Raw genomic sequence first — 140,271 nt, forward strand, 5'->3', positions numbered from 1 at the left:
CATTTCTCAAAACATCGTCAAACAAAACAGGACTGTGAATATGATTGGACTTTTTATAGGCTGTGTCATTTTGTTGTATTTCCCTGCTGGTAAGTCTCGTTTATACATAAAACAACTTCAACGAAATAGCAATAGAAGTAGTTCTTAAACTAATGCTTTAACAATAAACCGGCATACTTTTACGAAGATTGTAGACATCCATGCCGTCATTGCTGGCCTAATTAGTATCGTAGACATAAAACGCACATGCTTATATATGTTGGAACTGTTTGGTGAAATGATAAAAAAGATATATATCAGACTTTTCTAAAAATGATCTAAAACATATTACCTCTATTGAAACCATTTTTACAGTTTTTAATAATTTAATGGATTGATACATATACTCCAAAGGCCGATAGTTGTCATCTTATAAAGAAAATGATAAGCACATAAATTGTACACTGAAATAATCAGTCAGATTACGGTGTGTGCTCTTCAGTGCAGTTAGCGTCTCATTTTACAAGTTTTATAAACAGAATAAGAAAGAGTTGCACGATTTATTTTCTTAACCAAATTTCATCAGTCAATCCATTATAAGACAAACCAAACGCAATTTGTTTATTTGATTATAGTTGTCGAACTGAGATACTGTGCCCCAGGCGACAACAGTGATGGTTGTGTACAATGTCCGGATGATAAACAATGGGTAGACTGCGATGTTGATCCATGTGTAAGGGAACAAGAACTCGGATGTCCACTCCATAAGAATGATAACCCAATTTGCAAGTAAGAACAACTAATATAATTTTGTTTTATCAAATTACTTATTATTTAACTCTAGACTGTTCCACAAAAGCGATTTGTGAGATATATCAAACTTATGTACCATTGCAAAGAGTCTGTGTTTGTGTGTGGGCGTGCGAGTGCGTACGCGCGCGTCTGTGTGTGTCCCGGGACAACCATGTTTTAATAAAGATAACGCTAAAGCATGTGAAATATTCGTACATAATTATTTCCATGATCAATGAAAATTGAAGATATAATTTAAAAAAGGCTCCCTAATCCTTTGTTTTCTTAGATAGACTTTAGCCATTACTTTATTAAATTCGAGAAAAAAACACAGACGCTTGGAGGTCAGACCCTGCCCCCAACGTGATACGCCCCTATAAACTCTCTATCAAAAATATTTTAACACGAATGGGACACCTGTTACAAAGATAAAACTGGTTTTCAATCAATTTTTACATATATGAAAAAATATCTTTCACCATTAAGTCTCAATAAGGTAAAGAGAGTTTACAGGGGTGTATCACGTTTGGTTCAGGGTCTGACTGCCAAGCGTCTATGAAAAAAGTGATTCTCATTACCCGCTCATATCAATTTGTCAATGATATAAGATTTTTCCAATTGAAATGTTATCTTTCTCTTTTAACTTCTATATCTTATTTATATATTAACTAACGGCAAAGCATCAGGTGCAAATTTAAACAAAACATCATCTTTTACGAAAGTAAAGCGAAGAGCATCAAAATATGATGAAAAAAATGAACAAAATCAAATGTTAAAACGAAATATAAAGAGCAAATATGAATAGAATTATAGACAGGAATCAAAACACTACAGGGTAAAACAATTGCTCTTTTTTAATCTAAAAATAAATAAAGGAATGATAACGGAACCTATTGAGAGAAATTTGTGACAGTATGGTATAGCTTTTTTTATTTATTAATATTAAAAACACCTGCTTCTAAAACAGTATTAAGAGATTAATCAGAGAAAACAACAACAACCATAAACAAACAAACATAAATGCAGAAATGTTTTGTATATGTATTTATTAACTTGATGTTAAGCAAGCTATGGAATGAATGTTTGAAAATATAACATGATTGATAAGTAAATTGATGTACTACATTCACATTCCATGATTAGATATCCATACATTAATGTTATTGACAATGACTATGTTTTGAAAATATTCGTGGTATATATTTAAACATAAACAACTTTTTTCATCATATTTAAATTCTGTGTTAGTGGCATTATTAAGTACTTCTTCAGTAAAATTAAATATCTGCAACAGTCTATTTTATATCATTTTGTTTCGTATGCTTAAGGAACGTTACACATTATGTTTACACATACTTTGCGAGAGTATTAATCATTTATTTCCACAATAAATTTATCTTAAAATGTTTACATGTCAAATAGCAAATATCGGCTTTATTTGGTATACTAGAACTAATTCAACTGACTAGTCAAACTGTACTACAATTAACATTTTAAGAAAACTGAAGTTTTGTGCATTAGTACAAAACTACAAAGGTGTCCTTAGCTACATATAAAGCATTAACAAATCTTTACAACATTCTCAATTGTTAAGGTGTTATGTCGGTTTATGTGCTCTTTGGATGAAAATACCTTTACATATTTTATCTTCAGGTCTAACCAATGTGGTGGATGTTTTGATGAGTGGTATCTACCCAGTGATGGAAGACGGGTTTGGTGCTGGGCTAATTAATGCTGTTATACAAATACAAATTGAAATACAGTAATTTCAATCAGTTTGCTGAAGTATAGTTTTATTAACATATAGTTACTTATTATCGGGTAGGCATTATTCATTAGTAACCTATTATCGGGTAGGCATTATTCATAAGTAACCAATGGAATTGGAATTGTAGAGACGTATATATCGGCTGTTTTTATTTTAGGTTTATGACAACACAGAAAATATCAAAACCATCTACTTTTTATTAAGTGTTCTATCAGCAACGTGACCTTACTTATGAGAGAGAAAGAGAGAGCTTTCATAATTTAAGATTAATTTTTTTCTGTACTCATATCACAAGCAAAGCTAGCCGACAAAATGTGTTTAAATTCACAGAGATATTCTATATTTTAACAAAACCGCAAAGTAAACATGCATTTATAGTGTACTTTAACAAAGGACATTTCGTTTTTCTCTATTTAAATGCCGGTGATATTTGTGCTGCGTCGAAGCCGTAAAAGTTGCCCCGTACATATAATCAAAGATGCTATATTTTCGATCCTTGAAGTTCTTTCAGCGCGATATTATTGATGTGTGCACATGTTTTTTATTTCTTTTTTATTCTAATTTTTTTTAAACCTGATTACTGTAAAATCACCCTTAGGATATGCTGCCTGTTTTTAAATTTGTCTCCTGACGTCTTGTCTGTGAGTTGTATGCTTCATAACCTCTGATCCCCTTTCAAAATTCCATTTTATTTAGTTCTGCCTATTATTTTCTCGATTACGGCATACGCATTCTTTTTATTGGAACCATACGTCACTTGTCATTTACGTGTCCTATTGAAGGTTCCACGATAACCGCCGTATGAACACATCTACGGATGTTTCTAAATTTTCAACAAAGTTTCATCATTTTTATTGTTAAATGTTGAATTCTGCTTAGGCCGGTGCTAGGGGTGTTGAGGATAAATTGCACTTGCCAGTACCGTCCATGAAAGGCAAAATGAAACCGAGCCTGTAACATTTTCAATTTGTCCTTTTTAGCGTTTTAAAGATACAGTTTTTCTCTATGTTTTTAGCTTATTCTCACACTCGTTTCTGACTACCAGTATCGTGCAAACCTGCTATGATGGTGTAATTAATATGTCATTTTATTTTCGAGAAAAAGACCGAGAGAAAAAGAAAATAAAAAATGTGAGTAAGTAGATTGTAATTATTGAAAAAAATGTCAGCAGGATATACAATGCAAAAGTGAATATTTAAAAAGCTTATTAGGATATATTGATTAAGAAAGGAATGGTGTATGTAAGGGTCATTGGTCAACTCAATGTCAGAGTGGGATATTTATCATTTGAAACGACCTACTCGTTAAATGAAAGTAAGTACCTGTGTGAAAATAAATGGCCTATTTTCAATGTCCAAGGATTCATTCTAAATAGAAGGGTTTCTAAAGTAACTGGTGGATATGCAAGTTATTTCTGAGAAGATCGGGTTTTTGGTTTGTGAAAATCGGACAGTGTTCGAGAAAGTGATACGTATACTTAAGTCCTCCACAAGGACACGTTGCAGAGTCTATTATTTTAGTACATATGTTCCTTTATGAGCTTGAGTGCATGCGAAGACGTGCTTGTTGAATAGCTGTCTATCTGTTACGAATATAGAAAAAAGAGTTTGTATATTTCTTTAATGATTCGAAAACCCAAGGCTGTAAGAGTTGGTGTTTCCAACAAAAGGAGGGATAAGGTCAGATAGAAAAAGGAGAGGCTCTTAGTACGTCGCCGCCTCTATTTGTATTATCCCAATTTCCTCAGCCAATGTAATGTAAAACATACGTACCAGATCAACTGTCATAATGATACATTTCGTAATATTTATAAACATATCAACTTCGATTTTTACCTACCTCGAACCAGTTAAAATGCTTTTCATCTTTAGGTCGTTTCATACAATAAAATAAGTATTCTGGACGAGAAAGGAATGAGCAAATGATTTGGAAACATTTTGCACACAAATTACCTCCAACTACAACTTAAAAAATAAATGGTTTTGAAACCGAGTACCTATGATTTTCGGGGGGAATTTATGCCATGAACCATTTCCTATTATTGGCATTTCAAAAATTTAATTCAACTTTTGTTTTCGTTAATATGTATTGTCACTTTCGTTGTCATTCGAAACAGAGTAGGCCTATTTGCAACAAGTAAATTAATCAAATATAGGTATTCTAAAACTACTGCTTCCGAAAAAGACATTGTTAACAATCATATCACTAATATTTCAAGTCTTAAAGTCCGAATCGATGAAAAGAAAAACAATAACTTCCTATTATGTATTAGATTCCTAAATTACATAAAAAAAACTTACAAGACCAGACTCCATCAAGCACAACAAGTAATCTTTCTATTTTATTGACGTTTTGTTTGACTGCCATTAAAACACATGTAATAAGATATTGTGATAAAGTGCACGAAAACACCGGCAAACATCTATTTTGGTCTATTATGAAATCTGAAAAAAATTTGGATAAATTGAAAATCAAGAACTATCAAGCTTCAACTGTCAGTACATGCGATTTTACTACCCTTTACATAATTTAATCAATAATAAACTTATTGCCCTTATTATGTCTTTGTGGTTTCATATTGTTTTCGTGACACTATTGTTTGTGTCCCTTGTTGTTTTCCTGTCTACGGTAAGTATCTTCCCTATTGTCCCTATTTTTATTCTCTTATTTTGACCCCCCTTCTCCGAATGAATCACCTTTCTCCTTCCCATGTGCCCTTTGTTGACCCATTATTCAATCATTTATTTGTTTTCTTTGATTTCCCTGTCGGTTACTAATATTTTTTTTATATATCATTTTGGTGCTTGGCCTGTCCGGGCTCTGTCTTGCACTCTGTCCTAAGTGCTGGAATATCGTGCCCACTTCTTCCATCTAAAGGTCATGTAGAAATCATAATTGAATCATGAAATCAAGTAGAAAACATTTACAATTTGAAGAATATTGTGTCGGATAGAGGTGCAGGTGTGCGTTTTGTAATACAAGAGTTTTTCTGTGTAAGTATTGATCAATTGCCACTATACTATATTGATATCATGATTGTTTTACTAAGGACGTCTACCAATACATAAACTTTTTCCCCCGAATTGTCTACAACGAAATGATTTTATTTCATTAAATTGATACAAATATCAAGTTTCATCTAAGCTGTATTTGGTAGAAAAAAATTAAAATACGAGTATCTCCTTCTCTTAGCGCTTATCATTTCTTATATCTCTTTTGTTTCCACTTTTTTTATAACTTTTGCAAACCATATCTTAAAAACGTAATAAGCATTATTACAAAATATATATATATATATATATATATATATATATATTATATATATATATAATATATATATATATATATATATATATATATAATATATATATATATATATAATATATATATATATATATATATATATATATAATTGATATTTTGATATTTTCATGTTTCATTTTAGCACGATTGCATGAGCAAATCCTATTTGTTCACAGTTCAAAAATATAAATCTTTCTGAAACGAGGTGGGAGAACCAATAATAGTCTGAAATATTTTTTTTTATTTTGTGCATTAGGCACTCAAACGGTTAGATTTGATATTTTTGTTACTTCTAAAAGGAAGGGGAAAATCACGTTATGGTAACAAATAAAGTTTAAATAGAAAGATACTTATTTGTCCTTGGAGAACGTGCACATGTTTACTGTACAACACGTTAATAACGTTTATATTTTATGGCGAAAACTGTTTTGAAAGCTTTTCACTATTTCTTATTTTCTTTTCGATTCATCAATAAGATTTAGAATAGAATTTCGTTTGAAGGTAACAAAGTATTCTTCATAACACTCAATTATTAAACTATTTCCGATTGTAATTAAGGAAACATGAAATTTTGATGTATCACTTCATTTAATTATTTTAAACCTACAACGTAACTGCCATTGTCAGTTTTTCAGGCAAAGATGTTAAAACTCTAAAAAAAACAAACCTTTGAGTAACACTACCCTTAATTGTAATTATTTGATAATTATCTCTTAACATCTGTATACTCGTACTAGGACAGACTTTTCTTTTTTTGTAGGCGTATGCTAGTGTTACATATAGATTCAGCAGATTGGAAGCTATATTTATCTGAACATTGTATGATTTTAGAATATGATAACAGAAATATTTTAAGCCCAAAATATTCAAGTAATCTACCTTGTTTTCGAGTTGACTGTCCTTGTGCTTTACTCTTTTTATTCTCTTAGTCATTTCTAGAGCAGATCACTTTTACAGAAGTCCGACAAACCTTTTGTTTTCCATTTTATCCTAGCACATGTTTAAGTAAAGAAGAAGAAAAAAATCTATTAAATAACAATTATCGATTTTTTTAAATCACACAAAAGGACGTCAGCAAAATTATGAGCAGAAAAAATGAGACATTGCTAAATTTGATTGCGAATTAGCTGCCTTTAAAAATAAACAAACTTTCCGAATTCAAATGTAGATTACTCGAAAATTTGGTAGGTGATCCCGGTCCGTTGATTTGTTTTGCTTGAAATGTTTCTGTTATTATTCTAAGATCATGCCAGCTGTAAATAAATTATGATGAACAGTTTCATTCTGTCTTTATGTCGATATGTAACTCCTTTCGCTTTTGAAAAAAAATACTTACACAATATTTCTAATATTATGTTTATTTCTTTACGTTTGTTACATATAGTGCTATGACAAAACAATTTAAGTTGATTTTTTTAAGAAACGACCCGTCGTGCGAATGACATTTTAAACTGTAAACACACTTTGGGAATTCTACTATAATATTTCTTGAAGAATTCACAGGCTTAAATGTCTTCAAATTAATTTGTTTAATGAAACATTTAAGCATTTACAACATTTTGCTTACATTTGCTTACATAAAATAACAGTGAAGTATATATAATCTTAACAAAATATTTAAGAATCATAAACAAAAGATTTGATTCGGAAATAAATATTCATTTTATAAAAAAGAATATATACCTTAAAGAACTGCAATAACATTTTTATTATATAAATTAATGAATGGAAAATGTTGATCCATTGGAAGTATCAAAAACAGAAAATTTCGGAAAATTGCAGACTCGGTTTGATTGAGTCTGTACAAGAGGGATAATTAAAAATCCTTCACGCCCACTAGCAGAGCGGTTCTCAATTCTCAACACTTAAAAGTGCTGGAATCAATGTACACTATGTGGGCTAAAACACACAACAAAAATACGACATACCCGACATTCATTAAAGTTGTATATTTAACGGATTGAGACATGGTCAAGTGTTTAACGCACAGTACTAGTAACATAAGTATCGCTCAACTCCCATCAGAGACCAGCCGTTGTTTCCTTGAGCAAGAAACTTGACAATCATTGCTGAGTACTGTTTGGATGAAGGAATGGATTCGAGAGTGTGACTATAAGCTTACATCTTCCAATACAATCGAACTTAAATTCATTGCGTATAAACTAATTCCTTTTGTGCAACAATGTTGATTCAAATGTAAAATTGACCAATTTATATTTCAAATCATCAACACATAAAATGATAAAACTTTTTCTGTTTGAGGAAAAACATTTATTGAGTAGAACTTCAATTAAAACAAACAAGTGAAGCGGAATTCATCATGACCAATCATGTATATCTAGTCCACTGCTGTATCCCCTCGTCATTGATTCACATCCCGGCATCTTTCGTTGAGACTACTCAGATAATACATTGCTTAAGCTACAAAGAAAGAAAGGAAAACTTTTGCATTTATATATAGTTGATATTTTCAAATCCAGAATATCAATATGTCATTATTTATCGATCATATTCATAATAGTAGTAGGCAATTTAAATTCTCGTTGAGAGCGATTAAAAAGAGAAAAAGTACAGACAACTAGGTTTGATTAAAGAGATAAACCATGCAAGATCTTCCAAGCTCCTCAACATTACACAATGGATGTAACGAAGTTATAATAAATATCTTTACCATTGTGTAGCCTTTTAGACGTACATAAAGTTAAAAAATGACATAAGAGTATATACATTCAAAAGATTACGCTCCCTTCGCGTTACTTCACAGATGCGCGCAGGTAAGTATCAAAATATTAGGTATGTGTATAACTGATTGTGAAATATTATATATTATAATCATACCGCATCCAACGAACGCTGAACATATATTCGGAGACCCCATGCCATCATTTTGACAACCGCTCCAGTCAGCGGCACCGTCACAGTTCAGTTTGATACCAAATTCCACACCCATATCTTGTAATAATGAATCTGTATCACCACCAGCACTCACACTCTTGAACGATTTTCTGGATATATAATAAATCACAGTTATCTGTTAGCATTTGACTGTTTTGAACAAATTTAATAAGATACAAAGTTTTGTCCATCATTTGGAAGCTAAAACATGTATACAAGACATCAATCAACACTCTCTTAATTCTCTTTGGTAAACGCAGAATCAATGACATTCAGTTAATAAAACTGAAATAATGTTATAAGGAAACTGAAAAATGAAAAAAAAATATTGTCATACCCTCCGCAACCAATTTCAGCAGCTGCTGCACCTTTTCCTTCATCACAAACCACACCTGGGCTATTATAAGCCTGTATCAAGACAAAACCAGATTTTACCTCCGTTGCTGTGACATCAGGGGCGGCAGCTGTAAGCAGTAACAACGAAATTAAAATAAATTACATTTGCTATTATTATCAAATTAAAATATTATCTTATTTACGGAAAGAATAGCTTCTTTTTAATATTAAAAAATCTGAAATATCTAATAACGGGATATGTAGTGCAGATGTTATGAACATTCTGAAGAAAAAAACCCAAAAAACAACAACAACTAAAACAAACCAAACAACAACAAATCTCTTCAGAGCAGTAAATGAATCTTTATAACGTCTTTTAAGCCCGTTTATACAATCGACAGAAATATTTTAAAGCAAACACGTTAAAATATCAGAAGCAATCATCCCAAAAAATAGAAATATGTATATGCATTTGTGTGAAACATGTGACAATAGACATTCAATTGGCTCATGTCCCATAAACATGCGCAAACGGTAGCTTTACATATATGCCAAACAATATTTTTACTTTCATTGCATATGTTTCAACTCTATGGAATGAGTTTCATTTTACAATCAGTGTTCATTTGTAAACATTGAATTCATTGTTTTGCTATATATTTTGACAAATCTAATTATAGATAAAATGTCTTGCTATCTACTTGCATTTTGGACATTTTTAAAACACAAAACTATTGATCATGCAAAATATTCAAGATTTTATTCTAAGAAATGAAATAATTTACCTTTTTTCAATAAAGTAGCAGTTGACACTGAAAACAAATGGTGAAAATAAAAAGTTTCATGAAAATATGTAAATGGAATTTTTTCTGAACGAAATATTTCATGATATAAAGTTATGATACTTAATTCGATTTTTCAAAAAATATAACCTAAATTGGTGCTAGAATAAATCGCAAACATGGCAAGCATTATTGATATATATGTTTTACTTGCTAATGGTAAAATGGTAAAATATTAGAAAAATAAACATAATTTAATACATCTAACTTAATATGAATTAGTTGATCGTTTAGTTACATGTGGAATGTCATTGAATAAAGTGAATAAAAAATCTCCGAAATCACAAAATGTTTTATTAGTTTTTAACAAAAAGCAAAATTAAGATTACAAGCATAAAATCTGAAAATGAAAATTGCATGAACTACAACATAAAGAACACTTACCTGCAAGAACCAGAGTAAAGCAAAGTGCAACAATCTTCATTTTCTACCACAAAATATCTCGCAAAAATATATTATCTAAGAAAGTGTGACCGGTGTTGATAAAAACTGGCCAGGAGTCTTACTATATATAGCAATCGTTTTACATCAAACGTCTATGCTAAGAAGTTATTTTCGAACCAATCTAATCATTAATGCTGATTACGACAATTACCAATAATTATAGTAAATCTTTTTTTTTAGAAGTAAGAATTATTAAAGCAAATGCTTAAATGTTAAGAACAGTAAGTAACATATTTTCATGTGTGTCAGTTTCTTTGAAGTGGTTGTAGAAAATTACTTGCCATAAAGTTGAAAACTAGAGATTGTACTAGACGTTCGTATTAGACGTTTGTATACTATGATCACCAACAATTTCAATGCGCGCCAATGATTACAAGTATAGAACAATTACATCAACATTATTTTATACGATGATTGACCGAAATAATTTCTTGAAAAAAGCATGCATGTATGAGGGAGCTGCATTCATCTAAATACAAAGAAACTGAACTTGCCACTTTAGAATGTTTTCACGAGATAGTAATAGAAGTAGTTCTAAAATGATGGTTACTCTAATGCTTTAACCATTAACCTACTATCAGCAACACATTCTACACAGATATCCATGCCGTCTAATCATTGTCTGCCTCGCTGGACTAATTAGTATAAGAGACATACAACACACATGCTAATATATGTTGCTAATATTTTGCGAAAAGAGCAAAAAGATATACATTTGTGAGACTTTTCTGAAAATAGTCTTCCACATATTACGTCTACTGAAACCATAGTAACAGTTTTTTTTAACATATAATGGAACGATAAATGTAGTCCAAAGGCCAAAAGTTGTCATCTTATAAAGAAGAAAATATTTGAACATAAAAAATGCAGTAAAAAAATCAGTAAGATTGTTCTGTGTGCTCTTCAGTGCAGTTAGTGTCTCATTTTACAAGTTTAATGAACATAATATGAAATGTTGCACAATTTATGTTCTTAAAGAAATTTCATTAGTCGAGCCCTTGTAAGAAAAAATTATTTGATTAAAGTAGAGAAAATAAGAACCGCTAAAGAAAATCTAAAACGGCAAAATTGTAAAGTGCAAACTACCGTCCACGCCCCCTAACACCGGCTTAAGCAGAATTCAACATTTAAACATGATATGGTAAAATATTGAATTTAAATACATACGCAGATGTGTTCATACGGCGGTTATCATGGAACGTTGTCACAGCAGTGTCATTCCATGAAAAGCGGGATTGAGATACTGTACCCAAGATTGCGATATTGATCCGTGTGTAAGGGAACATGGCCTTGGATATCCACTGAATAAGATAGATAATCCAATTTGCAAGTAAAAACAATATTATTCCCTACCGATATCGTTTTGTTCTATGAAATGCTGTATTATTTAACTTTTCCATATAAGTGGTTTATATGTGGAATCAGGAGATATAATTAACTATTGTTCAACTACAGTTTGTGTGTGTGCCCTGGGAAACCTTGTTACGCTGAAGCATGTGAAATATTCATAAAAATTATTAATGAAAAATCGAAGAAATAAATTTAAAGGTATTCCTAATTTAATTAATTTGTTTAATTACATGGGCGATTTAGCCAATACCTTATTGAATTCAACCTACCGAAAGAAAATATAGTCGCACTGAGATCAATTTGTCAATGATATAAGGTTCTTACCGTAAAAAATTATCTTTCTCTTTTAACTTTTATATCTAAATATCTACCATCTATCGGCAAGGCATCAGGTGCAGATTTACATAAAAGATCTTCATTTAAGGGAAAATAAAGCAAAGAGCGTCAATTTATGATGAAAATCAAACGAGATATAAAGAGCACATATAAATAAAATCATAGACAAGAAACCTAACACTATAGATCTAAACATTTGCTTTTTTTTAAATCTCAGAAAGTAAAGAATGAAAACGGAACATATGGACTAAAATTTATGACCTTATTTTTTATTTATTAATATTAAAAACACCTGTTTCTGAAAACACTATAAAAGTTAAACAGAAAAACAAACAAACATAAATAGATGTTTTTGTACATGTATTTATTTTCCTGATGTTACGCAAGCTATGGAATGAATGTTTGAAAAATATAACATGATTTATATATAAATTGATATACTACATTCATATCACAAATATTATTATTAAATAAATATTTAAAATTTACAACTTGAGCTATAGGAAACCTAATTGATTGATACTTTTTTGCGTGATTTTACTATTTCTTGCTACAGCTAAACTTATACGAGTTGTTTTTGCTAGCATCATACATTACTTAATTAAATGATATTTGATAGTGTTGTATGTCAGTAATGTGTGACAACATGTTACTTTAATTGATGCTATTAGATGGTGTATTATTAAAATACATGTACAAGTATTTATAAGTATGCTCTAAGTTAAATATGTAAATATAACCGTCACCTCTCCCATCGTCAGACTGGCCAGAGGCTGACTCGGTGTAATTTGGCCTGGCTGTGGAAACGTACTTTTCTATACTTGTACTGTTATATATTTATTTATACGCCTTTGACGCGGCTTAGAGAAGTCTGTTTACTGGTGTTATGTACATAAATGTATGATTGACAACATCGTATTTTTTGTTGTAGCTGTCTCTTTTTTGTAAGTGTATGCATACTAAAAATATTTATATTTATGCAATTTCAACTTGATGTTATAAAGCCTGATATCATTTGTGTAACAGACAAATATAATTACGGGAAAACATTATACTTTGCACGTGCGTGCATATCAATACTGGTGTACATGTATTTACATAAAATCTGGTGACAGGACCAGTGGCTAAACTTCACACTATATATTTTTTTGCACCAAAAGATGTAGTTGCGGATCTCAAATTATTTAATGCTTTACAAGATAAATAATTATTGACAGCTTATTGAGATCTCCCTTTTTCTACTTATTTTGTTCATTACATACATATTAAATTATTTAATAGTTTACAAGACAAATAATTAATTACAATTTATTGAGATCTCCCTTTTTCTATTTATTTTGTTCATAACATACACATAAATTATTCAATGGTTTACAAGACAAATAATTATTGACAATTTATTGAGATCTCCCTTTTTCTACTTATTTTGTTCATTACATACATATTAAATTATTCAATGGTTTTCAAGACAAATAATTATTGACAATTTATTGAGATCTTTTGTTCATTACATTTATATACGCTTTCTTTCCAATTATTTATTATTAAAATATAACTGCACATTAATAACTTTAAAAATGAATCTCTTAGATCTTTTGTCATATATTATTCAATCTCACACGAATCAAATTTACACATTATGTTTATCTTTTATTTTATTTTTTACTTCTTCACTTTCTTCTCCTTAAAGACCGACTTGATTTATCATTTACTCTTGAAAGTTGTTTCACTGTCAATTTTATACATAAATTAACTTTCTGTGATGACTCGTATGTCTTACATGTGTTTGAACAAGGTGTAACATGAAGATGAAACCATTGGCCAAACCAGTCATCATGAATTTGTTCAAACTTAACACACATTGGCGATTCTATGCAATATTTAAAGTTTTTATATACCTACATCTATCAACTTCTTCTGTGTCGATAATGCAGTCATTACTCACTCATCAGAATGACATAATAAACTGTACATTCAGCTTCAAACGCACACATCCTATGTCTGCAATTCACTACAGAAATGTCACATTCACATATGTAATATTGTCTCTGCTAATAAGCATCCAATGTTCACTCTTAGGATTTCTCATGTGTTTGATATGCCTTTCTTGGTGATGTGCATCCTAATCCTGGGCCAGACGTTTCTAGATCAAATTCAAGTAGTTCCCTTTCTTCCAAATCCAGCATAGCCTTGACAGATATTTCCTCTTATTTTTCTTTTATGCACTACAATGTTCAGAGCATTAAACATAAACTAGATACGCTCTTTGCCGAATTTAAGGACTTTGATATCCTCTCTTTCTCTGAAACATGGCTAGATAGTTCTACACCAAACAGTGATTTAATCTTTGAAGGCTTTCATGAACCAGAAAGGAAAGATCGGTTAGGGGGCAGTCACGGAGGAGTGCTGTTGTATGTAAAAAGCTACTATCGTTATTTGCGTCGTCATGACTTGGAAATTCAAGGAGTTGAGTGCATTTGGGTTGAAATTGTTAGCAAGACAAAACGCTTTCTCTATGGTACTTACTACCGCCCACCTAACACTTCTACTCTACAACACTCCTTAATCGAAGATTCCATTAATCTTGCTGTTGATTCTGGTATACCAAACATCATAATCACGGGAGACTTCAACATAAACATGCTTAATTCTACTGCCTCTAGAAAATTAATCTCACTTAGTCAGCAACTTTCTCTTACTCAACTTATTTCAGAGCCAACCCACTTTACTGAAAGCTCCAACTCACTAATTGATATTATTCTCACATCGAATCCTTTATTCATATACACTGTTGGTGTTGGTGAGCCTCGTCTAGACCAACCTGTCCGCTATCACTGTCCTGTTTTTGGCCTGATAAATTTTAATAAATCAAATACTCACACTTATACAAGGCATATATGGCTGTTTGACAAAGGCAACTATCAACAACTTAGAGAACTTGCAGCTTCAACACATTGGCACCAATTTAAAGACCAAAGCATAGATATATACGCACACAATATCACAGAAGCCATAATAGATATATCAAAAATAAGTACTCCTAACAGAAACGTAACCATTAGACCAAATGACCCACCCTGGTTTCCTCCTAATTTAAAAATACTTATCAGACAAAGACGTAGATATTACAAAAAAGCCAAACGCACCAACACAGAACACGATTGGTTGCAATTTAGGACACTTCGCAACAATATTGTATCAAAAATAAACATTTCTAAAGCAAATCATATACAAAATCTTGCAAATAATCTTAAGACATCACAGCAAAACACAAAATCATGGTGGTCCTGCCTGAAATCATTTATAAAACCCTGTTCCTCTTCCTCTATTCCTCCTCTGCAAAATGGTGATATTTTAGCTGAAGACGAAAAGACAAAAGCAGACATACTGAACGACTTTTTTATTGACCAAACATTTTTAAATGAACCAGAGCAAACTGCTGCGATTTTTCAGCAAAATGAACCTTGTACATCAAATATGGAATCCTTTTCTATAACACCCGATGAAATTTCACTTGTCCTCAAACACCTACCATTAGGTAAAGCAGTAGGTCCAGACGGTATAAATAATAGAATTCTTGTAGAGTTGTATAATGAGCTATCTACTCCTTTAGCTGATTTGTTTAATGAATCTCTATGTTCTTCGGCTTTTCCCATATGTTGGAAAGAAGCGTTTGTTTCGCCTATATTCAAATCTGGTGACCGGTCTATTCCTGGAAACTATCGCCCTATATCTCTTCTTTCTACAATTGGTAAAGTTTTCGAAAGAATTGTTTTCAAACACACCTTCAACTACCTCCACTCCAACAACATTCTAACACCTTTGCAGTCAGGCTTCATACCTGGTGACTCAACAACAAACCAGCTAACATATCTGTACAATTTCTTTACTGAAGCAATTGACGCAGGAAAGGAAGTTCGTGCCGTATTCTGTGATGTTAGTAAAGCATTCGACAGGGTGTGGCATAAAGGCCTATTGTTTAAACTTAAATGTATGGGCATCAATGGAAACTTGCTTTCATGGTTTCATCCTATCTCCATGGCCGCAGGCAATGCGTTGTTATACCTGGCGCACATTCTAAATGGAGCACTGTTAAAGCAGGAGTACCTCAAGGATCTATTTTGGACTTCTTTTGTTCTTAACGTATATAAACGACATTGTTATCGATATACAAGCTAATATTCGCCTATTTGCTGATGACACGAGTCTATATCTAATTGTAGATGATCCTACCTCTGCTGCTACCACTCTTAACTCTGATCTCTCTACTATCTCCGACTGGGCCAAAACCTGGTTGGTAAAGTTCAACCCGAAAAAAACAGAATCTCTTATCTTGACTCGCAAAACTGGCAACCAAGTCCATCCGCCCTTAGAGATGAATGGTGAGACTATTCAAGAAGTTACTCATCATAAACATCTTGGTGTATTTTTCTCTTCTGATCTCAGATGGAATATTCATATAAACTATATAATTGAGAAAGCCTACAAGCGTATCAATATAATGCGAAAGTTGAAATTTATCCTTGATTGTCATTCACTGGAAAAAATTATATGTCTTTTCATTCGTCCTCTTTTAGAATACGGTGATATTAACTTTGATAACTGTACATCTCAAGAGAAGGAAACAATCGAAAAGGTTCAGTACGAGGCAGCTCGTATTGTAACGGTGCAACCAAACTTGTCTCAATTTCCAAACTTATGTCCGAGGTAGGGTGGGAATCCCTTGAATCTCGTCGTAACCAACACAAACTTGTTCTTTTTTATAAAATGACCAAAAATCTTGCCCCTCCTTATCTTTCTGAAATGCTTCAAGTTTCCACCAATGAACAATCATATAACTTACGAAATCAAAACTATTACATGGCTCCTAGAGCTCGTACCACGCTATATTATAATTCCTTCTTGCCATCCACAACTCGAGCCTTTAACAGTCTTCAAAGTGACGTTCGCAACTCTCCAACATTATCGTCATTTAAAAAGAGTATATCTCCTAACATTCAAAAGCCACCGAAATATTTTTACTATGGCAAAAGAAAACTCCAGATTTTCCACACACGTCTGAGGACCAACTGTAGCTCTTTGGCTGAAGACCTTTTTTTTAAGAATATCATACCTTCGCCTCTTTGCGTCTGTGGACAAAGGGAAACAACTCGTCATTTTTTTCTCGACTGTCCTCTTTATAAAAACATAAGACCTCAGTTGATAAACTGTATAAGCATATACTGTCATGTTGACTCTCCAATAATTTTCAACTATCATTAAGGGTTAAATCACAGGTCATTTTTTCTGTTGTTTTTTTCTCCTTCTTTTTCTATCTCATTCTTCTTTCTATCTGAACTTATCAAACTATTATCATTATTAGTCTTATTTTGCTTTTCTTTAAATAATTGATATATCTTATATTTATTTATTCATTTTCGATGCAAGTTGTAACACATCAGCCTTCTAAGTCAACAAACGACAATTTATTTCGCCTTATTTCGCACATATATTTATTGTACATTGGGAAAAGACTTCATAACCTCTGATCCCCTTTCAAAATTCCATTTTATTTACTTCCGCCCATTGTTTTCTCGTTTAGGGCACACGCTTTTTATTACTTGGGGACCATACGCCGCTTTTCATGGAATGGCACGGTAGTGTCACATTGAAGGTTCCATGATAACCGCCGTATGAACACATCTGCGGATGTTTCTAAATTCAAAATTTTACCATTTCATGTTAAAATGTTGAATTCTGCTTAAGCCGGTGCTAGGGGGCGTGGACGGTAAATTGCACTTTCCAGTACCGTCCATGAACAGGCTCAATCAAACCGAGCCTGCAACATTTTCAATTTTGTCGTGTTGGGCTTTCTTTAGGGATTCTGTATTTATCTATTCAATAAGCATTAGGTTGCTTCCAGTCTAATCATTTTCTTGTTTTGATTGTAAATATCATGTATGTAAATATGCTTATGTGAGAAAGAATAAAATATGTTTAAACCAAATATTATTAACAATCTGTTTCAGAATTGTCCGCGTTTTAAAATTAGAGATAAATAACGTTTTTCATCAAATTTTAATTCTGTGTTAGTGACATTATTTAATATAACTATTTCCTCAGTACAATCTAATGTCTGCAACTGTCTATTTTATATCATATTGCTTCAAATGCTAAAGGAGCTTTACACATTATGTTTAAACATACTTTGCGAGGGTATTTATCATTAATATCTTCAGCAACGATCAATGTAAACCTTATAAATGTCGACTAGCAAATCTCGGCTGCTCAACTCTTTACTTGGTATACTACAGTTAAATGTAATCAACTAACGAATTAAAATATTTAAGAAAACTAGTTATATGAGAAAACTCATAAGCTAATACTAATATCTGGAACAAAAAGGTGATCCCTTGGAAGCATTAAATACAGCATCATTAAATGAGAATTGCAGACTCGGTTTGATTGGGTCTGTACATGAGGGATAATAAAAAGTGCAACATCCCTCACACCCCCTAGCACCGAGCGGTTTTCAATTTTCAACACTTAAAAGTGCTGGACCAAATGATCCTGAAAAACCAGAAAAAATATAACAACACTGAAGTGAAGCAACTGTGTTGCTCCTGTGATAAGTCCTGCTGCCTTCTCAGTCGACGGAATGTAATATATACTTACCAGATCAACTGGAATATTGTTACATTTCGTAATGTTTATAAATACATCATCTTTATTTTTACCTCTCTCGGATTTTCATTCTAAGGTCGTTTTGTACAGTAAGATAATTATTTTGGAAGACAAATGAGTGAGCGAATGACTTGAAAATAATTTTACACACATATTACATGCGTAGCTTTTAGCATATTACCTGTAAAATTCAATTAATTTTTCAGTCTGTCTATATGCATCTGACAAAACATGAAATTGAAATGGAAACGAGTTGGAAAATTATGTCATGAACCGTTTGCTATTATTGGCGTTTCAAAAATTATTTATTTTTGTTTATTTGTTATTTATTTATTTAATTAAATGTTTGTTTTTGTTTAAATGTATTGCCGCTTTCGTTGTCGCTCAAAACAGAATATATAGAACAGATAAATCAACCAAATGCACTGTTTGATTGAATTGATTGAAGTTATTTATTGAGTGTATTAGAACTGGAATTTCGTGCAGTCGCCTACTATCCAAAGGTCATGTAAAATTATTATTGAATCATTAAATCATAAAGAAAACATTTACAATTGAAGTAAACAGTGTCGGAAATAGAGATGCAGGAATGCGTTTTGTAATGTAAAAGTTATTCAGTGCAAGTATTGATCAAATGACACTATATAGGATTCATAACGAAATACGTATTACATACAACAGTAGATATCTTTTTCTTTTCAATAAGTTTCATTAAAAAATGATACACATATTAAGTTTCATCTAACAGTGCAATTATTAAACCTCTTCCGATTGTAATTAAGGAAACATGAAATTATTGATGTATCTCTTCATTTAACCACTTTCAATCTTTTCTACGACATAACATCATCTTTAGATTTTAATGTGCTTCAAATTAAATAAATGTTAAAAACGGGAACAAACGTGTAAGTAACACTTACCCTATTTTTAATTAACTGATTATTAACCCATTACATCTGCATTTGATACTAGGACTGTACAGTGTACTTTTGAGGGAAAACTTAACACTTACATTTAGTTTACATAAAATTTGTAATATACGTGTATTTCGTTATTTTGTTCCATAATATCACAACCACAACAACAGTCCTATGGAAATTCTACTTTAATTCTTGAAGACTTCACAGGCTTCGTCATTTCATTTTAAATCATATTTTTCAGTGAAGCATCTTTTACATCATTTGCTTACTAAGAATAACAATATCTGTTTTGGATATAAATATGCATTAGATAAAAAGACAAATATTTTTAGGTACTACCATAGCGTTTTCATTATTTTAAATGGATGAAAAATGTTTTTAAGCTTCAGACAAAGTGTGTTCTAATACTACCCCCTACAGCTACCCCTCTCCAGTCCCTGCTTCAAACCCCAAAAGTATAAATAAAAGTCTATTTCCACATTTAATAAATATGACACAATTTTTAATATTCCTCTGTAGTATTAATTAGGAATGAAGTGCGCATTTGTACTATTATGTCCTTTTAAATATAATTAAGTGATTCTCCTGTCCGTGTCTACCTTGTGTCCTGTCCTGTTTTTGTTTGAGGTCCTCCTGGCCGCTGGTTCTAATTGCTGGGTCGTGTAGGGGCTGCGTTCATTGAACGCCACCTTTCCTTGTTTATCTTGTTAACCATAAATTTTGTAAACTGAATGTAGTAGCCTGCCTTATTATGACGACTTGACATTGGTAAATTCTAATCGAGAATAAGGTCAACGTTTCTTCATGCCATCAGTTACCGCTTTTGTGGCTAAGACGCTTAATTTATAACCCTAAGTATAAATTATAGACAAACACAAACATTTCGGCCATTTTGAACTAACATATATTAATCACAAATGAATGATGATGGCATTTAAACATTTGTCAATTGATGCACACAGTCAAACACTTGAAGGGTTTTTTTGTGGTGGATTTGGAAGTTTCCTTTGTCCTCGCAATTTTAAGATATTTTTTTTAAGTTTAATATTTCATTTATCGTAAATAAAGATAGCTGGTTGAATATGTTTACGGTGACGAAAATATATATCGATAATGCTATATTTACACATATAGCTTTGATAAAATGTCTTACTTATCAGAAATGCGAGAGCAAAATGTCGGCCATGTACGCTACGGCGAGTTATTTTCCCTATATATATTATATTTAGTAAATTGGTGCAGGATACATGATGATCAAGGGGAGATTATTTTATGACAATTTGACTATTATTGACAAGACAACTGTGCCGAACGCCTGTGGGTTATTTCAAATTGAAGTGTCCTCAAGCCGTCAGCGAGAATGATTAAATGATCTTTTATCTCCTTTTTTGTGGCAACATGGCCGAGTGATTAACGCGTCGGACTAGAAATCTAAATATCGCTCAATCGCCTACAGAGGGAAGCCGTTTTTTCCTTGAGCAAGAATCTTTATACCCATTGCTCAGTAGTGGGTCTATGAGCTTAAAGCTTCATACACATTCGAAATACAATAAATTCTGTATTAACTAATTCCCTTTGTGCATTAAATGTAAAGTGGACCGATTTAAATACCTTCAAAAACAAGTGAAGTGGAATTCATTATAACATTTCATGTTTATTCGGTCGACTTTTCTTTTGTGCAATTAGTGTGCATATGTAAGATGGGCCGACTTATATACCTTCATAATAAAATATAATATAAATCATCAACTCATAAAATGAAAAGACTGTTTGAGCAAAACCATTTATTAAGTTAAATCCAAATTAAAACAAGTGAAGTGGAATTCATTATAACAATTGTAGTATATCCGGTCCACTGTTGTATTCCGTCGTCATTTATTCACATCCAGGCATGCATCTTTCGTTGAGGCTATTCAGATAATCTCGCTTAAGCTATAAGAAACAGGAAAAGGAATATAATTATATATATGATATTTTCAAATCAATAATATCAAAATGCCATTCTTCATCGGTTGTATTCTTATCAGTTGTATGCAATTTAAATTCCCGTTGGCAGCTATTAAAAAGAGAAGTATAGACATCTAGGCTTGATTAAAAGAGTAAACTATACTATATAGAACTCACAAGCTCCTAAACATTACACATTAAATGTAGAAATCATTAATATCTTACAACATATGTAGGCTATAAGTGTTTTTTATGGTGAAAAGTTTACATATGGGTATTTGCATTCAAAAAATTAGGTATTTGTGCTGTAGATTGTAAAACGTTATATCATACCGCATCCGACGAACGCTGAACATACAGTCGGAGCTCCCATGCCATCACTTTGACAACCACTCCAGTCAGCAGCACCGTCACAGTTAAGCTTGATACCAAATTCAATACCCATATCTTGTAATAATGAATATGTATCTTCACCGGCACTCACACTCTTGAACGATTTTCTGGATAAAATAATAAATCACAGTAATCTGTAAGCTAATCTTACTGTTTTGAACAAATGTAATTAGTTACAAGTTTTGGCCATCAACATAAATATACAAGACATCAATTATAGCATCTCTCAATTCTTTAAAATCGTGATATACATAAAATTAAAATTGATGACATGCATGTAAAGAAGCTGAAATAGTTTAAGATTGAACGAGAATAAAATATATTGACATACCCTCCACAACCAATTTCAGCAGCTGCTGCACCTTTTCCTTCATCACAAACCACACCTGGGCTATTAAAGGCCTGTATCACGACAAAGCCAGATTTCACCTCCGTTGCCGTGACATCAGGGGCGACACCTGTAAGCATAAATTATAATCTGTATCAACAAATTTAAAATAAACTTACTTTGTTCTAATTATCAATTATGATAAGATGTTATTTTCGGAATACCTAGATTCTTTTCAAGAAAATATGATGAAATAATTTAACTTTGAATATCATCTAATCAATGATATGATATGCATACGTGATAGAATCAAGAGAAAAAAACCCTCAACAGATCACTTCAGAGCACTAAAGGACTTAATATCGTCTTTTTAGCGCGCAGGTATGCACCTCAGAACTATTTTTAAAGCATATGCATGAGGCAATAGACATTCTATTGGAACATGTCCCATTTATATTTTGACAAATCGTATCCATAGATAAAATGTTTTGTTATCTTATCGCATTTTTAAACCATAAAATTTTGATCAAGTACAATATTAAAGAAATTATTCAAAGAAATGAAATAATTTACCTCTTTCCAAAAAGGTAGCAGTTGATACTGAAAATGAAAATAGAAACGTTACAAGTATAATAATTTTCACAATTGTTGAACTTTACCTTACAATTGAACCAACATAGGTGTAATTGAACATAAACAATCACATGAAAATGGAGTAAATAAAAACGATAATATAAAACAATCACATTAATGGCAATCTTTCTTATCGAAATTATTATTAAATGTTGTCGATAACGAAACTACATTGGCCACATATAACTTTGAAATACATTTTTTTTCGAACAAAAATCAATGGACTAATGATACTTAGCTATGATTGAGTCCATGGTCTAAAATTATAATACCTAATTCTATTTTTAAAAAAAAAACTAAATTCTTGCTGAAATAAATAGCATTTACGCAAGCATTATTCATATTTTTGCTTTGCTTGCTAATAGTAAAATAAAAGAATGTTAAATAAATAAACATATACATTAAACTGAATATAAATAAGATGATCGTTAAGTTACATGCCGAATATCAATGAATAAAATAAATAAAAATAATCTCCAAAAATCACAAAAATCAAAAGACGTTTCATCATTTTATAACAAAAAGCAATATAAAGATTTTCTTGTATAAAATCTTAAAATGAAAATTGCATGAACTACACAAAAAGAAACAGAGCACTTACCTGCAAGAACCAGAGTAAAACAAAATGCAACTGTCTTCATTTTCTACCACAAAATATCTCGCAAAAATATATTTTATCTTAGAACGTTTGACCGGTTTTGGATAAAACTGGCCAAGAGTCTAAGCTATATATAGCAATCGTTGTACAGCAGCCGTCTATAATAAGTCGTTGTTATTTTCATGCCAATTAAATCCTTTATGCTGATTACAACAATTATCAATAATTACAGCAAATCTTATTTTAGAAGTAAGAGTTATTAAAGCAAATGAATAAATGTTAAGAACAATAAGTAGCATATTTATTTGGCATTTTCTTTGAAGTGTTCATATGTTGGTTGTAGAAAATTACTTATTATAAAATTGGAAAACAAGAGTCTGTATTAGACGCTTGTATACTATGATCACCAACAATGACAATGTGATTCAATGATTACAAGTATCAAAAGGAACAATTACATCGGCATTTATACGATGATTGACCGAAATAATTTCTTGAAAAAGCATGCATATATCAGGGAGCTGCGTTCAATAATTATCACAACAGCTACAAATAAACTGAACTTGTCACTTTAGAAAGCCAACGTCCTACCGTGAATCCATGATTTCATCGCATGCTGTTAATTTCACAAGGCCTTACTTAAGTCTGAATGTTTGTATACATTTTTCTTTCATTACAATCCAAAATATTGTTTTCTTTACTCAAGAATAAGTCATTTAGTACAATTTGTTATACGATAAAGTAAAATTCTGCCTTTGCAATGCTTTTTGCAAATGTATATTACAAATAAAAAACAGTTCGATGTTGCTTTACTTCAACGTATACAAATGTACTTGATACAATAACTTTTACAGTAGAATATGACAAGTGAACATGTCCATTCCTTCCAGACGCAACGACATTGCTTCACATGTGCTTAGTACTGGTTGGTTCCAGAAACAGGTTCATGAGTATTTCAATAAGCTTATAGCTTCCTACACAATTAAATTTAATTAAATAAATACATGTATAAACTATAGTTAGTATAAACTCTTGACGTAAGCTCAATTCATCAGTGAACACTTCTTTGTCTATTTCTGATGGGCACAATTGACAAAATCACCTGTCTACTCAATGCGCTCTCTGACGTGATGTTGTTGTAAATGGACATAAACTGCTCATGCCGACAGTATTAAAGTCGGCTACTGATAGATTATCGTGCTCCCATACTTTATACGAGGGTTGTCCCGAAAGTCTGTGACAAATTTTATAGACGGTTCATTTTTAACGCCAATAGATAATAATTAATAATTCACACATATAACCGTTAAGGGTTTTATTAACATTTCAACAAATCATTTACAAAATATTTACTTTAGTTACTTAGAAGTTTTCAATATTAACGACATTGGATTGAGTTGCCGGCGCACAACAAATTATTTGTATTTTGTTATGAATAGGTTAAAGTTAATTACGTATGTTTCAAATATCTGATGATGTGCCTGCACTATGTCGCGTTGACTTCCTCTGCTGCTATGTATACATCATCTCAGAAAATTTTAGTTAAATAACTTAAGAAACGAACAGGCTACGAAAATATCTCATAGAAAATAGGAAAGTTAAAAGGTCATATTTCAATATGGTGTTGTTCTGGAAAAGGTTATCGTGGAGCAAAACATCGACCTCTTCAACGTTAAAACAGTCTGCGACAACTAGCTGAATTTTAGTGATGCCATATCCCGCAAATACTTCAATCCGAAATACAGCTGCCCTTACTATGATAATGATATCTCGAAATTCGTCTTTTATTTTATATTTTGTCAATTATCTGACAAAAGCGAAAGATGAGCGTAAAAAATCAAGCAATCTTTCACAATTTGGTATGTACAAAATAACAAATGCATTGCAATCATCTGGTTTTCGTCCGTATGACATTATTCGTGTTTTGGTTAAGTTAAAATGCAAATGATACTTTCTCAAAACTCCATATATTTATTGACAACTTGCATTTTACATGAGATAGTTTGGTCTAGATATACCCTGAAAGTCCCTTAAAGATTGTGAGTAGTTTATGTACTGGTAATATTTATTATGTAAACGCATATATATTTTTTAAAGATTTTAAGATTATTAAGTGTTTGGAAATGCCGACTGCTATCGATTTGTTTATTAGTCTTTCTTCATTTCCATCTTTCCTGTTTTTACAATGTATTGATAAGCTTACAAAACCCATGTCCCATTTTCTAGGAAGATGATTTTTGTCAATTTTAGATAAATTTCATAAGGAATGTACAAAAACAGTTTATACTTTTTGCATTTTGTAACGGTATTATCGCTAGTGTGGTTTAATTCTGGGCAAATTATTCACTATTTGAACGTGGGTTTCATTTATTAAGTTATGAGACATATTTTTATAAATCATTCGGCAAATTAATAAAGTTCTTTTTATGCCTCATAAGAAGATATTAACTATATAAATCAAAATATGACTATTTTATTCATTTGATTATAGTGTACGGTCATGGATTTTTAGCAGTCGATAAATCTGGATTAAAATGTGGTTCCATTGGGCTTATGCTTGGAATTGTTGGATTAAAACGTATGTAAACACTTATTCTAATGCCTAATGATGCAAAAAATAGTGCTTCATCTAAAAAAAAGAGAAAAAAACGAAAACCAAAATCACCATTATTGAGAGATACATGTGGTTTATGTCATGGTCAGTCAAGCGATTTGAAAGCGCGGTGTATACACAATACATCGAGTGCGGACAAAAGACAGTGTAATCTAGATGATAGTTTATTTACTTTGAGTGAACTTGAAAACACAATACCCTCAACACCTCTATATAGTAATTTAAATATGTCCTCTACAAGCCCTAACCAGTTGTTGAACTTGGCACAGCAAGGACTTGCACAACAATTAATGTATGGTTCACCGACTGCTACACAACCCCCGGGAAAATGGGCCAATCGATCTGATAGAAGAGGTCAAAGCGTTAAAAATATCTTCTCAAACTGAATAGAACATTTAACAGAGGTAAAAAATTTTGGGGGTATAAATTCAATTCAAAGAAGCGATTTTTTTAAAGATAATATCAAAAAAATTTTTTTTTAAATTTTTTTGCTTCCAACTGAAAAATTGGCCCGTCTTGGGGGGCACTTTTTTTTTGAATTAAAAATCATTTTGGGGGGAAGGGGGTTATTGAAAGCAAAATTATTTTTCTTTTGGGCTCTAGACTTTGATTACCTTTTGTGAAAAAAGTTTTTAAACCAATTTTGGGGGCGAACCGCAATTTTTCCCATTTTGGAAAAAGCTTTAAAAAAAATTTTAAAACCCCTTATGAATTTTCAAATCAATTTAAAAAGGGCCCTAAAAGTTGATTCTTAAAAGGAAATAAACATACAAAATTATTTTCCTTGAAAATAGAAATATTAAAAATTTTTAAAAAAATTTTGGAATTTTTAATACGTAAGCACTCTTTTGATGTGTTTGGAAAACGAAAACGAACAAATAAAACAAAACCAAATTGGTAATAAACAACAATGGTTTAATCACTTTTTAATGTTTTAAAGTAAAAATAAAAGTAAAACTATAACTCTAGAAATTAAAAATAAAGCAAAAAATGCATATAAAGCAAAAAATGCATATAAAAAGCAAAAAAAATAGAGTTACAAAGAATGGCCAAAGAAAAAACCTAGGCAAATTCTGGCAAAAAAATATTAAACGGCAATACAAGAAAAAACCTACTGAGTCCGAAAATCTAAAATATAGATGATTTGTTTGATCATTTCCAAAATTTATACGGTGAAGTACCGGAAATACACCAGGTAAATGTTGAAATTGATCAAATATATGACGATTATTTGGATGGAGAAATAAGCTATGATGAAATAAAGTTTGCTGTTTTATCACAAAATAATAATAAAAGTTAGTGGAATAGATGAAATTTGCGCTGAAAATTTATAAATGTTCATACAATAAGAATTGCATTAGTATTACACTCACTTTTTTAACAGACTGTTTAATAAAGGGGAGTACCCAGAAATATGGGCAAGGGAATTATTGTTACCAATTTTTTTAAGGAGGGAACATAGATGATCAAACAAATATAGGGGTATATGTCTTAATAAATATACTAGGTAAAATATATTCGCAAGTATTATTAAATAGAGTCACAAAATGGTCGCAATTAAATGAAAAATTAAATGATCATCAATTTGGCTTCCAAAAGGGTAGAACAACTACGGATTGTATCTTTTTATTACACTCAGTCATCGCAAAATCATTCAGTTTTGTGGCAAAAAACTTTACACAAAAATGTTTCGACAAAATAGATAGAACGTTTTCTATGGCATAAACTTATTTCTGAAAATGTCAGTTCAAAATTGTTTAAAGCTATGCAATCTATGTATAGTGTAGTTAAACAATGTATTCGATATAAAAACCAATACTCAGACTTCTTCGAATCTCATATTGGGGTCAAACAAGGAGACCAAGTTCTAGTCTAATGTTTTTATACTTTATAAATGATATCGTCGAAAATTTAAACACAGACATTGAAGGAATATTTACTCTAGACGAGCTAAAACTGTTCATTTTACTATTTGCCGATGATTCGGTACTTTTTGCAAACACTCAAAATGCACTTCAAAGATTTACTTAACAAACTAGAAGCTTATTGTGATACTTGGGGCCTAAAAATAAACACCGACAAAAACAAAAATAATGATTTTCGAAAGGGCCGTCATACACAACAAAATTTTATTTTATGTGAACAACAATTAGAGGTTGTAAAATCCTTCAAATACTTAGGAACACACCTATTTAAAAATGGTTCTTGGTACAGAACGCAAAGCAGGATAGCACAGTACGCATCATATGCTTTACACAACTTGTTCATTATTTTCAACCAAATAGAATTAACCAATAAAGATAAATGTAATCTGTTCGATAGCCTAGTTGGATCAGTCCTAAGTTATAATGCAGCAATATGGGGAAATCACGAATCAAAAGCTATTGAGTTGATACATTGTAAATTTTTACGTAAGGTGCTTGGTGTAAAAAAATCTACAAATCTAGAAGGGCTATATGGTGAGGTTGGAAGAGTACCTATGAAAATATATAGAAAACTATTGATGATTAAATACTGGATTAAAATATTGACATCTACCAATGTATTAATAAGAAAGGTTTATTTTATGTTGTCAAATGATGCAAATCAAAATATTACATATAACAACATGAATTGGGCTTATCAGATAAAACATATTCTAGAGGAAATAGGATTAGCTGACATATGGATCAATCAAACTAATATAGTCATCCCTTATTATTTCATCAAACAGAGAATCCTTGATATTTATAAACAATCTTGGTACACTAATATCAACAACTCTAACAGATTATCTTCATACTGTCTATTTAAACATACTTTTAATTTTGAAAAATATCTAGAATGTATAAATGAAAGAAAATATCAAATAGCATTATCTAAATTTAGATTGTCTTCTCATCAACTAGCTATCGAAACTGGAAGATACACAAATGTCGATCGACGACTTCGAATTTGCCAGGAATGTAATATGCGCATGATTGAAAATGAGTATCATTTTTTTATTAGTATGCCCGAAATATAGTGAACTAAGAACCAAATATTTTAAACCATATTATTGTAGATGGCCATCAATCCAAAAGTTCATAACCCTTCTATCATGCGAATCCTCAAAAAGTATTACCAATGTTGCTAAATTCATATATTCTGCCTTTCAACTACGAAATACCAAGAACAATGTTTAAATACACTGGCGATTTCTTTAGTATTTTATACTATCATACTATATAATGATCAAAGAAACGCAATTTTTATAGTTATTTTTTATTTACTGATCTAGTCACAGTTGAAAATTTGTATTGTCTTTTGAAAATTGACTGAATGTACATGTTATCAATATACTTATCCTTTTTGAATTGTTTGATCATGTTCTTCTGTTAAAAATTTCATGTCTGTACTTCTTGCATTGTAAATGGCTATGTATGTATGTAAACACATATTATGCTAATAAACTATATGTTATGTTATGTTATGATTAACTGAAAATATTGAAAATTTGTTTTAATAACAAAGTGGTATATATGTATACCACAATATAAGGAACACAATGTATTGATAGATATGACATTGTGGATAAATGTATAATGTAGCCGCAAGTAAAAATATGCCTTATCTACCAGATACACTGTAGGTGGTAAAACTAATAAAAATTATCAGGCTAAATAATTTATTCTTTTTTTCTTATAACCTTGCTTAGAATTATTGATATAAGATCGTAATATAAAGTAGAATTATTGACATAAGATCGTAATATAAATGTAAATGCACTTGATATCTAATATGATATTAGAACAATTTTATATTGAAAATCTTAAATTGATTTCCTGGTTTCATTACGATTCGAACATACTTTTTTCTCGTGTTATATTGTACGTATCTGTGCAGAATACAATTTATGTAATAATTTATTTTCAAGAATTATAAACTTACTCGCTCCATTAAAACGTTATTGCACGACCTAGCACATATTTTGTCGAGACGTCACTTTCGTTGCGTAAGGGCGCGCTTATTGTTACGTTTCATATTAGCAAACTTTTTTATAAGGATATTTGCCTAATTGAACAAAACATTTCATTGTTTAATCTAGTTTTCAAATGATTTCCTCCAGCCTTTAATATACATGCTCCTTAATAAGAATGTATTTCCCTTCTTCCAGCATGCATGAGCTGACATTATACCACATCAACACTTTAGTGTAAAATCTTCTGAAAATGTAAAAGAAGAAAATGCTGCTTTTTTACTGATAATAAACGGAATAACAACGTTAGACAGCACAAAACTACAATAACATTAGAAACAAAAAAAAATATCAGATTAAATGTCAGCAGTAAATCAAAGACAAGATGATCTGAAGAGGGCAGTTTTTAAGCGTGTGTGTGTTTCTTCTAAATTAGATTTACTAATTAATCAGATTAATAAAACACTAATCAAGAAAGAGATTGAAGTTACGTATACAATTTGAGAGAAAAGACAATAAATGTCGAGTATTACCAGTCATCATAAATATCTTTGCTAGTATACATATATGTTAAACGTGTATAATAAGAAGTATCGTATTAATGTGTCCATGGCCCACACACATTTATAAAAGGTAGAATAAATTAAACACAACAATGTAATAGATAAGACTAGAAACCTACAGAGAACATGCTGGCAATTATAAAAATAAGCGTTAGTGTTTCAAAATTCATTAATTTAAGAACAAAAGCAAATGTTTCTTTTGAATTTATGACTACATGCACTTTTTATTGATAGTAATTGACTAGTTGGAAACTTATCTTGGCGACATCTGTTCATGAAAACTACAATCATAATATATCTTATATGTGGACAGAAAAAATTTTTTTCTAATGTATATATTTCCTTCTGTTCCTGTCTGTAAATGCCTGAAAGAGTTATAGTTCTAAGTGTTTGTCATGACCTGTCAGGATGTACAGATTTCTTGATTCAAACTACAAAACCATGTTTACAAGACAAAGTATAACTTTATTTTTGGGTTTACAAATGACTCATTTGTTTTGATTTGTGGTGAAACCCTGTCATGATATTTTAGACAGAAGACAATTGTTTCCTTATAAAAATCTAATTCCGTTCTAATTGCTATTTTTTTTTATCTTCTAATAACTACTAATAAGCTCACCTACGATCTGATCAAGGTGATTCCCATCTTTCTGTGTTTTACTTTTTTCTAAATTGCACTATAATGCCGTTTTAGAACAATATGCAATATGTAAATAGTTTTCAGTTGAAATGTATGTTTTATATCAGATAAATGTCATATGAGTGACAATGTACCTTTATTTTTGTGCATACTAGTGTTTGTATGTTATGTTGTTTGTACATTGATATAATTGAAAGAAAGATGTAAATGAATATTAACAAATACACATAAATACATGATTCTTCACTGGTGGCCAATGTGAATTTTTTGTTATTTCACACATTACGTGTCCCTCTCTTTAAATGTTCGTATTTGTGTCTGTATAGTTAAGTTATGTTTTATTTCCCATGTTCTTTAATTGGCAATGTTTTAATTGTTCATGTTAACTTTCTTCAAGTGTCCATTTCCTTCAATTGTCCACGTTCCTTTATTGCCAATATGTTCCGTTTTTGTTCATGCTCTTTGTTCATGTTCCTTTATTGTCCATGTTTTTGTTGTCCATGTTTCTTTATCGTCACTGTTCTTTTATTGTCCATGTTCCTTTATTGTCCGTGTGCCTTTTTTGCTTTTTTTTGCACAAGTTCTGTTGTTGCCAGTGTTGTTTTAATTTATTGGCCATGTCATTTTATGTTTTCCGTTATTCCTACTTAAATCTCGCACTCATACCACATAGCCATTGCTAATAAATAATAGTACTTTTCAACCTTTAAAACTTCTTTCTTCTATTCCCGGATCATCTGCAAAACGCTTTCTCACATAAATTGAGAATTTTTTGGCGCAAGTCACGGTAGAATAATATTTTGAATAGCGAATACTTTCCATTTTAATGACCCTTTTACCCCAAGTCCAGTACTCACGGCAGAATCAACGACACCCTGACGTTTCGTTCCGACATACACATGTCAGGAAACGTGAAGGTAGAATACATTTATGAAGGAATTCATATAAAAAATTTGTAGAACAAAAATAACCCACAAAAAAGATGCATAAGAATTAAATACATTTTTTGTATTCTGATTTAGCTTAGGTCACGATTTGTCAGGGGTATGAACAACATATGTGAACATAAAGGTGTATTAGTGTGTAGCATACTTTCTCTATTTGCATTCATACGCATTGTTTGCATAATACATGTATATCTAATATTCTTATTTTTAATATGGTAGACAAAAGTGTAGAAACCCAAATCATATATGTGAAAATAAGTTGTTTGACCAGTATAAATGTCAAAGCTGAACTGTAAATATACACAGATATTTATGTATTGTCCATTATGTACTTTTTAGTTCTGGATCAACAATTATCACTGCAAGTTTACATCATATTTGTAATCAAATTATATCATAACAATTTCATGCTCAAAAAATTATAACATAACATCCCTTTGTAGCCCAGTGTACTTAGTTGAACGCAAGTCAAAGGAAATTAAGTGCCAGTAAGAAATGACGAATTGGATCATAAAACCAAACGGTATTTAACTCAATCAGTAGACTATATCTAACTTTTTATATACCTATACTTGACACAGTCTATTTTCCTTCTATTCTTGTTATTCAAATATATTTATATCACATTATAACCCAGTTATATTTTTTTTACAACGACTGTTTCTTATTCCAGCTTTGTGTTGTTACTTTCTAAATATTTGTATAATAATATATATGTGTAAGTTGTCATTGACACATAAATAACTATAACTAATGTAATACGATGGGTATTTCACCGTAATCTACTATTTTAAAGTTATTGGTGATTAGAATTATTAAATTAACAAATCATATTGTTTTTATAATTACTGAATTATATAAATGTTTTTGCAACTGTTAGGGGATTTTGGTACTGCGTCGTCTAGGTCAGTACAAGAAGACTCAAGCCTTGACTGTTAACTCAAGACTTAGAAAGTGTTTATTTAACTAGACTTCTCATTGTCAACTTGCAAGTTTATAGCCAAAAATTATTTGATAAAAAAATTATGAATGAACTTAATATTGACAAACATGATTGATAATAAATAAAATGATTATCGTTAACTTGATTATAATTTAATCCTTACAACAAACCCTCAGAATACAGTCACAAGTACAGCCAAAAAGTGATCATCTTGTATCCGTGAAATATTCATAATAGACTGCCACTTTTACACTAATATTATCATTAGTACGTTTTATAATATTTGTACAGGGACAGTATTTTACATATATGAACGCTTGTTGTAGACATTATAATATATAATTTTAAATCAGTATGTTAAATAACAAAACAGGACGAGAATAACAGTTGTATTTATTACAGACAGGTGTTGTAAATAAAATAAAACAGGAATAAGCAAATCTCCATTCAGCCAACTGTTTGACCATAGTAAGATCTACTGTATCGATGTATAACACCTTATAAATTTCTTGACCTCATGTCAACACAATATTAAAAGACTTTGGTACCATTAAATATACGGTGATAAAACATATATTTTAACTTTTTCACCTGAGACACATTTTTTATTAAACATGTATTAAAAAATATAAAAATATAAAAAAAAAATTATTGTAATGTAATGTATTGTAAATGTAAATGCTTTGTTATGCAATAACAGCTATGATAAAAATAGCATATCGGTTGCATTTATATCACCCGCCATGTGATATTGAAGCTTAAGCTGATCATCATGCATCGTTTGGCATTGACTCGAGACATATGAATATTCAATGAATTTTTATCGGTGATTATCAGATTCCTTAGTAAACCATACAGTACGGCACAACTGAAACTGTCTTCACCATATAATCATGCCAGTTTTGAATATCTAACTAGAGGATGCTTTTGTAAAAAAGCGCATGTCTCCCCCACTGCTGAGAATAACTGTGAATGGAAACAGGAATGGAAATGGAGATAAGATAATGTAAATACCCGGTAGTCACTTCAATGAAGGCTGTCTATGGATGGTTTCTATTGTTAAGGTTGTATGAGAAGATGCTTTCTAAACTGTTTGTTTTTAACCAGGTATTCAATTTTGAAAATCCTGGTTATTCAATCAGCGTATGGCAGGCGGGCGTCAAACGAAATTGCACTTGATGGTCATATCATATATAGTTTCACAAATGAAATTAAATGAAATTGTGTCTGCTCCATAATTCTTCAAACCTTTAACTCTAGTTATCATCCGGAAAGGAGAAATTAACCAACGGTCGCTGTGACCTTGACCTTTGACCTACTGACCATTAAAACAATAGGGATCATTTGATTAATAAGACCAATCATCCTATGAAGTTTGAGGGTTGTAGGTCAAAAGGAACTCTAGTTATCATCCGGAAATGAGAAATTGACCAACGGTCACTGTGACCTTGACCTTTGACCTACTGACCCAAAAACAATAGGGATCATCTGCTCTATAAGACCAATCATCCTATGAAGTTTGAGGGCTGTAGGTCAAAAGGAACTCTAGTTATCATCCGGAAACGAGAAATTGACCAACGGTCACTGTGACCTTGACCTTTGAACTACTGACCCCAAAAACAATAGGGATCATCTGCTCAATAAGACCAATCATCCTATGAAGTTTGAGGTCTGTAGGTCTAAAGGAACTCTAGTTATCATCCGGAAACGAGAAATTGACCAACGGTCAGTGTGACCTTGACCTTTGACCTACTGACCCCAAAAACAATAGGGATCATCAGCTCTATAAGACCAATCATCCTATGAAGTTTGAGGGCTGTAGGTCAAAAGGAACTCTAGTTATCATCCGGAAACGAGAAATTGACCAACGGTCACTGTGACCTTGACCTTTGAACTACTGACCCAAAAACAATAGGGATCATCTGCTCAATAAGACCATTCATCCTATGAAGTTTGAGAGCTGTAGGTCAAAAGGAACTCTAGTTATCGTCCGGAAACGAAGAATGGACGGACGGACGGACTGACGGACGGACGGACGGACAGGGCAAAAACAATATGTCTCCCCCCGAGGTGGGGGAGACATAATAATATGTCGAAGATATGTACATTGCCAGTTTATGAGAACGTTCTTTAAAATTGCTGTCATTTAAAAGATATCCTGATATAGATTCTGATCGGGTTACAAAATTGTTTGGACTTTGGCGGTTTATCAATTCTTTAGTTACATAATTATACCTGTCGCCATTTCCAGCACATGCTCAAACGGTCAAGATCATGATTTTTAACATACAAATATTTCCTTTAATGTCCACCGCCATTTGTTTATACACAAAACTAGTTATAGTTATCGTCGCAATAGTTCTCACATTGCACACAAAATTTACTTCAGTCAGGTCCATTCCTTTGTGTTTTCTGAAATGAGTCTAACCTGCAAAACTATGGTGAGTAAAGTGTGTCATTTGTGTTCTAAGGAGCGCAAGACGGAAAACGAAAACACGACAAGTCTACATTTTGTTGGCGCAATGCGAAAATACGATAATACGACAAAGTTACTATAAGGTAACTTTGTCGTATTTTCGTCAGGCTCCCCATTATTCGTGTTTTTTGGTTAAAATGCAAAAGGATACTTTCTCAGAATTCGATATGTATATTGACAACTTGCATTTTACATGCGATAATTTGATCTAGATATACCTTGGAAAGTCCCTTAAAGATTTTTAGTAGTTTATGTATTTGTAATATTTATTATTATCAATCATGTCTGTCAATATTGAGTTCATTCATAAATCGTTTATCAAATAATTCATGGCTATAAACTTGTAAATTGACAATGCAGTCGAGTTGAATTAACACTTTCTGAGTCTTGAGTTAACAGTCAAGGCTTGAGCCTTCTTGTACTGAACAAGATGACGCAGTACCAAAATCCCCTAACAGTTGCAAAAGCATTTAATTTATATAATTCAGTAATTATAACAACAATATGACTGGTTAATTTAATAATTTTGTATATACATGTACAATGCAATGAAGAATAGAAAATCACCAATAACTTTCAAAAAAAAGAGATAACAGTGAAATACCCATATTAAGATACAAATAATTAGAAAGTAGCAACACAAAGCAGGAATAACAAACAGTCGTTGTAAATATAATCCGATTATAATGTAATGTTATATATTTGAAAAACAGACATAGAAGGAAAAATAGACTGTGTCAAGTATATGTTTATAAAAAGTTGGTTGATTAAATATCGTTTGGTATTATGATCAAATTCGTCATTGCTTTAGTAGCAGTTAATTTCCTTTGACTTGCGTTCAAGTAAGTACTCTGGGCTACAAAGGAATGTTATGTTATAATTGTTTGAGCATGAAATTGTTATGACATAATTTGATAACAAATATAATGTAAACTTGCAGTGATGATTGTTGCTCCAGAACTATAAAGAAAATAATGGACAATACATAAATGTCTGTGTATATTTACAGTTCAGCATGAAATTATGCTTTAACATTTATATTATTCAAACAACTTATTTATTTATACATGCTTCTGGTTTCCAAACTTTTTTCTACCATATTAAAACTATAAGATATACATGTATTATGCAAACAATGCGTATGAATGTAAATAAAGAAAAGCATGATACACACTCATACACCTCAAAACTGTGTTTCACTAAAGTACCTAACGCTGATACAAACATATGTCGTTCATACCCCTAAAAAATTGTCATATCAGCTATATCGAGATATTTAATTCTTATGCATGTTTTTGTGGGTTATTTTTGTTCTACAAAGTTCTTTTATTTGAATTCCTTTATAAATGTATTCTACCTTCACGTTTGCTGACATGTGTATGTCGCAACGAAACGTTAGGGTGTCGTTGATTCTGCTGTGAGTACTGGACTTGGGGTAAAAGGGTCATTAAAAAGAAAAATATTCGCTATTCAAAATATTATTCTACCGTTACTTGCGCCAACAATTTCTCAATATATGTGAGAATGCGTTTTACAGATGAGCCGGGAAGAGAAAGATAATGAAGCAGTTTTAAAGTTTGTAAAGTACTGTTATTCATTAGTGATGGCTATGCGGCTATTGGATATGGGCGAGATGAGTGCGAAATTTAAGTAGGAATAACGGAAAACATTAAATGACATGGCCAATAAATCAAAATAAATGAAACATTGGCCACCAGTGAAGAATCATGCATCTGTGTGTATATCATTTACATCTGTCCTTCACTCATATCAATGTTCTTACAACATAACATACAAACACTTGTATGCACAAAAATAAAGGTATATTGTCACTATTATGACATTTATCTGATATAAAACATACATTTCAACTGAAAACTATCTACAAATTGCATATTGCTAAAGCTATGAAACTGATGCTTATTCTGATATAAAAAGGACATTAAAATAAACGAAGCTAAAACGGTATTATAATGCAATAAAAAACAAACACACGCACAGAAAGATGAGAATCACCTTGATTAGACCGTAGGTGACCTTATTAGTAGTTAATAGAAGATAAAAAATAACAATTAGAATGGAATTAAATCTTTATAAGGAAAATATTAACTTCTGTTAAAAATATCATGACAGGGTTTAACCACAAATTATAACAAATAAGACATTTGTAAACCCAAAATAAAGTTAGACAATGTCTTGTAAACATGGTTTTGTAGTTTGGATCAAGAAATCTGTACATATCCTGGCAGGTGAAGACAGACACGTACAATTATCATTCTTACAGACATTTACAGACAGGAACAGAAATGTCAAATATATATTAGAAAAGGTCATTTTTTTTTCTGTCCAGGTTCAAGATATATTATGATTGTAGTTTTCATGAACAGATGTCGCCTAGATAAGTTTCCAACTAGTCAATTACTATCACAAAGAAGTGTATGTAGATGAAACAGTTTTTGTTCTTTAAAGGCACATTATGCCTAAGAAATCCATATTTTTTATATTTTGGAATTTCAAACATTTGTTTATGTTTAAATAATGGATTAAGAGCATGTTAGATGGTTTATAACTTAACAAGAATCATTCATCATGCAGTATAACGTCGAAAAAGTAGCAAAATGTAAAGAAAGTAGTATTTTGACTTCCATACAAAATACTTATGCACTATAATTATGCCAATTGCCACAGAGCTAAAGATGCAAACGATAGTATATAGCAGATGAGTATATTTTTGGAATTTGTTACAAGATACGAAAAATAAGCCGTTTTTGAGAAATAAAAATGATATCATTTCTGAGAAATAATTGGCCTTTAAATCAATGAATTTTGAAACACTAACTAATTCTTATAATTGCCAGCATGTACTCTATAGGTCTTGAGTCTGATCTATTACATTGTATCACATTTATATTTATTAAAAGCTTTATCTCTTTCATTAATTACACTAAGAATGACTGAGTCAATCCATGGTTCTGTTCTCTGTTTAATTCTGGTCTGTTTCACAGGTGCTATATTGTCTATCACAGATAAAAACAAGTAGAGATTTTGATGCTAAAGCATCAAGTCGCCGGATAGAAATATGATTGTATTATCATAAATAAAAGAAAATATCAGTTTAATAGAGTGTATAAAGAAAAGAGGAACAATAAGTTGAGTAATGTTTATTCATAAACACGTTTTCATTTACTTGCCACAATTATATCTTTCTTGATGAGAGTTTTATGCAAAAATTTTATCTTATGTTATAATAAAACATCATATTTGAATCAAACTTGCTTAGCAATTTTGTCAAGAAACTGTTATCATTATTAAATAAGCAAGTATTGTTTGGCAATATTTACCCGAGACTCAATAATTTTCGGGAGCTGTTTCGTTTGTTTACATAACTTATTATGATTAATGTAAACGATTTTATTATAAGTATAATTACATATATAATTATATCAATTAATACTGCTCGATGGCCTAGTGGTAAGTATCACGAAGTTGTAACCTACATGTAGTAGGCGCAAGTTCGAATCTCGGACAAATCCTGTGTGTAGTTTTCATAAATTGATTTTTATTATATCTTTTAACTTTATGAAACATAATAAGCAAATAAGTTGATAAATCGTGTGTTTCATTTCTAGCACTTTTTTATTTCATAATTTTGATAAACGGTCAAGTTTTGCAAAATACAAAAAGTGTTATAAAAGAAAACATAAAAAAATCACTTTATCGAACCTACAGTCTTCAATTTGAAACTAACTTAAAATCTAACACCTTGTCATCGAGGCTTGTAAAGCAATTGATATGATTATAATTCTACTTGTAATTCATTCTACTTTATACATATACCGTTGTACGTATGGTTTTCTTCAGCATCCGATAATTACCGACAAATTATTACCGATCATCGAATATTTGCAAAGTGGCTATGAAAATATATATGCTTAATTATTGCATAAAACAATGCAATTCTACTGTAAAAGTGGTGTCTGCATAAACAAATTATTCTTATGCAATATCGAAAAAATATATTATTTAGCTGAAATCAATATTCCTGTCGTTATTGTTTGGTTTTATTAACCTGTCGATTACATACTGATTACACGGTCGATGCACACAGTATCTTCGGTAGATGTTCGGTAAGTTCCGTGAGATTTACGCTGTACGATGGAATTTAATTTAATTTGTATCTCTAAAATAAGTGTACTCAGCGTTATAGCGCAATGTGGTAAATCACGAGTTTATAATCTAAGTGCCCAAACGTGTTTTAAGTTCGAGGCCGCGTTGGTCCATGTTTTTTTCTTATTAATACTTTAACATTATTGAATCTATAATTATATGATTAATATATGTTGTTCGTTTTTTTTATGTTTTACTTAATTTTTATGTATATACTCTTTTTAAATAACATGTTTTTTAAAATTCATATTTAAAATTAAAACGGATTAAAATCAATAAATGTCTTTTCAATGCCGTAAAACACACTACAAATCTGTTCCATTAAAATACACTGCAAAAATAAAGAAAGGGTACTAAAACAATGGCAACAGTGAGGATCGAACCACAAACCTCTCATTTATCAGGCATTCTCTTTACCGACTGTCCTATTGTGAATTAACGAAAACCTTCACATAAAGTTGGCGTGACTTTCAATCCATGACTTATACGAGGGTTGTCCAAAAAATTCGTGCACTGCAGTTATTGTCGCAAGAGTTAATGACAGAAAAACATGAATTATGTATCACTTGGAGGGGAAATCTGTCTCAAATAAGAAAACAAAAGAAATAGCCGTGTAACCGGCGTGTCGTGAAAACGAATGGTCTTACAGTTACCATGGTAACATAATACCGGCGCACGACAAAAATAAATGGGTTTGTTCATTACTTTGATGCATCACTGTATTCTTTAAACACTACACATAAACGTCAAAATTCAGGGGAAAATGTGTGTACGTATTTCTAACGTCACTAGAAAATATGACGTCATTTTTTCTTTTGTAACGGTCGTAAACAAACATTTCCGTGTGGTCGTCAATACTGTAATTTCTTGAAAATGTCAGTCGCTAAACGTCCGGAAATACGGACGATCATTAAATTTTGCGCAAGTATTGGTAAAACACCGACATTTACCTACAAAGAACTTATAAGTGCAAGCGGGACCAGTTCAGTGTCACGGAGGCTGGTTTTTAAATGGCACAAACGCTCTGTAGATTGTGGGTAGACGATAACAACCGGTCAGGCAGACCTCCGTCCGTAATTCAGGCGCATTTTACGACGGTTGTCAAATATATTCGTGCACTGGTGAATATTTAACATATGCATTGCATATGAACAATAAAAACTACAAAATACTTTAGATCAAACATTCCTCTATTGACGACAAAATAAATTATGACATAAAAAGCAAATGCCACTTTACAAGCAACAGAAAATTAATACAATTACTGAAATGAACTAACCCAATTTTTTGTCGTGCGCCGGTATAACGTTACTAAGGTAACGTAATGACAATTCTTTTTCGCGACACGCCGGTTACACGGCTTTTGTTTTTGTTTTCTTATTTGAGACCGATTTCCCCTTCAAGTGATATATAATTCATGTATTTTTATTTATAACTCTCAGAACACTAACTGCAGTGCACAAATTTTTTGGACAACCCTCGTATACTCCACATTAACTCTCGTAAACTACACGGACCAAACCGAAGTGGGATCGATTATTTAAATGAGTCCTATAATGTATTTATAATTGACAGGTTAATAAAATCAGACTATACATACGATAAAGTTAATGTAAATTGCCTTTCAGTGCGATCAACTATCAACAAAAAGTAGGTTTATTAGTTTTCTCTGTGTATCCAATACGATTCCGACCCCTACTGTCATACCGAGATTTTTCATACAAAATTACTTTGATTTGCACTTTATCAGCTTTATCATTCACATGTTACCTGTATGTCTATCTTGCCAGCCATTTGTTACTATTAATAGATTTCATAACAATAACATACAACGTGTAGTCACGTGATTCTGGGAGAAACTGTTTATAATAAATAAGATAAAAAATAGAATAGGTCTCATAAGATACAAACAACCAGATAATTTAAAAGTGTCATTTCAAATATCATGCATGATTTATTTATCATAAAATAGCAACGCTTGACACTTTAAAAAAAGTAAAAGTATCCCTAAATTCAATGACTGGTCCATAGGGATACGTCATTAATTAATTTTATAAATATTGTAATGTTGCTTTTTACGATGTCAGTATTTGAATATTTCATTTCATTTAGCAACATTATTGTATGTTTGAATTTTTGAGATTACTGAAAACAATAGAAGTCTTTAATTGATCAGTAATTGTTATGCTTTTATTTACAGAAATTAATGCCTTCTCCTACCATAGGTATAATATTAAACTGTTACAAATATAGTCGCCGGTTTCTACCGGCGACTAATAACTGTTTAAATATATTCCAGGCATCATTTACATTATCACTTAGCAAAACAGGAGACCAGTCAGTATCTAGAAGACTATCTTGAAAGTCATCTTTGTAATAATTTTTCAAAGATCTTAAAGTGACATTGTTATGAAAATAAATAGGAATTTTACTGACTTTTCTTGTACAAAATATTAAGCTATGATCACTAAATGAAGTATGAATTACACCTGACTGAGTAATTTTATCATTATCAGACACCAATATCAAGTCAATAATAGTTGCACTTGTAATACTAACTCTAGTAGGTTCTGAGATAAATTGTTTGTAATGAAACATATTAATAAATGACTTAAAACATTGCAAAAGAGGATAAGACTTAACTTTAGACACATCTGTATTAAAATCACCTAAAATTATAGATTCACATTGTAAAAAGTCACTACTTGACGAGCATATAGAGTCTAAAATTGTATAAAAGTTTAGTTGCACAGGAGGTCTATAAATAACACCACATAAGATAGGTTTTGATTTTGGTAAAAGTATATCAATCCATGTAGCTTCTAATTATTCATGCTTGAGATCATCACGTGTGTTGTAGGATAAATCCTTCCTGATATAAATACAAACGCCACCCCCTTGTCTGTTTCGATCCCTGCGCTGAATACAATAGTTGTCGATGTTAACTTCAGAATCTGGAACTGAGTTGTCATTGCACTTGGGTAAAACCAAGTCAATTTTATTTGGGTCCAGGCAAAAGCTTAGGTCACAATCTAACCTGCATATAACCTGTTCTGGTACATCCATTGAATCAACTTAATCTATCAAGTATCTTGGGATTACTATAGACCAAAATCTATCATTTTGCGCCATGGCCCAGTCTGTTCTTAAGAAGGTCAACTCTCGGTTAAAATTTCTTTACCGCAAGAAAGAGTTTCTTACACAGCATACCCAAAACTTCTGGTTATGTCTCTTATTCAGTGTCACTATGATTACGCATGCTCTGTTTGGTATAATAGCTTGACACAGTCTTTAAAAAATAAGTTACAAACTTGTCGAAACAAAATAATGAGATTTGTACTTGACTTGGACTCCAGAGCCCACATTGACCCATCCCACTTTAAGTCCCTTAACTGGTTATCGGTCCACAAAAGAGTTGAACAGATAATGTTGTGTCATGTTTTTTAAGATAAAAAATGGCCTATCTCCGGATTACATGTCTGAACACTTTATTTCACAAGATTCCATTCATAATTATAGTACAAGACTTAGTCAAAAGGGTGGATATTGTCTACCTAAGGTCAAAGGCCAGGGTTCTAAATCCTTTGCTTTCTCTGGTATTAAATTATGGAATGATTTACCTGTAAAGTTAACGGAGATCAACAGGTAACAAAGTTTTAAGGTTGCCATCAAAAGTCATCTTATGAACAGTATTTAATTTTTTTTAAACATGTTTTTATATTTTTCGGCTCAGGATTTTAAATTGTCTGCTATTTATCTTATTACAATTTTAGTAATGTGTTTTAAATTCTAGCTGTAAACAAGAGTATCATTAACTCAGGATTTGACTGTGATATACATTTTTATGATTTATTAGTATTTTTAAACATGATTATATTTAGGTTTGCCTCTCTATGTCATGCCGCCAATACAAAGGACCACAATGGAAATAAGAGCTTTTCTGCCCTTTTTTGTGTTATCCTTGGTTTTGGTGAGCATGTCATAGTTTTACTCGTATGTGATATAGTATTTAATAATGCTCATTATTTTATCCTATGTTATATTTTCAACTATGTATATGCTTCCTTTGTCGAAATAAATCTATCTATTGTTGTGTTTGATTTATTCTACCTTTTATAAATGTGTGTGGGTCAGGGAAACATTAATACGATACTTCTTATTATACACGTTAAAGATATATGTATACTAGCAAAGATATTTATGATGATTGGTACTAATCGGCATTTAGTGTCTGTCTCTCAAACTGTATACGTTACTTCAAGCTCTTTCTTGATTAGTGTTTTATTAATCTGATTAATTAATAAATCTAATTTAGAAGAAACACACACGCTTGAAAACTGCCCTCTTCAGATCATCTTGCCTTTGATTTACTAATGACATTTCACCTGAGGAATTATATCACGAGGGCGAATGATGCGCATCCGAACGACAAGTCTTTTCTCTATCATTTCTAAAATAAGATTGAAAAATAAAGTAATACATCAGTAAAATAAGTTATACTCCATTTCTCGTCTTTAAATAAAAATCACTGATTTCACCATGGTCGAAAATAATATATCTAATATCTGCATTGTAAAAGGTGTATCTGTCTGTTTGCCACACATTGTCTATCTAGTAAAGTCATGCCATTCTGAGGTAATATTTGGATGACTGTGAACCTGTGAGGTTTCTTCTAAATTAAACAATGAATTGTTTCGTTGAATTAGGTAAATTTTCTAATACAAATATTTGCTATGATGAAACGGTAACATTAAGCACGTCATTACGCAACAAAAATTACGTTTCGTGGAGTCGCAAAAGCCGTAAGAGTATGTGAAAATATCACAAAGAACAGAAGTTTGAATTCTTAAAACTAATTTATTACATTAACTGTATTTTGCACTATATGCAAAATATAACAAAAGAAAAAAAATATGTTCGAATCGTAATGAAACCATGTAAACAATCGAAGTTGATCTATATAAAATTGCTCTAGTATCATATTAGATATCAAGTGCATTAACATTTATATTACGATCTTATGTCAATAATTCTATTTTATATTAGAATCTTATATCAATAATTCTAAGCAAGGTTATAAGAAAAAAAGAATAAATTATTTAGCCTGATAATGTTTATTAGTGTTACTACCTACAGTGTATCTGGTAGATAAGGCATATTTTTACATGCGGCTACCTTATACATTTATCCACAATGCCATATCTATCAATACATTGTGTTCCTTATATTGTGGTATACATATAAACCACTTTGTTATTAAAACAAATTTTCAATATTTTCAGTTAATCAAACGAATGAAAAAGTCATATTTTGATTTATATAGTTAATATCTTCTTATGAGGTATAAAAAAAACTTTATTAATTTGCCGAATGATTTAAATAAGTATGTCTCATAACTTGATAAATGAAACCCAATATGCAAAAATGAACAGTTTGCCCAGAAATAATCCACACTAGCGATAATACACTTAATAAAATGCAAAAAGTATAAACTGTTTTTGTGCATTCACAATGAAAATTATTAAAATTTGACAAAAATCATCTTCCTAGAAAATACGACATAGTCTTGTAAACTTATCAATACATTTCAAAAAGAGGAAAGATGAAAATGAAGAAAGGGCTGATAAATAAATCGATAATAGTCGGCATGTCCAAACAATTAATAATCTTAAAATCTTAACAAAATTATATGCGTTTCCATGATAAATACAACTAGTACATAAACTGCTCACAATCTTTAAGGGACTTTCCAATGTATATCTAGATAAAACTATCTCGTGTAAAATGCAAGATGTCAATATACATATCGAGTTCTGAGAACTTATAACCATACAAAACTCGAAAAAAAAGTTGGTTGACTTGATTTTTGTGCAAGATTCTTGGCTAATATGTATATGTGAAAGGGTCAAGCTTTCATAATTTGCAACGAAAATCGCTATATGTTTTCGTTATACATGTATAAATGTTCGTGTTTGTGTCTGTATTATTAAGTTATGTTTTATTGTCCATGTTCTTTATTTGCCCATGTTTTATGTGTTCATATTCTTAAAAGGTCCATTTCCTTCAGTTGTCCACGTTCCTTTATTGCCAATGTTCCGTTTTTGTTCATCTTATTTTGTTATTCATGTTCCTTTATTGTCCATGTTTTTGTTATTCATGTTCCTTTATTGTCCATCTTCTTTTGTTATTCATGTTCCTTTAGTGTCCATCTTTTTGTTATTCATGTTCCTTTATTGTCCATCTTCTTTTGTTATTCTATTCCTTTATTGTCCATCTTCTTTTGTTATTCATGTTCCTTTATTGTCCATCTTCTTTTGTTATTCATGTTCCTTTATTGTCCATATTTTTGTTATTCATGTTCCTTTATTGTCCATCTTTTTGTTATTCATGTTCCTTTATTGTCCATCTTCTTGTTATTCATGTTCATTTATTGTCCATCTTTTTGTTGGCCATGGTTCTTTATCGTCGATGTCATTTAATCTTTTCCGCTATCAATACTAATACATAATAGTACTTTATAACCTTTAAAACTTCTTTGATTATCTTCTCTTCCTCGTTCAAATGCAAAATGCATTCTCACATAAATTGAGAAATTGTTGGCGCAAGTAACGGTAGAATAATATTTTGAGTAGCGCATACTTTTCTGTCTAGAGACCCTTTACCCGAAGTCGAGTACTCAGCAGAATCAACTACACCCTTTCGCGACAAATATGTGAATGTGTAGGTAGAATACATTTACAAAGCAATTTGTAATCACAAATATTGTAGAACAACAACACTTCAATGAAACACGGTTTTGAGGTGTATATTTCTCTATTTACATTCATACGCAAATGTTTGCATAAATATATATATATCTAATATTCTTATTTTTCAGAAGTGTAGAAAAAGGTATAGAAACCAGGAGCAAGTGTGAGAAAATAAGTTGTTCGAACTGTATAAATGTTAAAGCATAATTTCACACTGAACAGTAAATATATATACTCATTTACGTATTGTCCATTATGTACAGTAAACCATGACTTTATAGGTCTGGAGCAACAATCATCACTGCAAGTTTACATTATATCTGTAATCAAATTACATCATAACAATTGCACGCAGTTATAAAATTACATTCCATCTGTAACCCAGAGTACTTACTTGAACGCAAGCCAAAGGAAATTAACTGCTAGTAAAGAAATGACGAATTTGATTATAATACCAAACGGTATTGAACTCAACCAGTAGACTATATCTATACCTATACTTTTCCTTCTGTGTTTGTTATTCAAATATATACATCACATTTCAATCGGGTTATATTTACAACGACTGTTTGTTATTCCTGCTTTGTGTTGCTACTTTCTAATCATTTGTACATTAATATATATGTGCAAGAAGTCATTGACGCACATTACTATAACTAATGTAATAGGATGGGTATTCACGTAATCTACTATTTTAATGTAATTGGTGATTTTCTATTCTTCATTGCATAGTGTATACAGTGTTATTAAATTAACCAATCATATTGTTGTTATAATAACTGAGTTATATAAATGCTTTTGCAACTGTTAGGGGATTTTAGTACTGCACCGTCTAAGATAAGAAATAAGATAAGAAATTGGTTTATTATAGTCACATTGTACATTTACAAGTTATTTTCAACAATGTATCCATACAATTTAGGGGTACCCGGCCCAGTGGGCCTATAAGTGACTTTAACATTAATTCAAAATATATAAGACATCTGTTAATTGATACATATATATAACGAGAAAGAAAAGTGGAATAATGTATACTACATCTATGTCAGTACAAGAAGGCTCAAGCCTTGACTGTTAACTCAAGATTCAGAAAGTGTTAATTCAACTCGACAGCTCATTCTCAACTTACAGACTTATAGCCGTGTCAATCTTAATTAGAAATCTTTTCTATAAATTATTTGATAAACTTTTCATGAATAAACTAAATATTGACAGACATGATTGAGAACAAATTAAAGGATTATCGTTATCTTGATTATTATTTAAATCTAACAACAAACACCCAGAATAACGAAACAAGTACAGCCAATAAATGATTATCTTGTATCTGTGAAATATTCACAATAAACTGCCATTATTACACTAATATTATTATTAGTACGTTTTATAATATATTTGTACAGGGACTTTTACATATATGAACTCTTGTTGTAGACATTATGATATATGAATTTAAATCAGTATGTTAAATAACAAAACAGAGCGAGAATAATAGTTGTATTTATTACAGACAGGAGTTGTAAATAAAATATAACAGGAATAAACAAATCTCCATTCAGCCAACTGTTTGACAATAGTAAGATCTACTTTATTGATATATTACACCTTATAACTTTCTTGACCTCATGTCAACACAGTATTAAAAGACCCTGGTATGTTGTTTATTTATTCACTTAACATACGGTGATAAAAACATATATTTTAACTTTTCCACCTGAGACACATTTTTATTTAACATAATACATGTATTTTTGAAAATATAAAAATATAGTGTAATGTCATGTAAATGTAATGTAATGTAATACAATGTAAATATAAATGTAATGTTATGCAATATAAATTTAATGTAATGTAAATGTAATGTAAATGTAATGTAAATGTAATGTAAATGTAATGTAAATGTAATGTAAATGTAATGTAAATGTAATGTAAATTAAACGTTATGTAATGTTATGTAAATTTAAATGTAATGTTATGTAAATGTAATGTAATGTAAATAATGTAAATATAAGTGTAATGTAATGTTTTGTAAATGTGATGTAAACGTAAATATAATGTAATGTAAATGTAATGTAAATGTAATGTAAATGTAATGTAAATGTAATGTAAATGTAATGTAAATGTAATGTAAATGTAATGTAAATGTAATGTAAATGTAATGTAAATGTAATGTAATGTAAATGTAATGTAACGCAATACAGCAATGATAAGTGTATTGTTAAGGAAATGTGTTGTATTGATATCACCTGCCATGTGATATTGAAACTTCTGATAATCATGCATTGTTTGGTATTATTGACCTAAGACATCTAAATATTAAATGAATATATGTCGGTAATTATCGGATTCCGAAGTTAAGCATACGGTATGGCACAACGAAACTGTCTTTACCCTAATCTTGCTAGTTTTGAATATAACTAATAATATCTCGAAGATATGTTCATTGCCAATTAATGAGAACGCAATATAAATAAGCTCTTAGTTAGAAGCTATCCTTATTTAGATTCTGATCAGTCTATATAATTTTGTAGACTGAGGCATTTTGTCTATGTTTTAGTAAGATAATTCAGAAGCCATTTCCCGCACATGCTCAAACGGTCAAGATCATGATTTCTACCTATAATGTCCCCTACCTATGTGGTTAAGCATAAAACTGGTTATGGTTAAAGTCGCAATAGTTCTCATTTTGCACCGCGCCGGTCTGGTCGATTCCAGTAAACTAAGGTGGCTGAGGTGTGTCATTTGTGCTCTGTGGGGCGCTGGACGAAAAAACAAAAGCACGACAAAGTCAACATTTTCTTGTAGTTTCGCTACGTGGGCGCAAGCACGATAATACGACAAATTTACCACTTTGTCGTATTTTCGCAGGACGCCCGTTTGAGAGAAACTAAGACATAGTAAACATCAGCCACCATAGTAAACGGACATGATTTATGTTTAAGAGACCCCATCCCCACCCCTTCCAAATACATTATTAAAATATTTTTGTATCGATTTTTTTTCGTTATTTAATATGTTTAACATGTATCAATCAAAGATTATAAACCACGAGTTTTTTTTTAATTTTGTTCCATCCAATGTAAAGATATTTCACACTTTAATTTGAATCAAATAAAATGACAGCGTAATGTTTGTTCATTAAGCCGTAATGCTTTTTGCCTTGTACAATACATAAATTATTATCACAATATTGAAATAAATTATTAAACACAGATATTTATTTGATTATTTATAACTGATCGGGTATTATAAGCTTGACTGGGTATTTTGTACAGTGTATATCACACACGGATAACATGTCGTAATAAATATAGAATGTCCTAAACGTAACTTTATCACATACCTTTTGTCTCCTGTCTTACACCGTGATCAATTAAAATCAAGTCAGACTTTAAGAATGAATGAAAAGGATTGAAGAAATAAATTTTCTTTTAATGCATGATTTTGATAAGGCTTTTTAACTGATCACAAAAAGATTTCGCTATCAGCGCTAATTCAATACACGGATATTATTCTTTACTATTTGTTGGCGTTAAGATTAACGAATTACTCCGATTAGCCCATTGTTGTTGCTAAGGACGTCGAATTTGGATAACGTCAGACTTTTAGCTGGACACTTTCGTTTCTTTTCTAAATTTAAGGAATAATGTAAATAAACAAGAAAATTTTAACTTTGTGAGGACAATTTTGGATTTTTTATTTTGAAAGCGTTCCGGTGTGACCGAGGGGCAGTCGGAAATTCGAGACGCCGGCGGACAATCCTGTTTGACGGATTTCCGATTAGATAGCCGACGCATATTCGATTTTCTAATAAGGAAATTGAAGTTTGCAAACGATGTCGTCCATAAGCTTAGATGACAATCGACTGAGCTTGTACGGTCCTGGTCGGAACCTGCGCTTTCAAAATATTAAGGATAACTTGACTAAATCTCACGTTCTGCAGGATGGAGAGTATAATTTCACTAGTAACAAACTCAAACGTGGGGACATCTGGAAAACCAGTCACAGCACTGATTTCTCGGTTAGTGTTTTATATTTGCTGCATGTTTAATCAATAATCTTGTCCTGTTTTATATTTAGTTAGAATTTATATTTCTGATGTTTTGCACATTCTATTAAATGGAACATAAAAATAAATAAAAAAAACAACGAATTTAACGAAAAAATACGGGGTCAAATATTAAATAATCAGCCTTAAAGCTAATGTATACATGAACTTTAAGCAATCCTGTACTAAAGTTCTTTTCGTGTATTCTGATTCCGTTGCAACGAATACAAGAAGTAAGTTAGTCATACACCATAAAAATATACAATTAGCATCTTTTACAAATGTTTTTGGTGAATTATATAATTTTAACATAATTTAGTTGAACCTTTGATATATTTTTTCTCATGGGAACTTTTGGCTAAGTTATTTCATGTGCGTTTTTATTATAGGGAATTCTACTGGAAAGATAATTGTATCACTTAGTTACCACAACTGAATCTTAATCACTAATCACAGAAAATAAATACCCATATTTTGTAACATCTTAAGCATTCTTTTGCCTTTTCTGCTGGGAAAAATTATATTAATAAACAGAATGAATGAACAAAAATTCTTTACAAGAAACTCAATGAACTAGTTATAAAGTGTAAGTGAATTAACATTTGATCTTGTAGATATATGCGGAAACAATGTAAATATTGAAACAAGTTCAATTGATATCAGTATAATTACAGAAAGTGAAAAGAGTCGAGATAATGGAGTGATATACGATATATAATCATGGTATAACAAATACAATATGAGATTTCCGAACTGGAAAGTGTCAAATTACATTTCTGTTAACGTATCAAATGATTGAAAGCCTATCTGACAGGCGAAAGTCTATTATTACCCTTTTATTAATATTTGCTTAAATCATTTATATATTCTAAAGGAATGTCATTTCGCTTCTGTATAATAATTAATGTTTATGACAAGTTTTTAACAATCAGACATAAATGATGTACTAATACATAATAAACTGGCGTTTGAACGTCGCTCATTGGAATCTCAGATATCAGCCTTGCAAAACCGGCGCAGTCGATTAGGATCACTTTTTCGCTATCAGTCTTATTTTATTTGTAAAGAGTTGGTAAGCCGAACACATGGATTGCATATCAACCGCTGCCAGGCGGTCGGGATCATTTCGAAACCTTTAAAAGGGTCATCGTGACCTGTCAAAATTTTATAATACATAATATAATGTGTATGTAGATAAACATAGAAATATAAACTATATTTTTCATGATGTAAAGAGATTTGCATTAAAGGTGTATGATGAAGAAAATTTAGTAAATATAAGATAGTATTTAAACAGTTGGTCCCTCAGCCTGCAAACTACATCATTGGCTAGCCAATATATAACCAGCCGGTGTTATTGTTCAAATAGAAAGAAGAATGGCCAGTTTATACTGTAAAATATATAAGTGTGCCCAGTTCTTGTATATAGCAAATTGATACAGATTAACTAATATTTACTTTGAGGTCAGTAAGTCCGTAGGTCAAGGTCACAGGGACAACCGCGATGTCTTGTTCTATTAATAACTATAAAATGATTTGAACTTGAGTCGTTAGATTTGTGAAGGAGTTTGTTTTATCCTTTTTAATTCATAGTTCTGATTTTAAAGGTGAATTTCACGATGATATTCGGCGCAAAAGCTAGTCTACAGTCTTCTTATTTGGTTGGGTGTATGGTAACCTGACAAGTCGGTTACCATTTGAGGCATACCTAAGTCACATTCATCTTTTGTTTGTGTTAAGGCATATAATACATGGTGCTGATACTAGTACAGTTGTATATGAATTCGTATTCTCAATTCTTGAAGACTAGTAATAGTTCATGTTTTAAGGTTGAATATATTATAAGAATGATAGAACTTTGTTTTAACATCTCGGCAGTTCAAGATGAAATTAATTAAATTACACAGTGATGTATGTATAGTAATTTATACTTTCAGGGTGCAGTCTTGGATCCAAACAGCAAGCTTGGAACTTCAAGTCAGGTATAAGCAGATAAAATCATACGTTTAAAATGAGACAAAGGCAAAACTTGTCTGTCATATGTCAACAAATTTAGCGAGACATTCCCATGTAAACAAGCTTAGCAAAGTTTTAAACGATATAGATTTATTTATTCCAACTTTGCATTATATAACTTGTCTTAATCTTCCTGTTCAATTTGACAATACATTGTATTTTAGAAAGTTAACTGAAATTTCAACAAAAGATAACATGACCTTCACATTTATTAATCTAAGAAATTACCTATACTCTAAACTGAACATACAAGACCACGGTTTCAATTTTATAAAGAACATTTTCTGTGCTCAACTTAGAGCTCAGGTATTTGATTGGTCAAAAACCAGCATTTAATGAATATTGACTTTTGATAATCCTGAAATTCGAGACAGAACATACAGACAGAGGTTTTATAGCCATGTAGGCACTTTCAGACATTTCATGACATAATCAGGGATTATCAGCAACATTTTGTCCGGACCTAGTAAAACATAATTAAAAAAATGCAATTTTTCAATGCAGAGTTACAGTTTTCCTCTTTTTCTTTCTATGACAGTCTGGAGCCACCTTTTGCATTTTAAACATTGGTTTATTTTTTACAAACGGTTAGACAGATTAAAGGATATTGAATTTGAAGCTATGATGGATTAAGAAGAGCTGATTACTGACAAATGTTTATACGATTAAACCCCGTCAGTTAATGCTTGTAAAGTATGAAATCTTGCCCAATAAATCAAACACTTTGATACCGTGTACTAGACCTATTCTATTTATTAAGTTAACCGAATTATTGATTTACATATATAAAGATTTTTAAAATTTAAATACCCTGCACGATTGTTATAAATTATGACTGGGATCAATATACTGATTGTATTAATTTATTGATATTGTAATTAATTTAACATCAACTGTTGTAAAATCATGTTATTGTTACATCATCAAACTATTAATAACGTCGATAGATGATATTGAATGAGTGTTGATCCAATACTGAATTTATTTGACGAATTGAATAAAATTATATTATGCGAACCTCTGACAAGCATAATATTATTTATTGAACGAGTTCGATAAATTTTGAATATAATTTTCTATTTATCACATGCAATAAGAACTGTTTACTGTAAAAATGAACCACTTTTTCATTGACGTGCTAACAGTAAGCGCGTCTTTAGTCTATGTTTATACAACGTTATTGGCGTCTCGTAAAAATAAATGCCTTGTAATACCGTTTTTACGAAGTTGCAAAAACAGCACGGGTATGTAATATTATAAGAATCTTACACTGGCTGCCGGTACAGACCGGAATATCTAGCTCGAGGGCAACTGTTTATGGCGGTAACGAGGTTCTGCCGAGTTTTTTTTTTTTTTTGCTAAACAGTTACCGAGAGCTAGATATTCCCGTCTGTAGCGACAGCTGGTGTTTGATTCTTTTTCTTGCATTATTTTCAGAACAGAAATGACGAAAACTGGTATTCTCATTATGCACTTTTTTTCTTAAAGCAGCGTATGAACTTACCACTTCATTCATAATGGTAAAATGACGTCATCCTTAAACGCAATTCATTCATAAAATGCGGAGGCAATGACGTCATTTAAAGCACGCGACTTGTCTTACATGGGAGTTGTATGGTAGGTTTTTCTAGCACCGGTGTAAACAGTAGATATTCCTGTCCTGCAAGAAATCATACATCATAATTAAGAAATTTTACAGTAAATCCGTTTTTCATTTAGCGCGCCTTTACGCTATTTTTGTATGGCGCAAATGACGTCACGTCACGTATTTTATGGGCAACACGCGTTTGTGATTAAATAATAATGCTGTAACGTCATTTTTCACAGGATTAACGTAGCGTTTATATAATCTTTATACGCTACTGTTGTAAATTTATGATTTGTTTTTTTCCAAATCCATTAATTCTGCTAACGGATGTTGATACTGTGTCATATAACATGTCGGACATCTTTATAACTTATCAATATTTTAGATGCAATAACATCTAATTACGGTAAAATCTCGTTACAGTACGGTTACTATCTAGGAGAAGTCTTTAAATTTACCACTTTTTCATTGAACATTATCTCGACATAAGATAACATGGTAGCATTTTATATGACATTTTCGTACATCTGGCAGAGCTTTTACCGGAATTATTTGAATAACCGCGTTAATATGTTTACTTATTTTGATACTTTCATCTGTTCATGGACGGCAGTGGTTAATGCAAACAACAGTCCACAACCGCGCCCCCTAGCTCAAGCAGAACTGAACATTGAAACATGAAATTAGAAACACCCACATATGTGTTTATGTCATTTTATTAACATTTTGTATTCCTTAAAAGTCATTTATTGCCTTCAATATCAGATGAAAGAGTTCAGACAGTAACTGTGATCCTTCATGATTTTAATGAAAAATTCATTCGATTACGATTACTGGATTTAAGTGACCACTACCTATAGATGCATTAGCGACATTCAAAAATGAACAGAATTGTACATGAACATTTATTATTCATTTTATATTTTTCCAGCTAGTACATCATTTCGACATGGGCAATATGAGCGGCAAATTCCTCGACAAGGACATATTTAGACGTAGCACAACCATGACTGATTTCAGGAAAAATAAAATTCTAAAGGTCTGTTTTCTTTGATTCAGTTATTTTTCACACTAGCGTTTTCTTTGTAAAATTTAGGTATACATGTGAATGAAAACATTTCCTAATAAAGGTTATACTCGTGAAAGACAACAAATTTCTCCGCTTACATAAAATATTTAAGCGTGTTTTCGGGAGAAAATTAAGGCTCACATTCAGCTGACAAAAATAAACGTCGTGCACACTGTTGCTATTTTCTGTGCTTATCAGGGGAAGCAACCTCTGCTAAAAACTTTTTATTTGTAACAATATACACTCTTGAGAAAATATTATGGTCAGATTTGTTTGAAAAATATAAGACAAAAGCAGAAAAGTGAAGTAAAATATGATACGTATGTAAAATGCGAAAATAAACTACTACATTTATAAGCGAAATTACTGACTCTTAAGGAAAAGGCTTTGTATTGTTATACTTAAATAAAATACGTAGTAATTATAACCAAAATTAAACCTATATATTTAATTTCAGCCGGAAATACAGGGAGAGAGAAGAGAAATCAACTGGCCGGTAAAATATTATTTAACTTATTATCTGTTAAAAACATTTTATATATGTACTAGTCCAGAAGATAATCATGAAACAAATCAAATGTACGGTGAGGTGTTTGGGCCAATTAAAATGTCACCTGTCGACACCTAAACATGTTACCGTACAAATATGATTTTATGTAACGAACAATTTTGTCAACCCGAAACCTAAACATTTTCACGACTATACGGTTCAGGAGTGATAGCTAGAAGTATTATTGCACAGTCTACAGCTGATGCCGTGTGCCATATAAAATATCACCTTGGTTTAGATCTTGTGAGTAGAGAAGTGTTACTTTGTGACTATATCGAGACAAACGTTAGACAAGTGTCTCTTGGCAAGTATTTGTGGGAGTCGAAAATGACAAAAGCTTCACACATATAGATACTTTATATAATGGTCAGTTCACACGACATGGGTTTTGGTTTCCGCCCTTGAAATGACATCAAAAATAAACCCACACGAAAATCATAAAATTCTCTTTTATAATATTATGTGATCCTGCAAAGAATAAATAAATTTATGAAACAATATTAATCCTGACAATCTAAATGAATACTGTTTATTGTTTTTCAGGACATGGCACCACGCTACCTCTCAGATCGACGTGTCGGACCCTCAGAGTACACAACATCGTTTATCAAAAACGTAAGTCGGCAACGTAAAAATTTACGTCACAAATAAACCAACATTGTTCTTTGTTGGATGTTATATAATGCTGACACTTTTAACACAACATAAAGTATGCTATGTTACAAAAGAAAGGTAATTTAATGAAATGTTAAAGTTAAAGTTCAATTATAATTCAAATATGATATTACGAGATTTTTAAGCGTGGTTTTTCTCCTATCTAACCTGATGAACATGTTACGTTTCAGCTTCGTCATCGATCAGCTCCCAACTACCCCCGTGTTGATACCTCTAAACTGCAGTTACCCCTCGATCCAACAAAGTTCTGGAGACAGAGAAATACTAATTTCTCCCTAGGTAGTGACAATGACGGGTGAGTAGGCTTATTACGTAAAACACAATTAAAAAAGAAAATAATTACTTAAAATTATAATGAAATGAAAAAGATAATATCTAAATGAAAAATAATATCAACTTCCACTCAAGGTGACAGTGTCACGCTGTGCTACTGTTATTATCAGAGTTATACATTGTTGGAAACATTTTTTTTAATATAATAGATACAGCAGTATTTTATGAAACGCTAAAAATTGATGTTTTTGATGTTTTCGTAAAACGTCAAAATGCTGGTTCTTGAAAAGTGATTGCCTTATATATATAGATTTTGTTCTGATTTACTTATATGGCACAACAGTATATTGTTGCGCTTATGACTCCAACAGTTTCCTTCCAAAAAACGGAACATTGGAAATAGATTAAATACAAAATTTAACATCTTATAAATGATAAAAATTAGATTAAAAGATGAGATACGACAAGTAATAGTTAGTAAAATGATATTCCAATATGCAAAACGTTTATCTCATTTTTGATGTAAGGGGAATAACTTCATATTTATTTGTTGACTGATAAGGCTTCAGTTAATGTTATTGAAATAAGATTGAGCTAACTTTATAATTTACTTACATCTTGTGATAGTTTGATAAGTGAGCAACAGAGAGCGTTCGGAAGAGGATCACGCGCATTTCAACCAGAAAACGCGGAGAGAAACGCTGCTAGTGACATCAACAAAAGTATGAAAGAGATGGACAAAGTGTCACATGTTTTCAGAGGAGGGGATTACAATGGCATAGGTAAGATACATCTAAATAATGTGATCTTCATTTAATAAAACTTGAAATTTTAGCTTGAATTTTATTAAATTAATGATCGTTGAAATAAATATTAAGAGTAGTATATGTATTTGATTACATGTATGTTACTGTTGAAGCTAACTTATTTCTCCTCTTGTATATCTTATTCGACAGATACACTTTTCACTATGTGTTTATCACTATCGCTCATTTTGATATGGACAGATGGCAAAGTAACCCAGTCTGTTTATTGTCTGGCGACATCTTTACATTCCTTAATACTCATTCTATTGCTAATGAAATGAAAGAAAGAGTCCGGATTTACAGGAAAATATTAGGTGATTTTTGCGAAGCACAAAATCTACTGTTACAACTTAGTAAACTATACAATGTTTGACACAAGCAAAAACAATAATAATGTATATTTACAGTTGGTGATTTTACAACAGTCTGTAACAATGACTATGGACCTCGTACTGTACCACCGGGTGAAGCCTCACTACAAATTTTATTGTAAGTTCCTGTAAAACAATACTTATTTATCATGAATTGTATTCAAATAGAATTTATTGGAGTCTATTGAATATAAATGTGTATTTTTTTAATGTACATGTATGATAATTTAATCAATCGTAACTATAAGCATCAATGTCACTAAGTTTGACTGATGATTAATATTTTATGTAAAAGTTATGATTTACAAGGACCCATGAGTTCTTCTATGTGCACATTCATTACAAATGCTATACAAAGGAGTCAAAACACATCCATTTGAATGTACATATATTTATATTACAACGAATTGTTGTTAATAAAATCATTATGAATGTTTAGAGAGTGATGGTTATAATTTATAAAAAACCTAAACACCATACACGATGTTTACACATTTAAGACCTCATCAGAAGAAGAAGCCAGTAGCTGGTGAAGAGGAAGAGGAGGATGAAGAAAATCAATTCGGTCCATACGCCAATACGAACCAATTACAGAAGTTTGCTAGAGAAATTACTGTACCCACAGTGTTTAAAGGTATAATCTATAAACGATATGTTCTTTCTCATCAATATTATCATCTTCTTGTTGTTGTTCGCCTTCCTACACAGTCATTGGTGAAAGGTCCTGTCCTTTATTTCCTCAAAGTCTCTATTCCAGGAAAGTGCTTTTACTTCACACGTCTCTTCTGTATTTCTCTAGAAGTGGGCACCATTGGAGTTAGTGTACTTTTGTTTTCTGTGCCACAGGAGCATTGTAATACTAATTGCACTAAAATGAGATCTGGTGAAATAAAATGATATTATAACCAAATAGATATAATTAATATATCATTAATGAAGACTTCACATAAGCTTCTTTTACTGCATAATATTAAATACGTTATGTATCTTAACGTGTAAATGAAATAAAGTTAAAAGAATATTTACATACGATGTACATGTATTCTAAAGAGATAAATTGTTTTATTTTTCAGAGGCATCTGACGGCCGAACATATCAAACAAATGCACATTTCCACGTAAGTTTAGATTATTATATTGTCTATTATTTTACATATTTAAATGTATACGCCAAAACTCATTCTTAGAATGAAGTGCTATCTTTTCAAAATTAAATGCATGTACCAGACAACGATTTTGTTGAACATTCATTATCGAAAGAAATAAAGCAATGTAATCAATTATTGTATATATTTTTATGCAATCCTAACTTTTCTGTGTTGTTTCAGTTTGGCCATGATGCAGAATCCGGTCATTCTGTTTATGCTAAGGATTTCTTATTATCAGCAATGGTCGACCGTGCCCCGCCCATTGTTAAACCAACACCCTCAGCTGGCAAGGTACTTGACGTTTTAAATAAAAGAGACTTTATACAATTACATGTAATTTTCACAATTTTACTAATTTAAATTCAATTATTTATTGTCAGGCAAGATAAGTATGCATGAAAATAAACATTTTTTTTATTTCTTAGCTACATGCCTCCAGATGAGCCAAAATATTTCAAGAAAATTAAACTTTAGAAAAAATGAACTAAGATTTTAAGAAAAGTAAGAAAAATAAGATTTCAATTATTATTTAAATTATTTTTAAAGATATGTGCGATTAGGAAACTGAATTTTGCATATTTATCACAAATTTCTATTAGTTACTAATGCAAGCAAGGTATTTATGCTATTTTGCAACAATGGTATTTGGTAACATTTACAATTGGTTTGAAAGCTGAAAAGTTTGTCAATTTGTAAATTAATTTTTTTGTTCTTTTAACAATATTCTCTTATAAATACGTTTTTAAAAAGTACTAGATTTTGGCCAAAAAGATTAATTTATTTATATATGTTAATGTGCATAAGACTGATTACGTATTATACACAAAGTTACTGTTATATGATTCTATTTTCTTTATTGACTATGTTTCGGAATTACAGTTATGGAAGTCAGTTCTTATAATTCTTTGTTTCCATAACATAATTATAATACGTTTAAAGGTTGTTTTGCAGTGTTATATCATATTATATTGTGTTTTATCAAGTTACTTTCACTGTAATCAGTATCAGTAAGATTTTAAACAAATATAAGTAAACGTGTGTATATTCTCCAACTGTTTAACAATAAATAAACGAATAGCCGAAAACCAAGAACATATTAAACATTACAAGCGCATTTTCGTTAAACATAGAAAACGTTTACTTGCTTTGGCATGAGAGAAAATTACATAAAATATATATTTCCTTAACATATATTAAGTGAGAATGTTATAAACAAAAAAAGACAATACACATGTCTGATTGACAAAATTTAAGCCGGTAGGTATTTTATTTTCTGTTGTGTGGAAGAAGATTTAATGGTTTACGTTTGGTATTTTATCATATGTTTGTTGGTTGTCAGAATTCCAAGGGTAAAACAGCACTGGAGATGAATCTTGACAGACGAGATACAGACAATGTTGTCTTTAGTTTTGATTTAGGAAGACATAGAACAGATAGACAAAAGTCATGTAAGTAAAATGTTTCTTTTATCATTATTTTTCAATGATTGGTTAAATACTAAGCTCATTTTCCAAACGAATACATATTTATCTTTTAATTTAAGAAGTAACAAAAACATAGACACACAGACAATATTTGACTATAGAAGCGAAAATAAAATCGGATTTAGGAGATGTTATTGTTTTATTTCAGTAAATCACTCAGATTACAAAGGTCCACCAAAAGAATATTGTCCACCTAAGATGGCTGAGAGACATGACGTGTATGTGGATTATCTTCAGACAGACGACGCTCTCCCCTATCCTGCTCCACCTAAAGATACTTCCGAGGCTGCAGTAAGGAAACAAAACAACAATATTTACAACAATGAATTCATTAATTATCTCGAGAAAAATATCTGATGATAGTAACTAAGTGTTTGTAGATCTAGTTTATTAATTCGTATTTTTGCTCTATCTTGCTTTATTGATAGAGAAGGATATTAGGGGTCATACATATATTATGTCACAATAATGTATTCTGTAAGTTAGTATAACAGAGCTTTCATCATTGAAAAAATCAAATCGTTTGAAAATTGAACCACTTACATGCGTATGCCAGCAACTTGAGCGTATTATCAACGTAATCATTATATTCTTTTTCTAAATACAAAGCATGCACTCTTTTTGCTGGTTGTTATTTTAATTATATGCTAGCTAAAATGAAATGCTTATCGTTTTTCAGCATAATTTTGCCGGTATAAAGTTGCGCGGGAAAAGCGCGGGAAGAAGGCGCAAGAAGAACCGAAAAGAGAGCAAAGTACGCTGGACTGATGGTCGCACCACGCATTTTACTGTGGGATATGAACCTTTCGATTTTTCATCAGAAACACAAATGAAATTTCAAGGAGATAAGAAAAATGACATGGAGATTCCGGCAGCAGGCGAGTTCAGTTGTTTCTTATCTGTCCAATTATAATAGTTACTTTACAACATTTTTTGTAACTAAGAGTCATGTTATAAACTATATACCACAATTGAAATAGCTTAGATGATTTAAATCCATTGTGTTAATACGAAATATTGAAGGATCACTTTATGATTAATTTTACAGGAAAGGTTGAAGTTGCTCCTCCAAGAAAAGCCCAACATTTGACACACAGTGAAAATATCCTAGATTTGAAAGCTGCCGACCCGTTCATAACAAACACTCGTGAGAGCTTGCCAGCTAGAATGAACTATATAGAACCATACCCTGAACAGTCTAACACTACTTCTGTTATGATGAAAGACTACGGGCCAATGGTGTCTAGATCGTAAGTTATAATTTCTATAAATAATTGGTTATATACTAGTATGTAGCGATATGGTAGGTACCATGTACAGCAACACATGCTATCACTTATTGCTCACAAAATATAATGGTACTACAGTCTATTTGGGCACTATATTGTCTAGCTGCGATGAATAAGTCCTCATTGCAGTAATGTAACAACACTGTTGTCAGTGATTGTTTGATACTTTGTCGAAAACAGTTTCAGGTTAAAATAAACAATAAAATGAATTTTTGCTATTTGGGTAGTTTCATTCATCAAAAATTTATTGCGTGTTGCTTGTGTAACAGCGTGCATCAAATCAAATGAATGTTTAGCAATTTAGTTATGAGGTTTGGGTACTCTCATCCATACACACTTATTGCATGCTGCACGTGTAACCGTGTACACCAAATAAGTTTCTCAATTACCATCAGTAACAGTATATATGATGTTTGACGTAATTCATTCACTGAGTTTTTTTTAAATGCTACAATGTCAAAGACCGAGGAACGGTTATAGATCGACAAAAATACAGATTGATGACAAAAGTCACAGACAAAAGCCACTGATGGACAATTTTAAGACTTCAATATATTTTTTACTATCTATTATATTTTGCAGATTAACTGATGCTCAACTACGGGTGATAGACAAGTATGATAGAGTAACAAGAAAGGAGATTTCACAATCACATTTGTTCCACGAAGATACTTCCGGAAGTAAGTCGCTGACACTTTACTGATATTATCTGGCACTTTTTAGGACTTGTGATATAAACGCATAGTTTCAAATGTCAATAACACAATGAACAAACGCTTACTAACAAGTATATCTACATATACAATAAGTACGAATTGAAATATATGCATTGATACATGTAAAACTATCTAAATATTCCAATCGCATATTTTATAAAACACAAGTGACACCATCATTTTATACAAAAATAAATCATAAAGTTGCCTGCTTCTCCTTGAAACTCATAATACCCTTCTAATTTTAATAGATTGGATTGCAATGGAAAAAATATAGGGATTTGCTCTTTGAAATGTTAGTAGATTTTTTATAGATAACGTACATGTACTATGATTTCGGCAATAGTCACAAAATTTACTCATTTGTTCCGAGTATGTTTGTTTTTATACTTATCACCTAGAATAATTATTTTACAGGAAACAACTTCCGAACCACTGCCATGGAAGATTTTATAATGCCAGAGACTATGACAGGTAACCTTATATAAATTGTTCGTTTTTTAAACTTCCTGCTCTTGAGTATTGATCTCACTAAAGTACTAAAGCAGAGTGCACACTTGTGCAGCATGAAATCAGAACTGAGATGATAGTCTGGTAAATTTATGAATCTTAATATTGAAATCCCTACAGTTGTCAATAGTTACATGCAGTTCTTAATTCACAATAGAATAAGTCCATCATGTGGGTAGGTAAAGTGTTTAACATGTTGCAATATTTTCATGTTGTTGTTTTTTCCTCAAAATAGTCATAAGATTTAATTTAATACACAGAACATTATCCGTCACATCATTTGAGCCGTGTCACGACAAAACCAACATAATGGCTTTGCGACCAGCATGGATCCAGACCAGCCTGCGCATCCGCGCAGTCTGATCAGGATCCATGCTGTTCGCTTTCAAACTCTATAACAAGTAAAGAAACTGATAGCGAACAGCATGGATCCTGATCAGACTGCGCGGATGCGCAGGCTGGTCTGGATCCATGCTGGTCGCAAAGCCATTATGTTGGTTTTGTCGTGACACGGCTCATTTTTATTCAGCTTATTGCAACTTTGAAAACATTTTTTTCTTCTGTTTTCAGGAAGGAAATTTTTGGCAGCCAGATGAGAGATAACTCTTATTTAGAAAATGCAAAAAAATGTACAGGTTCTCTCCCTTGGACACGCAATGTCCCCACTATTACAGACGTTCAGTAACTTCAGTGTTTTTCATTGTTGACGTTATTTGTTTATTTTTTGTTGTTGAATTTCCTGCCACTTCTATAACATTATGCTAATCATAAATTATAAAACAACAATACATTTATTCATCCTAAATAATGTGGAGACTTGCATATTTTCCTCTTCATTTGAATTTCTCATATTTACATATTCTGTCTTTTCCCTCTGTTCCGGGACAAAATTTAATGAAGTGTTATAATAGTTCAGGCACATAATCACCATTGCTTACAAACCATTATATAAACGCTTTTCCTCTACACAAGCATACTTTTCGTTTTTTGCTTTTAGCACAAGTTGCACGAGATCAATTTGCTTTAGAGGAGAGGAAAATACAGAATATCCGAATTGACAGTATAATGACATCATCAAATTATATGAGAAAATAAAAACATTTATCTTTGAATAGTTAATGAAGGAATATTTTCTCAAACTGTAGCAATGTCTTTGTCAATATTTCATGTATGTCACTGATTCAATTCTGGTAATAAATTATATATAACAAACTTATTTTATTTATTTACTTTGACTGTGATGTGAAACATTATATTAGGAGATAGATATCCTAATATTGAGACTTCTCGTCATCCGAGTACATGATTTGATATTAGAATGTCAGTGAAAGTATGGTCTTTAAAAGATGAGCATCTTGAAATAACCATCAGCTTGTTAAACACATGTTTACCTTTCTGTTTAAATGTACTTTGTACAGGTGATTTAGTATTCATATAAAATTATTGTGACCCAGTGTTTTTGAAAGAATAAGAATCGAGTCTTATAAAACAACTTATGTGAATTTTTTACCACTGTCTTTGGTACAGTCCATTTCTACTTTCAGGGAGTTCAATGGGTCTTTATTGTGGCATACAAATGATGGTTTATGCATAAAATAATAAATAATCAATATTTTAATAGAGGGTTGTGTTGAGCGTTGTTTTGGGATTCTGGTTTTCACTATTTTATTTGCTTGACTGGTTTTTACACCAATTTTAACATAATTTTGGTTATAATCCGGTAGTTGGTCTCCTGGATAACTAACCAGTAACCACCAATCACTGCACTAGTACTGACTACTTATCCAGTGCTGAGATACAAATGACCATTGGACCAAATATCCATGGCATGATCAATGATAGAGAAATTTCGGCTCTCCCTAGAATCAAACCTGTGACCCTTCTGTTACAAATCTGATGTTCTCCATATTGAGTAGAGCAGACGGACTGGAGGTTAGAACATGACGGGCAGTTTATAATTTCTTGTAAAATCTGTTACCACCTATATTTTACCTGCAGGTATACATCTGTCAACATCTATATATATATATATATCATCAACATACCTTGAAGCATCATTGATATAATGTCACTGTTCAAACATATGTGTAAAATATATATTTAAAAAAATGTAACATATACATAAGATAAAATGTAAAAATATATATAAGATAAAACAAGTTTGTATGACATTTTATTATTCATAAATTAACAATTATCATTGACTTATATATATATAATATAAACACATGTAATCTCATAACTTTGGATAATCTACAAAAACATTATTGTAACTCTATATACTATACAAAACTATGTTATCTATCCTCTACATATGAATAGTTGAAAATAAAAATAAAATTTTGCCTTTTATCAATATATGAAAGTTTTTCTTAAAAATGAAAGTCTTTAAGATGAAAGTTGAAACATTGTTATAATTACAAACTCACCCAAATATAGTGGCATGTCCTACTTTCTTTTTGGTCCTGTCAAATTTTGATCTTAGTGATTTAAAATATTTAGATATTTACCATGATCAACCAACAATATTATGTCGGAGTTAAAACAGTAAAACAGTAAAAACTGCCATGTAATAACTGCTGCATTTAATTTAATGTCATAACAATAAAAGGACTTTGGCAAGTATTTTATAGTTATATAATAGGATTGCATTTAACAATAGTTGTCATGGCGACATACTCTATAAATATTTCCTTCAAATAATAAAGATAAATAAAAAATATCTAAATGTAAGTTTCAGCTTTGCTGATCTATAACTACTTTTGGTTAAAACATGAGTTCTTGTTGTACATTGTTTTAAAAAATAGAATTATGGACATGACCAAATGGCAATACTATTTGAATTAATCGAACAGGATAAAAAGAGGTAATAGAATAAAAATGAAATTTTATAAAATATTATAACTAAATACAATGTAAACATTTAATATTAATCAATATGAAAACTAAAAACTTTGCTGAACACAAGTTATCACCGACAATCACACTGACATACTAACAAACATACAGACAGACAGACAAACACAGTGATAAACAAACAGGCTGACAGATGGAAAAACAGCTTGACAGACTGGCAAACAGACTGACAAAAGCTCAATCTTGAGATTATTATTTTAACATAATTGTCTACATTATTATATTTCATCCACTGTGATTCAAAATGAGTAATATAATTTCATTTTTTACCTTTTTGTCTAACATGTCTCTAACATGTGAGACAGATGGACGGACATTAACCAGGAAAATAATTTTCTAAAAAACCTCAACCTTTGTTAATCTCAAATAATAAACATTTTAATATAAAAATCTGTAAATACTTATATAATTTGTAAATATAAACAAAAATAAAATATAATTCAACTTGAATACTACAAATGAATTTAATGCTATTTTCCCCTTATTTTAAATTTAGACTTTGTCAACGTACGACATAATGGGCACAACCAATCGTGTAGTTACTGTTGATATTCCACATATATATAAAACAGTGCTACATATTTTATAAATAGATACAGTGATTGTCTTATTGGAACAAATGTAATGACCGCAAATCAAAAATATCCTGAAATAACAATATACAAAATTTAAAATTTCTCTTCAATTTATCAAAAAGATAAGTTTTTGTCCTTAGTATCAATTTATCAACACTTACTATTATCATACATGTTATAAACTTATTTATTCAGATATTTAATGCTATCTCTACTCTAGAACTCTTACAGAGGAAATGAAATTGTTTCATCCAGTTTACAAAAAATCTTTAATCCCTATGAATTTTAGTAAAAAATATCTTATGATTAACCAGTAAATATACTAGTACCAAAATTTATTAGAAAAAAATCGTCTTACATCATTTTATAAACATATAAAGTAACATTTTAAAGCTAAAATATGGTATTTTCACAGCAATGGTGATTTCATAAACTGTATATTTTTTAAAATAATTTTTACACCTCAGTACTTTGTTTATCAGAATCAGTGTGCAAATTGTCATGTACTTCCACAGCAATACGACACACATTCTCGTTACCACTATTTCTATCTGCCGAACTACTTTTATCATCACTACTGAGTAATTTCCTTTCAGAGTGATTATCTGGGCTCACACTTTCACTCTTAGGTCTGGAGTAATATCGGCCAGGTCTGGTACGGTAATACGGAGTACCTTGATGAGAGTCAGACCTGTCAGGTAGGTAATCATGCTCAGTGGCATTTGTATCTATGCTGGGATGATAGGGATAACCAGAGCTTGATGTCGACATTGTAGACTCTGACATCGTGTACACAGTTCGATCAATGTGACTTTGGGAGGACATTGAGCAACAGTCAAGTGATGGCCAATGAAATTGTCCAAACCCGCCTTGTGGACCCATCACATTGAGCAAAGATTGAAAGAATAAAGTGGAATAAACCCAGCTGATAGATATGACCAAGACAAGAAATATTCCAAACTTCTGATAAACTAATGTCACAGATGGAAGCATAAACAATCCAGCTAGGAAAGTAGAAAGAGCCGCAACAAAGATGATACCACCAACACGAACAAAAGAACAGTAAGCTCTATTCTGTCTGTCAAGGTCTGGAGCTAGTCTATAAGCTACCCCATAATGTAATGTATAGTCTATGGATAATCCTACTGACACTGTGATGATGACAGACTCTAAAATATTTAATTCCCAGTTCATCAAAACAATAGATGCAACAATAACTAACATTGTAAAAGCTATGGTTACCATGGCATAAAGAGTTATAAGAACATTGAGAGATGTAAAAAATGTCACTGCTGTTGCAACAAGAATAGATATACCAAAAGCAACAGGCAAGCCCTCTACCAAACTTTTCTGGATGCCAAAAAACTTAAATTCACTGGTAAACCATCCCTTTTTCATTTCATTTGGTGCCGTCTTCAGTTGTTCATGCACCCATTTATTGACACCTTTAAAGAAAGCATCTACAACTTCATAATCATATGTAAATGTTAAATTTGAGGAAAATTGTACAATCAATGCAGAGATCTTACCATTTCTAAACTTAAGTCCAGGAGAAAGCTTATCTGCAAAATATAGCTCTTGGTTCATTAACTTTGGAATGTATTTCTTAATACAAGCATTAAAAATATTTTCTTTATAAGGAAATATAGGCTGTCTACAACAAATAAATTCTCCTTTAGGACAAGGTGATTTCATGGAAATGATAAAATGTTCAATAAAACAATTAGACCATTCAAAAGGTGTCACTTTTTTATAGAATCCAGTTTTACGAAGATTGGTGCAGAAATGGCGAAGCCAAGCCTGTGACTGTTTGGTACTTGGATTGAAGCTCGGATCATATTGTACACTTCCTTTGTCATATGGGTTAAGCTGATCACCATTGTCAATATTATCAACTCCCCACACAATAGTCAATGGCATCAGAGGTTTCTGATCACCAACAGCTTTCTCAAACCAGAAATTCTCCCGTAATTGCTGGTCATACATCTCCATTAGGTGATCATCTCGAAACATTTGAAAATGAAATGAGGTAGGTAGGCGTAACTTTGGGTTATGAAACACTAAAATGCCACTGATAATACCTATAGCACTTAGTAAAACAATCCATAAATAGCGCAGATATAAAATAAATTTTGGCAGTAATTTTTCAAAAAAGCAACGATAATATTCATGTAACTTTCTGTAAATTCGAGGACTGTTGATGAAACAAAAATTACACCACTTCTCTTCAGCAACAATAGCTGCTGGCGTCCAGGTTACCATGACAACAAGATTACACAGTACTGTTGTTCCTGCATAGATACTGAAGCATTTGATAGATGTTATTGGACTAACCATGTTTGCAAAAAGAGCACCTGCAGTTGTAAGACTGGTTACAAACATTGATAAAGAAGCATGTTTTAAGGTGTCTGAAACTAACTTTTCTAAAGTACCATTATTTCTTTCCTTTTTAGCAAGGTGCCAAATTTTTGAATATACAAAAACATCATCTGCTCCTATGGCAATCACTAATAAAACTGTAACAAGATTCATATAAGGAAAAAATTTGATTTCAAAAACAAACACATATAAAAAATATGAAAGTTCTAAAGACCAGAACATAGAAAGAAATGTCATAATGGTTATAAAAATAGACCCCGTGAAAATCCATATAACAAAAAATATAACAACTCCACTTATAGTGATCCATTTACTATCTTTGGCTAGATAATGATGAAATAAATGATCTTTAATGCCGAAATCTGCTGCAACTAATTCTATGTTGCCAACACTGTCTAAGTTTGATTCAATATCAAGATACAGATTTATGGCATCATCAAGTTTCTGTGACGTTGCTACCCTTTGGAATGATACTGGCAAGAATGATAAAGCGTAAGTCAATTTTTGGTCTGATCTTTGGAATGAGCGATCAGATATAAAATGCATCACATTATACACGGCATTATAATCCTTACAATATTCTGGAATTTTCTTATCTTTGCAGCCGATTTTCTCCCCATATGGCGAATGTCTAGTATCACAGCTTGAACTGAGAGAAAAGTCGTGGTAAAATTCAACACATGTCTGTATCAAATTTTTCACTGTTTTAACATCTTCCTCGGTAATGTTTGAGCAACTAGGTTTATCTGTGAGCAGCGCTATGTAGTTTCCGAGTGATAATGTACGACAACATTGAGAATGGTCAGCTTGTCTAAGACAATTTCGTTTATAAAGTGGTTTTGATGTTATAAACTTCTCTTCTAGAGTGCACATGTCCTTGATATTTTTCAATGTGAACAAATCATCTTTCACAACACTTGTGTACACAACCTTCACCCAGCGACCATCTGAAAAATATACACATATCATATATTGAATTACTTTTATAATACATGTGACATGTAAAATAAAGTTACAACATAATACAATTATTGAATAGCGAGTTGATGAATATGATTTGATATTCAGCAGCAACTGACATATTGACAGAGGTGATAAGCCAAGGTCAATATGACTCTCTGCCAATAAATACCACATCATATTCAATGGTTCACTAGTCAATCACTGTTTTTATCATATGAAAAAGCTAAGATTTACAAAGCATTACAAAAAGGACAGCCTTATTACAACTTTTGCCTGTTTCATTGAAGCACAATTAACAAAATGACGCTAGGCGTTCAATGACTACGTGAACGCTGCGCAAACAAATGTAAATATAAAATATAGAGCGTTGTAGGGTATATGTGAACCGTCGGGTATTTTGCACCGCTTCTCATTATAACATTTAGAAGTATAATTCCATTAAGTTCTTCAATTAGAAATGAAAATCAATCATCCTCTATTCTGCTGGCTTCAACCTAATGCCTGTACATTAAGTGAATATTATTATTTTTTGCATAATGTGAAATTTAGGAGAATCATGCCACTGTTTTATAATAAGCTTAAGAAAAAATAGCCAATACTTAAATTCATAAAACCTGTTTATGATATATTTTGTAGAAGTAAACTAAAATTTAGGATGTAAAAAATCCCCTGATCATAATTTGATCATATTTTAGTTGTTAATACTACTTGATTCATCATAAAATGTGGTTCCAAAACTCCCGACAACATTTTATTGATGTAGGGTGTTTTGGGACACGTGAATATCAAATGTTTATTATGTTATTTGATATTATAGAAACGTATCATGAACTCAGTGAAGGTGTGTTTGTATGTCAGATATGTTTTTTAAAAAAACGGAACAAAAAACATCTTAATCCAAAATTATAGAAAGGGCAGAGAAAATGAGGATAAAACAAATTGACTCAGACTTAAAGCGGAAAAAACTGAAAAGGGAACCTGACTCCTTAGAGATTATGACATATTAGTTTATTGTGATGACAATAATCTTGCAGATAATTTTTTTATGGAAACTAGCATTACACTTAAACATGCTACTCCTGCAACAGTCCTTTTCTTATTAAATGTGCTATAAAATATACATGACCATCACGTTTAAAGCATTTGTCCAAGAATAGCGCTAATTAATGCACCTTTTTCATGCATTAAGATCTGCAGAAGCCCTCAGACATTTTAAATCCCTCACTGTGCTGTCTCAGACTTTGATTGTGTCTTCATGCTTCTGAAGATGTTTAAATGCATACAGAAAGGGGCATTAACCCTCTTGTAGTACCTAATTGGAATGAACAGATACATTAGACCATTTGACCTCACATACTCTATAGATCTATCAAGCATCATAAAATAGTATTATATTTGATTTAGACTTGTTATTTAAAAGAAATTTTCAATCAAATTGAATTATGCAAAATAAGATACTGCTCTATGTTTTGTTACAAAATTTTTACACTAAAATTAATGTGTCCCAAAATGCCCTTCTTTCTGTCCATAAATACCCGACGTGTCCCAAAACTGCCTCCTCATGCTCTTCTGTTTAACAAGGTATATCACGTTTGTTTTGTATATGCTTATGATAGTGGCCCATTATAGACGATAGTCAAACAGAGCTTATCCTAAGTATCCAATGCCAATACTGAAATAAGCATATTTAAAATCACAGTAACAAATATGCCTTAGATGTCCCAATATACCCGACATCGCTCTAGAAGCAAAAGAAAAAGACTGACTATAGCCTTTAGTGTACCAAGTGATAGAAGAATTAATTTGTAAGGTGAGATGGATATACAAACCCCGGACTTTCCTTAATCATGTATAATATATCAGACGCTGCCGTATCAAAATGATCACGGAAATGATCTATAGATTCATTAAAACATTTACTGACAACTACGTATTCCCCATACATAACTATCAAAATACATATGAGCCATGTCATGACAAAACCAACATAGTGTGTTTGCGACCAGCATGGATCCAGACCAGCCTGCGCATCCCCGCAGTCTGATCAGGATCCATGCTGTTCGCTATCAGTTTCTCTACTTGTAATAGAGATGGTAAGCAAACAGCATGGATCCTGACCAGACTGAGCAGATCTGCAGGCTTGTGTGGATCCATGCTGGTGGCAAATGCACTATGTTGGTTTTGTCGTGACGCGGCTCAATTATTATGTCACTTTGTTCTAGAATGGTTATTTTAGAATGATGACTACTTGGCTGAGAAAATAGAATAAAAACTGTGCCGAGGTGGGGCAAGATACACTGTAGTTAGCTAATTCTTGAGAAGATTACACAGAAAAAAATATATGTTATACATAGATTACAAAATTACTGTTTTAGATATCTTAAAAGGATAAGATAAAAAAATACATATTCAATAGAACTTAGAAGACAATTGAACTTACATGACTTCAACAAAAACCTATGGTTCAAAAATTAATAATTTTTAATTTGCCTAAGTAAGCCTAATAAGGATTTAAAACAAAGTAAAATTGAAATACTCCTGACTGTAAAAATTACTTATTTACATAGTTATATAAACTAGAACTATCACTAAATGTGATTAATACCCCTGCAAGACTGCTTCGGAAATGCGGAAGCAACTAGTTACAGAAATTGAAATAGAGTTATGGTTGTGGGCAATTAATGAAAGTTGTGGTTCTTGTATGTTGCATTTCTTTTTAATGTGGTTGACCAATGATGAAGTTTTATTGAATTACTCTGTAATAAGGCCAGAAAGAGTTACGCTTCTTGAACACTGAACTTCCTCTTATTGCCCTTGACCATTGTATGAAGTTGCATTGAATTCTAAACATTAGTTTTTAAGTTATGCACCGGACAAGGAAAAGGAATAAAGGGCAATAACTCTACAAATACTGAAGATGGAGATATGGTTATTGTACATTGCACTTTCTATTATTGCCCTTGGCCATTGTATTAAGTTGTATTTAATTCCATCTACTAGTTTTCAAGTTATGCACTGGATAAAAAAAGTAACAAAGGGCAATAACTGTAATTTGTCCAAATAGAGTTATGTTTCTTGTGCACTGCACTTCATCTCACTGCCCTTGACCATTGTATGAAGTTTCATTGAATTCCAACCAGTAATTTTCAAGTTATGCACTGGACAATGAAAAGTAACAAAGGGCAAAAACTCTTAAATGAGTCAAAAAAGAGTTATGGTTTCCTCTCAATATACTTGACCATTGTATGAAATTGTATTGAATTCCAACTAGTAGTTTTCAAGTTATGCTCTGGACAAGAAAAAAGCAATGGAAAAGTAACAAAGGGCAATAACTCTGTAATTAGTCAAGATAGAGTTATGATTCTTGTACACTGCACTTTCTCTTAATGTGCTTGATAATTGTATGAAGTTGTATTGAATTCCAACCAGTAGTTTTCAAGATATGCTCTAGACAAGGAAAAGTAACAGAGAGCAATAACTCTGTAATTTGTCAAGATGGAGTTATGATTCTTGTGCACCGCACTTCCTCTCAATGTGCTTGATCAATGTATGAAGTTGTATTGAATTCCAACCATTAATCTTCAAGTTATGCTCCTGACAAAAAAAAGCAATGGAAAAGTAACAAAGGACAATAACTCTGTAATTAGTAAAGATTGAATTATGGTTCTTATTCACTGCACTTCCTCTCAATGTGCTTGACCATTGTATGAAATGATATTGAATTCCAATCATTAGTCTTCAAGTTATGGTCCGGACACAAGAAGCTATGAAAAAGTAACAAAGGGCAATAACTCTGTAATTACTTTAGATAGAGTTTGGGTTCTTGTGTACTGCACTTCCCCTTATTGTGCTTGACTATTGTATGAAGTTGTTTTGAATTCCAACAAGTAGTTTTCAATTTATGCTCCGGAAAGGAAAAGTAACAAAGGGCAATAACTCTGTAATTAGTCAAGATGAATTATGGTTCTTATGCACTGCACTTCCTCTCAATGTGCTTAACCATTGTATGAAATAATATTAAATTCCAACCATTAGTCTTAAAGTTATGGTCCCGACAAAAGAAGCATGAAAAAGTAACAAAGGGCAATAACTCTGTAATTACTTTAGATAGAGTTTGGGTTCTTGTGTACTGCACTTCCCCTTACTGTGCTTGACTATTGTATGAAGTTGTTTTGAATTTCAAACAGTAGTTTTCAAGTTATGCTCTGGACAAGGAAAAGTAACGAAGGGCAATTACTCTGTAATTAGTCACGATAGAGTCTTCCTCTCAATGTACTTGATCATTGTATGAAGTTGTATTGAATTTCAATCATTAGTCTTCAAGTTATGCTCCGGACAAGGAAAATGCAACGGACTGCTGGACCTACCGACCAACCACCGATTGACTCCTATATACCCCCGCAAACTACGTTTCGGGTGTATAATGATCCATAGAGGCACAATAGCATAACCCTTAATACAACAACATAATTTCACAGCTCTAAAATTTAGATAAGCTCATACAAACAATATTTTCACTGAAAATTTACATATACAAGAGCTGTCGGAAGGACAGCACGCTCGACTATTCTAAGTGCTTGATAGTAAAAGAGCCTTGATAATGTTAAATTTTTTAAGATCACAAAAGGTCTAATTTTTTTTTAATAAATTCATGTTATAGGCCTTAGAGAGAGTCTAATTATACAGTATTGGCTTGACTATTCGGAAGGTAATGTCACAAGGTTGTTTTATTGAGTATAATAATACTAATTACCTATGAATACAAAAATTTGACAGAAAAGGTACAAAGGGATTCTAATTAAGATGTTTTATCAAGTAAATCACTGCTTTATTATTATGAATGCATAAAATTGTCCCAAAAAAGGCACAAACCCTTCAGTAGTAATTGAGATAACAGCTTACAAGCAAAACTTTACCATGAATTTCTAAGTTGAAAAAGGGGAGAAAAATCAGCCTAAATGCAAGATAGAATTATGGATCTTTGTCAGTGACCTACAATTATGACCCTAAATGCATATGTGAAGTTTTAAATAAATATCTTTAATAGTTATTGAGATATGTAAAACTTGCATGTTAACATTAACCAAGAGACTAAGTAGAAAAGGGGATATGAATCAGCCTTAATGCAAGATAGAGTTATGAAACTTGGTCAGTGACATACAATTATGACCCTCCAATTATGACCCTAAGTGCATGTGTAAACATTCAAGTAAATATCTTTGAAGACCTTTAACCTTTAACCAAAATTTCTAAGTTTCAAAGGGGCAAATAATTCTTCAAATTTTGCAGGCAGAGTTACGCAATTTTGCAAACTGATGTACATTGTTACTATAAAAAAGTATTTTAAATTTCAATTGAATATCTCAAGCAATAATTGAGATATTTGACTTTACAAAAGAACTTTAACCAAAATTTCTAAGTTCCAAAGGGGCATAATTCTGTCAATATTGTTGGCAGAGTTATCCAACTTGTCAATCTGATGTACCTTGTTACTATAAATAAGTATTGTAAGTTTCAATTGAATATCTCAAGCAATAGTTGAGATATTTGACTTTACAAAAAACTTTAACCAAAATTTCTAAGTTAAAAAGGGGCATAATTCTGTCAATATTGTAGACAGAGTTATCTCACTTGTCAATCTGATGTACCTTGTTACTATAAATAAGTATCGTAAGTTTCAATTGAATATCTCAAGTAATTATTGAGATATTTGACTTTACAAAAAACTTTAACCAAAATTTCTAAGTTAAAAAGGGGCATAATTCTGTCAATATTGTAGGCAGAGTTATCCAACTTGTCAATCTGATGTACCTTGTTACTATAAATAAGTATTGTAAGTTTCAATTGAATATCTCAAGTAATTATTGAGATATTTGACTTTACAAAAAACTTTAACCAACGCAGACGCCGACGCGGACGCCGACGCCGGGGCGACTACAATAGCTCTCATATTCTTCGAATAGTCGAGCTAAAAAGGGCATATCTCTATCAATTAAATTTCAATTGAACAGAAAATTGAACTAAGTCTGTGTTTTGAAATAATATGCTTGCACGCTAAATATAAACATAATCATTGAAATCCTTCAAAATTTATGCTACAGAAGCCAATAATTTCACAGAAAATTTGTTTAAAAAGAAGAATAACTGTGTCAATAAACAGTTGATTACAGGTAAAATTGAACTAATGATGATTTTTAATATATAAAATCTTAACATACCAAATGTAAACACAATCATTGGAATCCTGTAGAAACCAATAATTTCACAGGAAATTTTCTTTAAAAAGAGGGACATAACTCTATCAATAATATTTTGTTTGCAGCTTGACTGACAAAGTCATGTTATGTTAAAAACAAATAAATGATTCAACCTTGTTTTGTTAATTCATACCTTTCCATTTTGGATGAGACAGATTATAAATAATTTTGTACAAACCTGGGACATCACAAAAGAATGGCTTTACTGATTTTCGCTTTGCCCGTTTAAATCTGTAAACAGGAGATGTTGTATTATTTTTCTGGTAGGCTGTATTGAGGTAGAGTTTGTTGGCAAGCTGGATAACTGCTTCCTGAATCTGCGGCGTGGGAGTCAAATCTGGGTCATTTACAAGGTTTTTATATGCTGTAAGACGATTACTGATTTCCGTGCCCCGAGGCTCAAAACCCTGCAAATATACACAATAGAAGTTTAACATTTTGTTTTCACAGACTAGATATGAAATTTGTATATTATAAATGAATTTTATAAGCTCAATTTCAGATCTCGGGTATTTGATTGGTCAGAAACCTGTCAAGAATGTACACTTACTAATAAAAATCCTGATATTAGAGACAGAACTGTAAAAAAATAGTGTTAAATTATTCAGAAGCCTGTTTATGAACTGCAATGTCCAGAACATTTAATGTATCTGGACCATATCATCTACTCCCACTGATGATCCAAGAATTGTTTTCAGGAACTGTTCAAGAATGTTAAATGAACTACATGTATTCATGAACAGTATATACATGTACTCATTTCAAATGTTTTTTGTTTTTTTTTTGGTTGTTTTTTCAAATGTCCTCTTTTTTTATCATTATATTATTACTACAGAGAAATGGGAAAACAAAATACAAGAAGTCTAGCGACATATGTATAGATAGAAGATTTAACTACAGTATCTATACATCCTCAAACACATTGTCTGGCTGGAGAATCTTTATCATCTATATAATAACATGATTTCTCTTATAAATAAATACCCTAACCCATAACCTTCTCAATTTGTGTAATGTATTTGCCAAACTTTAAATCTGGAACATACAAAAACTGAGCTAACAACAGTACAGAGTCTGTGCAGATGTGGAATCCTCAATGTAACAACATCATTCTGTATTGTTAAGGGTAAGTCCAGTAAGGCGTTTCAAGTTCTACTTTTTTTATAAGCCTTAACCTGGTTAACTTGATCATCTTTCAATAAAAAAACAACCTTTTATCATATTTAGGAGAAAAAATAAAAATATGATTTGAATGAATAATGAACAGTGCAGACCATGAAGAGATGGCTAGGATGTGTCTGCTGATCATGGTCTGCACTTGTTGATATGATAAATTTAGTTGCCATGAACAGGGTAAGGGTTAATATGTTCAAGCTAAATATAGCTCTTGTTATTCGTGAGACAATTCAATATAAGTATATGTACTTGATTTAAAGTTCACTGTGTCAAGTAGAAATCACAGAAATCTGATTAAATGAGAAAGGAAATGACCTTTTGATTAATCTTGTCAATTCCTCCCTTGAGTAACATGTGCTACAGTTAAGAGAGTAAAGTTTAATCAACTGATAATATTAAAATGTCATCCCAGACAGTGACAGTATACAACTACGATATTAGATTAAAAAGTAAAACTACTTTTTTAGAATTATTATTACTTATTTGAATGTAATAATTAAACAACAGTCATCAAATTTTTTTTATATATTAAATGATAAAAATAATGCCTTTTTACAGTTCTTATCAGGGTTCATTCCTATTAAGATAAATAAATAAATCATCAAAATTTGCATGTCACTTAAAGCGTATTTCTATTTTAAGCTCTAGTTGCCAACTTGTACATTAATAATAATGTTAGCTATCATATAGGGATAAAATTTCTACATTGCCTCATTTAACAGTTCAGTAGACAGCAGAGAAATGCATTTATTTCAAGCTGACTTCTATTTTCAACTATGGCAGCCATCTTATTCAGTGGACTGAAAAGATTTTAGCTTTATTTTATAAAGGACAACCCAATAACCACTCTTATGGAGTTTCATAAAAATCTACCATTCTTTTTTAAAAGCTTATTTCTATTGTTTTCTCTGGTGGCCTTTTTTTTCTTTAGGCCAGGACAATTTTTAAATTAGCAACTTTGTCAAAAACTATTCACTGACCATTCCTATCGTATTGCATTTAAATTTGCTTTATACAGTAACTGTAGGTATTTAAGATGAGAACAATCGTAGATGAAGCATGCCAAATGTGGATGGATTCTCCACAGTTAGATGGATTATCCACAGTTTAACAAACAAGTTGAATTGTATTTTGCATAGGAATTTGTCATTGCTGACAATTTTACTGAAAATGTTGAGATGAAGTTTCAGCCTTGATTTATCTAAAAGATAAAAGTTGGTAAGATATTATGATGATTTATGAATTAACTAGCTTTGTTAATGGTGCCATTAATTTGTCATGAAGTTTAATTAATCTAATGTAAGTAGGGCAAGTTTCAGAGATTAACACAAGAAAACAAATGAGCCGTGTCACGACAAAACCAACATAATGGTTTTGCGACCAGCATGGATCCAGACCAGCCTGCGCACCCGCGCAGTCTGATCAGGATCCATGCTGTTTGCTTACCAACTCTATTACAAGTAGAGAAACTGATAGGGAACAGCATGGATCCTGATCAGACTGCGCGGATGCGCAGGCTGGTCTGGATCCATGCTGGTCGCAAACGCACTATGTTGGTTTTGTCATGACGCGGCTCAAATCATATGGCATCCTCATGGAGCATTAATTAACAACTCAAATATTAGCCCTTAGGTAATATTATATTACCATTTAAATGTTTTTAAAAAAAGCATTACACTGTTGGTGTCCTGTGTTAATTTAACTGAAAGCGTGTTAAACATGCAGCACTTGCTGGTTTATTTCTTGCCAAAAATTAATTAAAGTTAAGCAATAATTCTCATTTACAATGCTCAGTATATGCCTTTAGGTAAAATAGCATTATTTCACTTTTTTCTGAAAGAATATTGGGTGTTAAAATAATTAAATTTAATTAAGCGTTGTAATCTTTGCTTAGATTACAAAATTTTTCCATAAAACTTGTCAAAAAATATAAATATATATATTTTTTAATGATTTAAGTATAATTCTTTCATTACCAGTCATAGTTAGAAATCATTGCTCTTCTATATTTACGTTTTAATAACAAAATTAGTATAATGTTTCTTTAAACATGCTGAAGAGGTGTCAGTTATATTAAGAAAGTCATTAAATACATTACAGTAATTCTATTTATTGAGTTACTTTAATGTGACTGACACCTCTTTGACATGTTCCTAAGAGCCATTATATAACATTATATAACAATACTAGAGTAGATGGACAGAATTATAATAGCCTGAGTGTGCAATCATACAGCTCCTCCTAATCTAATGTAACCTATAATTGAGCCATGTCATGACAAAACCAACGTAATGCGTTTACAACCAGCATGGATCCAGACCAGCCTGCGCATCGGCACAGTCTGATCAGGATCCATGCTGTTTGCCTACAAACCCTATAACAAGTAGAGAAACTGGTAGCCAACAATGTGGATCCTGATCATACTGCGTGGATGTGCAGACTGGTCTGGATCCATGCTGCACGCAAATGCACTATGTTGGTATTGTCATGACGCGGCTCATTATCATATTGTAATTGTATACATACTGCCATTGGTTCCTCGAAGTTCGGTCTGTCGCCGATGGTAACAGTTACTATGAGACACGTCAATGAGACAACAAGTACAGCAATCAGCACCACATACGGGTAATGGGCTAATATTCTAGCATAGCTGTAATATAAAAACATAACAATTTTATTGTGATTTATATAGTATAATGTGAACCTTCAACGTTGTTTACAACAACATGGCTGAAAAGTTTGCACATACCGTATTGTTTTACGTGGACATTAGTGTTCAAAAGCAAGCTACTGTTGATATTTTTTAATCCCCCCCCCCCCAGCTTCTCAATAAACTTTGTAGGGGAGAAACAACCCAGCATATACTGTACAACCAAACCAACAAGCACCAAATTTAACCAACATACCTTTGACCTATTAATAGGCTGCTGGCAGAAACACAACCAGTAGAAATCAATGCAACTAGTACAGATGAAGATATCAAGGTCAAGAGGGCACATATACCATGCCAACTGATCATAGTCTGCACTTTTCACTATTCACTCACCACATAATTTTAAATTTCTATAAAAATGATTAATGGTTTTTGTCCAGACTGCAAGATGGAAAAGTCCATTTCAGATTTAGCATGGCATTATACAGAGTTAACATTATTTGCCACTCTTTGGGGGAATAAAAAAATGTACCAAATTATATGGCATAAAGTAAATCTTGGTCAAATGCTGTAGTTTGTCATATATAATTATTTCACTTCTTGGCCATATAACTTGTCTGCCATGATGAAGACTGGCAAGAAACTGTCTGTTAAATGGTGAATATAATATTGTATTTTGGCAACTTTAACAATACTGTCTAAACATATTAGTTTGAACCATGTCTTCCCATTATACCAAAATTAATAATTAATTGAAAGCATGCAACATTTTAAGGAAGGTATGCCTGTTATAGTGTCATGTTTCAGCAACTAACAGATTTTTCATTTATTTTACACACAATTACAGATAAACAGTAATTTTTAATTATTATATGATATGTAACGCTGTAATTAACAAGAGCTGTCCGTAAGACAGCGCGCTCGACTTTTTTATTGCTTGCCAATAAAAAAAGTTTTTGCAGTAAAAGGCAATACAAGAATCTCTGTATTTTTAAAGTGAACTAGTTGTTTGATACCCTTGAATATTACAGCAATGTTTATATGACATAATTTATGGTAAAGTGAACAAGTGGATAGGAATGAATTTTTTTAGATTTTTTAAGTTTTTTAGTGCTTGCCTATAATACAAAACATTGACAGTTAAGGGCCATAATTCAAATAAAATCTTTGACAGAATTACCTTCTCCTGGACATGTTTGGGAATCATGATTGTAAACAAGTATTCCAACTTTCAAATTAATATCTCAAACAGTTCAGTCAAAAAGTGGACTGGTACTAAAACTTAACCAAGATTCTAAGTCGATAAAAGGCCTTAATTTTTAAAACAAATCCTTGACAGAGTTACCTTCTCTTGCGTACAGATGGGGGTAATGATGTGAAATAGCATTAAAAGTTTCAAAGCAATATCTCAAAGGGTTAAGGCAATAAGTGGATTTTACCCATATTCAATGTATTTTCTAAGTCAAAAAGGGGCATAATTCTGTCAAAAACCTTGACAGAGTTATGTCCTCTTGTCTGTTGATGAAGGTCGTGATGGTAAACAAGTATGGTCAGTTTCAAAGCAATACCTCCAATGGTTTTGAAATAAAGTGAGGTGGTACAAAAAACTTAACCAAGCTCAATACACTTTCTAAGTCAAAAAAAGGGCCATAATTCTGTCAAAAACCTTGACAGAGTTATGTACTCTTGTCTGTAGATGGAGGTTATGATGGTGAACAAGTATGGTAAGTTTCAAAGCCATACTTGTAATATTTCTGAAATAAAGTGGGGTGGTACGAAAAACTTAACCAAGGTGTGACGCCAACGCCGACGCCGGGGCGAGTAGGATAGCTCCCCTTTTCATAGAAAAGTCGAGCTAAAAATGTCAGAATTCATATCTGGATAGTGTATTACTATAATTTTGCTACAAACAATGTGTTGTTGTTGTTGTTTTAATAGGAAACTATAAATCTATATAACATAAACAATTATTTATAAAACACTAAAATCATGTTGTTTCCATTATATTATGAGTGATTCTCAAACTGTTGTAAAATAATCTTTCTGCTGTTTAACATACAAGTCATGAATATTGGACATAAACGGAATAAAATGTTCTGGAAATAAAATATATTTTTAAGTGATGGTTTTAAACCATTTAGCAATGATTTAGTGCATGTGCCATTCCCTATGCATGAAATTTTACATACATCAAACTCATTTCTTTCATACAGGTACTATTTTGGAATTATTTTTCAAACTGAAATTTTACATGAAATCTATTTTTACATTTTAATTGATTCTGATCAGAAAATATTATTAACAAACAAGAACTTGTATAAAAATTGTAAACAGACAAAATGCCAATGAAGCAGGGCCAAGTAAACAGACCACAATGTAGTCATGGTACTATAAAAGGTCAGTGTTACAAGAATAACAAAACATTAACAAACACTTTCTTATGTTCTAAACATGCCCAATGGCAAAGATATGACCAGAGAGAGAATTATCAATGCACTTTATTGACATGAAGTATAACCTTGATTTTTCTAGCTGTTGACCTGGTGTAAAATTGCTCCAATCAAGTCTAAGTAATAATATGCCACATATTTATTCCTAATTATTTCAAAATCCATACATAATTATATGACAGAATTCATGACCAGACATTTTAACAATCAGTGTACTTTTATGAAACATTTCCTTTAATGTCTTACTGTTACCTTGATCTGTGAGCTACAAACTTAAATCTAACAACTTGTCTCATAAGCCAAACATTTATGCAACATTATTTCAAAATTGGTCTACAAATGACAAAGCAATATATGGTCTGGACAAAATGCTGATAGGCAGATGGATAGACTGACAGATAATTCAAAACCTCAATGCCTTCACATGCCTCTCTTTGGGGACATACAAAGCATTCATGAATAAATTTTCAAATTTCTTAATGTCAGGGTCGTCCAAAATGAAAAAAAAAAATCATTGAAGGGAACCATGCATACAATCATGCGTTTTAAACTCAATTATCAGTGTTAAAACCAAACAAACTCTTTTCGTTGGAAATACATGTATCTGTGGGAATAAAGAATGTATTTTATTGGAATCACTTTATGCACAGAAGTGGCATTTACAAAGCTGTGTGACAGAATGACAATGTTCTTCTCTACAGAAACTTCTCATCCATCACAATTATACACTGTGCCACTGACAATCTATAAACAGTGAATAATGCATTTATCTAACAACTATTACATTCTACAATATAACTCTCAGCACATATCCCTGCATACACACATTCTTTCCAACCCAGTCTTTCCTGCCATAACACAACCCAGTCAGCACACAACCCAGACAACCAAGTCATACCAGCAAATGCACATGTCGGTCAACACTAAACCCCTGCAAACATTGAACCATACCAACACACATCCCTGTCAACATTAAACTCCACCAACACACAACCATGTTTAAACACTAAACACTGCTAACACACATCCACTGTAAATACTAAATCCAACAAGCATAAATCCCTGTAAACACACATCCTTGCCAACACACATCCCTGCAAACACTAAACCCCACTAACACACATCTCTGAAAATACTAAACCCCACCAACACACAACCCTGTCAACACTAAACCCCATTTACACACATCTCTGTAAACATTTAACCCCAGCACAATACACCTCTGTGAACACAAAGCCCCTAGCAAAATACAACCCTGCTACACTAAACCCTATTAACACACATCCCTGTAAACACATCTTTGCCAACTCATTTCCTACCAACACACATCCCTGCAAACACACATCCTTGCAAACATTCAACCTTTCCAACCTACATACCTACCAACCAACATCCCATCCACCACACATCCCTACCAACACACATGCTAGACCAAAACACACCCATACCAACACAAATTGATTATTAATTGAATTATTAATTGATAATAATATCATGTCAATTAATGTTAATAGGAAAATAATCAAATATTGTTAACTGTTGAGTAAGCTTGAATATGGCTATTAAAGATTGTTCATACAATGTCAAATGCTAGTCACATATGTTACATGGTTCAAGGTTACCATGATCTTGTTACACCTACACTTTTTCTGATCATTTACAAATATTGAGACATTTGTGAAAATGTATGATGAGTTTAACATAACTGTTTTGTGTAAAAATGTCCTTGAATTTTAATAACTAATTTTATAAAGTTGGAGGTTAATTAGATTTGCTAATAGTCAGCACAACTGGGTGCATTCTGACCTGTCAGGCTCCATACAGTATAACTATCAGTTTCTTTTTGACCATTTAAATGATATTCAGTCATGTTCCCAGTCCAAAAAAGTATGTTTCTTTCTAATTTCAAGGATAAAAAACAATGGAAATTAAAATAAGTAAATTTAATTAAGCCATTTGATGACATCTTAACTGCACTGTACCACAGCAAATCCAAATTTTAAAATGTGCTTATAAGTGAACTATTAATATTTCATTATGTTGTTTTATTTTATATATGTATTTACCCCAATTCTGTGTAAAATGACAAGAAAATCCCAATTCTAGGGTTGAGTCATGTTCTTAAAATGGCTAAAAAAAACACTTTCCAGTTGGACACTTAAATACTTGAGCATTGACATCTGAAAAAGTCAGACTTATATATCAGGGCAACCCCATAGGGATGTTGAGGATTATCACCAATAAAAATTTAATTAACACTTTATTACTTGATAACAGGTGATATTGATACAAAGTCTTAATAAATATGTTTTTTATAATATACATATATCTAAATATCTTACTAAATATCATTCAAACTATTTTCACACCAGATTTTGTTATGCTAAGTAACCTTGACCTTGCTATACAAATGTACTTTTATTGGCGACGCCGGTGAGCGGCGTCGTCTTTTATGGAACGCTTTTTATTTTTGCCTATGGAAGGAGCTGTTATTATTAGCAGTTAATTTCATGTTGTGTTAATTATATTTATTTTGATTCGTAAAAATCAAGTAAACAAATATGTTGTTATATTTGTATTTAATAACTTTATATAAAAAGCATGTGCATTGTGATATAATTTTCACGAAATTGCAGGCTCTGATTAACAGCTTGTCCCTTTGTTTTATTGACAATACTAAAACCCGGATTTCGAATATCGTTGTGGTCTACATTGATGCTCATTCATTTATGTATTTTCAAAACTTTCCTACAAGAAGAAAGTTTACCTACAAATGAGTATTAGGATAGGTAATGGACTGTTGTAAACGATTATCCTATTGATTTTATTCATATTACGTTTATCTGTTGAACAGAATGGTTGTTTTTACAAAGTGTACCAGTATCCGGATGTTGACAGCTATCCGATTTTCTGCAATTACTGCTGTCACATGGCCATCTACTTTTTTATGAATACTTTACCATTAATTTGCATGGCATAATTAAAATGAGCCTGCAACATTTCTTAATTTTGATGTTTAGGGTGTTCTTTTGGGTTTCATGTTTTCTTTATTTCAAGGGGAAGTAACTCATGTTTACTAAATTATTTGTTCTTTTCTGTCTATCTTAGGTATTACTTACAATTTTTGTTTTATAAAATTTACCAGTTGTAAGGTCATCAAAAGCATAGAGGCCCTGATGAGTGAATATTGATATATATATACTTTTACTGGCTTTATATACCCAATATTTCATATTTATTTAATAGAAACTTGGAATTATTAATGTTATGTGGATACATTTATATCTTAGTATATTGGTATGATGAGACTTATAATATTTCTGAATTTAAAGAGTTGCAGTTATGTCATTATTATTAAAGGGATGAGACTTTCATTTAAAGTTATAAATGATAATACATGTATTGATTGAAAATGTCCTGAAACTTGGATCAAGCAATATAATTGATAAAGCCTCAAAAAATCATGTTCTGAATAGTTATTCTAATTTTTTTCTAACATGTGCATAGTTTGAAAAGGACAGGTTCTGTCTTATCTATTTGTAATGGAGGGACACCGGTCTCAACCTCCAGGTCTCCTGAGTCAACCCGACAACAGACTTTACATTAGATAGTAGATTGTTACTTGTCCTTGAATAAATTTGTACACTAAATTTTATAGTGGGTGATTTGTGCCACATGAAAACCAACAAAGTACAAAAAGTAACCGGGCGCCAGATGAAAATATGAAAATACAATCTACCACAAAGTGGTTCGTTTGTTGCATTTTCATGTTTTCGCCCGGTGCCCTTGATGTAAAATACAAATCAGCCTTCATAAAATTTCTTATCATAGATATTGTACATGTATTAGCACAGTTATATTCACTTTCAAATTGACCTGTTATAAATAATGGCACAAGTTAACCAATAACTGTCTTAGCCCTTTTTAGTAAAAATAATTATACAATAATAATTATATAAATTGTTATTTTAATTAAGACTATGAGTATGTAAGGTTTTTTTTTCTTATTTATTAATCAAGAATTAATTATCTGTTAATTTAAAAATCTAAATATCTGTCACGGTTTAGAACTGTTCAATATTTAGGGGAGAAAATGTGTAAGCGGCCAGATAGCTCAATCGCTACAGCCGAGGTACATTATTCTGTGGGTCACAGGTTTGAGTTCTGGTCAAGCTGAAAGTTTTTCTCATCCTGGTAACTGCAAATAACCATTAGTTTAATTTACTATGCTCTGTAAACATCAGAAATTCAAGTACAGTAAAAACTCGCTAATGAGACCAATGAAGGGACTTTACAAATCTGGTCTTAATAGCGGGTTGGTCTCATTAATGAGTTTGGCCAAACAGAAAACTAGGCAATATATTAAGGGATACCATGTACTGTACACATGTTTAATTCTGGGCTAACCTATTTCAAATGAGAAAATATAAAGCATACACTATTATTTTTTTATTTTCATTTATTTTCTTTTACTTTTTAACATTATAAAATTTTTAAACTTCTTTAGAGGTACAAAATGTATTATGAATGTCTTTAAACACAAACATATTTTTACATTCTTGTTAAAAGAATGACACGACTTACTCTATTAAATCAACATTTTACTACAAAGCACACCGAACAATTAACCTTTAATTATTTACACAGTTTTCATCGCCGATAACAACTTCAAAAACATAATCTTATTTGTTTAAAATTATGGAACGAAAGAGATAATGATAGCAGCAACACCTCTAAAAAACTTATTGAAAGTTTTCTGTTCAATACTTTGTTGTTTTAATCCCCCAGTTATGATATTAAAGGTGTGAAATTAAGAAATTATCGACAATATTATTGATCATTTCCGGGTTTGATACAAAGTAACCTTGACCTCTGCCGTAAACTGGATGTCGTTAAATGTCGTAAAACTGTTGTTTACATCACGTGTCAAAAAGATTTCAGCAATATACACGCATGTCAATATCAAGGTGAGAAAGTGCCCGCGGTCGTATTTATGGGTTTCCAAATGTACAGAATTTACGAAATGGGACTGAATTTACTGGTCGCATTACGGAATAATGGGGTGGTCTCAAAATCGGGGTTAGCGACCATTAAAATAAAGAATAAAAAATTCGGGTCTTTAAAAAAATCGTTCGTATTAGCGGGTTGGTCCCGAAAACGGGGTGGTCGTAAAGCGGGTTTTTACTGTACATTAATCAATATAGTGGGGAAAAAGGTTTAGGTTTAGAACTGTTTCATTATTAAAGAGAAAATGTGTAGCCGGCCGGATAGCTCAGTTGGTCTTCTGAAAGTCATGGGTTCGAGTCATGGTCAGGCAGTTTCAGTCAGGGTTTAGAAGTGGTTTTTCAACTGACACATGTTTGATTCATTTAATAGATTGCATTTAATTTGAAATGGACAAAGGCAGTATTGCGTGATACTTTTAAATCTACAAAAAGCATTAGGTACAGTTGATCACACTATACTGCACATGAAGAAGTTCTTTTTTCTTCTTCTTCATGGAACTTCAAGCATCTGCCATATGTAATGACATTCTTACATGGTTTAAGTCTTATCTCTGATAGTAGCTGGTGAATGTGGTTGGTACTCCTTCTCTCTGAATACCTATGGTATCCCCCTGATGTTCATTTTAGGTCCTCTTTTATGTCTAATATATGTCAATGAGCAATAAGCTTTTATTATATGCACAGGCACAAGTATCAGACCTGGGAAGAAAAAATATTACCAGATTGATAAAAAAACCTGTGTTCATCTTAAAAGTGTCACAAACCAAAAAAAAATGTAAATGATGACCCCCTTTAAAAATATACTTAAAGTTAATAGTATATTTTTAAAGGGGGTCATTATTTACATATTTTTTTTGGTTTTTGACCCTTTTAAGATGAACACAGATTTTTTTATTAATCTGGTCATATTTTTTCTTCCCAGGTGTGATACTTGTGCCTGTCATTATATGATGATGACTCAGGTATCCTTGTATCTGGTAAAGTAAATCTTAAGATTGGTTTATTGACTATAAATTGTCTTTGCATCTTGGCAAGACAGAGTCTATTCTTTTTGGTTTAAGTTTCAACATAAACTGGGCCAAGCCTCCAGGTCACATGAAATGGTACTGCTATAAAGTACACATCTTTTGTTAAGTATTTAGATGCAAACCTGGATCAAATTCTTTTGGCGTCGCCCTTTGATGCTTTGCATCAATGCTTTTCTTGTAACAATTTGTGATAACTGGTGATAGGACTTAGGAGAATACAACTGAATGTAATACAAGATAGCATTTTTAACCACATTTCTTGTAAGGGAAAGAAGATGTTTTAAATTAAATATTTTTCTTTTAAATTTCAACACAAGTTAAGCCTGCTAGGGGCAACTGAACATCATAATCTATGAGACCTGAGTGCAGTCAAAGATCAGCTGTCACATCTATGCGCTGTTTCCCATTTTTCTTGAAAATGATGAATAATTAAGTCAAGATGGAAAGATAAAGATATAATGGGTTGAATCTGGATTCGTTCAAATTGCCTTTTTTACAGAGCATTTAAAGTACTAAAATAAAAAACAAAACAAGTTTCCTCGTTAATTACCTGCGAAAGCATGTTCATCAATTCATGAATTTTCATGAACAGTTCATGAATATTCATGAACATCTTTCAATTGTTCATCATCTTGGCAGAAATGTTCATGAACAAATATTCATGAACATTCAAGTTCATGAATATGTATGTCTGTTCACGATCATGTTGATGTGTTCATGAACATTTTGGCACCATTCTTGCTCTGTTCATGAACATTTTGGTATGTTCATGAACAAGCTGACAATAAGCATGAACTTTAAAAACAAATTTGTCTTTACAATTTTAACCCATGTGAATACTTTTTAGTGTTAGAAAAAATTTCAGTTCATGAACTCATGAACTGAAAAATTTCAGTTCATGAACTCTCATGAGTTCATGAACTCACTGATCATCAACAAGGGTTGGCTGACCTTGGTAACACCCATAATGCAAAAGTCAACATGGCCGCCAGAAACAAAGCTCTAAATGTGTTTTAACAAACTTTCGGTGCAAACTTACTTAAAAATGGAATAAATAACAATGACTTAGCAAAATGGAGAAAAAGTGATGTATTTACATAATGGACTATATAAAATCTTATGGAAAATTGTGTCAAAGAAATTAATTGAAGAGCAAACTGGCAAGTCGTGAATTCTAATGACAATTCAATTTGTACATAGGGAATCAATGAGCACAGTGTTTAACAAGTTTCATTACCTGTGTAATGGGCTTTTGTGTTTTGTATTTGTACTAAAACACTGTCTATTGTGCATTTTATGGCTGGTACAAATCAGCAGTCTTAGAATCAAATGAAAATTGATTGTGATGTCACATTATTATGACCCCTGGGAGAAGTTTTTGAATTGTTCATGAACATATTCATGAACAATTTCATGAATGTGCATTTGAACAAGTTCATGAATGTGCATGACAACAAATGAGACTTTTTTTCTTTCATGGACAATTCATGAATCAATATATTCATGAATGTTCACGAACATATATTCATGAACATGTTCATGAATATCTTGATTCATGAATTGTCCGTGAACTAAAAAAAGTCTCATTTGTTGTTCATGCACATTCATGAACTTGTCCATGAATATGTTCATGAACAGTTCATGAATTATTCATGGAATTCTCACAGGGGTAAACAAACCAATTACAACTTAACCTTTTTATACAAATGGCGTTTTATTTTTGCAGAAGAAAAAAAGAATGAAATGCATATTCAGTCAGGTACTTGTTTGAAACAGTAAATTTATTTATAAACTAAATCAAAGGATAATATAATGGATGCAAATCCATTTATATCTAGAGGTACCTATAAGAACAGAAAAAAATCATAATTTAATAAAGCCCATTTTACCATCTTAAAAACAGTGAATTTTCAGGAACATTATTTCATGAAATTTATTTTATAGAAATGAAAAGAGGCTTATTGATTTTTGTGTTAGCTGAAATTTATGTCCCTGAGTAATGACACAATTACACAATCAGAAAAAATTATCCCCAAGAAAATTAATGACATTAAAGAACTTAAATTTTCAGGCTTTCATTACAGAAGCTCCTGATATTTAGGAGATAATCAATGACGAATTTTAATGTTCCCTGATAGAAGAACCTAGCAAGATGTATGTATATTGAGACTTAATTAACAATCAATAAATTAATTAATAAGTCATCACTAATAGAAACTACCATATTTGCATATTAAATATTATAATGTTACAAATTAAATGAAGTGCCTATGAGTTGAGTTATTATTATTTCATGCTAAATTTTCAGACAGTAGAAATTAATCTACCCAATTTGAACCAAAATTAGTATGTAGCTCAATAAAGATATAGTAATTGAAACACCAATCAAATTAAAATTCTAATAATTTTTATCATCAAAACCCACATAAATCAATCAGAATTAAAATTCTATCTATCGACTTGACACACATGGTAGCTGTGCGATATACATGTATAATGTGTCTGTTTATATAAAGATACTAATTAATAAAAATTATAAGATTATGTAACCTGGGACAGGGCATGTTTGATTATGTAACCTGGGACAGGGCATGTTCCAGTGAGTTCGCTATTAAAGATTTCCTTGTACATTAATTTTTAGTCAATAAATTATAGTGAAAACTTGAAAAAATGCCATGTACAAAACAATATTATAAAACATTTCACAATGACGGTAAACATTTGAACAGGTGAACACTTAATTTTCAATGAAAATTTACGGAAAAATGTAGAAAATAATGATTTTATCAAAAACCAATATTTCAATGCAACTAAAAATTCAAAAGGAAATTGACTATTATAGGGCTGTCAGAACAATGGATCTTCAACTCAGGAACACATAGCAGTTATAATATGAGTTAAAATAATATACAGTGCAGTCCTTTATCTATTAGAGTTTAACTTCTGTTTATGTAATTATCCTTCTATTTTAATATAATTGTTATTTTTTGTTCCATTTTTTTTTTAAAGATGCAAACAATCTATATATATATTAGATCTTCAATTTAATAATTTATACATACCTGCACATTTTCACTGACTTTCAACTACATACATTCCATATATAAAGTGATACAAGATCAATGATTTAAAAACTTTCTTTTCTTCGTATTAAAAAAGATAAGAAAATGTTATGATGACACTTTGTTATGTCAATGTTCTACATGAGTATTAAACTCTAATATCTCTTACAACAGTCACTAAAATCCAATAATCATAAACTGGTAAACTCTCCATTTAACACCATTATTCAACAAACACTGACAACACGGCACTGTTTCACTTTCTCTCACTGACATGGTGATCTTATGTTGCTGTTAAAATATCCAATTCACTTTCCTCACTGTCTCACAGTATTGTAAATCAAACTTTCTATGCCTGATAATAAACAAGTCATAAAACTTAATTATTTTACCATTTATATGCTGCACCTTGTAGTGAGCTCATGCAATCTTAGTACCCCTCCTACTTATTAATTCCACTCTAAATGTACTTATGATATAAAATATAATAATATTAAATGATTATTTTAAGTTATCAGTTATCACAATATCGTATCATGTTAATTGACCTGTTCAAGACAACAGCTGGACAACTACTATAGATTGTATTCAATGTAAGCATTGGTGACTAACTGTAACATTTTCTTAAGTTATTTATAGAAACTTCTGGATTTTGCTATAGGTAATTCACCTGAATTGTTACTATAAATAGTAACAGTCAATTAAGCAGCAGCATGCAGCTGACCTAGAAGGTCTGTCTGTAATTGGCAGACTACCTCAATCTATATCATCTCAGTGACTCATATGCCACCATCTGGCTTCTTCCAGTAAATGTACTCAAAAACACTTGTGCTTTTTTTTTCAAAACAGAAGTTAATAAAACAAAGTTTAATCAGCTTGGTGAACATCAAACAAAGTGGAAAGATATAAAGCTGCAATAGAAACCCCTGAATCATGACACTTTAGACACGATCTTCATTAAAATACATTATATAGCTCAGCCAAAAAATATATACCAAGATCCTTTAGAATTACAGCCTGAAACTTTACTGCTTTTAGCCTTTAATTTTGTAAAACTATTTTTTTTAATTTAGATAATCAAACAACAAAAATAGAAGAATGATTATGATAACTATTTTCATGAATTCAAAGTTTCTTCCAAGTAAACATTAAATTCCATACTTCCTCATTAATTTTAGTTAGGATTCTGATCAGAAACTAATTGTTTGTACATTTAATTCTTGTCCTTGAAATTTAAGGCAAACAAATCTGAGTGAACTTTTCTCCTTTTTGAATCTTGACTGCTAAACCCCATACACTATTGATTTCCGATTAGAAGATATTCCCTGAAATCACAGAAAAGAAATTCAAATAAGCAGCCATGTTTTTGCAGGATTTCATTGTTTTAATCAGATTTGTACTGGTGGATGGGGAATTGTCTCTGATTTAATGGAATTGTAGACAAGCTGCCACTAATGTGAGGTGAAATTTTTTCCACATTTCATAGATGATTGATACTATCATCTTGATTATCTACCCCACCCACTCTCTGTTCAACATACCTGCAGTAACTTGAAAATTCAATAATACAGAATAAATGAGCCGTGTCACGACAAAACCAACATAAGTGGTTTGCGACCAGCATGGATTCAGACCAGCTGCGCATCCGCCCAGTCTGATCAGGATCCATGCTGTTCGCTATCAGTTTCTCTACTTGTTATAGGGTTTGTAAGCAAACAGCATGAATCCTGATCAGACTGCGCGGATGGGCAGGCTGGTCTGGATCCATGCTGGTCGCAAACGCACTATGTTGATTTTGTCGTGACAAGACTCAATTGTCTAAAAAATTTAAGTGTTGTATCAACTCTGAGAATTAGAACACATTAAAGCAAATACAATGTTTCAGAGACTAAGTTGTTTAGGGAGATGATGTGACACATGACACAGCTGTATGCTTGCATTAGGTAAAGTGGCAATTTCATAACATGACAATACAAATGTATTTACTCAGCAAGTGTTCTCAAACCCCTGTATTGACCTGATTTACTATTACTGACAAATTCATGCAAATTAGAAATAATAATGATAATACATCTTAAAGCAGCAGATTCATGCTAATTTTCACAATTATTTTGAAAATGTTACTCTTAAAGTAATAACTGTATAATATACATCATGTAATAAGGTGACCAAAAAAAGTAATTCACACTTCAATTAATGCAAATTACTAAAAAGAGGTCAAAGTATACAAAAATAGCCTGTGCTATGTTAGTCAGGCAGTAGAATTATGGTGATTAATACTGCAAAATCCGAGTCTTTAATCACACCATACATGTATATTATTACTTGCACCTTGAATATTTTTACCTTTTTTAAAATGTTAGTACATTTTTCTGAAGTTTGTCCTTCTTGAAATATTTTGGCTCATCTGGAGGCAATGGAGCTTTACCCATGACAGCAAAACTTTAACATCTTGACCATAAGTCCTCATGCAGGCTCACCCTTGTATATTTTTCTGGGATAAGGGTCACCAAAACTTTTGTAAGCTTAAGCTTCAGACAAATGCAGGTACCAACAGTGATTCTAAAGACTTTAACCATAACCACTTGGCAAAAAGTTCGTCAATGTCCCTGACAATAAACACTTGATAACAAGTTAGTCAAATGGGCCTTACATCAGAACCAGCATTACTTTTTAATATATCTCTTATCTATTTTCATTCATTTTACACATGATAAGTTTTAATGTCAATCTTTAAATGTCTCAATATTTCATGCTACAGAGATATTACAGAAATTACTATTGTTATTTAATTTCCCCACTTCATGTAATTCAATGCCTATCCCAACCACTATTCCCTGAAACATCTTTTCTTTCTGTTTAATTAACATAAAATTTCCTCTTATTTCACTCCTCATAAAATTACTACAGAAAATAAAGATGCACTTTAAATGTTTGTCAGGGAACGAGTACAGTAATGGACTTCATAGCCTCAAGTTTCATACAACACTACAGTGATAGCTACGCGGATTTTATAAAAAAACAAAGTTTCTCAGAATTACAAAATTTGCAGACAAAAAGAAGTTCAATAAACTTTCTGTACTTCTCTCCATTATAAAATGTTATAAATGACAATAACAGAGTTATAAATGTTCTGCTGACTTTCAGATCAGAATAATTAATATTCAATGGTTAAATTTAAAATGTGTCCCCCATTCCCTTCTTTGTTTTTTGTTGATGTTATTTTCAATTATAATACAGCTTTTAATATTGTCAGTGAAAGCACCAAATCTTACTGAAAAGTGGTATTCTGTGTTACTGAAGCACTGTAAATGTGCAGCAATGTAAATTTCCTAGAATAATTGAGGTATACAGTCAAACCTTGTACTAGTTAAAAGGTTCTGAAGGATATATCAATAAGAACAGACTGTGAATTACAAACGTAATCATAATTCAAATATTGAAAACTTCAAAATTGGATAATAAAATGAAATCATCAACATTCATAGAAATCATCTTGTCTGCTACTACTCTTCTAATCCCACATTGTTTCTCATAATGCTAACATATCATAACTTGGTCTAGACTTTATTCACAAGGCAGTACCTAAACATGGCATTGTTCACTGATTCAGACAATTCTATGACAATTATCTCTCACAGTGATGATGACTTTAACTTACTGTACCTATTGCTACCAGTATAAAGTGCATTGTGATCATCTGGCCACCATTCTATAACAGCAAAGTCTTATTATAGAAAAGCATTGATGCAAAGCAACAAAGGGCGGGCAACCAGAAAAGCAGCAAGTGACGATGAACTAGTAGACATCTGATGACCAATCTTCTTTTTTTCTTCAAACTTTTCAATGGTTAATTAGATTTTTCTAGAATTGTTTATCAAAAGGAGTTATTAATTTACCAGGAAAAAACTACAGAAAAGACACTTTCAAAATGATAATTAGTACTTTTGCTATAACAATTCGTAAAAATGGCCTACATTTATACTTAATATAAGTTTTCGTTAAATTTATAAAGAGTGCAATTTATTGCTGAATATGTTTGCATTTCATTTCCTACAAAATTCTCCAGTTCGTAATTTATTACCATAGCTCGACACAAATGACCGTTTCGTTTTAAAAAATCAACTCGGAATATCCTTGGCTATCATGACTGATGAAAAGGCCCGAGAAGTTGCAATTGTCCTTTCAGAAAATCTGAATGCATTCTATAAAGGGTGTCGCACTTCGGTGTGGAAGCTAATGATGTGAACAGCATTATGATATAATAATTTATTTTGCAAAAACATTCAAAGTGTCATTTAGGATTGTACATGAACAGTTTAAAGTTTCTAAAAGTATAAGTGTATTTTTCTTAACCCTTAACCTGCTAAATATGTGTAAAAGAAAATGTCCAGCTATGAATTTTGAACAGTACATTTGGGCTTCAATATCAAAATACTATAATTGAGCTACCAGCAGTATAGAGTCTATAAGTCAAGTCTCAAAATACAAAGAAAGCCATGCAGGTTGACCTATCACTATACTGGTGGCATAAAGGCCAGTGGTGTAGTTTAACAATTAGGCCATGTAGGCCTGGGCCTACAAGTTGCTCAAGAAATTGACATAAGTCCCAAAAATACAGTAAAACAGGTGGGGTGGGGTGGTAGTGGGTTCAAGATATATGGTCAATTCAAGTGTGTTTAAGGCTTATGCATGATTGACTGTCCTCAGTAAAGTTTACATCTAATCAAATTCATAGTTTAAAATTATTGTTTTGATAATTTTTCTTGAAAATACTTCGGAACGCGCATTTTGATCTTTTTAAAGTGAACTTCTTTTTGGCTTCTGGGGGCTAAGCCCCCCAGACCCCCCTTTTATGGGCCTACAAGTTGAAAAAAGCTGGCTAAGCCCCTGAAGGCTTAGTCATGTTTAGTTACAGCATGCAAACAGTTCAGTTTCCTATTGTTCAAAAATTGTTTCATATGATCTAAATGCATATATATGCAGCTTTTATATAGAGCAATATCTTGTTGGTAAACTTTTTGTTGAAATTTCATTAAATGATACCAATCTTTTCGAGGTTATCTTATTGGCGACGCCGGTGAGCGGCGTCGTCTTTTATGGAATACTTTTTATTTTGGCCTATGGAAGGAGCTGTTATTATTAGCAGTTAATTTCATGTTGTGTTAATTATATTTATTTTGATTCGTAAAAATCAAGTAAACAAATATGTTGTTATATTTGTATTTAATAACTTTATATAAAAAGCATGTGCATTGTGATATTATTTTCACGAAATTGCAGGCTCAGATTAACAGCTTGTCCCTTTGTTTTATTGACAATACTAAAACCCGGATTTCGAATATCGTTGTGGTCTACATTGATGCTCATTCATTTATATATTTTCAAAACTTTCCTACAAGAAGAAAGTTCACCTGCAAATGAGTATTAGGATAGGTAATGGACTGTGTAAAACGATTATCCTATTGATTTTATCCATATTACGTTTATCTGTTGAACAGAATGGTTGTTTTTACAAAGTGTACCAGTATCCGGATGTTGACAGCTATCCGATTTCTGCAATTACTGCTGTCAAATGGTCATCTACTTTTTTTATGAATACTTTACCATTAATTTGCATGGCATAATTAAAATGAGCCTGCAACATTTATTAATTTTGATGTTTAGGGTGTTCTTTCGGGTTTCATGTTTTCTTTATTTCAAGGGGAAGTAACTCATGTTTACTAAATTATTTGTTCTTTTCTGTCTATCTTAGGTATTGATTACAATTTTTGTTTTATAAAATTTACCAGTTGTAAGGTCATCAAAAGCATAGAGGCCCTGATGAGTGAATATTGATATATATATACTTTTACTGGCTTTATATACCCAATATTTCATATTTATTTAATAGAAACTTGGAATTATTAATGTTATGTGCATACATTTATATCTTAGTATATTGGTATGATGAGACTTATAATATTTCTGAATTTAAAGAGTTGCAGTTATGTCATTATTATTAAAGAGATTAGACTTTCATTTAAAGTTATAAATGATAATACATGTATTGATTGAAACTGTCCTGAAACTTGGATCAAGCAATATAATTGATAAAGCCTCAAAAAATCATGTTCTGAATAGTTATTCTAATTTTTTTCTAACATGTGCATAGTTTGAAAAGGACAGCTTCTGCCTTATCTATTTGTAATGGAGGGACCACCGGTCTCAATCTCCAGGTCTCCTGAGTCAACCGACAACAGACTTTTCATAGAGTAGATTGATACTTGTCCTTGAATAAATGTGTACACTAAATTTTATAGTGGGTGATTTGTGCCACATGAAAACCAACAAAGTACAAAAAGTAACCGGGCGCCAGATGAAAACATGAAAATAAATCTACCACACAAGTGGTTCGTTTGTTGCATTTTCATGTTTTTGCCCGGTGCCCTTGATGTAAAATACAAATCAGCCTTCATAAAATTTCTTATCATAGATATTGTACATGTATTAGCACAGTTATATTCTCTTTCAAATTGACCTGTTATAAATAATGGCACAACCAATAACTGTCTTAGCCCTTTTTAGTAAAAATAATTATACAATAATAATTATATAAATTGTTATTTTAATTAAGACTATGAGTATGTAAGGTTTTTTTTTTCTTATTTATTAATTAAGAATTAATTATCTGTTAATTTAAAAATCTAAATATCTGTCACGGTTTAGAACTGTTCACTATTTAGGGGGAAAATGTGTAAGCGACCAGATAGCTCAATCGCTACAGCCGCGGTACATTATTCTGTGGGTCACAGGTTTGAGTTCTGGTCAAGCTGAAAGTTTTTCTCATCCTGTTACTGCAAATAACCATGAGTTTAATTCACTATGCTCTGTAAACATCAGAAATTCAAGTACATGAATCAATATAGTGGGGAAAAAGGTTTAGGTTTAGAACTGTTTCATTATTAAAGGGAAAATGTGTAGCGGCCGGATAGCTCAGTTGTCTTCTGAAAGTCATGGGTTCGAGTCATGATCAGGCAGTTTCAGTCAGGGTTTAGAAGTGGTTTTTCAACTGACACATGTTTGATTCATTTAATAGATTGCATTTAATTTGAAATGGACAAAGGCAGTTTTGCTTTATACTTTTAAATCTACAAAAAGCATTTGGTACAGTTGATCACACTAAACTGCACATGAAGAAGTTCTTTTTTTCTTCTTCTTCATCTCTTCAAGCATCTGCCATATGTAATGACATTCTTGCATGGTTCAAGTCTTATCTATGATAGCAGCTGGTGAATGTGGCTGGTACTCCTTCTCTCTGAATACCTATGGTGTCCCCCTGATGTTCATTTTAGGTCCTCTTTATGTATTACATGTCTGCAACCCTAAGCAATAAGCTTTTATTATATGCACAGGCACAAGTATCAGGCTGGGAAGAAAAAATATTACCAGATTGATAAAAAAACCTGTGTTCATCTTAAAAGTGTCACAAACCAAAAAAAATGTAAATGATGACCCCCTTTAAAAATATACTTTAAGTTAATAGTATATTTTTAAAGGGGGTCATTATTTACATTTTTTTTTTTTTGGTTTTTGACACTTTTAAGATGAACACAGATTTTTTATTAATCTGGTCATATTTTTTCTTCCCAGGTGTGATACTTGTGCCTGTCATTATATGATGATGACTCAGGTATCCTTGTATCTGGTAAAGTAAATCTTAAGATTGGTTTATTGACTATAAATTGTCTTTGCATCTTGGCAAGACAGAGTCTATTCTTTTTGGTTTAAGTTTCAACATAAACTGGGCCAAGCCTCCAGGTCACATGAAATGGTACTGCTATAAAGTACACATCTTTTGTTAAGTATTTAGGTGCAAACCTGGATCAAATTCTTTTGGCGTCGCCCTTTGATGCTTTGCATCAATGCTTTTCTTGTTTATTCAATTGTTAGAGAGGATATATTTCTTCATGGTAGAACTGTAGCTGCAGATAATGAATAGCTCTTCAAGTACACAGATTGTAAACAATTAAAGCCATGTAGGAATGCTAGAGTTATTAAATCTGGTCTACATTCTATTTCATGTTAATATATCCAACTTACTTTGCATAAATTTTGGTCTTTTCATTTGTGTTAATTATAAGAGCTGTTCTAGGAATAGGAGAATATCATTAAGATTTAAAAACCCCAGTATTGAATAGTCAGAAGTTATTGAAACTCAGTTGTGTAATAAGTATGCAAGTCACAATAACTATTATAACCTTTTACCACGTATAGGTGTTTTAATGGCCTCAGGTCGATCTTAAGGTAACCAACACTGAAAAGCCTTTTACTCTATGTCAATCCATTGTGAAGTTGCAGCACTTGGAAATCAGTTTTGATGGAAAAAAAACAATGCAAAATAGTGATTTTTCGCAATTTGGAGACGTCCCCCCGTTGACATGGTAAACAGGAAATTTAAGATTGAGCATGCTATAACAGAGGCTATGGTCCAGTCAACATTTGTGCCAAGTTTCATCAGTATTGAAGCATTTTTCATAGTTTCATAGCAGTTTGAACTTGTAACAGGAGGCTTTTCAATGAAAATGGCTATTTTTCACCATAATGCTCATGCAGTAAAAGGATAAACCAGATAGGGTAGAACCATCTTGTTTATCTTATGGGACTAATATGCAGTATTTTAACCCATGACAGCTTAAATTCCAAATATTAAGTTAATCTCCATGGCACTAGCCCTGACATTGAAATTCTCCTCCTACAATGTCTAAAAGTCACAAAAGACTACTTCCTTTCTTTTCTTAAACTTGTTAAACATAAATATCAACACTTCTTTGTTGTGAAGTATATATAATATCAAAGGGCTGCAGCTCTATGGTATTTTCTGATCTTTGCAATCTAAATCATACTGACTATCTGTATGTACTTTCCTATATAAGTTTATTTTTATATACTATAATTCATCTTACGCAGCGACAGCGTTTTGATTTTCTTCTATAACAGTTTGAGATTAATACATGTATATGGAATTTTGCATGAAAAAAAAAATAGAATTGCCGCGACTAGGATTTGTACCATAGGCCTCTCACACCCTCAACGAGACCGCTTATCTCTGCACCACGGCGAAGTAATACATATGTACCTTGAATAAAAACGAATACATTATGTAATTCTAAATTGAGAATTTCCGTTTCGTGTTTGCAATCCTTATTAATTTCGAGGTATTTTGTTCACGATAAACCTGTTGTTTAACACTGATGAAAATAATTTAGCGAAAATCTTCTCGCCAAAACAGTCCGACATGTATATATTCCACTACTCGGCAGTCAGATTTATTTGTGTACTACGCTCTGGAGAATTCATTAATCGACATAGCTAAAAGTAGCATTTTCATTGATTAAAATGATATTCATGATAATCCGAAGCTTTACGGAAATAGCCGAACATTTTTCATTGGGTAAAAAAGATATTCATCCGCGAAATTTGTGATTGTAACCTCACATTTCTATTGACTAATCTAAACTTTTAATGCACTGTAATTCGTTAAATGCCTACATTAAAAATTATTCTTTCTTTTAAATTGCTGGTTTTTAAGCAGTTTTGAGTGAGAACTACTTTGCGTTGTTAGGACTGTTAGGAAATTTTGTGTTAGACCGTGGATGTTAGCTATGTATTTACTGATCTTACGATCAGAAAATACAATAAAGGGTTTCATTTTTAGTATTTGCAGCCTTTATACAATATAAAGCACATTAATTAGCCTACAAAACACTGGAAAAACTGAATGTGACAAAAAAGGCTGGCGAGAAAAATGAACATGGCAAAATGATCATACAAACTCTCCTATTTCTGGGATAAACTGTCTCTTTTGGGAATTACTGTAAATGTCAAAGGCAACTTTCTCAAAATAAGCAATATTCTCCCCCATGCCAATATCATTATTTTTGTGGTTGGCATTTTCATTGGCAAGCTATGTGAGAAATGTGAGTTACTATAATGGAGTCAAATGGTATAACTTTCACATGATTCAGTTAAACATGATGAATGTAAATAAAGAAAAAATTGTATATGGAAATTCTGTGTTTATCCAGAAAAAGAGCTTCATTAAACATTACTGTATACAACTTTATTCAATTCATCACAAAATTAATTCATATTACTTGGAATATTAGAACGTAAAATCATCTTTCTTTGAAATCTTGTCTAGTTTTGATTATGTCATTATGATATAATGAATGCTCTCTAGAAATTTAGGATAATCTATGTTTTCAAAGTTAGTTAATTATCCCTCTTTTTTGAACAGTTTACGAGACAATTTTAGCACTTCTATACAGAATTCCCAAGATATATTAGCTTTCATAATCTTACTTAAATAGCCTATTAACAAATAGAAAAGGACATTGTAACATTAAGAGGACAGAATGGAAGCCTTAAAACATATAGTATAATGTCTTCTTTTTGTTGAGAGTCATTATTCACAATTATAGTTAGCACAAGATGTTTTGCTGGAAACCTATATACTGCGAATTCACTTATATTCGTGGGCATGAAATTTCGTGGTTTTATCAAAACGAGCATTTTCGTGGGTTCTTAAATTCGTGGATTTCATTTTCTTGCAAAAAAAAAAAAAGAGAGTAATCTAATGCAAAGTAATCTTAAACTTAATCGCCGAACATTTTTACTTACAGCATGTACATATCTTTACGTGTCAATGAATTCAATCCTTGCCTCTGGGCATAACTCTAATATAGCACAGTTACTGCCGATAATTGGCTGCAATTAACACATTTATGTGACATGATATGCACCTCCATTAGACACACTGACCCTGTAATTCGCCGATGTAAACATCGCATAATTTATACGACACCTGGCGAGTTAGAAAAATTTACACACTGAATTGGTCCTACCATATTTGACAGTAACTACACGCAACGTCACAGCGACTGTGTAAATTTACATGCATATAAATTAATCTGAGTAAATAACACGAGTATGTTTGGATCTATAAAAAGTTGGTGGCGTCTTTGATGTTTACGGAATAGCATTTGCACAAATACAGATTAAAATTCATTTAAATTGGATCATTTAACAAGAGGGCCATGATGCCCTGAGGTCGCTCACCTGTATATAGGCCCCCAACCCCCCCCCCCCCCAACATTGCAGGGCCAATTTACCCAAGGGCTTTTATTTGCACAAACTCGGTAGACACCCATAAGAAGATGTTTCATGCTAAACATCTAAGCTCTAGCTCATTGGGCTTTATTGAAAGAAGATTTTTTAAAGTTTTTACTATACACATATAGTTAAAAACAATGACACCCTGGGGCCGGGCCAGTTTTGACCCAGGGCTTTTATTTGAACAAACTTTGTAGACACTTACTAGAAGATGTTTCATGCTTAATATCTAAACTCTAGCTATTTGGGTTTTCTCAAAGAAGATTTTTAAGTTTTTGCTATACACATATAAAGAAAATCAATGACCCCCGGGGCGGGGCCAATTTTGACCCCAGGTCTTTTATTTGAACAAACTTGGTAGACACTTATTAGAACATGTTTCATGCTAAATATCTTAGCTTTAACTCTTTTGGTTCTTTAAAAGAAGATTTTTTAAGTTTTTACTATATGCATATAGGGAAAATCAATGACCCCCTGGGGCGGGGCCAATTTTGACCCCAGGGCTTTTATTTGAACAAACTTGGTAGACACCTATTAGAACATGTTTGATGCTAAATATCTTAGCCATAGATCTTTGAGTTCTTTAAAAGAAGATTTTTTTAAGTTTTTACTATATGCATATAAGGAAAATCAATGATCCCCCGGGGCGGGGCCAATTTTGACCCCAGGGCTTTCATTTGAACAAACTTGGTAGACACTTATTAGAACATGTTTCATGCTAAATATCTTAGCTTTAACTCTTTTGGTTCTTTAAAAGAATATTTTTTAAGTTTTTACTATATGCATATAGGGAAAATCAATGACCCCCTGGGGTGGGGCCAATTTTGACCCAAGAGCTTTTATTTGAACAAACTTGGTAGACACCTATTAGAACATGTTTGATGCTCAATATCTTAGCCATAGCTCTTTGAGTTCTTTAAAAGAAGATTTTTTAAGTTTTTACTACATGCATATAGGGAAAATCAATGACCCCCCGGGGCGGGGCCAATTTTGACCCCAGGGCTTTTATTTGAACAAACTTGGTAGACACCCATTAGAACATGTTTCATGCTAAATATCTTAGCTCTAGCTCTTTTGGTTCTTTAAAAGAAGATTTCTTAAGTTTTTACTATATGCATATAGGGAAAATCAATGACCCCCCGGGGCGGGGCCAATTTTGACCCCAGGGCTTTTATTTGAACAAACTTGGTAGACACTTATTAGAACATGTTTCATGCTAAATATCTTAGCTTTAACTCTTTTGGTTCTTTAAAAGAAGATTTTTTAAGTTTTTACTATATGCATATAGGGAAAATCAATGACCCCCTTGGCGGGCCAATTTTGACCCCAGGGCTTTTATTTGAACAAACTTGGTAGACACCTATTAGAGCATGTTTGCTGCTAAATATCTGAGCCATAGCTCTTTGAGTTCTTTAAAAGAAGATTTTTTAAGCTTTTACTATATGCATATAGGGAAAATCAATGACCCCCCGGGTGGGGCCAATTTTGACCCCAGGGCTTTTATTTGAACAAACTTGGAAGACACCCATTAGAACATGTTTCATGCTAAATATCTTAGCTGTAGCTCTTTTGTTTCTTTAAAGAAGATTTTTTAAGTTTTTACTATATGTATATAGGGAAAATCAATGACCCCCCGGGGCGGGGCCAATTTTGACCCTAGGGCTTTTATTTGAACAAACTTGGTAGACACTCACTAGAAGATGTTTCATGCCAAATATCTTAGCTCTAGCTCTTATGGTTTTTTAAAGAAGATATTTAAAGTTTTTTCTTTCGGTATCTTTAAAGTTTTTTCTTTCGGTTGCCATGGCAACCAGAGTTCTGCATGGAATTAAATTCTTTGAACAATTTTTAAAGGTGACTACCAAAGGAACATTCCTGTGAAGTTTGGATGAAATTGGCTTAGTGGTTTATGAGGAGATGTCATTTAAAGTAAAAGTTTACGGACGGACGGACGGACGGACGGACGACGGACGGACGCCGGACGAAAAGCGATCACAAAAGCTCACCCTGTCACTTTGTGACAGGTGAGCTAAAAACGACAAAAGAATGTACAATTCATCTGTTTTAGCGATTGTATTTTTTATAGTTTTGTGTACTTACGACATTAATATCAAATACATCTTTTTAATTAATAAGAGCAAACTGACATTTTTTATTAGCGCTAATTATTGGATTGCCAGGGTTCCCATATTTACACGATTATGTCAAGTATTCTTGTTAACACAATCAACAATGATCAAGTTTGTATATGCGACCGACATTTGTGACATTAAATTGAGGACATATAATTGAGTTTTCTTTCAAGTTTCTTATGCAAACGGATTTAATCAGTGTAACTAACGTGATAGTTTGTACTGTATGTATATAGGCCTACATACATTTCACGAAAATCGGCCGGAAAAGAGCCGACTCATGTTTGTTATATATAGAACAGAGACGGTATTTGTTGGGATAAAATTTCGTCGGATCTTAAATTCGTGGATTGACCTACCCACAAAAACCACGAAAATTCGTGCCCCACGAATAATAATGATTTTACAGTATATGTATCCTAGAAAAATACTTATTTTCTGATGAATCAACACACTTGAAAGTAATCACACAATAAGGTTGTCCAGTTCATTTAACTAACAAGAGGCAATGCAGAACATCCCAGGGGCCACACTCCACTTTTTCATATTTCCAAAGGCAAACACATCAGAGAAAGAACATTGTAGTGAATGATTTTGAAAGAAAACATCTTTTTTTCACAGACTTAAATCAAAATTTTATGTATGACCTTGACGGCCAATATCATGTACAGATCAAAATCACAGATGGCAGTATCAGTGTTTGGCAACAAAATACAAACCCATCGTGAAAAAAAAACAAAAAAAAAACTATCAAAACTTATTATTATTGTTATAGAAAGGTGAAAAGTCAGCTACTATAAGCTCATTTGCCAAACAATATGGAACATGGGATATTGTGGTTTCAGGGACTCAGGCGCATTCTGACCGCATATTGCTGCATCATTCATAATAACTTCAATAAAAAGAACTAGAATTCCACAGTTTACCTAATTCAAGTCCAACGAATATCAATAATCTATCAATTTGTTTCAGTTTAACGGTATTTTTAATTTGTTGCAGCCATCTTGAAGTCTGACACATGTGTTGTAACGCACGATCTGATTGGACGATAGACCTTAGGCACCAAAAATTGAATCCGTTTGACCAATCAGATCGCTTGTTACAGATGTTTTCAATTGTGTAGTTGAAATGTTGGATGTTATAAAAGGCAGGTTACTTGGAGGTAAATTATCACCACTTTGTGCTTCAAAATTAACTCTTTAAGGGCATGACTGGTGACATGTCCGGGGTCCGTACTCGACAGCAAAAGCTGCATTTTGTGCCCGAAAGGGCGGATGGACCCTCATTAAGCATTAAAGAAGAAAGAAGAAAAAATATATTAACAAAAAATTTGGCTAACAAACTGTTCATCTTAAATTAAAAAAATAAACAATTTCAATAACAATAATAATAAAGAACTTACCACCACATATCTGTTGTGTTTTGTCTCTATCAAATTTCATACATATTCTTTAACAAATTTCTGTTCGGCATGATCTCTTGACTGTTTCTTCAATCTGTCAAGCCTAAAATAAACACCCTCAGATGATAAAAACATTGATTAATATATCACAAAACAAGTAACTATCCCATAGCAAAAACCCGACAAACTATCCTAAACATGTGTCAATCAAGTAACAAGTCAATGCTGAGGTCTACATATTTTTACACATTCTATTAATTAAACAAGTCATTCATGTGCCTGACAAACATAACTTTGTTAACAAGTGCTCATGTAAATCACCCTTCTTTCCTTTCAAGAACATAATCATTTTTATGTTATTTTATGTTTAAGATCTATTTACATCTATGTTTTTATGTTGGACATAATAAATTCCTTTTCATCCACACCTGGGAGACATTCAACAGAACATCAACTTCATAAGCCTATATACTATGTCAAATATGTAAGCAATACCCATATCTTATCACTTCTCATTTCAGTATATTTCATAATATAAACAAAATGTTAGAATGTTACATAAAGTATTGAATAATATTTATAAACTAACAAAAATTGACTTATAATGTTGCCACCAATAAACAAAGTAATTATAATCATTTATGGGGACAAATGGTTCTCTTGTAGTTTTCACATTTAGTGTCACTATGAACATGAACTCAACAAAATCAGTGACCTTAACCAGCCCTATAACGCACATAATATGTAAATTATTACTTTAATCTTTTAACTGTTCTTGAAATCTTAGTACATTTTTCTCAAGCTTTATTTCCTTGAAATATTCTGACTTATCTGGCATGCAGCTTTAATAATACAGTTAAACTTCGTTCGCTCGAACTCGGATCGCTCGAATACTTCCCTTCGCTCGAACTCATCGCCCAGTCCCGGCAAAATTCTTATATAATATATATTGTTCTACCTCGGATCGCTCGAACACCGATCGCTCGAACTCTCGAACCTGATCTCTGGTCCCTTCGGCAGAAATATAGTGAAAATCACACCTTTTCGGTCGAACACAAAAAGACAAGTCGGTATGTCCTAAAAAAATGACAGTCGGCGACACATGTTTTTAACACCTCGTGATCGTAACAAAGGTAATTAAGGTTAATTGATACAAAAATAAGAGGTGTTGTAACCGATTTATTTGTTATGATAATATTGTTGATTTGCCGTTTATGGTAACGATAAAAAGAAAATAACTTGTTAAATAAGTGAAATATGCATGCCAATAAAAAATGACGTTTACCCGGACGACTTCAATTACAGCCGTTACATAAGTTCATGTAAAGTGAATCGTAACAGTGTTATCTATTTAATGACAGTTGTATGTGTGTTTATTTCAGTAAATGGCTACAAGTAAATGCTGCTGTAAATGTTTTTAATAAATATTTCATTCATTTCATCCCATTATAAACATAACTAGAAATGTGTCATCATGCCACGGATGCCCCCGCATGCAGCCAAAATTTCAGATGTTATAATATTTAGTTCCAAATTTGTTTGCACAAATTATTGTTTTCATTTTAAGTTCAAAGCCCTTAAAACTTTTCAATGTTAACACAAACCATTTCCATACAATGTTCAAGGCACTGAAATTATTCAGTCTTAACCTTTTGAAAATAGCATATTTCATATTTGTAGCCAAAATAATGGCTACATATATTTCCACAAAAGTATGAGTGCTGAAACTGAAAGTTCAAAATTTTTCCAATATTCAAGAAAGATAAGTTTGTCGAAAATCATTGAACCACAACCAAATTCAAACTTAAACTGCTTATTCCTAAGATGTATCTATATTATTTTCAGTGAAAGGGACATAACTCTGCCAAAAAAATCATCGAACCATGACCAAATTCCAACTTGACCTGCCCATTCCTTTGACATATTCATATGTCAAATTTGAGTTGAATATGTAACACTGTTGGGTAGATAATGAACAGAAACTGTAAATTTCATATTAATTTCAAAGTGAAAGGGGCATTACTCTGCCAAAAATCATTGAACAATGAACAAATTAGAACTGGGCCTGGGCATTCTAAAAACATATCCATATGTCAAATTTGAGTTGAATGTGTTGTACTGTTGAGGATATAATAAACAGAAACTGAAAATTTCATATTATTTTCAAAGTAAAAGGAGCATAACTCTGCCAAAAATCATCGAACCATGACCAAATTCAAACTTAACCTGTATTTTCTCATGACATATCCATATGTCAAATTTGAGTTGAAAATGTTGTACCGTTGGGGAGATAATGAACGGAAACTGAAAATTTCATATTATTTTTAAGTAAAAGGGGCATTACTCTGCCAAAAATCATCGAACCATGACAAAATTCGAACTTGACCTGTATTTTCTCATGACATATCCATATGTCAAATTTGAGTTGAATGTGTTGTACTGTTGTGGAGATAATGAAAGGAAACTCAAAATTTCATATAATTTTCAAAGTAAAAGGGGCATAACTCTGCCAAAAATCATCGAACCATGACCAAATTCGAACTTGACCTGTATTTTCTCATGACATATCAATATGTCAAATTTGAGTTGAATATTTTGTTACCGTTGGGGAGATAATGAACGGAAACTGAAAATTTCATATTATTTTCAAAGTAAAAGGGGCATAACTCTACCAAAAATCATCGAACCATGACCAAATTCGAACTTGACCTGTATTGTTTCATGACATATCCATGTGTCAAATTTGAGTTGAATGTGTTGTACGGTTGGGGAGATAATGAACGGAACTGAAAATTTATTTTATTTTCAAAGTAAAAGGGGCATAACTCTGCCAAAAATCATCGAACCATGACCAAACTCGAACTTGACCTGTATTTTCTCATGACATATCCATATGTCAAATTTGAGTTGAATATGTGCAACCGTTACTAAGATAATGAACGGAAACTGATGATGACGGAATGACAGAATGACGGAATGACGGAAGGACGGAACAGGGTAACACTATATGCCCCAGCCATTACATGGCGGGGGCATAAAAATATATTTTGAACATTGTTCAACAAGTTTGGTTTGATTGCCCAATCGAACTCAACCAGTTACAATATGCATGAATATAGATTAACACAGCGTACCGTTAATACTTAATTACAACACTGGGATAATAATTCTGAATATGAAATATTCGACGAACAGATGTACTAACAAACAATTATATTGTCGCATTTATCATTCGACCGTTGTAAGCTAGGAAACCCTTTAGGCATATGATCAACGTAATAAATAGTTCAACCTCGGTTGGCTCGAACTACCGATCTCTCGAACAAATTTACACAGGCCCTCCGAGTTCGAGCGAACGAAGTTCGACTGTATATCGTTTTTTGTAGAAGTGGTTTCAGTCAGTCACTGTGAGTTTGACCTTCAAGCATTTAAGTGCCAGGAAACAATTTCAATAAGTTTTATTATCTATTTAGTGAAAAACCTCAAGATAATTAATAAATCTTCTATCCTACGATGTACTTCTTGAGAAAGGTTAAGCTAGTACAACATGTTAATATATATAACTCATTAAAGCTGTAAGTCAAACATGTTCTAGTATTATTATTATAGAAAAACATCTTTACATCAAGGTGTGCCCACAGTGTGAGATTAAATCAAAACACTCCTGGTGTATCTGGAAATGAGGAATTCAAATTTTATTTTTGGATTTAATAAATTTAATTCTTTCACTGCGGTTGTCTACCCACAAATATTATAGCATGTTTATTAAAGTTCATTCATAATCTCAAAAAGTAATTGGTGGGAAAATATTTTTGAACAGTCATATACATTTGTTTATATATATACAAACTGGTACAGTATAGTACTCAAAATTTTAAAATGTTAAATATATGACTTATTCTGAACTATCGCTGAAACCTCTTGAGTTTATGTGATGAATTTACCAAGCTGTCAATTCAAAGTGTAAGGGGACCTCACTCAGGCCAGACTTTTATAGTTTCTACAGGTTGAAGGTTTTTAAAACATGACATACCTTCATAATTTCACCATTTCATATTGATAATGTTGCTGTTTAAAGCATATTCTTGCACAGTGATTTCATTATTTTTCTATTTTGAGGAGCTTGTCACCGAGTTCAAAGTCATGGAGTCATTAACTGGCTTGATGACATATGTAACAAATGTTTCTGAACACTTAAATCATAACTTAAGCTATTTCAGCTTAGTTATTGCCAACAGGTCCACATGAATAACAGCTGTATGTGACATATTGTTGTCAACCAAATTATGATGGAAAAACACTAGCCTTGACTTCTAGGTCTGTAATCCTAATATTCTTCCTACACAATAATAAATCAGGAGTGCCTAATGTTTAAAATATTTTTTATACTGATTTATTAAAATCAAGTAGCCAATAGAATTGTTACAATCCTAGTGTAGTTGTATAGTCTGGCCCTGCTGTATGCTGACACCAAACACAAGTGTCTTGTTTTGTTCATGTCATTTCCATTGTTTGACCTTGCTGAGTTCTGATAGTCAAAACAAGTCATTCTAAATATCTGATAGCAAAAGCATTTCATCCCTGTGGTTTTGCCTTGTTCTGGCTTGATAGCAAGTCAGTAACTTTGGCCTTTTCCTGTTCTGACAGCAGTCAGTCATTCACAAACTTTGGCCTTTTCCTGTTCTGATAGCAAAGTTGGTCATTTACAAACTTTGGCCTTTTCCTGTTCTGATAGCAGTCAGTCATTCACAAACTTTGGCTCTTCCTGTTCTGACAGCAGTCAGTCATTCACAAACTTTGGCCTTTTCCTGTTCTGATAGCAGTCAGTCATTCACAAACTTTGGCCTTTTCCTGTTCTGACAGCAATCAGTCATTCACAAACTGGCCTTTTCCTGTTCTGACAGCAATCAGTCATTCACAAACTTTGGCATTTTCCTGTTCTGACAGCAATCAGTCATTCACAAACTTTGGCCTTTTCCTGTTCTGATAGCAAATGCAACATACTCTCATAGTTTGATCTTCTTTCATCCAAATAGTTTAGTTTCTATATATTGTGACACTTTTTTTGGCCAGGCTCTGTTCAGTGATATCAAAGGCAACTATTTCCCATAACTTGGTATTGCTTGTTAATAAGTTATAAAATATATGTCCAGTTTAATTGACCTTACTATGGTCTGATAGCAAAAATCTGTCATTCCTATCTCTTGCCCTCATGTTCTATTTCGGTAGCTAAGGGATATAATGTCTTTGATAACATTCAGACATGTATGCTTAATTAGAAAATGCAACTGTTAACTCCTTTCATCAAATATTAGCAAAATGATAAAAAATACTCACTAACATTTAAACTTTTCTACATATCTAGAAATCTAGAATATTCTGTGATTACAAAAAAACAATAATTTGACATACCCCAGTTATATCTATTCACAGAGGCAACATATTGTGAAACCGTGCTTGATAGAAAGGTGTATAAGAATAAGGATGTCATGTTTTAAACATTAGTTTAATTATATCTAGATACCATCAAAATAGCTTAATTCACTTAGCATGCTTCTATAGTCAGAATACACAGGTTCCCAGCATTAATTCCTCGTCTTACAACATTGATTAGCATTTCATGATCAGAGTATTACCTCCTTCATGCATGCTTCAACCATATACACTCACTAATCTTATATCCTATAAAATGTGCAATAGTTTAAACTATAAATTAGAAAATAAAAATTCTGTGATTTGAAGACCATTTAATCTTGATACTCAGGTTCATCATGATTTTATTGTTAGTATGACAATTAATTGAGATTTAATGGTATTATTATTATTAATATGTTTAAAGAACAAATGTTTTATTTATGCATTTAATAACAATTCTATATCTTGATTTATGTAAATATTGTACTTTTATAGAACAATTCATTGATTTTTAAATGTTTAAAAGATATTAAAAAATAACAGCTTGAATTTTTAAGTTTAAATGACATTTTTTAGTAATTGCCTTGATTTAAGGTTTAAATAACAACTTACTGATGGTTTACAAGTGTCAAATATTACACAAATACAAGCATAAGGATATAAATCATGTTTCCTGCAATTTGTTTTTCCTATTTATAAGCCACAATATTGTATGCATGCAGTTATTATCATGACATAAATCAGAGAAAAAAAAATTATCATAAAATATATTTTATAAATACCTTGTTTATTAGGTTCCGATCCAGTACAGTATATATAAATGAATGAGTGTTAGTGAAAGCTTATACCATGATGAAATAGAGACAGTGTATTGTATATTGTAGTGTTACATACTAACATAGTTAAGTAGTGTTAACATTAACAAGGGTTTCACTATTTACCGACCCATCCCTCCTTGGATTACATCAAGATTGCTTGTTATAACCAAACCTTCCAGTCTATATAACACAACCTAGGGTGCAGTAAATCTATAAAAACACTTAATGTAAATAACAGCCATTGAAGTCCACTCTTGCCATCAAATTACACAGTATTTTATGACAATAGCTCCTGGACTGAAGTTTATATAGTAAACTTCCTGACACTGAACAACAAGTTAATATAGCATTGACTTCCTCACTGAACAACAAGTGTTTGATTATTCTTTTCTTGAAAAGTTGAATTTATATTTTATTGTCTTAAATACAACAGAAAACATTTTGAGATTTAATTTGATAAAAAATGACACTAAATAAACTACTATTAGATATGACTTATAATGCCCTAATTTTAACTCTTAGCTAATTACCTTATAATTAGCATATTATTTGAAGATTTTTTTCTTTTGTAAATGATTCCTCAATCACATAGATATGAAATATGAAGGTTAAAGCTAGTTTAATGAAATACAGGGGTGTGTCAGTTCAAAGGGTCCTTCAAAATCATCATTATAAAAGAGGTTTCTCATTATTTTCAAAATGATTAAAAGGAAAAAGCATTTATTTATGTTATCTGTAAATGAACACATCTAAATCTTCTAATGTTACACTCATCACGGTATAATAACTCAATTTAAGTTTCTTTGAAAGAGCAGGAAACAATTAGCAGACTTAGTTTGATTATGTCTAAGTAAAGCACTTGCTATAAGTTGGTCTTGTTCATTACAAAGGACATGGCTTATCAGCTAAGCTTTAAACCATTTATAAGAGGAGACAATCCATAAGAAGAAAGTTATCAACCCAATTAAATAAAGTCTTTGTTGTTCTCTCATCAAAATTTACCTGACATTCTATCACCTGCTCATCTTCTCTTATAACAGATTGGGACATTTTCACAAAAATAATAAACAAGAGGGCCATGATGGCCCTAATATCGCTCACCTGACTATAAATTCTATTAATGACAAGGAACAAGTAATATTGTTAACTATAAATGAAAAGCATATATACTAGTATAATTTAGTATTTGCTATGGAAGTCAGTGGTTGCTATGTAAAATTTAGTCAATATTTGTTATGGAAGTCACTCGTTGCTATGGAAATTTACAGTTTGTTATGTAATGTCACTGGTTGTTATGGAAAGTAAACAGTTGCTATGGGAGTCAACAGTTGCTTAGGAAAGTCAATGGTTGCTATGGAAGTATATGGTTGCTAAGGAAAGTCAATGGTTGCTATAGAAAGTAAATGGTTGCTATAGAAGCCACTAGTTACTATGGAAAGTCACTGGTTACTATGGAAAGTTATTGGTTGCCAAAGAAGTATATGGTTGCTATGGAAGTCAATGGTTGCTATTAAAAGTCACCGGTAGTTATGGAAAGGCACTAGTTGCTATAAAAATTCAGGGCTGCTATGAAAAGTCAATGGTTGCTATGTGAGTCAATGGTTACAATTGAAATCACTAGTTGGTATGAGAAGTCACTGGTTGATAGAGGTAGAGAAGAAATTTTTTTATAGAATTTATTATACAAACATATAAGGAAAATCTATGTTTTCTCTGGAGGAAATTTTTGCCCAAGGGCTATAATTTGTAAAATTTATGTTGAGGTCCACCAGGCAATGTTTCATGCTACCATATAGCCCTTGCAGTTTTCAAGAAGAAAATTTTTGAAGTATTTACTATATATGGGAAAGCACATTGATCCCCCAAATCCTGGCCAATTTTGACCCAATAGCTGTAATTTGAAAAAACTTGGTACAGTTTAAAGGTCATTTTAATTTTTGCTCAGACAGCCATTTTGGTTAGAAAACCTGAATTTTAGTCAAGGATCACCTCAGGATTATTCCTGTAAAGTTTCATTAAAATCTAAAATGCTACAGACAAGAAGATGTCATTTAAAGCTTATTTCTATTTTTAGCTTTGGTGGCCGTGTTGTTCAACAGACCAGAACCATTTGAGCACTTCGAAAAGGACTACCTCTAATGATCATAACTGTATAGTTGCATCTACTTTTTAAAGGATTCTATTTTTAGCTCTGGTGGCCATCTTGTTCAGCTGACCCAAAGTATTAAGGACCATTTAATTAAGGATCATTTCTGTAACTATAGTTTTATCAAGCTACTATAGAAGAATGTCATTTAAAGCTAATTTCTATTTTTACCTCTGGCAGCCATTTTGTTCAACAGACTGGAAGCAGCTTTTGTAAAGAACTTTTTAAAAATCATTAGTGTCTATTAGTGTCATCAAAATGTAAGTAGTTGAGGGGCAGATGTATTTCAAGGTTTTTATATTGTTAGCCCTGGCAGCCATCCTGTTCAGTGGACTGGAACCATTAAAGCAATTTCTTAATAGAGGACTACCCAATAGTTTCATCACTTATAACTGGCCAAGTGGTTAAAGAGGAGATGTTTAATTAAAAATGTTAAGGACAGGCATTGCAGTATCTCAATAGACCTTGAGCACTTTTAAGTCTAGTGAGCTAAAGACAAAATTCCCTTGTACTTACTAATACATTGGAGCATAGAAATTCCACTTCATAGATAACTTTTCAGTTTACATGCCCTGAAACAGAACATATGATAGCAATAAGGACATTGCTCCTACTTAATCTTATTAAAAAGATCCTAATAATAGATAAATAATCTGTCTACATAATGCTAAACTTAGGTAATGGATTTGCCATCATTCTAAATCAGGAATAATCTATTTAAAGAGGATTGCAATATCAAAATATACAGGTTAAGCTACCAACACTATACAGCTAGGTCAGACACTGAGGTGCAGGATGGCCTGGTTCTATATTGATGACAAAGGTTTATCATTTTTCCTCCATAAGGTTAAGGCTAAATTAAAACACATATTAAACACTAACAGAGATAATTTATATGTATATATCATTATGTTTTTACATATTATTCTTGTACTGGCACTTTCTCTCATTTATATATATATTAGTTTGATTCATCATTGTTTTGTGGATAATAGAGCATTATAGTTAGTTATAAATCTATGACAATGGCATACCAAGATGACCTCTCTATGACCTGGCCATTTATAGAATAGATAAGAATAGTACAATTAACTTCCATTAATCAATATACCTTCAAAGACAAGTAGCTGGTGATACAGCAACATGTAACTTAGTAAAATCTCACAGTAAAATGTTTTCTTTTAAAAAAATAAATGTAAAGTTTAACACAAGCTGGAATATCAATGCATAATCTGAACAAAACAAATTACATAAATCAAATGATAATGAGTCAAAACATAACTTCACAAGACACTGAGTTTCAAAAAATGTTATAGTCAGAAATAAAAGGCAGAGCTATGAATAAGTTGGTTTTCTACAAATATTGTAAGAAAATAATATGATTGAGGTCAAAGATGGTCATATTCCTGCTAATTGTTCTTAGCTTCCTTTTAAATTAACTCAGGAGAAACAAGACTACCAGTAAATTGGACTAGAATAATAGCTCACCACAGAAAAAAAATATAGACAAACAGTTCCTAAGGGCTCAGTCATTAATTTGACCTCATAGCTAAAATTATATATAATTTCAAAGGGGTCTATATTAGACACAGCTATATAAAAGTTGCTACATACCATACAATGATCTTCAGGCTTTATAGTATCAGAGGAGGATTTATTTATTCTTACACAACTTTATTTTTGTGCTGTAACAAATACAAAAGACACAATTATCATAAAACAAATAATTCATCATCAATTAATTTTGTACGCATGATTTCAAGGACCCACTTAACATTAATTCATACAAGCTATCACTATACAGTGTAACTTCACACAGGAAAGCTGTACCTCTTTAAGTCTTAATTTGATATCATACAATTGAATCATGTTTCAAGACTCTAAAAATTATTCTGCACACACCTCCCAAGAGAATATCTCATTCCCACAATTTGAATATTTATACCAAGTATGTCTTGCCTTGCAAATGGTGTTATTATGCATAACAGGATAATTCAACTATATCTGGTAATAAATTTAATTAGAATGTATCTATATTAGAAGATATGAACTTTTGACTCCAGAAAAAAAATTAAAAGCAGTAATTGACAATGATAAATGGTTGTGATACATTCAATTCATTTGCTGGTAGGAAAAAAAGCAATCATCATTAGAATGTTCCAAACAAATTGCCTGTATAGTGAGAGTTCAGATAAAGTTTACTGTAATCATAATATCTCAGGTCAGGATAGTTTTTAAATACCTTAAAATCTTCATCAGATCTTAATTAAATTATTTCTGGCAAAGATATTTGTTTCTCAATAAACTCAAATCCCCCAATTAAAAAGGTTTTTCTATGCCTCCCCACTTAACTAAAAGGGGGAACACTAAAAATTTAAAGTCCCCCGGGGGTTTTAACCCTAGGTAAACATAAAAAATCTCCATGAAAATATGATAATGTGCAAATGGTCCCCCACCATTTTTTTGATTCAGAAAATTTTTTGGGATTAGTAGTTTGTCCACATTTGGTTGTAAAATTTGTAATTAGGTTTAAAGTTACCCCAGAACAGCCAGAAACGTCTAAAGTTTAAGCCCAACGTATTTAACATGTTATTTTTTAAGTGAATATTAACAATTTTAAAATTTTTAAATAAAAACAAAAATTAAATTTAACAACTGTGATCAGTGATCACATGTGTCACCTGATGATAGCCAATTAGGCAGTTGTATTGAAATCAGACCAGTTAGTTTCCTATATGATACTGCATGTTGTAATAATCATTAAAGTGACATTATGCCCATCCACGGTATATAGTGAGTGAACAGTTGAATATCAAAATAAGTTTTCATTTTGCCATAATACCTTTTAATTTAATAATTTACTTTGAATAAACAATTAACAATGCACAGATCCAAATAAAATTTCTGTAAATATGTTTTAAAATTTAACTATAACCCTCAGTTTATAAAAAGTGTGGGGCAGTCTTTTTATATTTTAGGCAGAATTATAATTTTATCCTGAACATTTTCCAATATCAACTATTTGGTCAGACACCATTTTAACTGTCAATCTTGTAAAATATAGTCAATTCAGCTCAACTTGACTATGAACATATGAGCATAATGTCACATTAACAGGCCAATATATTTTTTTATTCAAGGGCCATAACTCAGCCTAACAAGGGCAACATCGTCACAGAAGCTTTTGAGAGAGATGTGGGCATTAATCTAGATTCTCATCTCTAGAATTTTCTACCCAAACTTTGACCCCTATGTGTGACCTTGACCTTAGCCGCAGGAACCTAAATTTTGAACGCGACACTCCACCTCACAATAGTGAACTTTTGTGCCAAGTTATATTGAAATTCCTCTATGCATGTAGAAATTTTGCTCTAAGTGTGACCTTGACCTTTGACCTAGAGACCTGGTTCATGCACAAGACACAGCTTCTCATAGTGGTGAACATTTGTTTGAAGTTTCAATACAATCTCTCCATATGTGTTGGAGATATGCTCTGGACAAAATCTCTATATTTTATTATCTTAAGTGACCTTCACAATCATCTTTAGTCACCTTCACCTTGCATATGTTAACCTAAATTACATGTTTCACACCAGTAGTCATGATAATGACCATTTGTGTTTCAATCCCTCAATAAATGATGATTAAATGGTCCTAATACACATTTTCATATTTTTATCTGAACTTTGACCCCTATGTGTGACCTTGACCTTAGCCACAGGGACATAAATTTTACACGCTACACTCCGCCACACAATAGTGAACATTTGTGCCAAGTTATATTGACATACCTCTATACAATTAGAAGTTTTGCTCCAGACAAACGTTTTTCAATGACCTCTAAGAATGACCTTGACCTTTGGTTTAAACAATATTTATTTCTTCATCAATATTTACAGACAATATTACAATATATAAATTTCATTCAGAATTGAGTAGAAAGCTTGGAGCTTATATGGACCTTGACCTTTGACCTAGAGGCCTGACTCATGCACGCGACACGACTCTCATAGTTGTGAACATTTCTATGAAGTTTCATAACAATTCCTCCATGGTTGTAGGAGATATGCTGCTGACAAATATTGGGGGCCGCCCCCCAGGCCCCGCGTTAAATTCTGAACCCGAACAAGGCAAAATATGCACATCTTTTTCTTGAAAATTTAAGGTTTTCCCCTAAAGTTTGTTGAATTTCCCGCCGTGTTGCAGGAAGTAAACACCGGGAAAACCCTAAATTTCCTATATGTATACGGGATAAAATAAAACCCAAAGGGCCCTAACTCCCAAGTTAATGAGTCTGACTGAAAAACCAAAGATATGGCTCTCCTTTTTTATATTTATATTTCCCCTAAAGGGTTTTGTTTTAAAATTTCCCGCCAAAGTTGCAAGAACTGCGCGGAAAGGAAAATTTGGAAAGGCTTTGGGAAAGGGGCAGGGCTTTTTAACGCCAAAACAATATCTCCCTCCCGATTCCATCGGTGGGGGATAACAATAATACTGCATGATTATACAGCCGGTACAAGATACCCAAGCTAAAAAATTTCCCTATACATACTATACAATGAATGAACACAGACCATACTCTCCCCTATCCTCAAGTCATATACATTTTTCATCCAATGATTATTCCCTTTTTTTTTAATAAGACAATTTTGTTTTGATCCCCTGGTAACTAGGGAAGGGCTTTTTAAAAAAAAATTTTTAAAATATCAAACCAAAATTTAAAAACCACAAAGTTAAAATAAACCCCAAATCAAACCTATGAGGTTTTCAGAAACCAAAACCCCGTGATTTTTATGAAGGGGGAAGATTGAGTTACGTTGGGGGTTTTGGTGACTAAAAAAAACACATACAGAAAAGGGAAAAATCAAGGGTTAAGAGGAAAAAACCCCTTTTTGATTTTTAGACAAAAAACTCCCACTTTTTTTCAAAAGTTTCTGAGGTTTTTATCAATCAAATGGGTTTAATTTTAAAACAAAATGCCAACACCCTTTTATGCAAATGGAAAAAATTCACTGGGGGAGATGGGGTCCCGCTCTCAAATTTCCCAAAACGGACTGTTTTTTTTTAATCCCAAATACTACCCCAGAAAAACTCCATATTCCCACAAACATCTCCTCTACAGCGTCACTGTAACAGAAATATGATACAATCATGTGTCAGTTATCTCACACAGCTATCACATACTCCTGTAATAACTTTACATAAACTTTACATGAACGTCAATAATTCTAAACCAATGTTCATTAGCTACAAAACCCTCTATATCTAATCACAAACAGACCATATCAAAATGTCACAACAAAATAAGTTAAGATCAATTAAAATCCAATTAGATGTGTCCTTTTTATAAATACAGAAAGAACGATCATTTACATATATATTTGGAGAAAATATAAATGAGAGAAAATGAAGAGAAAGATACAAGACTATGATACAGATCAATAGGTTTTCAATTCTTGAGAGATACATACTGGAGGGAGAGAGAGAGAAATTGTAATGTCAGGAGATATTGTAATATTACAAGAATTTTTAATGACCACCTGGATAAATATATGTTTTCTGTTCTTGAGATTCTGCAAAAAAAATTGTATTGTAACAGGACTGATTTTATAATAATTGACTACTAGGGTATTTATGTTTTCCGTTCTTGATATTCAAGGAAAGACTGTGTAATAGAAAGAGAGACAGAGAAAAATTGAAATTGTCACACTCAGCAGGCTTATAATGACAACCTTGGTATTATGATTATATGAATAATGCAAATTCTTTAATATCAAACTGACAGTCTTAGAAAAATCAATTTAAATAATGTGAACTCTCAAAAATGCTATGATTTCTATGCACATGTGTTATAGAGGACATGCCATGGCACAACTAACAGGAGATTTATAAGCCTGTCCACATTTTATATTCATTACAATAAAGATAACTGTAAAAGAAGTCTGTACTATCAGCTCATCTTAGAATCAGCATCATCCCTACAAGCAGATATTGCCAGAAACATTGACTGCTAGCAATACAACATTATTGTCTGCATTCACTGTGCCATACAAATAACCATATCAGAGGGCATAAACTTCAGACATAATCTTTGCAGTATTGTTTGTTTGTATTCATTTATACATCAAACATTTGTCAAATGGTTTCAATTTAATCATGTCAACTAATTATGAAGAAATGAAGCTGTTAGTTTTTACAATGATTCAATAGAAATGGTCCCATATATCACTAATATGCATTAATAAATCCTCAAATATTGTATTATGACACATTTGTTAAGATATTGATGCATCATGATACATTCTAATTATCTGGTTTAACTATTTGAACAGTGCTGTTACAGTTTCATACACTTGTATTTACTCGTACTTATTGTTTATTACTTAATGGTCAATAAAGTTAAAACCTTATTACCCAAATTACTATTTGATAGAACAAATTTCGTTCTTACATTATCAGAATGCCAAATTACTTCAAAAAGCACCCATCATAAAATAAGAAACATACAACCACACTCAAACAATCAATGTACTACTTATGTGCAAAACAAATCAATGTCATCAAAGCATAACCTTCTCTTTATAGCTGTCAACTGATAAGTCTTCTTAATATACCATAAAGTTAACTATTTCATAATCTCTCCATGAATGACAGAATTGATTACTGTATACAACCATCAAATGCACTATCATTTCATAACATTTGACATTCAAGTGTGACCTTGATCTTTAACCTATTTACTTCATGCTGCCTTTAAATTAGCATCATTTTATGGATAATTATTTTAAAATACATCCATGAATAACAAACAACACAGTAATGTATAAAATACAATCATGACCATTGATTACAAATATGACCTTGACCTTTGACCTGGAGATATCCACAACATATTTATGGAAAGCAATTTTAAAATCTATCCATAAATGACAAGACTGTTGACTGGACATTAAAATCAATTGAGAGATCCCTACTCTGACCTATTTTTAATCACAAACATTAACATGTGCTCTATGTTGTCCTGAAATTCTTATTGTATATCCACTAATCTGAGGATTAGAATTAGACAGGTCAGCACATTACATTCCAAGTAAAGTGTGACTTTAGCTACATACAGTTATACATCATTATTTCAAAACCCATCCACAAATGACATCTAAAATGGGACAATCACCTATTGTAATATTTATGACAAGATTATTTACCAGACTTGACTACTGATGCATTTTTATGAAAAAGCCATGTTATGACCTTGAAGCTTAAACTATGAGCTAGGCAGTTAACCTTTGCACACAAAATTCAGTCATCATATCAATTACATTTATGGAAAAGAATTTTTAAATCCACCTTTTATAGGCCTGTTTACAACTGGAACAACAGAATGAGTCTGATGCTCTTAGTACTCCATATCCCAGAGCAGTTCAGTGCAGCCATAATTGTATTAAACATGTCTTGTCTTAGATTTCAAGCCCCCTGGTTAAACATTGTTTGATTGTTTCATTTTTTTATCCCATTTAAACTGGTTTGTTTAACCTATATATAAAGTCATATATTTTTGACACAAAAACTTGTCTTTATCTCTGTGAAGTGTCGAGCATTAAAAAAATAATTTCCAAAAATGCAAGGAATCGCTGTTAAGCCACTGGTAGTCAAAAAGATTTTTTCCCCTGAAATACAGACTCCTTCTTGAACTACAGAGCTAATGCTTTTTTATTCTTTTAAAACATGGCGGATGGCATGCCCCAGATGGGCCACTCTTTTCGATTTTTTGTCATCCATTTGTTACCATGTGGTATTAATTCTCCATTTTGATTGGCTTAGGACACTGTCCAGGTATTTATGGTCAAATCTTGTGCTGTCCAAGAATGGCTACAATTAAAAGTCACAAATTATTTCTGTTGATAATGCTTTTGTACTGTTATAATTCAATATAAGTAAAGTCAGATGACGTAAAAACACCACAACAAAACAAACAGATAAAAGTTATGTAAAAAAAAAACTATTTCATTATTCTACCTCACAGCAAATTCTCATCTGTCATACTTTCAGATCAAGTCAAAACCTGTTAATGTAAAACAATAACAAATACAGGATGCATACTGTCAGGGACAAATAGAGCCTAAAATGGCAACATTTTCTGAGAAATCCATTAGGAGAACAGGAGTGCCATATTGGATCTGTATCACTCACCTCACTCTCACAAATAATGCATATTCAATAAAAGGCCTTCAGATAAAATGCCTGTTTTACATATGGTCTTAAAATCAATCTTCAAATAAAATGCCAGTTTTATCCTGAAAGTCAAAGTCCACACAAATATCAAGCTTGCATGAAATCATTTTAAAAACACAATAATATTTTGTCTGAAAAGAAATGAAGGTTAAAATAACAACACTGTTATTTTCAACAATATGATAACTCAAAACAATTTTGATTCACTTAAGGAAACTTTAATTCAATTTTTAACAATCATAAACAAATTGTATCATTTTTTTTGGTAATAACTATATTTTAAGCTAATTATAGTTAAGAAAACAATTCTTATTAAAATATCGTCATAATTTCAGATACTTTGTCAAACAAAAACAAAAACAACAAAAGTTTTCAATTTAAGCTCAAACCTCTTTTCTGTCATATAGATATTTTATTATCTATGAAAAGATTAAAGTCAGGTTGTCTGATATATATTTGCTGGTAGAGAGAGAAGCTGTATACTGTCAAAGAAATATCGCAAATCGTTCATGTCTGTCTTATTATAATGGAAGGTTTTTGCAACGCTAGTCTTCTGTCCTTAATCTCGGGCACAAACAACTTAATGAATTTGCACTGCCGCCTATCACATATATAGGGGACTCAGTATGTAAGAACTATGGTGTCAACAGTTCTAGAGAAAATCTACAGAGAAAGCTTTTAGTAAGATATAAGCAGATGTTGTCGAAAAAATGTAAAGTATTAGGACGTCATGGCGATCACAGCAAGCACATGACAATTCCATTAACATTTAACTATTCTTACATAAACAATTGTACTGCAGACTACTCACTGATTATATTATTTCAACATGATTACACATATTTATTTCATGCTTTCCAGTGTTTTACTTGAATATATCAGATGATTATATTCTGATAAACCACTAGTGAAATTTATAAAATATAATTTTCACTGTAGCTGGACTATATTTGAATGCGGATGAAAACAAAACCATAAATAAATGGAATAACAGGCAGAAATAAATGCCTTCATACGTAAATGTTGCTTCTTTAGGAAAAGAAAGTCGATGACATAATACATCATATTAAATATGTTACAAAATTAGAAAAATTTAACAGAACTATATTTCATAATTGATGATGTGACGTCATGATGTGGTGACGTCACCAAGGGGAATGTGCGACGTTACGTGGCAAAATCAGTAAAAAATATTTAAAATCACTTCAAAAGCATGAAATAAAAAGAAAATTTATATGTTTTACATATAAGATTGAAATATATTTAATTTGTGAACACAAGCTATTCTATTTTCACTCGTGGCTACGCCACTTGTGAAAATATTGCATCTGGTGCACTCAGTGAAATATATTTCAATCTTACATGCGAAACAAACAAATATCCTCTATATGTTCTTTCAAATATGTGAAGTACCCCTTTCATAATGAATTTATCTAAATGCCTTTTTTCTGGTCATGGTTGATCGGTCATAATGCTCTTTAACCATTCTCTGACATTGCAGAATTGGAAGCAAATAACTTACAAGATGTTTTTCATTATTGTTATTATAAAAAGTTACATTCAAAATCTTAATTATATTGTTATTAGTTATATGGTAAATAAAACAAGAGGTATAAGTAGGCCAGTGCGCTCTACTTTTCTCATTGAGAAAGATAATGTAGGAATTTATAAAGAGAAAGATGTCATAAATAAAAATCAAAGTACAGAAGGCGCTGAATTTGTTTGGGTCTCAGAATGTCAGAAAGGTGAAGGTTGTGAGATTAAAAACCAATTTGTTTTTGTATAGTGCCACCAATGCTTTCCAGTGTTTTAACTGTAGTAAATTGGCTATAGGACTAATTGAAACACTGATAGTCAATTCAATGTTTATTTGACTTAAATTCTTTTTAAAAAAATGAGTTGCCTCAACTGGGATTTGAACTCAAGACCTCTCGAATCATAAGCGAGCATGCAAACCCCTCGGCCATGGTGAAATTATAAATTAACGACCTGAAGAAAACCATATTATTCTAAATTAGGGTTTGTAACTCATTATTTCGACGTTAAACACAGATGTAAATAATCATGGAGCTTACTGTAAGCATGTATATCTATAAAGAATGAAACAATATTAGAAATCTTTGACCATTCGGGAACTACTTTGCTTGAAAATTAATGCGCCTGTCATTTGACAATCTTTACGCATTGATCTCCCCTGAATTTTTCGGCGTTAGTGTACATATAAAGGGAAGTAACCGCTTCAAAAAAGTGGACTTAACTTTAGGCATTTGCAATTAACAGCATTAGGCTCTGAAATTTCGCTACCATTATTTGTTTGGTCTGACTAAAAATACTTGACAGAGTTATTAATACCAGCTGACCAAATAATTTTGAAAATTCACAAAAGTCCACAAATCATTGACAAGGGTCATAATTCTGTTAAAATTCATGGAATAGAATTGTGACCTGAAAACTCCGCAAATGTAGGATTTTCAAAGTTATTCCCCCCTCCCTCGGTATAAACCAACTTTTACTGTTACCAACTTTTACTGTTATAGCTTCATGGTGCGCAACTAGTCACAACAGAATGACGGTAAGACACCCTATTAAAATAAGTCACATAGTAAATGTTTGTTCCTCGGATGTGCAGGGAAATAACCCAAAATCACTGATTTTGTGTTTTTGTTAGGGTCAGACCAGTGTCATAGAGACAATTATATAAGGCAAAGCATAATTGTGTAAACATTGGGCAAGTGACATGAATTGTTGTTTTGACATCAAATTTATCATTATAAACATGCCCAAGGAAATTTGTAGATCAGTTTTATTTGTTGTTACACTGAAGCCAATTTCTACAGAACTATGCATTATAGATCTGATCATCATGCAATATGAAGCAGAATATATTTCGTATATAATAACTCAATTTTAATTTTAGGTCATTTAATCTCTTACTTTATATGAAGAATCCAACCAACATAAAAACACGTTGTAGCATACATTTGTTTAAAATTCACAATTTTCTGCATTAAAATCATTCTTCACTTTCATTTTAAATATTAACAGTTAAAAATTTTGTTTTAATTTTCAACTAAAATCTCACTTCAAAAATAAAAATCCACTGTTAAATAAAACATACATTTTTCTTTTGTAATTAAATAAGAAAATCTTGTAATCAAATGCTCTTTTCTTCTTAAAGTATAAAAAACTTTTGCTTTAACTTAAAATCCTAGAAAATGTTCTCAACAAAAACTAAAAAGTCAATTTTAGAAAGAACATGGCTTTCCAAAGAAAAATAATCCCAAGGAGAAAATGCAAATGATAAACTGCTGTAGTGGGGATTAGGTTTTGAATCATCAAGAAATTTCTTTCTTTGAAACATTCAAAATATTCCCATTAATCATTCCTGGAAATGAAATTTTTATTCAAAAATATAAAAAGTGGGTCATGATGGCCCTTCTATTGCTAACCTGACTAAAGTATACACTATCTGCTATGGAAAGATAATGGTTGCTATGGAAGTCACTGGTTCCTATGAAAAGTCAACGGTTGTATATAATGGAAAGTCAATGGTGTTATTAAGTTACTGGTTGCTATGGAAAGTCAGTCATTGCTATGGGAATTAATGATTGCTAAAGAAGTCATTGGTTGCTACTGAAAGTAAATGGTTGCTATGGAAAGTAAATGGTTGTAATGGAAATGACAGCTTATGGGCCTAGAAACTTAAAGAAGGACTGTCAAAAGAGTCTCCATCCATTTTCTATAACAAAGATTTTATACAGGTACATTTTTCATATTTATGAAAAAGCAAACATTAGAACCAAGTTTGAAAAGTATAACTTTATTGTGTTGAAATATCTCAGAAATTTGACCTTCAACGGTGACCTTGATCTTGAGCTAGGACAGCAGCAGCTTGTGTCCTTCACATCACCTAACTGAAGTAAACATTTTAGTCAAGTTTGAAAATCCTTAAATTGGTTTGTATTGGATAGAAAATCATCTGCAAATTTGACTCTTTAAACAATTCACTATCAGCTCTATGACTCTAATACCCCTTGAAGGTCTTAAATTTTCTTCAAACATTACAGTATTAATTCTTTACATCACCTTGGTCCTGCAAACATTGAGTCTAAATTGAAGAATATCCTTCAAAGGGATTAGGGTTTATTATAGAGTGCGGGCAGAAAAATTGTCTGACATCTGACCTTCATGGGTGACCTTGACCTGAAATTAACACAGCAGCAGCATGAGTTCTACACATTGCCTTGTTAATGTGAACATTTGAGCAATGTTTAGAAAAAATCCTTTTTGATTAAAGGAATTAATTTATTATAAGTCAGCAAACATAATGAAAACTGACTGACCAACAGATGGAAGGGACAAAGTGTTTCCGGTATAGCCTACTCAATATTTTAAAACAACATTGGACAACATACACGAAACACTAAAAATAACTTGACATATTACAATTGCAGCTATTATTAAATATTCCACTGACATGTATCCCAAGGTCAGGCTAGGTTTAGATTTCCTAGACAAGCACATTGGTTTTAATCTGCTTATGTTTTATAAGACAAAGATCCTTTCCTTAGAATTCCTTTCACAGCAAACTGAGTATTGATTTGATAATCAAGCACATTATAATACAATAGCATAGTGAATAGTATTATCTTCCTTTCACTTGAAACATGCTATATTTGTGTGATTATCTTAAATAAAGTGTATGTATAGTGATTACAAAGCAACATTCACTAATGCTCACACCTATATATGAAACACAAATTTCATTTTTTTGTTTAATACTCATATTTTAAGTTTAATAAACAAAATCCATAACGGATTGCTTAGGTCTAGAAATATAAGGACAGGTAATGTATGGTAAAATGTAGCAATATAAGGACAGGCAATGTATGGTAAAATGTTGTAATGTAAGGACAGGCAATGTATGGTAAAATGTAGCAATATAAGGACAGGCAATGTATGGTAAAATGTTGTAATATAAGGACAGGCAATGTATGGTAAAATGCTGTAATATAAGGACAGGCAATGAATGGTAATATGTCGCAATATAAGGACAGGTAATGTATGGTAAAATGTTGTAATATAAGGACAGGCAATGTATGGTAAAATGTAGCAATATAAGGACAGGTAATGTATGGTAAAATGTTGTAATATAAGGACAGGCAATGAATGGTAATATGTCGCAATATAAGGACAGGTAATGTATGGTAAAATGTAGCAATATCAGGACAGGTAATGTTTGGTAAAATGTAGCAATAAAAGGAAAGGTAATGTATGGTAAAATGTTGTAATATAGGGACAGGTAATGTTTGGTAAAATGTAGCAATATCAGGACAGGTAATGTATGGTAAAATGTAGCAATATAAGGACAGGTAATGTATGGTAAAATGTAGCAATGTAAGGACAGGTAATGTATGGTAAAATGTAGCAATATAAGGACAGGTAATGTATGGTAAAATGTAGCAATATTAAGGACCGGTAATGTATGGTAAAATGTAGCAATATAAGGACAGGTAATGTATGGTAAAATGTAGCAATATAAGGACCGGTAATGTATGGTAAAATGTAGCAATATAAGGACAGGTAATGTATGGTAAAATGTAGCAATATAAGGACAGGTAATGTATGGTAAAATGTAGCAATATAAGGACAGGTAATGTATGGTAAAATGTTGTAATATAAGGACAGGTAATGTATGGTAAAATGTTGTAATATAAGGACAGGTAATGTATGGTAAAATGTTGTAATATAAGGACAGGTAATGTATGGTAAAATGTTGTAAAGTAAGGACACGTAATGTATGGTAAAATATAGCAATATAAGGACAGGTAATGCATGGTAAAATGTTGTAATATAAGGACAGGTAATGTATGGTAAAATGTTGTAATATAAGGACAGGTAATGTATGGTAAAATGTTGTAATATAAGGACAGGTAATGTATGGTAAAATGTTGTAATATAAGGACAGGTAATGCATGGTAAAATGTTGTAATATAAGGACAGGTAATGTATGATAAAATGTTGTAATATAAGGACAGGTAATGTATGGTAAAATGTAGCAATATAAGGACAGGTAATGTATGGTAAAATGTTGTAATATAAGGACAGGTAATGTATGGTAAAATGTAGCAATATAAGGACAGGTAATGTATGGTAAAATGTAGCAATATAAGGACAGGTAATGTATGGTAAAATGTTGTAATATAAGGACAGGTAATGTATGGTAAAATGTTGTAATATAAGAACAGGCAATGTATGGTAAAATGTTACAATATAAGGACAGGTAATGTATGGTAAAATGTAGCAATATTAAGGACCGGTAATGTATGGTAAAATGTAGCAATATAAGGACAGGTAATGTATGGTAAAATGTTACAATATAAGGACAGGTAATGTATGGTAAAATGTAGCAATATTAAGGACCGGTAATGTATGGTAAAATGTAGCAATATAAGGACAGGTAATGTATGGTAAAATGTAGCAATATTAAGGACCGGTAATGTATGGTAAAATGTAGCAATATAAGGACAGTTAATGTATGGTAAAATGTTATAATATAAGGACAGGTAATGTATGGTAAAATGCTGTAATATAAGGACAGGCAATGTATGGTAAAATGTTACAATATAAGGACAGGTAATGTATGGTAAAATGTAGCAATATTAAGGACCAGTAATGTATGGTAAAATGTAGCAATATAAGGACAGGTAATGTATGGTAAAATGTAGCAATATAAGGACAGGTAATGTATGGTAAAATGTAGCAGTATAAGGACAGGTAATGTATGGTAAAATGTAGCAATATAAGGACAGGTAATGTATGGTAAAATGTAGCAGTATAAGGACAGGTAATGTATGGTAAAATGTTGTAATATAAGGACAGGTAATGTATGGTAAAATGTTGCAATATAAGGACAGGTAATGTATGGTAAAATGTTGTAATATAAGGACAGGTAATGTATGGTAAAATGTTACAATATAAGGACAGGTAATGTATGGTAAAATGTAGCAATATAAGGACAGGTAATGTATGGTAAAATGTAGCAATATAAGGACAGGTAATGTATGGTAAAATTACGACTGAAGAGATAGCATAATCATACAAGTGACAGACTGAAATTGTCATTATTTATATTGATTGTTGAAAACTAAGTGAACAGGAAGGACATTTACTCCAGCCCAGTACTAATGACATCCCTGACATTGTAGATGAAGTTACATATAATTGATCATTAGATACAGTATTAGGGAAAATTTCTAAAAGATCTGTCAAAGACATTATTAAAAGAAAGCAGGATTACTGGGAAAAAATAATGTTAGAAAAATGGTAAACATCTTAAATTTTGCAGCACATCTAATTAGATACTTCAATGCCATCCACTTTCAGTTAATTAGATTTCTACTTTGGTTACTCCATAATGTTAAACTATGAACCCGTACATGTAGTATATAATGTATACATGATAGTTAATTGTGCCCTTATGTGAACATTAACAATTACACTTAGATTTAGAAGGTATACTATTGTTGAAAAAGATCTCAATGTCTCCCACATCTTTTCAAACTCTGACCATAATGCATTCAGAAAATGAAATCATACACAAGAGTACCACGATGGCCCTGGATCACTCACCTGAGATACATGGCTAGAAAAGGTCACTACATATTCTATAAATCAGTGCAAAAGTCAGTAATTAAGTCACATTAGGTTGTCATTTTTTTACCCAAGCTGTATAATTTTAAATCAATGTACAGATTACGCTGAATTTGTTTGGGTAACAAATTAGAAATATTCTTTTGTAATCTTGACACAACAGTTCATTAACCCTGTTTATTCATTATCAACAATTTTTATATTTGACAAAAAGCCTCATAAGTTACTATAAACCGGAATAAAAATAATTTGTTGAATTTGTATGACATGTAGTGTGGTAGTGAGTAGAAATGTAGAGAAAATTGTAGGACCTATGAAGACCTACTGATTTGCTAAGTTTTTAAACAAGTTTGTTCACCTCTGCATATATATAGAAATTAAACAAGCAAATCAATGTGCATTTATTTTAACAATTTCATAATGTAGACTTAAAATTTTGATTTGTTACAAGTGTTTTCTTTCTGCATAATATGGCTAACTTGAAGGGCTATCCTTATTGTGTATTAAGCAAAATACAAGGAAAATTTGGACATTTGACCTTGGAGGTCAAGGTCATTTATGGATGAAGGTCAAGGTAAGTCTGGCTTACTAAAAGGTCTTGTCCCAAGGGTTGTTGTGGTCAAGTATGAGGCAATACACCAAGAACTTAAAAAAGTTTTCATCGAGGTACAAGTTTGTGGATGGCAACAGCAACGGCAATACTGACATGACTGTAACAAAACCTCTTTTTTTTTCAAAAAAAAAAATCTAGCTAAAAATGATGCACACAAAAAATATAAGTTTACATTTCCCATACAGGCTTATTGTTTGAACATTGTTATAAAGGAGCACGGCATAATATACCAGACAGTATTATTGTTGTCCAAATCTTCTTACTTCTCATTAAATATTACCCCTGATCCACTGACCTATAATTACACTAGCTAACTATGATGAACAATGCCAAAACTATTATCTCCTAGCCAAACAAAGACATTCATAAATCATAGCTGTATAAAAATTCATCATGTCTTTTGTTTCAAACATCTTCGTTAAATGATGCAATGGTATAACATACTGTTCATTGGCCCATTTTTCCTGATAACTATTTATCTCAGAATTGTGTAGTATTGATTTTCAGCGAGCGGTTGTTACTGTACCCAGTCAGTATAACATTGGTTAGACAGCAAAATTAAATGTCAAAAGTTAATGTCTCTATATAAGGAAATACAGACTATCAACAAAACATCTGAGACCATTTCTTATCTGACAAGTTTTCTAATTTTCTATCTCCGAAAGCTTGATAATCAGATCTAGGTAGTAATTGATCAAGGGGGGGTATAAAAATAGAACAGCATAGTAACAGTCGTATGTAAAAGAAGAAAATAACATTAAACAAAAATATCTCACTGTATATATAAACTCTTACAGGAAAGTTGTATTAAGCTACATTTGTTTCAAGTGTTCTTTAATGTGCATTAATTGGAATGACACAACAAACACCATTCTGTAATTAACCTTCTTACTGTATGTAATTAAGTGCCTAAGTGTTAGGAATAGGATCCTTATATGCAGAATTTTGAAAATATCAGACATTTTAACCTATGAAAAAGTTAGTGAGAGAATCTTGCTTGTATTGATCCACTTGGCTAACAAATAATAAAACACACCCACACACCTCTTCATATTATTTCTATTTGGGAAATCTATTCATCTGAATGACAGACAAAAAACAATAAAACATTTATAGATAGTACTAGAATATTTTTCTAACAATTTACAATCAATGCTAAATCAGCAAAATCCAGTGTGAAGGTGAATGGATGGATTAATGTGGGTGTTTTATGGATGTAAGACTATATTTGATGAATGTAAGACTATTACTGTATGTCTATCAAGGTTGTTACTGGATATGTTCCACTCCTACAGATAAAGTCAATGGTGCCATATGAATGGTGACAGAAAAATTACCACAGAAATGGATTTGAATGTCTTCATAACTCTTTGAGTATTAGTACCAGTAATGAAAAACCTTTGCTGCAATTTATAACAATTACTAAATTAGAAAGCCCACACAGAATCCAATATAAAAGTTCAATAAAATATATCAATTGTTATCCTTAAGTAAGAATAATTCTGAAGATATCAGTGTTTCTGGCTGTATTCATATAGATACAATGTATATTTACATTCCATATGCATTTAAATCAAATAACCTTCAGGGTAACCTTGAACAAGAAATTAATGTAACACACAAATGGTGTAACTAAGCCTAAATATACATATGTTACACCCCATATTTTACACAAAATATATAAACAATGGTGGGGGGGGGGGGAACAAATTGTTTTTGCAGTATAAGGAGAAGATTTTTTTTTTAAATTTTAGGAGAAAACTGTTTGATTTTAAAAAAAATTTCTGGGTGAAAGACGCCTGTTAATTGGCCCCTGAAAGCCCAGCATGTTGTGAGCTAATTACAATGGAATAGCTTGGTTTAGCCAAACTTAGACTATGTAGGCAGCGGCATACACACCTTCCAAGGAAACTGGGAAATAAAAACATAAGCAAAACACAAAGGCCATTGTGACCTTGACCTTTGACAAACTTTTCTAAATCAATAGGTTCATCATATATTTGTAGTCATGACAGCATTTTTTCCCCATGGACCTACATTAAAATTGGGAATGGATCCTGTACCCATCAAAATAGGAATCTGTGAGTCATGAAAAGGGCCAATTTTGAGGCAAAGTGGGAATCTTATGTCAGGTTTATAATAAAAGTATTTGCAAGAAATGTGAGTTAAAAATATCTCAGTTGAAGTCTGTCCCATAAAAAAAGAAGGAAAGTGTTTAGTGGAAACCATTCATTTACAGTGTAACCCTAGAAAAAGATAAACTGTTTTCACATATCTATATCTTTTAAGCTTCAAATTTTAAACATGACAAGACTTCAAAATAAATGTTTTATAAAATGGATAGAATTGAAGACATAAAAAAATCCTATCATTTTCCTGTAACTTTTTTAAAAGACTTACTTTGAACTAATACACTTATGCATAATATCTATTTTCAAGGGAATTCTAACTGTATAGACTTATGATTATAAACATTTTTCAAGTATAACTGTACGTTATATACACATATCAAGTTCATAGGACTAAAAATAATCATATTATGATACTGTTTGCTAAGGGAGATAAACTCAACAAAAAATTAAAAACAAGTTATCTGAATTACCCAACATGATTTGTTGCCCCCCCAAGAAACATGATTGTATATCAAAATAAAACAGTGGCTACTGGTGGATATCCTTGAAATACCCATTCCCTTCATTTTACTGCAAATCTTCAGACCCAGACACATGCAAGGCAATTAAATGACAGTTTTTCTTTGAAAAAATATCAAATGAGGGAAAGTTTTACACTGGCCAGGGTAGTTTATGTTGACTCTGAACCTTTGACCATGAGCATTAATTGCCATTAATGTTTATCAAGGTCCCAGAGATGTAAATATAGATGAATATATATTATAGATGAATTGACTGTTAAAAAACCTGCATGTTAGTGTTGAAATTTCAAGAGCATTAAATTTTACATATTATGTTTTTACTACACTCCTCTGGATCATTGAAATAAAAGAGATTAGTCATTAAATACAAAATTGTAAATTTTGCCCCAATTCAACCATTTTAGTTCATGGTCATAAATGTTGAAAATGGTCAATACTTTGAGAAATAGTGATAAAGATAGATATGACAGTATTTTGTTTTTGATATAATAATATTGATAAACAGAAATGAAAATAATATGTAAAAATATGCATGAACGGCTCATGTATGCTAGACATGCTGCAAATGAATTTTCCTTCTGAGTGTCATAAATCAGCTTTTTAATAAAAAAAGTTCTTTTCTTTTTTTGAAAACATAATGAATAGAATAAAGATAACAGAGGATTTGGCCCTAGAGCATTTGTAAAGGAGGAGTCCGTCCAAACACATTTATATCTAGAGATTAGAAATCAGTCCTAACGCATTTGTATAGATCTAAAACATTTGTAACTTATTATTCCAGAGTAATGATTCTTGTGCACTGCACTTTGGGTAATTGAAAGAAGCATGAATACCAAGTTTAGAGTCAATCCCATTTAAAGTGACTGAGTTTCGCTCCGGAAGCCTAATGGGATGCCGATGCAGCTGACACCACTGACGCACACACCTTCCACAAAAGTAACCCCTATATGCGGAGGTACAAAATACCCAAATACACCCAAATATTGCAAAAATATACTAAAATATAGCAATATTCATTTTCGTTTGTATAAAATATACATTATAATGAGGAAATAAATATTTAAAAAAATAGCATGACTAAGCGGGCTATAACTTTTTATTCATTAGTTTGAAATGGGTATTTGATATTTTGTAAGTTAATAAACTTGTGACATTTAATGATCTAGGTTCATTAATGAATATACATGCAATTTAAGATTAAGATATATGATTACATTTGCTGTTTACATCTAAATGTTTAGGGTATATTTTTGTTGTAATGTCATACAAGTCAAGTGTCCATCACAGTCAATGAATTTAAGATTTTGAATTTACTAGCCCGAATTCCAGTTTTGAATTTATTCTACTATTGATATTTAACAAAATTTTCTTAAAATTTTCACTGGTCCGTAATAATATTCACTGACCATGGGCCACCAGGCCAGTGCTTAATTTGATGACTGCCATTGATCAGATTAATTTTTTTTGGTAATTTAATAGCTTTAAAGCTGAATGCCTCCAGATGAGCAAAAATATTTCAATATAATCAAACTTGAGAAAAATGTACTAAGATTTTCGGAAAAGTAAAAATATTCAAGATTCAAGTAATAATTTACATGTTATGTACGATTAATGACTGATTTTTCAGTATTTATAACTATATTTCTACTGCGTAACTAACGCAGTAGGGGCTATTTTTGCATATTTTGTCCTCTTTTTTGAAATTTACGTGGGTTGTAAGTGCCATTGATAATGTGTAAATTGCTTCCTTTTGGTTATTTCACAAAAAAATACGTTTAAACACATTTTAAAATTTTCATGAAAATTAGCATGAATCTGGAGGCGCGCTGCTTTAATAGAGTATATTTGGGTACACAGGTTATCGGCGTGGGACCAAGCCCTACCCCTAAGGTACCACCCCCCAGGACCCACTATACTACCCAAATATACTTCAATACATTCAAAATACATGTCAATACAAAATCAAACAATTCTATCAAAAAATATATATTTGTGTTTCCCACTGATAGGGGATTTTGAGCCATTGGCACTAACTTTTTCTGATAATTGGAAGAATTTGTCAGAGCAAACTAAAATTGACACTGAGTGAACCTTGTAATACTAAAATGATCTAGCATTTTGGACCACTTGATTTATTTGTGAAAGGTGCTAATATGAACTAATGAACTACAAATATGAGATCGAAAACAAAACCTTAAAACCTCTCCTGGAACCAACCTGTTGACAAGATTGTGAAGAAGGGCAACAGTACACTCGGCTTCCTTCGACGCAACCTGCGCATCAGCAATGAACAGGTCAAGAGCACAGCCTACATGTCACTCATGCGACCAGGCCTTGAATATTGCTCCACCGTCTGGAACCCTTATACCAAGGACCTTACACGCAAGCTGGAGGTGGTCCAGAGGACAGCTACAGGATATGTGACAAAACGTTACCACAACACCAGCAGCGTATCCTCCATGATCCAACACTTGGGGTGGGAGACATTAGAGTCACGGCGAACCAAAGCCCAGCTGACCATGATGCTCAAGATCACCAATGACCTTGTAGACATACCAGTCAACGATTATCTAACCCCTGCCCCGAGCCGCACTAGAAGTGACCACTCCAAGAAGTTCCATCTACCATCCACATCTACATCGTACTACAAGAGCTCCTTCTTCCCTCGTACAGCCACAACCTGGAACAGCCTACCTGCCCCCGTTGCAGAGGCCCCTGACTTGGTATCCTTCAAGCAGGGGTTATCATCCCTCACATTCTAATCCGCCATTAGGGGCCCAGCTACAAGTACCCACTAGTGATATCCAAGGCTGTGCCGGCCGCGGCCACCGTAACCGGAGAGGTTTGGGTTGAAGAGGCGAAATGTAGCTGGCCAGACTTTTTGCCTATATCTCTTTCTTTTGACCTATCCAACCTCTTCTAACTTTCTATCATTTCTTGTATATTTCTTTGTCTTGACCTAGCACCACCCGTCGCGTTATAATCAAGTGTGATTGTGCCGACGTACGATGTAGATGAAAATTTGTCGATATCCGGTGACAAACCATCCGAAAATGTACACTTTAACAAAAATTATAAACAAATAAAACCACTAATATACATAGATGACTAACTTAAAAATTACAAAACTATTTTTGTTTCAAACCTTTGTAGTTGCTTCAAGATGTTACTATGCTGTGAAAGTTGTTGAATTTGCAAAAAAAATCCTATTTTATTTGTAACGAAAGAATCCCTGTTTGATTACGATTACCGAACAATGTTCTCCGTTGAAGCTGATATCAAAATTACTTTAAAAGTACTACAACACATCTATCAGAGTCCAGAGATATTATTGATTTAGTAAGAAATATATGGCTTTCAGTTATGTGTAAACTATGTGGGGGTAGGAATACCTTTAATAAATAAAATTGTGTATTATTATTACAATATTCGATTGATGTGAATCAAGTAGCATCTAGTATATCAAATTCAAACCAGTTCATCTAAGTGTTGAAAGGACGACATGTAGACGAGGTGGCCGAGTGGTTAAGGCGATGGACTGCTAATCCATTGGGCTCTGCCCGCGTGGGTTCGAATCCCATCCTCGTCGAGAATTTTTGTTTTCTTTCTTTTTCCCCCTATTATCATACCGGTACCTTATATTTACGTGGTATTTTACTGTAGACAACAAAAGTTAGGAGAATAAAATTCGGGAAAATACATGTATGTTGAATATTCTAGCAAAGACATGTCAGGTACATCATAGTTTATTTATTTAAATGTTTGCAATGTAAGCAATTATGTACACTGCACGGACCTATCTAATCAAAATTTATTTAGTTTAAACTTTATTTATTCAATAAATTGTACATAAATGACATTTTAATACAAACATTGCACAGCAATGTAATTCAGACTGGATTTGGGAAACAAGTAAAACAATACTTATATCAATTCCTCTCCAGTAAAAGTAATTTTCAAGATAAAGATACAAAAATGTTGTGGTTAGATGCACGGATTTATATTATCTATAATGATCTGAAAATATATTTAATACACTAATTAGTAGAATTACTTACTATATTTATACTAATATACAGGTAATAAAATAAAAAATGTACAAATCATTTGGAAATAATTCACAGAAATAAACATAAATTTCAAACATGGATTTCTTAAAAAGTTTTTAAGCAATCAAGAAACATTTTTTGCATTGCACCCTTTGTTAGATGTAAGCTCTTTGAATGTACATGTAATTTATTTGAAATTTATTTATTTCGGTAAATATATATATATATATATATAACATTTCACAGAACATAAGCTATGTATAGCTTTTGACCGACATCTCAATGGTTGTTTAACAATTGTCTCAAAACTTAAAAGTATAAAAACTAAAAGTTAATTAAATGGTGAAATAATTTACTTTGCTCTTAATCTGAATAAAATAATAAGTTTTCTCAGTTCTTTCTATCTATTTATGCTGCAACACCCTCTTTCGAGTATTATGTGCAGGTGCGTGTCTGTGCGAGAGTTTAAAAGGAGTGTAAATGTATTTGTGACAGATGAAATAAAAAGTTGATAGCGTTAGTTAAAAAGAGGAAGTATACAGCTAAAACAGATAAAACAATATTTTCATCTCAAACACGGCGGGGAAGAGTGGTCATTCCCTGGGTGGGGACCTGCACAAGTTCAGATGGCGGTGAGTTACAGAAGACTATAGTTGCTGGATAAAAAGAATATTTATAGTAATTACATGGATAAGGAATCTGCCCGAAGGAAAGTGGGTGTAAGTGTCGGGTGAGACGGAGAGAGGGCTGAATATAAGGGGGTATGGGCACTCGCTGCAACCAGGCCATGCACAATCTTGTTAAACATTAGGAGTCTGGCATCAGTTCTCCTATTTTCCAGGGAACGCCAACCTAACTTATCTAACATAAAGGAGGAGACACTGTTGTATGTAGAATAGTCCTTAGTAACCCATCGCGCAGCTCTGCGCTGGACCATTTCAATTTTGTGGGTGTTCTGCTGGGTGTAAGGACACCAGACAGAACTGGCATATTCAAGCTGGGGTCTAACCAAGGTTTTGTATGCAAATTCCGTTACGTTTGAATTTTTAGAAGGGATGTTTCTTTTAAGAAAGTTTAGAGTTTTAATAGCCTTAGAGGTAACCTGATTGACATGTTTGTTCCAATTTAGATCAGAGGAGAAAGTGACACCCAGGTACTTTGCGTCATTGACATTTTCTAGGACTTGGCCATGGATTGAATATACTGACTTGAATGGGTGTTTTGACTTGGTGATATTTAACACCGTACACTTAGAGGGGTTGAACGCCATGCCCCATTTGCTTTCCCATAGCTGTAACCTTTTTGTAAGATATTTTCTTGGGAATTGTTATTGACAGCTACGGATTAGCTGGGAAAAAAACACAAATATTCTTAATTCCGGAGTTAATGATCAACATTATTTTTTGTCCAATCACATTGTAGTATTTTTCAAATTTCTGCTAAGTCTAACTTTGGTTAATGTGTACTAACTAAATAAAATTTACTTAATCTGTGTCTAACCAGTCTAACAAATTTCAATAATGCATTATATTAGGGAGGAGTAAGAGGTGTGATTTGCACTCTGAATTGTAAACTATTTAAGGTTATCAAAACAATGTCAACGTAAAAAACAATTAAGCGAGGTCTAAATGTGAGGATACAATCAATTAATTTATTACATAGATAATACATGTGGGGCATGCAGAGACAAATGATTACATAGTAACTTTTTTATATCCTTTTAACTCTAAGAAAAATGTCTGTTATAAATTTGTTAATGCATATTATTAAACATTAACTCCATTGTTTTTCCTCGCTGTTTTTTCCCAGATATTTGATAGAAAACATGATTGTCTTACTGTAGATAAAGGTATAAATTCTGTGACATTTCAGTAAAAAATGTGCCTGATTATTTGTTGATAGGGCCATTTATTTAGCTTATCTAAATTTGACATATCAGAAACTTGACAAGGTGTAGACATCTTGTAGAGCGAAAGGGCGGAGCTATTGGTGATTTAATGAAATGCCTTGTTTTTGGTTGAAAAAATAATGTTGATCATTAAATAGGTTAATGTTTAATAATATGCATTAACAAAAATAATTGGTCGCCTGCCTGCGGCAGGCTTGACCAATTATTTTTGTTAATACATATTATTAAACACTAACCTATACTTAATCTTCTAGTTTTTATTTTCGTGACATTTCAAAGAACATAATTGCTTTTGCCAATTAATATTTCAACATCTACCAGAACGCTTGGCTTGCAGGCAGCCATGGTTAAAGACTTTCAATTAAAATCCATATAGAAAATTTTGTTTATAATAATTATCTGGAACAAAAGTAAGGATAAATATTTCTTTATAACTGTCTTTGGCGCTGAAAAATTCGAAAAAAAATGAAGACTCACAAGCATATTCAATTTGACATATTTATCTAGAAGTTACAATAAACGCCA

General features: G+C 31.9%; 4 protein-coding genes and 1 non-coding gene across 7 annotated transcripts; 2 read left to right on the plus strand and 3 right to left on the minus strand.

Annotated features, from left to right (window-relative positions):
• Positions 1–7,131: 7,131 nt before the first annotated feature.
• LOC132719434 (uncharacterized) lies at positions 7,132–10,446 on the minus strand. Its single transcript, XM_060703199.1, has 5 exons — positions 10,300–10,446; positions 9,859–9,885; positions 9,075–9,201; positions 8,681–8,847; positions 7,132–8,263 (listed from the first exon to the last, which is right to left on the minus strand). The coding sequence occupies exons 1-5, from the start codon at positions 10,337–10,339 to the stop codon at positions 8,259–8,261; spliced, it is 366 nt and encodes a 121-aa protein (XP_060559182.1). The 5' UTR covers positions 10,340–10,446; the 3' UTR covers positions 7,132–8,258.
• A 10,951-nt stretch (positions 10,447–21,397) lies between these two features.
• LOC132719433 (uncharacterized) lies at positions 21,398–23,661 on the minus strand. Its single transcript, XM_060703197.1, has 5 exons — positions 23,531–23,661; positions 22,870–22,896; positions 22,300–22,426; positions 21,909–22,075; positions 21,398–21,560 (listed from the first exon to the last, which is right to left on the minus strand). The coding sequence occupies exons 1-5, from the start codon at positions 23,568–23,570 to the stop codon at positions 21,556–21,558; spliced, it is 366 nt and encodes a 121-aa protein (XP_060559180.1). The 5' UTR covers positions 23,571–23,661; the 3' UTR covers positions 21,398–21,555.
• Positions 23,662–49,888: 26,227 nt separating this feature from the next.
• Positions 49,889–64,317, plus strand: LOC132719431 (uncharacterized). Its single transcript, XM_060703195.1, has 18 exons — positions 49,889–50,584; positions 52,549–52,593; positions 55,147–55,254; positions 55,742–55,780; positions 56,378–56,449; positions 56,680–56,804; positions 57,410–57,564; positions 57,996–58,077; positions 58,460–58,593; positions 59,033–59,076; positions 59,287–59,397; positions 60,368–60,554; positions 60,739–60,881; positions 61,270–61,468; positions 61,639–61,840; positions 62,462–62,559; positions 63,013–63,069; positions 63,676–64,317. The coding sequence occupies exons 1-18, from the start codon at positions 50,399–50,401 to the stop codon at positions 63,699–63,701; spliced, it is 2,013 nt and encodes a 670-aa protein (XP_060559178.1). The 5' UTR covers positions 49,889–50,398; the 3' UTR covers positions 63,702–64,317.
• A 936-nt stretch (positions 64,318–65,253) lies between these two features.
• On the minus strand, positions 65,254–115,295 carry LOC132719435 (protein dispatched homolog 1-like). Of its 3 annotated transcripts, XM_060703202.1 has the most exons (6): positions 112,456–112,820; positions 106,259–106,361; positions 91,571–91,925; positions 79,898–80,021; positions 76,374–76,602; positions 65,254–69,922 (listed from the first exon to the last, which is right to left on the minus strand). In XM_060703202.1, exons 3-6 carry the CDS (start codon positions 91,576–91,578, stop codon positions 67,053–67,055), a joined length of 3,231 nt encoding a protein of 1,076 aa, XP_060559185.1. In that variant the 5' UTR covers positions 91,579–91,925; positions 106,259–106,361; positions 112,456–112,820; the 3' UTR covers positions 65,254–67,052. The 3 variants fall into 3 exon arrangements, with proteins under 3 accessions (XP_060559185.1, XP_060559184.1, XP_060559183.1); XM_060703201.1 differs by lacking the exons at positions 91,571–91,925; positions 112,456–112,820 and adding an exon at positions 115,154–115,295; XM_060703200.1 differs by lacking the exon at positions 91,571–91,925 and having other exon boundaries at positions 112,456–112,818.
• A 22,000-nt stretch (positions 115,296–137,295) lies between these two features.
• Positions 137,296–137,377, plus strand: Trnas-gcu (transfer RNA serine (anticodon GCU)). Its single transcript has one exon. It is a non-coding gene; the product is annotated as a tRNA-Ser (tRNA).
• The last annotated feature ends 2,894 nt before the right edge of the window (positions 137,378–140,271 follow it).

The sequence above is a fragment of the Ruditapes philippinarum genome, unplaced genomic scaffold (assembly GCF_026571515.1).
Source record: "Ruditapes philippinarum isolate M1 unplaced genomic scaffold, ASM2657151v2 ctg1088_1_1_1_1, whole genome shotgun sequence".
NCBI classification, from domain to species: Eukaryota; Metazoa; Mollusca; class Bivalvia; order Venerida; family Veneridae; genus Ruditapes; species Ruditapes philippinarum.

What these genes read in the sequence shown, in the direction of transcription:
- LOC132719434 (XM_060703199.1), bottom strand. Translation starts at nt 10,339, where the DNA reads ATGAAGATTGTTGCACTTTGCTTTACTCTGGTTCTTGCAG. An exon ending in CTTTACTCTGGTTCTTGCAG is followed by an intron (nt 9,886 to 10,299) that starts GTAAGTGTTCTT and finishes ATTTGTTTTCAG; the next exon opens with TGTCAACTGCTACTTTATTG. An exon ending in GCTGAAATTGGTTGCGGAGG is followed by an intron (nt 8,848 to 9,074) that starts GTATGACAATAT and finishes TTATATATCCAG; the next exon opens with AAAATCGTTCAAGAGTGTGA.
- LOC132719433 (XM_060703197.1), bottom strand. Translation starts at nt 23,570, where the DNA reads ATGAAGACAGTTGCATTTTGTTTTACTCTGGTTCTTGCAG. An exon ending in TTTTACTCTGGTTCTTGCAG is followed by an intron (nt 22,897 to 23,530) that starts GTAAGTGCTCTG and finishes TTTCATTTTCAG; the next exon opens with TATCAACTGCTACCTTTTTG. An exon ending in TGCTACCTTTTTGGAAAGAG is followed by an intron (nt 22,427 to 22,869) that starts GTAAATTATTTC and finishes TTATGCTTACAG; the next exon opens with GTGTCGCCCCTGATGTCACG.
- LOC132719431 (XM_060703195.1), top strand. Translation starts at nt 50,399, where the DNA reads ATGTCGTCCATAAGCTTAGATGACAATCGACTGAGCTTGTACGGTCCT. An exon ending in AGCTTGGAACTTCAAGTCAG is followed by an intron (nt 52,594 to 55,146) that starts GTATAAGCAGAT and finishes ATATTTTTCCAG; the next exon opens with CTAGTACATCATTTCGACAT. An exon ending in AATGCCAGAGACTATGACAG is followed by an intron (nt 63,070 to 63,675) that starts GTAACCTTATAT and finishes TTCTGTTTTCAG; the next exon opens with GAAGGAAATTTTTGGCAGCC.
- LOC132719435 (XM_060703201.1), bottom strand. An exon ending in ACTTCGAGGAACCAATGGCA is followed by an intron (nt 76,603 to 79,897) that starts GTATGTATACAA and finishes GTATATTTGCAG; the next exon opens with GGTTTTGAGCCTCGGGGCAC. An exon ending in ATTCTTTTGTGATGTCCCAG is followed by an intron (nt 69,923 to 76,373) that starts GTTTGTACAAAA and finishes TATATTTTTCAG; the next exon opens with ATGGTCGCTGGGTGAAGGTT.